Source organism: Phalacrocorax carbo, unplaced genomic scaffold (genome assembly GCF_963921805.1).
Source record: "Phalacrocorax carbo unplaced genomic scaffold, bPhaCar2.1 SCAFFOLD_58, whole genome shotgun sequence".
In the NCBI taxonomy this organism is placed as follows: Eukaryota; Metazoa; Chordata; class Aves; order Suliformes; family Phalacrocoracidae; genus Phalacrocorax; species Phalacrocorax carbo.
Window position 1 is genome coordinate 213,072 of NW_026990389.1, and position 120,146 is coordinate 333,217.

At 41.5% G+C, this 120,146-nt stretch overlaps 2 protein-coding genes and 1 long non-coding RNA gene across 3 annotated transcripts; all 3 read right to left on the reverse strand.

Moving 5' to 3' along the window:
* Positions 1-5,159: 5,159 nt before the first annotated feature.
* On the reverse strand, positions 5,160-29,798 carry LOC104043013 (calcineurin-binding protein cabin-1). The gene is made up of 23 exons (XM_064440254.1): positions 29,754-29,798; positions 29,235-29,327; positions 28,779-28,892; positions 28,471-28,605; positions 28,026-28,206; positions 26,969-27,098; positions 24,763-24,912; positions 23,254-23,546; positions 22,044-22,212; positions 21,453-21,589; positions 20,432-20,649; positions 18,560-18,638; positions 18,130-18,317; positions 16,744-16,893; positions 15,806-16,000; positions 14,474-14,710; positions 12,832-12,982; positions 12,479-12,594; positions 9,928-10,089; positions 8,131-8,344; positions 7,919-7,923; positions 7,245-7,473; positions 5,160-5,554 (listed from the first exon to the last, which is right to left on the reverse strand). The coding sequence occupies exons 1-23, from the start codon at positions 29,754-29,756 to the stop codon at positions 5,193-5,195; spliced, it is 3,711 nt and encodes a 1,236-aa protein (XP_064296324.1). The 5' UTR covers positions 29,757-29,798; the 3' UTR covers positions 5,160-5,192.
* A 27,786-nt stretch (positions 29,799-57,584) lies between these two features.
* LOC135311105 (uncharacterized) lies at positions 57,585-58,954 on the reverse strand. The gene is made up of 3 exons (XR_010370969.1): positions 58,711-58,954; positions 58,483-58,559; positions 57,585-58,230 (listed from the first exon to the last, which is right to left on the reverse strand). It is a non-coding gene; the product is annotated as an uncharacterized LOC135311105 (long non-coding RNA).
* A 20,320-nt stretch (positions 58,955-79,274) lies between these two features.
* Positions 79,275-106,525, reverse strand: LOC104052360 (protein spinster homolog 3-like). The gene is made up of 11 exons (XM_064440250.1): positions 106,447-106,525; positions 105,862-105,998; positions 105,178-105,329; positions 104,219-104,285; positions 103,374-103,564; positions 101,277-101,429; positions 97,369-97,558; positions 91,925-91,990; positions 84,054-84,152; positions 81,183-81,351; positions 79,275-80,665 (listed from the first exon to the last, which is right to left on the reverse strand). Exons 2-10 carry the CDS (start codon positions 105,979-105,981, stop codon positions 81,184-81,186), a joined length of 1,206 nt encoding a protein of 401 aa, XP_064296320.1. The 5' UTR covers positions 105,982-105,998; positions 106,447-106,525; the 3' UTR covers positions 79,275-80,665; position 81,183.
* Positions 106,526-120,146: the final 13,621 nt, after the last annotated feature.

Sequence of the window (120,146 nt, forward strand, 5' to 3'; positions counted from 1 at the left end):
ACCTCTAGTCCTAGAAAACCAGGGCCATTCTTTTCTGGTTGGGAAACAAATAGGTACAATAATGCAGTAAGCATGTTTTTTCTTAGAACTTAAAAAGGAAAGTTCTGTGCATCATGACATTATTCTGTCAAATGAGAAGAAATCAGGGCTAAGTGAACATGCCTTTTTTTGCTCAATCTGAAGACAGTAAAAAGTGAATTCAAAGAGATTTCAGTTCCAGCTGAGTGACAGCTAACAAATTAGACAACAGACCGTGACACACAGATTCAGACCAGCAGTTCTGCTGTAAAATTTAAAAGGAGACAGCTTTACCCAGGTTTATTTCTTTTCATACAGTGCTGTCATAAACATTTCATAAATAATTCTACTAGGAGTATGCATGATTTATAAAATGTCTGGGAGGAGCAGGCTGGCACAGTCCCTACTTGTCTTTGAGCTGCTAGCTTTCTCTCTGCACGCGGTTGTTTGTACTTGTAAAATTGAGTCAGCTATAATTTCAGCATCCCTGAATCTTCTGTACAAGAGATTAAAGACACTAGTGCTACTTGCTGCAGAAGAAAAAGGTATTTCAATAGTAAACAGAAAACCACTTAGACATTAATTTAACTCTTTTATATCATTAAGGCCAAAGAGTTCTCAAAAATAAAACCAAGTGCATTCAATGGAAGCAAATAAACACTTCAGGCAAAGTGCTTCTGTTGAAAATTACTGTGGAGGACATTAATAAGCTTAGAAAAATGTTAAGGTTGGCCGTTTAATTTCTAAGATTAGATGCAATTGCTTACTTTTGTAGAGCTCTATAATTTCTCTTTTATCACCCGACTCTGTATGTGAAGATACTAGCTGGGACAGTGTGCTGTAACAGAATCTGTATGCAATGGATGACACAAAAGTCTATACTCTGAGCACTGACCCAGATGGTACAGTATATTTGCTTACCCACTGCCTGGCTAGGAGTTTGCATGAGAACAAACTAGCTGAGGTTTAACCCAGACAAGGTCAATGCAGTGCTGAGAGATTTTTTTTTCCAAGTTGTTCACAGATTTCAGTTTGTTCAATTCTGGAATGTCAGCTTTTTTTCAAGGGTACTTGTAGCCCTTTCTCTCTTAGCACAGTGAGAAAATCCAGATCTATGTCTGTGTCATCTGTACTGGATTACTGCCACATGTTCCACACAGAGTGTTACTTGAAGAGGATTTTGAAAATATAGCTGGGTAGAAAATGAGACCACCAAAATATTTTATCATGCTGAACTCATAATGTACACTGTACCTGTTAACAGGAAAGCTAACCTATATGCATGCAGGAGTAAGTCAAGATGTCAGCACTGATTCACAAAGGCCTCAGCAAGTTGTTTTGCTGTCTGAGGCACTCTATGTGCTAGTTATACTACCAGCATAACTGAGACACACTGGAGTTGAGTGCCCAAACTGAAATTTCTCAAGCCTGGAGGCAGCGGTCTACATGGAGGACTCTACACTGTCATTGTCTGTTGGCAGGCCCAAGTTCAAGCTGAGAACTTAATTTTCACACATCATCTCTCTTTTTGAAAAGTGTTGCCGATATATTGCACTGGGCCAGCATATATACCTTTTGTTGAAGGCTATAGTTTATTTAAAAGTGTATTTAATACCTTATTAAAGAAAATTAATAATATTAAATTATGGGAATTAAGTTTTTGTTGATTTACAAGATGGAATTATTATACAGTTGTCTAGTATCTATACTAGCACTTTTCAGCCTTTAGAGTATAAAAAGAGCAATATAAGGAATAGGGAATGCTTGTTTTTTGAAATAATGATGGAAACATCCACCTAGGGATACAATGGAATCTATCTTTAATTTAAACTATCTAGCATTAGCATTCAAAAACTAGACATGACTTAGGTCAACCACTGATTTCTCTTAATGTGGTAATTCCCATTTTCTAGTAGAAACACTCCCTTATACACACTGCTCAGTTCCCTACTGCTCATTTTCCTCATACATGAAAACATACGATACTCTTGACACTTAACCCTGCAACGATGAACAAGTCAGCCTTGATCATGCAAAGCTCACACTTTACTTGAAGCACATTGATTAATTTCATTAACTTCTATGAGAATACTTGTGTTATCTGGATCTCAGCCAAAGTGTTCACCAGCTTGAAGAATTAATCACATTGCAGGATTCTTGTAGAGAAGGCAGGCAGATATTGCAGGGAAATAACTAGAACAAAGCCATGTAGTCATCAATCGGGTCACAACTGTTCAGTCTACACGCTATCAGCCTGACAGTGTCTGTTAATAAAAACTTCTGTCCAGAAAGATGGAATGACATAGAAGCTCATTTTGCAAACTGATCCATGATACAATTTTGAACCACTGTCAGTATTCCTTAGCTATTCAACCCATCTGCGGGATTATAATCAGAGAAGAGCACTTACCTTATACTTAACAGAGAAGTTTGCACAGAGGTGCTAATTAACACAACATACAGGAAAAATGAAGACAGATGTTAACAAATATAAAATGGAAATTAATTCCACAATTAAAATATTAGAACAGAAGCACCAGATGGGAAAGCAGAGACATAAAATTCTGTCACTGCAATCACAGGCAACCGTATAACAGATACATAGTCCAGAAAGACAAAAAGAACATCTTCAGGTTCTCGCCACACGTTGCAAGCCACAAAACAGCTACAGAATCCTATCACAAAAGAGCAGAAGGCACAAAAACCTAGAAGATACCACAAAATAGCCAGAGATACTGAAGACAAGAGCAATGTGTTAAGTCACAATCACAGCAGATAATTTGGTAGATAAATGCTCATGTAAGTCTCAGAAGTATTCTGTGTCCCATGTCACTGAGAGGCACTGACACCTCTGTGGACCAGAAGACACCATGGACACAGGGGCTGTCTATACAGTAGTGCTGCTGCTACACCATGTGACTTGGAAATACTCTTTCTGCTGAGCAACACTACAAAAGCTGAATACAGGAAAGTTCCTTCCAACTCTGGACATGTCTTAGAGCAACTAGTACTATTTTTTTGTCATGAGAAGTGCAAATCTAGTTAAGAAACAGCAAACAAGAGGATAATTAAGACGAACAGAATTAGAATTTTTATAGAGGGCTCAACCATCAAGTATATGGTAAATGAGGCATAACTGAGAAATGTTGGTGCTTCTTTCCCCGTGATTTCAAGCTCATCAGAAATAATACTTCTAATGTGGTTCCCTTCAAGAGAGGAAAATCCCAGTAAATATCTCTATAATACAACTCTGCCTTTCCTTTAGCCACTCATGGCTTGTTCAATGCACCTTTGCTGGGTTTCACATTACTGTCCCTTCACAAACCTTTCAAATGAGAAACAGGTGTTAAAATGATGGCTGAGAAAGTACAGGTGTGTTTTTAGCTATGGGTGTATTCCTGAATCTAAGTTCTACAGTTAAAATGTTAAGAGATCATTAAGTGTGATCTGGTGATCTGCTGTGCATATCATACTGACCATCCATAGGCATGTATTTGATACATATCATTCATAGTCTTTTATTGAACAAGATGATGACAATAGCCTAGCTAGGAGGAAAAAAGATCACTCAGACAAAAGGGGCAATTACACGGTAACTTCACACAATCAAAACTAATAGGAATAAAAGATGTAGTTACAGATTTTTCCACTACCCTTCTCCTTAAATCAGCATGATCAGTTTTTCCCAGTAAATACGCCTGAGCGGGTCTTAATTCATTAGACTTCAGAGTCTGCTCTGCTTAGTTTTTAGCTGATGAAGTTATCAGGAGCGGGTGAAGGGATCCAGGACAAAGCAAAAAGTATTTAATCTTCCTGGCACACTGCTTGCCAGTCTGAAATGCTGGCTTTAGCTGTCTGACTCAGGGCAATTATGAAGCACCCTTTCCAGTTCAGCTGTTGCCTCCCACATCTTCATCACCCCAAGACTCAAAGAGAAGATGACTGACAGGGGACAATAACTTGCAAAAAAGTTTACCACCATTGTTAAAGTGGAAAAGGAAAATCTCTTAAGGTCAACCAAGTGGAAATCTGAGTCACCTGCAATTGACTTCCCTCAACTCAATGGTGTCAGAAGTCAGAATGTTTACCTAATACGGAAACTCCATGAAGTGTTGCTGAGAGGCGTACAAAACATCCTACTACAACTTAATCCTTCCCTCTTTGTTCTTTTATACTCTGTTAGAAGACTTCATTTCAAAAACACCCTAGTGCTACTGCATCAAATAAAAGCAAAATAAAAAGACTACTGACCTTGAAGGGTAGCCTTTTGAATGAACTGTTATTACCACACTGTTGCTACTTTAAATGCTTACATCTATTATACTTACAGATTATGCCTGTTTCTAAGTATAAATTGAACCTACATATATATAATCTTGTAATTTTTACATACACGTATTATGCCTAGATTGACTGAACTGTCATGCTACTGACATGTTACACCCAACATTGATTTCCCCATTGAGGGCTCTCTGTTAATAATGGATGTAACAGAAGATAAAAACTTTTAAAAAATTAAGTCATATAAACAATACCTGTGAGCAAAATCTTCTGGGATTTACAGAGTATTTTTTATTTAAGATTAAAAAAGCACGTAAACAAATATTTTTACTTCCTGACAATTTGCTGGTTGCAGAGTATCAGACCAGTTCTACGTACTGATCCCTAACAACCACAACGCAAACACTTTTTTAAGTTATACCGATGAACAACATCTTGCCAAATCCTATCTTCTCCTTCCAAACGGTGCCAACGCTCATTTTGGAGGTAAAAATTACAAAGGATGAAGACTTTACTTCAAGACACAGACAAGGTGAATGGGAAACTAAAACTACTGCCCAAACTGGCAATGAAGTAACTTCTGAAAATTCATCCTTACTTTCCTGCACGTTTATTTAAAAAACAAAAAACAAAAAACAAAAACCAGCTATGTACAAATTTGCTCTGATAACAGAATAAAACAAAGAGAAATAGCCTCCAAATAGCAAGCTGGATTTTGCGGGGGGAGGGAATCGGAACACATAGCCAAACAAAATGTTGAAAGATTTTGAAAAGGATGTTAAAAAAAGCGCTCAACTATTTTTACTAATCTTGCAACAGCAAAACCGGTAACACTGTATAATGGGAGAAAACAATGCAGTTTGTTTACCTGGGCCATAAACACAGCTAGTCAGCTACTGTACCAGTGGTCTGCTCACCTTGTGTGTTTTGCTGTACGTGTACAGATATGCCAATCTGTAGAGGCTTTTGTAGTGCTGGGGAAAGCGGCTGAGACACAAACAAAAGGAGGCAATACACTGCTCTGTCAGGAACTTCCGCTGTTCCTCGAGGTCTGCTGGAAGACCATGAGGAAATTCAGGTGCATCTCCACAAGGCTCCGTTTTCTTTTTGCAGTCCCCCTGTGAGGGTGGGGAGATTGCAGCTTTGATGAGATTGCCAGAAGCAGACAGAGGCTCCATCAGAATTTTCTGGCCAGTAGGCTCAGCAGGATGGTAAGATTCTGAGGTCTCCAGCACCTCTTCTGACTTTCCTGTAACTTGAACATTAAGAGAACACAAAAGTGACAATGAAAATTACAAAATGGCAAATGAAATATAGAAAATTACAAAAATTAAAAACAACAAATGGTAATCCTTTTCATCATTAAAGCATAGATAGAATTATTCAGTGGTTCCTGAAAAAAAAAAAAAAAAAGACTATTTGTGATGTTTAACGAATAAGTAATCTTCAGCTCTTTAACAGAGCCACACACTGTTCTCTCCATTTGGGTTTTTACATCAGCAATAGCAAGAATTCAGCACACCTTACACAGCACAGGATTTTATGTACTGTTGGAAGAGGTGGGGGTGGGGGACAGGACATGACAAAACAAAATGAAAGTGTAAATTCAGTTAAATTCTATTACAAAGAAAGGAAGAAGGAATAGAAAATTAAAGCCATCCTGCCAAGCGAAATGTATGATTCTTAACAATTTACCTAGAACAACTCAATTCCAGAATACAATTTAGGATTGGACAGAATGATTAGCAGCAGATAACCTGGCCTTCTGGATAATGTAGGACCTACAGTTCCATACAAATATTTTTGTGATTCACTTGGTAACTCGTAGTTCAGTTGACCCATCTTTTCTTGAAGGATACCAAATCTTACTTCAGAAACCATCTGTGACAGTGGGAGCTTCCACATTTCCTGTTAGGTAGTCATTATTGCTGAAAACATGCAAGCTACATTCAGATTAATTGTTTTAACTTTGATTTTTAGTCATGGAAGTTTACTGTGTTAAAGAAGTTTACTGTGATAAAGAGCTTCGTATATTAGATTTTATCTTCCAGCAGGCTAGAGATATACTAAAGTCTATTTCATCCTTAAGTATGAAGCTGCTCCTTAACTTTTTCTCCAATAAGGCTGACCTTTGAGTCAAACATTTTCCAGAACAGAAATTTTTCAAAATTTGCTTGGACAATCTATGTATCCATTATAATTTTACTCTACAGATAGCTTGATGGAAAAATACAACACTTGTTCTAATAAATGTCAATGATGTGTAACATTCTGGTTCCACAACCCAGAAAAGTGGGCAAAATTTATACATTGGTCTTGTCTGTCTTTCCCTACTGAAGTCCGCCCTCTCTATCTACTGCCACGTACAACTGTACAAACATCAGACAAAGGGAAATTCCAGTTAACGTATTTTGAAACACTTTTTCCAGTGGCATACAGAACACTTAGTACGATTATATATGGAAAAGTTTGGTAGAGAGCAATTCCACTTTCTCCACTGAAATAAAGTATCCAGTGGAATAAAATATCTAATTCCACTACTTGTGCTCTTCTAAGTACTGAATATCAAGCTGCTACCAGGCCAGAACAAAAAAGGCAAAAGAAAAACTGGTTTTTTTGAGATTATTTTCAAATAACTACTCCGTAAATTATTTAGAGATTTGAAACATTGAAGAAAGAGTAAATAATAACCTAAAAGAAGGCACGCCAGTCAAAGCAGTTTATAATTATTCTTTTCTCTGTAAGGTTTAACAGGTAGTATAAATTGGGATGATGGCCACATAAGCAAAGCACGGTTCCAATTTTAAGCTACACACATACATGCAGCACTAATGCCTAGTTAAAATTCCCAGTCACCGTGGAACATACTTCAGTGCTTCTGCATGCCACAAGAAACATTTTAATGAGAAAATACCAGCTGACATTTTCTATTAAATCAGACATACTCTTCTCCTCTGTAGCTCCCAGGGTCTCTTTGCTGGGCAACAGCGTATCAGCACAGGTAGTAGAAATCCTCTTCTCTGTGTAAGTCTTCCTCAGGCTGTCTTGAGAACTGGCAGGCTCATTAAATATATCCTGAGTGGAGCTGGAGTCAGACAGCACCGCTGCAGTGCTATCCTGACTCCTCTCTGCAAAAGAGATGAAGAAGGAATGCACCACTTCATACTCATCAAGCTGTTACTTGCGTCTTGATAACAGCAACATAAAACTGCAGCCATTCTGCAAACCTCTTACAAGTGCAATACAGGATCTTTAACAACCACCAATTCTGTTGTCTAAAAGCTATTTAACGTCTCTACTTCAACTCGTAATTTTCTTCTCACCTCTTTGTGCTAAGAAATTAAAACCCCAGTCTTATTTCACTAGATATTGCTTAACACTAATGTAATAGAGAGCTCCCTGTCCCACCACATTTCTTCCTAGAATATAATCCTGGAATTTGATTCAAAAGCAATGATGCTCAACTTTGAAATGCAGTTAGGTTGAGGACGCAATATTTCAGCTAGTCCAGTCCGTAAAATTTCCCAGGTTTACTATGATGTTTACCTTGAAAAGCACCCATTATAATTTTGAGTCTGACACAAGTAAAGCTCAATTGACAGGAGAAAACTGGGAATACCAACACTGGTACAAATTACCCATGAAGGACAGAAAGATCAGTACCACTGGAGGGCAAAGACTTACAGGAGTGATCACTGATGCCATCTATCCTGCAGGTGTCAGATGTTCATCAAATGTTCTGAAAGGTGATTTGATACAGCAAATAAACAATCCATCAAAGAACTAGGGCTAAGACAGACAGGAAAACTCTTGGACTTCAAGGCAGTAGACAGAAGAATAGAAGTGAGTTTGCCTTGACAGAGTGGAGTAGTGTACATTGGCTGCTGACAGGCTTGCCTGTTCGAGGAACAATTGTAGCAGTCTTCTTTAAAAGGTTGGCCAAATCAGCAGACACAGTACTGGTTTTGTAACTATCAAATTCTGGAAGAGTTTTAGGCTTAAAATATTCAAACATGAACAAAGCATCTTCCCATGTTAGATCAACCTGAAGAGGGAGGTAGACGAGAGGGGAAAAAAATTATCACAAATTCAAAAATTCAGAAGAGTACTAATGATAAGTTTCTATGGCTTTTCTAATTTTTAAGAATATACATATTACTCTAGTAGGAAATAAATTAAACCTCCCAAGAACAGAACAACTGAAAGTGTGACTAATTTATGCTGCTCACAAATATAGGATACTGCTCACTGATTTCACTGATTTAAAAGACTACGGTATTGGGCTGTAACTTAGCGTATATCACTGAAAAATAAAGTCATTCTACTTGCTTAGAAGAGTTGCTTAGCAAAGTTGTTTATAAGCAAGAATCAATTGCAAGCATCCTCAGTGATGCTAAGATCATGTGTAAGATATGGAGGAGAAAAGCTTTACACCTTCAATTTCAAACTCAGGTAAGAATAATGAACGAAATGGGAATAAGACAAAATTCTGAGACTCAAAATCTTCAAACTCTCTATAGAAATGTACTTTCAGTATTTATTCCTCTTTTTTTCCATCACTTTTCTTTCTTGAAAAGTTAAAAAGAAAAAAAATTAGTTCTCTTCTGCTAGAGTAAGTTTGTCTCTTTTTATTGTTCATATTATTCTTTACAGTCAATTTTATTTCTGTACTGAAAACAGGGACGTCGCATTACTAAAAATCAATTTGTCAATGATTTCAAGAAGAATTTTTTAACAGATTTGCTTGGGGGGGGCAGAGCGTAATCTCCTTATACTTCCCTTTTTCTTAGTTATTCCCATTTTCTCATGATCTTAATTTTCTAACAAGTAAGTTTAAAAGCCAGAATTCACAAATATTCAATGAGTAATAACATAACAGTACTTCTGTACTTAAAAAGGTCTGTTCAAAGCAGCCAGACAACTGTTTTGCTTGTATGAAACCGTTTTTCATTTATAATTTTATGATCACTTGGCATTTGGTAAATGCAAAAATCATCTAAGGTTTTTGAACAAAATCAATGATGTCTCAAGGCAGAGGACTGCTGACCTGCTTTTTCTGTGTCTTCCTTAATACCACAACCCTCCTCCCAAGGCCCCTCTTCCTCAATCCCTCTTCCCTTGTAGTTGGTCTTCTCCCAAACTCAACTGAATTTCACACATTTCTCATAAACAGCTACCAGATATTTACCATCACAGATTTCAAAATAAGCTATAGTATAATTTACTTGCATAATTTTTAACAGTGACATTTTTCACATTCATAAACTGCAAGGCTGGCTGCTAAAGTTTTCTTCTCAAGCTGTATTTTTTTCCTCTAATTCTCCTCAAACTCGAACTTCTCTGTTGAAAACAGGAAAGTCATGGCTCAATAAAATTGATTTGTCAATAGCTTCAAAATGGCAGACAGTGTGAACAAGCCTAGCATTTCATTTCAAATATCTGACCCTCTATATTCAAAAAGGCTTCTATATTTTTAAATTAGTTTCTTTACTACAATATGTAAAATACTTATATTTTACAATGAAAAAGTAGTAATCTTTCTCCAAAATATATTAAGGTGCTTAAAACCAAACAAGGGGGTGTCTTCCATGACTTCAGGATATTCCACTGACATTAAATAATACATACCTGCTGTACTGAATGTTCTTCTAGGTACCTTGCCTTGCTTTTTTTGCTAGGGAATCCATATAAACAATAAAAACACTGTTCCAAGGCTGTTTCCAGCTCTTCTTTGTATGGATGAGTATCTTCAGAAGGGGATGCTGCAAGTTCTTTTTGTAGTACCTGAACCTACAACACCACAAATATCAATAAAAAAGTCATCTGCAAGCTGAAGATTGCTTTAAGTTACCTAGTTGTCTGAAGACAGATGATGAAAATGACATTAAGGAACTACATGTATTTTTCCCCAGTTACAACCAAACATTACCCCTATTTCTGTAAACTAGTCTCACACAAGTAATATCAGTGGCACTGTATCTGCAATAAAGTGTTTTTATTTTTTCCCTACATTAATTCATGAACTCTTGTCTTTAATTAATAAGATTAGACATCATCTTAATGTTTCAGACTTAAGATCATTCGAAGTTGTCCTCTACACACCAAGTAACAGCAATATGTCGTGTGTGTCCCCAGTATCAGAGTGCACCTTTCTATCCTGAGGAACCTGGATATACACAGGTCTATGGGACCTGACGAGGTGGACCCCAGAGTCCTGAGGGAACTGGCTGATGGAGTTGCTAAGCCACTCTCTGCCGTATTTGAAAAGTCATGGCAGTCAGGGGAAGTCCCTGGGGAGCGGAGAAAGGGAAACATTGTGCCCGTCTTTAAAAAGGGTAGAAGGGAGGATCCAGGGAAATACTGTCCTGTCAGCCTCCCCTCTGTGCCTGGGAAGATCATGGAACAGATCCTCCTAGAAGCTATGCTAAGGCACGCGGAGGACAGGGAGGTGATCTGAGGCAGCCAGCACGGCTTCACCAAGGGCAAGTCCTGCCTGACCAACCTTGTGGCCTTCTATGATGGAGTGACTACATCATTGGACAAGAGAAGAGCTATGGGTGTCATCGATCTGGATTTCTGTAAGGCCTTTGACACAGTCCCCCACAGCATCCTTCTCTCTAAACTGGAGAGATACGGTTTTGATGGGTGGATAAGGAACTGGCTGGATGGTCGCATCCAGAGGGTAGTGGTCAATGGCTCAATGTCCAGATGGAGACTGGTGATGAGTGGTGTCCCTCAGGGGTCTGTACTGGGACAGGTACTATTTAATATCTTCATCAGTGACATAGACAGTGGGATTGAGTGCACCCACAGCAAGTTTGCAGGTGACACCAGAAGGACGGGATGTCATCCAGAGAGACCTGGACAAGCTGGAGAGGTGGGCCTGTGAGAACCTCACGAGGTTCAACGAGGCCAAGCACAAGGTCCTACACCTGGGTTGGGGCAACCCCCAGTATCAATACAGGCTGGGGGATGAAGGGATTGAGAGCAGCCCTGCGAAGAAGGACTTGGGGGTATTGGTGAACAAAAGGCTGGACATGAGCCAACAACGTTACGCTTGCAGCCCAGAAAGCCAATTGTATCCTGGACTGGATTGAAAGAAGCATGGCCAGCAGGTTCAGAGAGGCGATTCTGCCCCTCTGCTCACTCTGCTGAGACCCTACCTGGAGCACTGTGTCCAGCTCTGGAGCCCTCAGCAGAAGAAGGACATGGACCTGTTGGAGCAGGTCCAGAGGAGGCCACAAAAATGCTCCAAGGGCTGGATCACCTCTCCTATGAGGACAGGCTGAGAGAGTTGGGGTTGTACAGCCTGGGGAAGAGAAGGCTGTGGGGAGACCTTACTGAGTCCTTTCAGTACTTAAAGGGGGACTATAGGAAGGATGGGGGCAATCTCTTTAGCAAGGCCTGTTGTGAAAGGACAAGGGGTGATGGTTTTAAACTAAAGGAGGGTAGATTTAGACTGGATATAAGGGAAAAACTGTTTATAATGAGGGCGGTGAAACACTAGCCCAGGTTGCCTAGAGAGGTGGTGGAGGCCCCATCAAGGTCAGGCTGGCTGGGGCTCTGAGCAACCTGATCTAGTTGAAGATGTCCCTGCTCACTGCAGGGGTGTTGGACTAGATGACCTCTATAAGTCCCTTCCAACCTAAACCATTCTATGATTACCTCTGTTTATTTTTAAAGTGGAGAAGATGCATCTTCCGAAGTTAAGCACCACAAAATTCAAGTCATTCAGCTGAAGTTTTATTATAAGCAGTGGCTTATACAGGCTCACATTTCTCCTAAGTGCTCAGAATAATCACTTAACACTTCTCCAGTGCTTTGTCTTTCAGGGCAAGGTAGATCATTAACTAATTCCCACTTAAGATGTTTTTCTAGTACAGAATAGGTTATCCAAAGGCATCTCTTGTCTGATAAAAAGCCCTGTTTAGAAAGCATACTGATGGACACGGGTCCAGAATAACGAGCCTTTGCTCTTCAGATTAAACTGACTGAAACATTTGTGTGTTTGTCTGGGAGAAGAAGAAAAGTGGCTTTAAGAGTGAATTTTTAACATGAAGACAAGGCAATAAACAATCTAACGTAACTTTGAAGTTGTTCCCTGCTTTGAGATGGGGTTGTCTAGATCATTTTCAGAGGTCCCTTCCAACCTAAATTATTGTACGATGCTAACACTTACATAGAACTTGAGAAGAGCACCATCTGAATTGCAACACCAGGATCTTCTTCCCAAATACTCATGAGCAGTGTTCAGCAGCATGAGTGAAGAAGGCAACATAGGGGTATCAGGACACACTGGAAGAAAGAAGTTGGTAAATATTTAAGTAACACAGAACTGACTTAAATCCAACTAGCCAATGCTTCATCTGGCAAAAAGAGGTTTCCTCAGTGAATAAGAAAGTGATGTTTGCATACTGCTCTACTCCCTTCAGCCAGCAAGATAAGCTGACAAACAAGTATTTTATTATTTGTATTCCAGAGCTAGATGGTAAGGAGCTCAACTCCATATGTAAAAGTGTATCATTAACTCACCTTCTCCTTGGTTCTGCTGCTGCTGGCAGCAAAGGGATTGAAAAGCATCTTCCTCATGCTGGATGATCCTGTGCAGGATAATCCATGGAAGCACTGAGGAGACGTATGGTTCTTTTGGTTCTTCCTGGACTGCCATGCTGCAGTCTATGATCTAATAAAGAAACAGGTATTATACAAACAAAGTGATAAGAAATAAAAGTCAGATGTGAATCCTTTCTAACAACCCGAAGTTTGTAATGCATTTTATCCCAAGGAAATAATATAAAGTTGAGTCACAGCTTCTCACAATGAGTGGTGGTAAAAAAGTCCTACAAATAAGGTCAGCCGGTATGGGGAAGGGTAGAAGATCATTTCCTCTACCCTGACATTCCTCTTGCATCATCATTTTCCAACTAATTATTTCTCTGTTAATATTGTACACAAACAACTCAAAGTAAGCAAACATGCAGCATAAAATCTTAGTGTTAGTAGGCCTCATTACTGTACAAGAAATTTATCTACAGCCCAGCAAGGAAGAGGAGCTTAGTTAAAAGTATTCCTGAATTCTTTACCAGGTCTTACAACAACTGTTAAAGACCAACTAGAATCATTAACAGATGCTACATAAATGATGTAACTGAATAAATTCTGAGCAACACAATACTGTGTCATGGAACTGTTGCCCTACCATTTCTCATAGACGACTGCCCATGTTATTGCCACAGTGCCAGAAATTTCTGAAGTCCTACACTTTTCTCACATTCTTTCACAATAGTTTTTCTATTGGTATTTATGTAGACAAAGAATCATTTTTATTATTATTACAGAAACCATTTAGGATATTACAATGAATACTCTGTTCTCCAGAATTCCATTACATTCCATAACAGTGACACACATACAACTTTACACAATGAGAGTATGATTTTGTGAGGAGTGAAGGTCCTTGGCTTTTACTGAAGTAAACGGAGATTTGAGAGTTGCAAGCACATCGAATTTTGACATTAACTAGACTAGCTTCTTAACAGAACCGAGAGTCTGCCTGGACTGGAAAATATTCATTCAGTAGTTCTAAGGTTTGAAAATACCTCCTCTTTAAAAGGGTAAAATTAGCTGTATTCATAATGCTAGAAACAGTCCTTACAACACTTTTTTTCCTGCCCTCTTCTCATCATCCTCTCTGTTTTTACTGCAAAAACCCTTAGCGTGGCCAGCACTGGCAAGCAGCTCTACCATGTTCGTAAGGCTTACAGGATCTTGTCTTCTAGCCCAAAGCACATACAGCCAAGATCAGCGCCCTAACTTATAAACTGCATGCAGCCAGCTCAATCAGTCTTCGTATTATCACAATTTCAAACAGTGTAAGAAAATAGTGTCGCTCCTTGGGTTATCTTACTACCATTCTTTGATTATTTTAGGCAGCTTGGTGTTTGAAGGTACCTGTTGTTACTGATTCTAGCACAGGTGTGCTCAGTGCATCTCTAACACACTGAAATGAAAATTAAGATTAGGAAGGTAACATTCATCTTCCTCCAATTTCCCCCCAACAAAAATGTAACCCAAAATGCCACTGCAAGTGGGTGGCAATTCAGATAGCATCTGTATCATGTCTGAATGCCTACAGCACACAACACGTCTTTCCTAGTGCAGGTGAATGGGTTACCTGAATCAGGTTGTTTGTTAATCGAATGAGGCTTGGTGTTATGGAAGAGTCTTTCAGGATGCTGTTGACCGATGATATTGAAGTATCTATTCCTTTGAGCAGTTGTGTTACTGTAGCAACCCACTCTTCTTTAGCAGAGGTTGCTGTCATATTAATCATCTGCTGAATTGCTTCGTTCAAGGCAACTTCTGAGTGTTCAAAGCATTGCTTGTAATCTTTCAGTTTGAGCAGGGAGTCCTAGGGAATGTAAATACAAAAAAAAAAAGAAATCTACGGATCAGGGGTTTGTTTAAAACCATGAATGCACAGCAAGGCAAAGTAGCACACTGTATACAGTTAATGTGGTTACTTTAATGAAACGGTAACAGAACACCTTTAAATATGACATTAAAAAAAGGACAGTAGGAGGTGCATGGACTCTGGATGACAAATACACAAGTAGGATCTAGATTTTAAAAATAACATCACTGAATCTTTCTGCTTTTAATAAGAGATGCAAGAAAAAAAATATTGAAGGAAGGGATGGCTGTAGGTCTAAAATTCTAATAATATGCAGTTAAACAGAGGCCATACAGAAAGAGGGTTTGGATCTTCATGATCTTGTGCTACTATTGTATTACTTCATAAATTACAAACATAAGGCTAGCGCTATAGCAACATCCTCCTGCTTCTTTCTGGTCTGCCAAGTTTGGGGTATGGAGACTGTAAGACTTGGTTCAGTCCATCAGTGGATTTTTGTGCAACATTTTTTCCCCCCAGACAACCTGATAGGCTCAAATTGTTCCTATAGTTGAGTGCATTTGTACACTTATTTTCAGAGTGTCAAATGGACTAAGTCTATAGCAATTTTACTGGATGTATCTATCAACAGTTTGTCATTCATGCAGGACAGATACACTACATCATATAAATCATTCATATGCTAGATATATTTTTGGTTTCAGAATGGTTGTAAATCACCATATAGTCATATATGGTGATTCCAGCAAAAGCAGGAAGTAGTCACATCAGATGCAGACAGCGTGAATCCATCCATAAGATGTCTTAGCAAATGACTGAAATTATCTGAATTTACAACTTTTCTGGTGATTTCATGGAGGCCTCAGACATCTTGTATCTTTAGCCACATTCTCAGATAGCAAAAGCTGGCATATTGCTAATGATATCGATAAAGCTATGCTGTTCAGACCATTTACAGATTTGGTTCCATGTTCTGCTTTGTAAATAAGACTTGTTAACCATTAACACTCCCTCTAGAAATCCTTTCAACCTATTTTCAGGAATAATTCTTAATCCTTTACTAAAAAAGATTTTTAAAGGAACAAAACAAACCTGTAGGAGAAGCAGCTGTGCTGGTCTCTCTGGTATGGATGTTACAAACTCCAGATGTTTTGCTCTGCCATAACCATTGAAGCATAGTGTTGGACGAAGCAGATGCACCACTGCATTATAATCCCCTGCCTCATACAGTCGCTGGATCTCTTCCAAAGACTGGCATCTCTCCAGAGATTTTAGGTTCTTTTCAATCTGCGAACATCACAGATGCCACAATCCAACTTTCATTTTGTCTTCACATGCATTTGACTATTGACATTTCTCCTAGCAGTTTAGCAGTAAATCTATGTGAACTCTATGGCTACATCCATGAATATAAACCAGGAAGAAAACACGTACTATGTAACACTTCATCCACTCCACATTATTTATTACATAGTATATGATTTTAGTGCTATAAAGATTTTAAACTTTTTTGCCTCAAATCCCAAAATCACACATTTCTGTGCTGCAAGAATACATCCATCAGATGGACTTCAAAGCAAAGACAGCATCTCCTGAGTTGGATTTTGTCCCCCAGAATAGCAACAGAAAGAAGATGGACACCTCCTTGTTTAAAAGTTTATGCAAATTGTTATGAGGAACACAGACTGCTGAAGTAAAGAGCTCATTTAAGCAAAGGTGAAGTTTATGTTTAAGAACAGAAAATAAAACACTAACCTAATAATCTACTGTTCTACATGCAGCTGCTCTAATATTTTTATTTTGCCTAAAAGCAATCTTAAGTTGTATGGAACCAACAGATCCAAAAGGCATCTTTTTGAAAAGGAGATGATGACCTTGACATCATTATTGAACTATGAACCTGTCTTTTCACTTAGAAAAATTCTAGGTCAGATATGGTAAACTTCCATCACAAAAGAGCAAATTCATAGATTACCTTTGAAACTGGAAGGGGTGGAGCGGGGAGAATATGCCTGCAAATTAATTCTTACCTCTTCTAAAGAAACAACAGAATCAACATGTAGGTTCGGTAACCGTATTACGGTGCTGCAGTCATTGCCGGCTTTAGCTTGCATTGTAGTGGAGCTCTGTAGCATTTCAGTGCAGATATCATAGTTTTCAAGTGCCTGTTCCATGTCTCCCTATGGAAACAGTACAGATTAAAAACAAAAACCCTAGCATTTTGTCTGCAGCAAGGGTTTCTAAAGCATGTAGAAAACGTTCAAACTCAATGCAGGCACTGCCAGTGCGATTACTGTACATCCTCCCAAATAAAAAAAAAATCCAACTGACAATCTCAAATTACAAAATATTTTAAGAGGCAGTATATATTACCAGTGATTTTAATAACAGGTAAAACAAGCCAGAGAAATAGAATTCAGCTTGCATAAATCTGAAAGATTAATTTGGATTGCTAAAATCCTTTCATTTAAAAACACAGAAGAGTGAAACAGTAGAAATAACTCTTCCATTTTTTACAAATAAAAACATTGAGTCAAGAAACATTCTTCTACTCTGCAAAGTCCAGCTGAAGTAGATACTGAGGCTGAGTGGTCAGGGAATGAATGCAAGCTGCACAGGCAAAATATAACTCTGTATATCTAAAGAAAAAAATGGCTGTAACCATATAGGAACTCCCACTTTTTCCTCAGGAAAGTTTATTATTAGGAATCCTTAGATGCAAAAAGTAAGAACAGAAGGAACTGGTTAGTTCAAACTTATGAAACTGACTCACATTATTAGTTGACAATTGACTTAAACATAACTGATGCATAAACAAACTCTTTGATGTACTGAGGAAGCAGTGCTTAGAGGAAAAAAAATCTGGGATCAAGTAACATTTCTTTCAAATTATTCCCTTAGTGATAAGTTTAAAATCCTCTGCTTCAAAATCTGCATATTAAATTAAACCTCTCCAAAAGAAGAATCATGCTACCTTGAAAAAGCAGAGGGGAGAGTAATTAAACATATGGTCTGTTTCAGCTGAAAGCTGCATTTTGGACTGTCTGGGACTTTGGTAGTATTCACTAGTCCATGTCCCCAAAAATCCATATTCTGCAGCTACAGAATACTACTCCAAATAACTTTGGCCCAAATATATTTTTTTTTAAGCTGAACATGAGCTAATTTAAACAAAGACTTACGTATTAAACATATCTGAATATTAGCTTAGCATGTGAGACCTCCTACTTCATTTCCACTTCTACTCTTAGGGACAGTTAATTATATTTAAAAGTAAAATGAAATCACTCTTGTTTGGAGCTGATTTTATCAACGTTTAAATGAGCTGAGATTCCTGAATCAGCTGTAGCATCTCTGAAAAACATTGATTTTAATTTGGGAAAAGTTTTATTCGTTAAATCAAAAGTAAAACAAACCTGTAGTGCTAGAAAGCGAGCTTTCAGCCAATACACCCGAGTGACAAACTCCATCCAGCCTTCCTCAAATAAATCTCGCTGTGAGGATGCAAATGACAGCTGCAACAGGTCTCCCAAGAAATTGGTTCCTGGGAAGTCAGGACCAAACTTTCCATTCACAGAGGCAGCATGACAATTTCGTGGAGAAACTGCAAATCAATCCATTACATTTTATCATAAAGTCACTAGCATCCCATGAAGAGTCCCACATACTAGTATTACAAAAGTACTACTCTACTTTAAGGCAAACGATTGATAGACCAATAAAATATAGATCTGAAAAATATTCATTAAGGAAAAATACCTCCCAAATCCCATTAATTCCTGGAAACATTTCTTCATATACCTTTAGTGTGTTTAGAGTATGAAGGAAGTAATATCCAATTCTCACCTGTAGAGCTCTTCCCTTTTGTCATTAGCCACTGATCTAATTGCAGCTCCATGCAAGAAACGCTCATCAACATCATATCCTTCAGAAAAAAGTATGGAGATATCAAAAAAGAATATACCCCCAAAAAGTCCCCACCACTATATTTGCAATTTAATTCAAAGAAAACCTTCAACTTATCCTCTTGGGATTTCTATTCCCAAACTATAACTACTTACTCCTCTGTCTAGATGTCTATAATAGCATTTACCAACCAACAGGTACAAAACAAAATAATACTTAGAAGGAACATTATGAAAAAATTAAAAATCTGAGCTCATAAAAGAAGGTAGTCAGAACAGCATTGCCTGATGTTAAAAAAAAAATCACATCCTTATTTTTGTATCTGCCTGAAATAAAACTATATTATATTGCTAAATCATGCTAAAAGCATGTTTGCAGAATACAGCAGAAGTACTGATATTTCAGAAATAAAGTCTATATCCTATAACTTTTTCAGATTTATCTCCATGAGACCGAGTATGTACTCTAGCCTTATCAGCTTATTATTGTTTGCTGGATAAAGTTCAGGAGTATATTAAAAATCACATCACCGTGGATCTCTGCCAGGTAGTTTTGTGAAGAATATACTATTTTCTGATTAAATTCATAGAACTAAGGGCTACAAATCCAGCTGTAAAAACCAGGTGCTTGTGAAAAGGTTCAAAAGTACGCCTTACCAGAATAGCCCTTTACAATCTTAAAAACCTGGATTTATTACACGCAGGATAGCTTGCACATGAAGTTTTAAGTAAATTCAAGGATGAAAAATAATAGCCAAGCATGAGGACAGTGATTTTTAATAGTATAGCTACAAAGTCTTGACTTTTTAAATTTTATATACAAGCACACAGTTATGCAGTCATAATGAGAACCAAGGGAATACATTTATAAATAGATTTACATTTGTTTAAAAAAAGGGTATGTATATATGAAAAATGTATGGAAATAAAAAATTCACAGATGTATATAAAATTAACATCTGCTACATAGTGATACTTTAGTTTGTTTTATAAACTAAGTCAATGGAACATAGTTTTCAGAATTCACTTTTCATTTGCAAAAATGTATCAACACTGTTGATCTGAACAAAAATATTTCAAACTGCAGTCATACCAAAGGCAAATAACTTTCCAAATGAATACACAGTGCTAACATTAAAAAGATAACATAGGCAGGCTCAGTGGACAAGAAGTATCAGTACTGGTTTTATAATTATAATTGTGTCACTAAGCCTGTTCAGCATCAATTTAACGAACTTACGATTTTTTTCTATTTGCATTTGTGAAACCTACAAATTTATGATCAGGCTGGGGGGGTGGGGTATGTTTTGGTTTGGTGGGTTTTTTTAACTGTAAATTGCAGGTTATTTTAAAATGAAGCAGTATTTACTTTATTTAGAGCAGAAATGCTGACCCTCAATCAGCCAGTGTGAACAGAGCGGCCCCTCTACTCACCTGATGATAAAACAAAACTTTGTGTCATATCAGAAGCAAAGGGAGGGAAGAAAAAGAAAGAGCAGAGTAAAGGAGTAAAATGTATTACATCTACAGCACTTACATTAGGTCTATATGTGTGTGTGCATATACATACACGCACATATTACGTATTGGGTATACTTGCATATCGCATCACCCAGATACGTTCAGGAGCTCAGGAACAGTTACATGAGCTGTGGTATACCACAGTTTATGAAAGATGCAACAGCTAGGACCAGGAGCTCCCCAGACAGAGCTAAGCAAAACCTGTATCTAATTGCTGGATATCAGTTACGTACTTTTGGTACACAGAGAGCAATACAGCAGCAAAGAGAAGTCTGAAGAAGTGTTTCATTACCTTGATATGCTGATTACTTGAGTCCCTCAGTAGTGGATTGGGAAGGCTGCTACTGTGCTTTCTCCAGCTATTATAGATACTAAGGACCACCTCACACAAGCCAGGAGGCCACTTCACTAGGAACTTCTGGCTGATGACTTTTAGGTATCTCATCATCAGCTCCAAGATCCCACCATTGTTCAGGTTATCCAGCAGGAATTCATGAACATCCTGTTTTTCTAGAAAGCAGATTAACACAAGCAGATGAACACAAAGCCATATGCATTTAAGCTCAAGGCAGACCATAACTTGAAACAAGTAAGTTTCAACAGTGTTTTATGCACTAATCTCCTGTGCTGAATACATGCAGAATTAAGTTCACAGAATCCCAGGTTGGAAGGGACCTCAGGGATCATCTAGTCCAACCTTTCTGGGAAGAGCACAGTCTAGCCAAGACGGCCCAGCACCCTGTCCAGACGACTCTTGAAGGTGTCCAACGTGGCCGAGCCAACCCCTTCCCTGGGGAGATTATTCCAGTGGTGACTGTCCTCACTGTGAAAAATTTCCCTCTGGTGTCCAGTCGGAATCTCCCCAAGAGCAACCTGTGTCCATCCCCCTTGTCCTCTCCATGTAAAAAGGGAGTCTCCATCTCCTTTGTAGCTACCCCCTAAGCCCTGGTACACGGGGATGAGATCCCCTCTGAGCCTCCTGTTCTCAAGGCTGAACAAACCCAGCTCTCCCAGCCCATCCTGGTATGGCAGCTTCCCAGGTTATTGTATTCCAATATGTTCCAATTGTATTCCAATACGTTTAAATGGGAAACTCCACACAAGAGAGCTTTTGTACACAGTAATGAACAGTCCTCACGGCTTTCAAAAAACCCACACCTGCTACCGAGACATTTCTGTGCTATAAAATTATACTATTTAAAATAACATATACTTCTGTATCTTCTAGATATGACAGGAAAATACAGAAAATAAAGCATACTATACGGAAGAAACACAAGAGAAAAGAGTGGGGATTATAATAAAATCCTTACCAGATTCCATAAACGTCGTAGAATCAAATGACATTCTATGTGGTCCAGCATGCTGGAAATTCTCCTCTTTGATCTCTGACTGTACCTCATAGCTATTGAAAGGGTCCTCCTCCTCCTCTGGATCTAATTTCCTTAATCTGTGTGAAAGGGAGGGCAAAACCCACAATATCATAGAAGTCCTCATTCTTTCTTTCACTAGTAAGTGAAAACCTAAACATAGCATGTTGTGCAGATTTTAACAGTGAAAGTACATTAACTGAAGCAAACTCAGAGATTTACATCTAGTTCCCAAATTTTGTCCAAGCCAAGACTACCTTGTTTGTTCATCTTATCCATTTTGACATCTGCATTGTCCTCTAATTCAGTTTCACATTAATAAAAGCTTTCTTATTTTTCAATCAGTTTTTAGTAATCTTCACTAAAGCCAGCTTTATTGAATTTATGAGAAGACAATGAATTGCATCTGCTTCAAAAAATAACATGGGTCTAGTGGTTTTAAGGTTGGGGCATATCAATCAACCAACCAACCCAAACTGCCTCCTCTGTTTAGCTGCTGATACTCTCATAATGAAAGTTATTGCTGTACAGCACCTGGAAGGAAGGAATTTCACCAACAGCTCTTGAAAGTCAACCTTCTCCTCTTTTTTACACTTGGTGTTCCGGACTCTAGCAGATCTCCTTTTTGCTGTTTCACCACTGTCTTCTGTAATTCTCCTTCGCTTCACACCTTTCTTAGATTTATCACCTGCAGATATGTCACCTAGAAAGAGAAATAAAAAAAAGATACTGAAAAGTTAAATTGCCAAATAAAAAGTAGATAATCTTTTTTATTAACAAAAAAAAGTTATTTGTGGCTGAGACTTTTTTTTTATTCTACAGCAGCACTTGAGATTCATTGGTTTCCTTCTGAAGACAGTACCAAAAACTTAAAAATAATTTTCAAAAATGACTTTAATGTAAACTGGCTATGGCATTTTGCAAAAAAAATGCTGGTTTGAGGCAAGCAGACTTACTGAAAATTCTGCATTTCACTATTCATTAGAATTCACTATTTTAGTCTTCAAGAAGTTTCTGAAATAGGAACCAGAGGAGTCACCTTTAACTCCAGAAATACCTGTAAATTCCCATGAATATCAACAAAATACTGGTAATTCCTTTATAGCTTTAGATATGTAAATACATATACAGCTACAGTATAAAATATTCAGACTTCTTGCTACAGATTTCAAATAAATATGGCTAACAGCTTGGCTCTCTCAGGTTCTTAAAGTTACACATGAGCAGAAAAATAATCCAGTCATCTTTTTCTATAACAGCTCATTCATTCTAAGGAGCTGAAGACTCTTCATAACATTAAAAGCTTGTTATGCATCACTGCTGTAACAGAGTCATGATTCTTCTAATCTTAAAGACTGAAAAACTGAAGTATGAGTCAACACAACAGCACAAAACCAGAAGCGGTCAGACGTTACTCCAGTGCAGGAGTAACAATTAAGAACAACTAATCAACCTGACTCTCAATTCCATTAGACAGGAAAGTAAATCCACTGTCCTGAACACTGGTCTTATTTCTTAGTCAGGAATCAATGATTTTCAGGCAGTTTAGGTAGCCTTCATTTTCTAATGTGAAGGGTTAACGGAATTTCATAGATCTCAACTTCACTTTTTCTACCAGATGTTATACGTATGCTGAAAAGATTCTGAATCCACCAACATGCAGTTTAAAGACAGCATTTCCCAATGCATTCTGTAGTGCTTTTAATACTCAGATAAATAGGAAAGATATCTTAAACTGAAGTACCTTGCTCACCTACAGCAGCTCCTGGTTCCAATGAATTCTGACTGTGACTTGGAAAGTTGGGTGTCGTAGGAGTATAAGGTAACACAGGATCTGGCACTGTCACCACTGGATTAGTGCTGACAGGAGTTGGCTGAATAACACTGACATGAGTAGAGGTAGGAGAAAGAATCAACTGTTGAACTGGGTCTCGATATTCTGAAAGATCAATTCTCTTTCCCAGACTGGGTCGAGGAGGATCACGTGTTGTGAGGTGGTGATACATGGCAAGTAAAGCTTCTCCTAAACACTTCCACCTGCATGTGGAAATGCAATGGCATCACAATTTCATTAATTCTTGTCACATTGTTTTCTAAATCATATTTACAAAGCTAACATCATCCAACGTTGTTTTTCTCCAATAGCTTAGAGTAGCAAGAGCAGCTTTTCAGTGCAAGAGGAATACACATTTGCATGTCAAAATCCATCCCATGACTAGAAAAGCTGGAGAATAGCTTTCTGTATTTCCTGTCATATGAAACACTGACAATTTCAGGCCTGGAACAGGGGTCCCTAGGAGCTTTACTTCTAGAATACACCACTCAGAAAAACAACAAAATGTGGCAGCAGGCAACAGTTTTTGGAGGAAATTGGTGAGTTGTTGCAGTAGGAAGGAAATGGGAGTCAATAATCACAGAATCACAGAATCCCAGGTTGGAAGGGACCTCAGGGACCATCTAGTCCAACCTTTCTGGGAAGAGCACAGTCTAGACAAGATGGCCCAGCACCCTGCCCAGACAACTCTTGAAGGTGTCCAATGCCTAATCTCAAAAAATGTCTCTAACAAAAAAAGGTCTATGCAGTAGCTGCTGAGGAAATCACTCCATACTGAACTCTAAAAAAAGTAGTGTCAAAGGAACCATTTTCAGGTTCTGCATTCCATCAACAACAATATAAAAATCTCACCCTTATCCACAAGTAGAAGCAACTTCTCTGCAAAAGGACTTACATGCAGAGTCCACTAAATATTCCAGAAAAATATGTGCAATAAAAAAACCAAACCAAAACCCAATCCTTTATGCCTTAATAAAGACATATATAACAACTTACTAGTATCTTTATATCTGGCTGCAAATAAAGAACTGTAATTTGTTTCCAAGTTTCCATTATCCCAATAGTAAAAACATTTTTTAAAAAGCTATACTTACTTCAAAGTTCATATACAAACTAATCATATATGAAAAATCCAGTAATACAGTTGGAATGGCTGCCAAACCGTTCTTAGTTAAGATTTTTTTTGTTGTTGTTTACATGACTGGTTTTAATTCAAAGGCTGAAAACAGGGTTTATGCTAAAATCGTAAGCACACCAAACCAACCTATAAACTCCTAAAATATGAAAACACTGGAGGGGTTTCTTTGTTTATTTTTACAAGAAAAAAAAAGTGTTCTGAAGAAATCCGAAGTGCAGCACAGTTGTCAGCATAAGTGGCTTCAGAGAAACCTTTTAAAAACAGAAAATATAAAGACATACGTGAAAAAGGGAATTGGCTGGACCAGTCTGAGGTCTGGTTCTCTGTCACGCACTAGCAAAGCTCGTCTTTTCTTGCGTAGCTCCAATGCTTCATCTATGATTCTTCCTGTTTCAGCTGCATTCACATTTACATTATGGATAGACATGTCACTAAGAAAAAATAAGAAACGAAGACAAGTTAAAGTTTCTGTTGTTTGGTTGGTTTTTTTGTTGTTTGTTTTTCTAAAAGCCTGGGGAGATTGATTTGATATCTTCCTATAACGTAACAGAAATAAACACTGTTAAAACAAGCATTCAAATAACATTATTTTACAAACTTTATAGCATACAAATAGTAGTGTTCACCATCTCAAATCTTTGTTATGCCTTAAACATTAAAACATAAAGGGAGATTGTCCTATTCTGTTTTCCAAACACAGAAATGAAAGGGAAGTAGGAGGTTTTGTTTTCTTTCTGAGACAGAAGTTTTTGGTTCAGAAAAATACTGTCTGGTTGAGAAATTCCTTTCTTTCCAAAGTGCTATTTTGAGGAATTCATGTCATCACAAATAAAATTTGGAGTTGAAAATTGTCTTGTATAGGCTGAGTCTAGGAATGAATTTTTAAGTGAAAAACAAACCACTTTTTCAGACATATCACAATCCAGAAATAAAAAATAAGTGGCTAAAAGTGCTGGCTTAATTCAGTACATAACCAATTTTAAGAGCCAGACCTAAGGCAGCTTAATAAATCATGCTCTCTATAACTAAACAGGACTTAAAGGTTAAAGGTCTACTGCTATACATAGAACCCCAGAGCGTTAAAATTTAATCTATCCTTTCTTATCTATATCTTCTAAATACTCCTTATTTTCACATTTTAGTTGCTATAGTAGTCTAAAATGCTAAACATGTTTTTGACAGATTTATTGCATAACTTAAGGATGCATACTAGGACCCATGTTCCACTTCCATTTACCACACATAACTCATACAGGATACTGATGTTATCTGCACATGGCAGTGATTACTATATTTGGTGAGACTGAACTATAATTAAACTAAAAACTTAACTTCTTTCTTGAATTCTGCTGGCCATCACAAGAACATATTACAGTATTAGAGGCAGCTGTGATGCTGAATGGTCAGTTAATTTAAGACAGATCCTGTAAATTCCCAAGGAAGACAAAGGCCATAACTCCAAATGTCACCCGCCTTCCTCCTTCTTCCCCCAGCCTTACATACTGAGCATGATGTTACATGGTGTTGGATATCCCTGGGGTCGGTTGGTGTCAGCTGTCCCGGCTGTGTCCCCTCCCAACCCCTTGTGCACCCGACAGAGCATGTGGAGCTGAAAAAGTCCTTGACTAGTGTTAAGTACTACTTAGCGACAACTAAAACATCCCTGCATTACCAGCACTGTTTTCAGCACAAATCCAAAACACAGCCCCATACTGTCTACTACGAAGAAAATTAACTATCCCAGCCAGAACCAGGACATATGGGCCTCTACTTTCTTTTCCCACTTTCCTCCTACCCACTCATACTATAAAATCCACACAGAAAGAGACAGTCTACTTTGCAGAGCTACACAACACCAAACTTTTACTAGAAGTTTTACATACTGCAATTAAAAAAAAGTAATAAAGGACTAAAATCTCAAACATAATATTGAAAAGTATTTGCAGAGTTGCAGTGGTCTGAAAGCTTAATAAACTAAGAATTTCTGCATCTTGGGTACTAATTAAACCAACAAAGTCTTCTGACTGTACTCATTTGTCCCTAAAAATCAGTAACACTCCCTGAAACCTACAAATATGAGAAAAATCTATCAAGTCCCAAATTTGTAACTGCTTGAAAAAGCAGTAACACGTGTGGGGTTTTGGGGTGTTTTGTTTTTTAATTAGGAAAAGAAAACAAAAATGAATGCTGCAGATATCAGCTGCAAATAAATAAACAAAAGGAAGATGATTACAAGAGATTTAGTTATGAAAATAATCAAGCAGAAGCAAACAGATTTTTCGCCTCTTTCTAGCTCACTCCAAAAGTCATTACTGAAGAATGTTCTGTCAGCAGCACCAACACTTAATGATGATTTATTATATAGAAGGTAGGTCAGCAAGATGTTGTTATAGCTTAAAGCATTATATCTCACCAGCTTTTCTAAACTACCACAAACCAAAAATTTACACTCCAAATGCAGTGTCTACTATATAAGGTGATATTCACCATTTGAGGAACATCCTTAAGGAATCTTTACGGAGGCAAGGCTGCTCCTCGAATATCTTCTCCTTCAGAACAAGTCCTTTGCTATATAGACAGTCTTTTTCCAGAGCTTTGCAGATGAAGTACAAACATGCTAAGGGAGAAAAAGGAATTGAATGGTCAATTGCTGCTTTGGTTCATTCAAAAGCTCCCATTTCTGGGCTTCATATACACCAACTAAATATGACATTTGCATAAATTAGACCAATAGCTTTGTAACATGTCAAATAATTACATGCACACAGTTAAAATAACCTATTATGTCTTCCCAAGTATTATATCCAGAAAAAGAATATCATTAATTTTGTTTAAACAATTTTTGCAGTACATCTTTTGTTTACTTTCAAGACTCCATTCCTGCACAAAAGAAATTAGAAACATAAAGCAGAATCACAATCATTTACCATTTTCATGTTATCAAATGTCTTAACTGCAGATTCCATTAGTGTAATCAAGGAATGCATCCCTCCAGGTTTTTGCTCATGTGGGCCTGAAGAGAATCAGGACCATTCCAGTAGGAACAGCTGAAAGTATCCGATAATATTTCTGCCGTCTTGCAACTTCCCTTCTAAACTTCCTTTGAATCAGATCATCCACTGGATATTACTCCAATGTAAAATCTTAGGGTCAATTGTATCACCTGCTGTAACTACAATTAATCATACTAGACTATGAACTAGACTGTAGTTTTATACCCAAATCCTGGAACTATGTAGCTGGAAACATCAATAAAGGCAAAACGAACATACATTGAAAGGCAAGAGAACAGTCTGCAGGGAAACTTCTTGCAGAAGCTCTAACCTAAGTGACCACAGGCTCTTATTTTTAGGGTAATCACAATTAATTAAAACCATACTTTATCATGAAATAAAAAAATCTCTATAATGAAGTAAAAATCTTTATCATACCCTAATGTACTGCTTACACAAGATACATTTTCTCCTACACAACTGCATCATTACATTTATTGACATGTAAAATTACACATATCTTGAAAATTTTTGTTGTGTACTGTACTTACTTGTGTAGTCAGTGAGTGTGTACAGGATTGTGATAAGGTTATCTAAACACGGCCAGTGATCAGGATTACACCTGAGACCTTCTTCAAAAGCATGACGAGCCAAAGGTAGGCGGATTAGTTTTATTGCCACACGACCAATTTTATACCATAGGCTGACATCAGTAGAGTCTAGCATTACAGCCTAGAAAGCAGAACAAACAACATTTTTCACTTTTCAGATGTGCATTTCCACTTGCCTACAGGGATTGGCACTGCTTTAGTTTTCAGCAGGGTCACTATTGAGTTGGGGACTGAATGGTGGACCAGTCATATCACATACAACTTCAGAAAGTACATAGAATTCAGACATACATTCAAACGGTGTATGCTGAAAGGTGTACACCTGTACTTTGGCAAGTTTTTGCAAACACTGGGGCTCCAGTGTTTTATTTCAGCTGTATTATACCTCCAAATAAAACTCCATGGCTGTCTCTAAGTCATCCCGTTGTGCTGCCAGCTGTGCTAGGTTTTTATAGGTGGAATATTTTAACATCAAGCCTGGATGTTTCAGCCCTTCTTTCTCATCACCAGAAAGAACTGCCTAGAAATGAGAATATAAATGCAATGCAAGCATTAAGAATTAGACAAGTAAAAAGAACAGCAAACAACTTGCCAATTGATAACACTGACATTTCTAATAAGCCAATAAGAAATTAAGTAATACACAGTACAACAAAAATAGTTTCTAGAGTTTATTCTGTAAAGGTCACTGACCTCTCGCAGAAGACGAATCTCAAGCAGCTCATGATAAGCTTTAGCAGACTCTTCAAATCGGTCATGTTTCTGAAGGTCCAAAGCTTTGTGGTACAAAGCAAAAGCTTCTGCTTCCTGTGGTTTAAAAAATTAGTACCTATTTTGGAGAGCAACTTCATGAAATTTACTTATTACAATATATTGATATTTATCATTAATATCAGTGGTTTCCCACTTTTAATACTTTCTGCTATATAGCAATCCAGATTCAGACTGTATAGCAGAACGTTAGCCTTACTGACCTAATATAACTTCTCTGCGTGAAGTTTTAGCTTGCTAAAGGAGGGTTCAAAAGATAAAATAGTAACACAACTTCCTTAAAAACAAAAAAATTATGGTTGAACAATCCCCACAACAAAAGAGGACAAAACTCCCATCAAGACAAAACTTCATCAAGAAAATTGTGGGTTTACTTACTTGAGCTTCCTTTGTCTGTGTCTTATGACTTTTGAAGGTACCTTCGTAGTCGTCCTCAATTGTGGGACTCGCATTCAGTGCTGCAATTCGAATCTAGAATGACAGTTGAGATGCAACAAGAAATGTTACATCTACATGTGTCCTAGTTTCCCTTGCAAACTGGATTTTTCTCATTTTTTTTACTTTATTTGGTAAATGGACAATACTGAGAGATCTCTTCATAAAGTTACAAGAATGAATTTAGTCATCACTAATTGCAAATAATAAAATATCAAAACAATTTCCCCCCACAAATCAGCTGAAAAAACAAAATTTCAAGTTGGCTTGCAAGCAACGGCTTCCCTAGAACACATGTGTGCATTACAGCTAATTTTTTCAAATTCTTAAATTTACCAATAACTCCAACACTCCAAAACCAATGTTATCATTATGCAATTTATTCTTAGTCCTGGGGAAAGAGAAAATTTTCAATTTTATTTCTACCAAAACATCTCAAAAACCATCTCAAAAAGCCCTTACCATGTTCACAGCTTCTCACACTTTCTCCAGGATTAGGAGGAAGGGCCTAACACAAACGGATCTGGAAAGCAAACAGGATCAGATTATTTATTCTGTCCATAAAGAAAGCATTCAGAAGTAAAAGACAGGCTGGCAATACTTTAATCAATAACCAATTTACTGTCCTATGTCACCACCACCCCATACCAAGAGATAAATTGCCCTACCACATAGGAACAATAACATTAAAGTGAATTTTAACTAGAGACAGAGAACAAAATGCAAAGTTCATTCAATACTTCAGAATGGCTTTCAAGACCCTAGTTCTGGCAGTGAGGGAGAAGTGGAAGTATTGGCAATGTAATTATAGCTATAAGGTTATTCAGTTACTGTACAGTATTTAATGAACATACATTACACTAACAATACTACACATGAATCCCTTTAATGACAAAAGCTAAAACCAAAAACCTTTTTGGATACTTTGACATTTTATGAACAGGAATCATTATAGCTTATGAGTTAACCTTCAGTAACTTTAAAAAATTACAGAAGTTTTCTTGCACCTTTTATCTATAGCACAAACCAGAGAGCTCTCTCTTGCCTAGAAACCACAGCACTTATGGATATGTACGGAACAGGAAAGGAAAGGTTATCTGTGTCAGACTGACTTTGCAGCAGATTGAATTTTTTCAGTTACAAGACTGTCTCAGCTATAAATCTGTGGCTATGACAGGTTAGGACATCCTAAGAAGGCAACAATATCTCTCTTTAAAGCCTTTTGCCTTTAAAATCTTATCTCCTTTTACCTTAATAGTTTAAAACTTAACTAAAAATTTCAAATGTTAGCTCTTGTTCCCAGAGCTTTTGCGACTCTCAACTTCAAAATAAGAATCGAAAGGAGTGACTTGGGCTTTTCTGGCTTTTGTTGTCGTTGCTACACTTGGGAACCACACGCTCCAAATACACCTTTATGTAAAAAAAACCCAACCACTTGATTTTTGTTTGGGGGTTTTGTCTTTACAAAGATCGCAAAGATCATCTCCGCCACATTTTAGCAACACCCGTTTTTACCGAAACACGGTAACTTTCCGCAAAGAGGAGCAGGGACGCCCCTCTCGCTGCTTGCCAGGCTCCACTTCCCGGAGGGCGGCACGAAGGGCCGGGACGAGGCGGGGGAAGGAGGGCCGTGAGGGAGCAGGGCTGCAGCCCCACAGCCCCTCAGGCCTCTCTCCCCGCGGGGGACACTCACCTCGCAGGGCCGCCCCTGGACGGCGATAGGGGCCGCGGCCGCCCCGCGGAGCTCCCAGCGGAGCTCCGGGCGCGGCTCCCTCGGGCGGGCGGCAGTTCCCCGGGGACGCAGCCGCACCGGCAGTCTCCACGGCAACCCCACTCCGAAGCCCCACAGCCCCCCTTCCCGCCGGCCCGGCGCCAATAAGGAGGCTGTTCATTGGCCGAGCAGCCGTTCCCCAGACAGCCAATCGGAACGCTGGAGACAGGGAGGCGGGGAGGGGCGGGCGGGGCCGCAGTTGGCAGGCAATTCTTCACAAGTGACTCCTTCCTCTACACTCTGCTGTCGGCACACAAATCGCTGTGCAACGGGGGGGAATCGAGGAAGGGCAGCCCGGCTCCTCGGGCTGCGGGGCCGACCTGCTCGGCGGCTGCTTTCACCCGCGGAGACAAAAGTGACGGCATTCCTCGATTCCCCCCCGTTGCACAGCAGGCTGTATTTCTCTGGCAGCAGCTGCACCTGTCACCCACAGCATTTACACCGGTCCTAAGATCAAGAACGCTTCTCCCATCAGCCCACGAAATCGCGTAAAGTGGCCTCGGCGTCCGGCAGCCCCCCCCGGCACCAGGCCCTTCCGAAAAAAAGCTATCTAAAAGCTAGGAAGCTCCCACACACTGGGGACACTACCAAGAGGTGTGTAGATAAAATTAAAAGCAAGTTTGAACTTAGCTAGCTCATCCTTCTGCTTCTTCCTGATTATGCATGTCATCTCTGCTCCAGAACAAGCTCTGGCCAGTTTCTGTAGATTACATCTAACAGATATTAGCCAGGGATAAGAGAATCAGCAGCCTTTCTGCAGAGAAGTAACGTAGCCTCAGGCATGTCTCCCAGCCTCATGCACCTCAGCCCATGCCCCATGACTGGCTGTCCCAGTGGCCTCACGCACAGATATGCTGTCCGGATGAGACCGGATGAAACCACGCACAAGTCCTTAACAGTGCTCTGCTGAAAGGTGCTTGCAGACATCTTGCTGAGTGTTCAACGAGGAAAAGAACAAATCCACTTGTTAGGAGCCCTCCTCTCTCTCAGTGCAGTCAACAGAGCTCATCCCTTCAGGGATTGTTTTCTTCCTTTCATTATTTTGTTAGTATCTTAAAAGCTTGAAAATGTTTATTTTATTTTTTCCTGGTCTATGCTTACCAATTTTTCCCCATGTCCAGAGTTCTAAAGGTGGTCAGTACGAGCAAAAGCACTTCTGTTTGACAACAGCTATAATTTATCTTTGAGGAAGCAAAACCACATTTGCTGGTGCACCAATATTAACTACAGCGATGTAGTGCAGTAGCTGGTCCCTGGGCTAGGCCTGGCCTACACAAAGTTTATGACCAGCCTGCCACCTTCTCTGCCAAGGGGCGATGGCTGATCCTCTGGTGCTAGGTGCCAGCAGCTGCCTTCTCTCTCAGCTCCTTCCCCCTCGCCAGCTGGGGTGTGAGGGAAGGGGAGGAAGGGACTGTTCGCAGAGGGGAACGGTGGGTTGGACCAGCTGTGGAAAGCAAAACCCAGACCTGAGCCCTGTTGATAACCAGGTCAGACCTTACCTAATCTAAGCAGTTACTACCAGCCTGAGGACCTAGACCATCAAGAGGACATCACATTGCTGTTTTGGAAATAATGAAAAGTAAAAGGAAATGCCTTTCCATCTCTAGCCCAGCTTACTTAGAATCCAGATTCCTTTTTCAGGTAATAAAAATCTTGGAAAAAATCACTTTTTACAGTTCAAAGTCACAATAATCTCTAATACACAACTGTCAAAGGACTGGAGTCTCCCCAAAGTAGCACTTTGCCAAAAAGTACACCAATCTAGCCATGACTATTACCAGGACAAGTAGCTGCCAACAATGGTCTAACCTGTTAGACTCTAAATAACTATGACTCAAAACAACTTTTGTCCTTTTCCCATGTTTTGCTTAATCTGGTTCAAAATCAGGACTCAAACAGAGGGGGACACACACACAGAGTCTCTCACTTAAGAAAAACAAAGCTCCACAGACACCAAACTGCAGGATCCCAAACCCCTGATTTTAGGTTATCCAAGTATAAGCCTTTACCTGACCAAATTTTATGAAAGGCCGTATCATCAGGTGGTCATCAAGGCTGCAAGAGCAAAACACAGGACAAGGACAGAACACTCTCTGGCCCTACCTATTCTTGGACTTCCACCAGATCGCAGCTCTGCAAAAAAAAGAATCACAGCCCTGCAATTACACACCTACATTCCCATTATGCCCACTGTATCTCCTGGCTTCTTTTTTCTTCAGAAACTTCTTACCTAAATTGACTGGTTACTCACAATTGATATTACACAGCAGCATTTACAAGCTTATCCAGCTCAGAGGTTTCTTGTACAAGGTGCTGTGCCGGGGAGACCTGCTGAGCGTCAAGCAGGTCTTCCAGGGGGTGATACAGTGAAGGGGGCCGCACATTAGCATATAACTCCATGTTTTCCAGCAGTCACTCTCTCAAACAGGCTCCTTAAACTACCTAGAGGGACCAATCTCTTAATTTAGCTATTTAAGAGGCATATTCAGCACTCAGTGACGTCAGCAACCCCCTGGTTATCATCCTGTTCCCTCCACACTCGTATACGCTGTGTCTCACCGAGGAGAGCTCTGGGCGCTGGTGCGCTGAAGCCCGTGTGTGCAGGGTGCTGCCTGCACACTGTCATTAAGCAGAGAAGATTGGAACAGTGCCCCAAGATGCACAGAAGTTTTAAAATCTCTCAGAAGGCACATTAGGCTTAGTCTCAATGTTGAAAGTGCAGTGGTGTTTTAATTCCTTGAATTCAACAGTAACGTGATGGAGACAGAGGCAGTGAATCAAAGGAAGAATCCCTGAACAGAAGCCGGCACCCCAAGGCCCAGTTCTTTTCTAACCCTTGCACCGTAGTGCTTGAAATTACAAATTGGGTGCAGAAGAAGCTGCATTTCCATGAAAGCATTTAGCTTTTGCAACAATACAAGCAGCTGCTTTCACCCTCCCCTACAATCCTACATAAGCGCCTGAATACTTGTTTGTGAATTTTTCAGTTACAACACTTGTATAGCGTTCCAGCCTGCCTGGCCTATAATATCTTGTGCCAACCAAAACTTAAAAAAAAAAAAAAAAAGGCAAAAAAACCAAACCACCAAACCAAAAAAAAAAAAACAACAAACCCCTACCCTCCCCACACCCAACAAGAAAAGACACATGCAACCCCCAAAACAGAGATCTCCAGGCAGAGCAAACTGCTCGGAACCACAGGGTCCGGAGGCAGGCAGTACAGCAGGCACACACCACCGCTGCCCTTGCAGTTTCTCAGTGAATGGCCTTTCATGTTCAGGACTGTTGAGTGCAGTGATCCCTCTCCAAAAGTGCTGACCTTCATCGTGCTCAGAAGAGTCTCAGTGCTCCAAATAAACGGAGTTTGTGGTCTCACCTCAGGTCCCAGCGGGAACTACAATTACTAGTATGCTGTATTTTTGGCAAGCTTCGTCCCATGTTTGAATGAAGGATGTTGAGCCTGAACTACTGCTGCCTCCCACTAGAGGAGTCAGATTCTGCAAATGATAACATGCATATTTGCCGTCAGCGTCCCACTTCTCAGAACAGCTAAATACTTGAGGTCTGATTAACTAGCATTTAAGAATCCAGTGTGGAATGGATAGTTACAGAAATAGCATTCTTGCGCTACCCCAGCATTTTAGGAAGGGACTGCCAGGTCCATGTGGGAGCAGAGGAATCCCAAAACAATAAGGACAGGCCTAGCAGTTACCAATTTATAAACAGCTTGCTGGCATCGTACAAAAGGGCTCAAGCCATGAGAAGGGGATCCTTACAAAAACAACATTAACAGAAACGGTTCCACTGTTTGTTTTTGCCCATGTGAGGGCAGATAAAAGATGAGGTCACACGAAGTGGAACAGGCTGAAACTGTATAGCTCTAACTGCATGGTTTTGTCAGTCAAGTCAACTTAACTCATTTCAAGACCAAATTTCCTCGAGCAACTTTGAAAATTCCAGCTTAATACTAGCAGCTGTAATTAGGGCTATGCATCCATTGTCCCAGACGTTGTCCCCAAAACGACAATCCCAGTCTCATAACCTCATGTGATTTATGTTAATACATCATCAGGGTCACTTGAATTTATAGTACTCCAAGTGGGCTGAAGCATTTGCAGTTAAAAAAAACACCTGTAGCCTCAGCACCTGAAGGGCCAATCTGGGCTTTCAGAAGAGGGGTTTATTTTATTTCACACTTAGTGATTTTCATGCCTTTTCAGCATTTACAGTGAAGCCATTTGGTTTATAATGGGATCCTGGGGATGCACTCTTCTGGACTCACAGCAGTTACATCCTTGGGCCGAATGATTGCCTACTAACATCCGGGACAGGATTTGACAACTGGGTGTAGAGGATGGAAGGAACCAGCTATTATTCTTGGCGGTTCAACAGTTTCAAGCTCCGAAGTCCGCACTGGTGGCTGATCCACTTGATCAAACAAAACAGAACATGCAGGGCTTGCTTCACTAGAGAGTTGCCCTGCCCAGCTTGTAAAGAGACCAAGACAGCAAAGTCTATACCATGAGCATTAAAAAAAAAAAAAGAGAAAGGCAAAGTCATTCTTCAAAGCCAAAGCACTACTCCAAAACTAGAAAGCTGAGCTAGGTTTCTACCCAAGGTAATGGTGGTTACAGGTACTAGTGAGATTCTTTGAAGGGATCACAGTTTGAATGTAGTCAAGGTTTAAGAGAAATTTGAAGAACAACATCCAAATTATTCTGAGATCATTCATGTCTTAAAAGGAAAGCGGGAGAAGGAGGTTCTCAATCCACTGCCTAGACACAGCAGCATGGAGCAGGGGTGGGTAGGTTTGAACTTAGCATATCTTTTATGGGATGGAGAGCTAAGGGAGAGAAGAATTCAGTGAGAGATGCAGAGTAAAGGGACGTGTGCTGCCAGTTAAGAAGTTACCTGTAAGTATGTAAATTATTATCAACTGCTGTTTCTTAGTTCAAGCAGTCTTGTGTCCTAATCAGAGAAGTTTTAAATTAGGCTTCATTTTCCACACAAAAGGGAACTGATCACTTAATTAAATGTTAGTTGTGATTCATACAGGCCTGCTTCTGCCTGGATCATCTTTCTTGTATGCCAACAGAATACAGCCAGTGAGGAGTTACCTGACCAGCATATGGTGCTTGGTGTTTTAACAGGGCCTGTTTCACAAAGCCAAAGCAATCATGGCAATCGTGAGTCTAACTAGTCAAGAGAAAACTTAGAGAATGATAGCGATCTGTGAAGCGCCTTATTTACAGAGAAAGGGGCTATAAATTACATACTATTTACCATAAAAAGGCCAGATTTTTATAAATTGGAATCTAGAATTAAAACAAATTGATAATGAAGCAAAAGAACACAATATTCTGTAAGGAGTATTTTAATTTTCCAGTCTCTTTTAACATAAGAGTAGTGTTGACAGTATACTGCCTCACCATTAGATAAAGGAGCAGAGCTGTCAACAACAGACTCTGCTGCAGTCTGAAGCTACTAAGGCTTAGACACTTTCAAGTCAGAACTTCAGAGATTGTTAGAAGAGCGGGATGAAGGCTCTCTGGTCTGTTGACACGAGACATGCTGATAACTGTTAACAGAGAGAACTTCCAGGAGCCGGGAAGGATGCTCATGTTGTGCCAATATTTTATAAACATAAATACAGGCCTGCCAGCCTGGCATCAGTCCTGAGTAAAATAATCCAAGGGCTGACATGGACTCAATTAATAGGGAGACAGGGGGATCATATAATTATTACCAATGAACAAAAGTTCATTGAACGGTAGAACTTGCCAAATTAAACTGAATTTTTTTTTTTTAATAGGATCAAAAGTTCACTTGCCTGCTGAAAGGTAGCAATATCACTGCAATGGACTTTTGCACAACACTTAACTTGGTTTCACATGACGTGATTAGGGATCCACACCAGTTCAGACATACCGTGACACATTGAATTAATTAAACCTGGCTACATAACAAGTCACAAAATATAATTATAAGTGGGGATATATTACTAGGGATAGTTCTGAAGGAGTCCCTCAGGAACTTTAGCTCTGTTTGGTTTAATACATTGTTAGTGACAAGGAAGAAAGCGATCAACAACCATATGCCAATGCTATAGCATTTAGTAAATAAGGACAGCAGAGCTTCCTGCTGGGATGGTATCGATTGCCTGGCAGGCTGGAATAATACGTTTTAATGTCTTGGTACACAGCCCATAGGTCTTGCAGGACAAAGGATTTTACTCTGGAAAGCAGTCACTTTGGAAAGGCGACTAGGCTGACAGTGGAAAGTCCATTAAACCTGAGTTTAATGCTGTGGTGCTGTAGGCAAAAGGGCTACAAATGCCTCAGGAACCTGGCGTAGGAAGCAAGTGATATCGCCTTTCAATCGTGGTGTCACATCTACTTCTGCCACAATAAGTACAGATCTGTTGACTACTGCTCAAGAAGGCTGTTGATAAATAGGAGAGCATTCGGGAAGTAGCTGCAAGAAAGATGAAGGCGCTAGGAATGATGTTTTATAATATCAGATTCAAAAAGCACAAATGGGTTTAGATTTTTAGGCCAAGGGCTGATTCGCACAGGTTTTTGTACACATCCATAAGAAAACTAACTCAATTGTTACAGAGTCATCTGTACGACAACACTGTGAAAAAGCCCTTACCAGCTCGGGTGTGAAGCTACACAGATACAAAGAGCAGACAAGTCGCACATTGATGATCTGATCTTAAGGGTCTTTTCCAACCTAAATGATTCAATGATTACTAATGAGGATGATCGGATGGACCAATCCCCCAGCAACTGTAGCAGTTCTACTTAACCAAAAATTATTCAAGCCAAAATGAGATATTTTTCTAAAGCCTTTGTAGTTCAAACAGGAAATAATTTACAGGAGTCTATAGCTGTAACATACAGGCTATCAGATTAAGTTGCCAGAAAAGGTCCCATCTGCTCTGATACCCATTTTTAAATATAGCCAAACTCAACCTAAATGTATATAGACGTATGCATATACACGTGTATATATGCATGCATATATACATACACACACATAAGTATATAAATAAGAATAAAACCCAGGGCAGGCTCTTCTGTTTGTTCAAATGCTTTTTTCTTTCTAAGAAAGTGTAAGGGGGGGGGAAGAAGCTTTAACTACAGCGGCAAGTGGTGCTACCCGAGAGTCGAAATGACAGCTATTCTTGCCACTTGTCCATTTCTATGCTCATTGCTGCAAAGCATAATGAACCACAACTGATACATGGTAAAAGAGCAAGTTTTATAAGCTTTGCTAAATAACAGAGAATTACAAAGTCAGCACAAAGCTAGAAGGCATTGCTTAAGTGCATAATTCTCAAGAATACAACGAACTTCTGCAACTACTGCTTCCAACTGGCTCTTTTTGGCAGCTAATTCTTCTAAGATAGATACACCAGCATAACCACTGCTTATTTGAGCTGCTGGACCTGATCTCCAGCTTCATCCTGAAATGCAACCTGCAGCAAGACCAATCTGTAGCTCTTCTTACATCCAATCGAATACACAAGCAAAAGGAACGAGGTAATACTATGCTTACAAGCGTAGCACTGGAAACTGTCACTCTCCTGCTGTTCAGGGCAGAGTCCTGCTTTCCTTCAAAGCATCAGATGCCAGCTACAGCTAAGGTAGTGAAGCCTCCCACAGGTCAATTCCTGCTGCATCCCAGTTTACTAGAAAACACTTTGGTTGCAGAGAGAGCTGAGAAAGCAAGCACGCACGCACTGAGCATCCACTGGCAGACTTCTTCACTGTCAAGAGGTCTGGGCTGCATAGTGGAAGAACCCACTCCAACAGGAAGAATATTGTAAGGTCTCCAACCTGCATCGTTTCCTAAATGACCCAAACAGCAATATTCACACAGATGTATCCTATGCCTTATTTTATGAATTCCACACGTTCACCAGTGTCACTGTAAAGAACATTAAAAATAAAACCTTTGCAAATGAGGTCTGTGTCTTGCAGTAGAGGATCTGGTTGAATGCAGCTGTAACTCACGTTTTCCTGCCATTCATAAGCTGCACAAACCGCCATCGGCAGTTCCTTTAATTGAATTAGGGCCTGGTTGTAGAATCAGGAAACCTGTTTTCTACTCTGAGGGGAAGAGAATGTGAAGGGAGAGGCTGGCACATGTTCTTTCAGAATACATACATTCAACATTGGTTCACAGGCAGATCTGAAAGCATTGTAGCAAAATACGTATTGGGCAGAAAACTGCGCAGTTATCCCAAAAGCCAGAGATAAGTGGCATTTGGTAAACACTGATGGAGATAACCAAACCCCACCTTAATGCTGCTCCTAAAAAAAATAGTTCAATTTCCAGCCACCTAGAAAAAAAAAATATCTCCTGATGACACCGGGCGCTTTTAATGTCAACTAGTTCCGTTGTGTCTGCATTATCCTTTCCATAAAAGATGGGTCTGGAAGGGCCTTCCAGACCTCCATTTTCTAAAATAAGTTTCTTTTCCCCACAGCTCCAATTTGGAGACTCTTTTAAAGCCTCCCTGTTATGAGGGTTATAACATTTTATCTTGTTTTCAGACTAAGTTCATTCCTGTCCCAGTCAGACCCTTTTGCTCTTTGACTAATGATATCCTTTGGTTTAAATATGTTTCTCCTTCTGTTGTTCATTCCTGTGGTGTATTTATAGATGGAGTCTTGCCCCATACAGGGTAGGCTCCTTCTCTCATAAAATGGGTTCCTAGGATGACCGGGAAATAGATAACCTTATTCTGCACTGCTTTCAAAGCCCAGAACCTGATTCGAAACTCCAGGTAAGATTTCATTCCTGCTTTGTGCAGTGCATTAACACCCCCTTGTCCTTTCCCAATTACTAGATCTGCAATTGCATTTTTCCCGTTGGGCAGGTCAGATCCATCCTTCAACTGGCCCTTACATATATTCTTCTCCCTCATCCGATTGCGCCAAGATGTGGTGTATAGCAGAAATCCTTGTTGATCTGTAGGTTCATAATCATGCATTTTGTATTGCTGAATTTTATCCATTTCAATTCCATTACATTTTAAAAATCTCCATAAAGGTAAACCAATACAAATATTGAATAAGGTTACATGTATTGTTAGAAATGTCATTGCTCACTACCCTCACCTCATTTCAGTGCTGCCTGGTTTCATCCCCTCTCCTGTATGGTCCTATTCTCAAAGGGCAGATTTGTTCAAACACTTTCTGCTGCTATATTCCAGTTCTTTCAGTACACTGGAGTGGAGGCTTCTGTACTCAGGAGAAATCCTGGTGATGTTTGTACCGCAGCTGGCAAAGAAATTCCAGACCTTTTCCATATCTAAGTATGTTGGTTTCCCTAATCAGTTTCCCCTTTGAAACAGAAAATCTGAATTGCAAACCTACTTTTGTTTATCCTTTCATTTGATTCAGCCCCACCAGGCTGAATAAGCCCATTCACATTTGCCAGGCTACACTCTTCGTTGTCCAGCTTTGGCCTGGTTGGGGAAAAAAAAAAAAAAAAGAAAGTACCCACAGTTACTCTTTGTTCAGTGCTGTAAGCAATCATCTTGTTTTCCAAATTATTTCAGGACTAACAGAAGGGACCAGCAGTTGTTCACAGAGAAATTATGCTAAGGCAAACCTGAAAACTTATGTCACTGCATTTTTTTGTCTTGCTCAACTCTAATCCCAAGCCTGCTTGCTGCACAGAGCACATACTGCTGCTGTGTACAAGCCCTATGGGAATTCAGTTTGAGTGCCAACCCCTTAATATTTGATTTCTTACCTCAAACATCAAATAGAAAAAACTGGTAAATTAGTTCTCATATTAGAATTTTGTTTTGATGGAAAAACAGCAATACTGTTACTCTGAAATACAATTCCATACTCTCCAGAGACCTAAGGAGGCACCTTGCACCCCAGTAGTCACTTTATCATGCCTTCTGAATTCCAGCTCAGGTCCTAGCTATATAGCTTCTGTGAAGCAGCATTTCTCTACTTTTGCAGGAGAAACTGCACCCAAGCTAGCTGCAAAACAAACCCATCCAAGTATCACCGTAACTGTACAAGACTCAGGAACAATTTTGTTACTAATTTTGCTCCTTATCTCCATGAGATGCAAGGAGTTGAAGGCAAGCCTGGCTGGGCTAGCCAGGAGAGCTTTCCTGCTCAGCACCAGAATCTTCTTTTACTTCAGTCACATACTTAGAGGGTGGGTTATTTGTTTGGTTCCCCCCACCCCACCTGCATGGCTCACTTTCTCTTTGAAGTGACAGGAAGAACAAACTACATCATGGCAGTTTCTCCATTCACCTCTTTGGAGTTGAGAGCAGGAGACCTAGCCCTCAGCATGCAACACCACAAGAATCCATGCAGCAAGAGCACTTTTCTCCCAGCTTATAAGGATTTGGTGGTAGGCAGCCAATACATCCCATTAGTTCTGTGTGCCCAAGCATTAGACGGCTCCACAGCCAGACAGCAGCTAGAAGGTAATAGCTGCGAAAGCTTATTTTTTTATCACTGTTGATCCCATCTACAAAACATTTTCTACCATTATGAAAAATAGGCTCAGTGGTACCCTTGAATCCTCAGCTTTTGTTTATAGAAGCAAAACCAAGGCCTTAGAAATATTACTGTTGAAAAAAGCTGCCAGATCTTTCTCTCTGAAGAAACCACAACTTGTTGAACTGCAAAGCCCTTCACAATACACAAGCCACAGCACTTTTGTCACCACAAGGAGCTGGCCCTTGATACCACATGAATGTGCTGTGGGTTTTCTTTTCCATAGAAATATTTTTAGCATTTGGGTTTTCCTTGACTTTTGGTGGACTGAACTCCCTGAGGAATGGGTGGTGAAATACAATGAACTTCCTTGCATCTGAGCACCATGGGAATAGCCCTGCCCTCCTCCACATCCAGCCCCTGGAGAAGCATGCCATAAACCCAACATAATTAGGTAACTAACTTCTTAAAAGGCAGCTTTCCTTCCTAGCACTTGGAAACATCCTCTCCTCCCACACAAACATGGTAGAGTTGATTTACAGCTTGTTTGGATCACACAGGTAGGAGCTGATTTGCTTTTGTCAGTTATCACTGAGAGGGTGAGAAAAACTAGTTTTATAGGAAGCAAAACCCAACCTGACACCAGGCGGTAAGAATGCCCCGCTCCATCTAACCAGCTCACCAGAGAGCTGTGGTTTTGGCACAACATCAGGAAAAATTATACCAGATAAATTAACACAGTTCTGACAGACACCATTTCTGGCCCTGGACAAGCCACTTTGCTTGTTTCTTCCTTCATTCAGTTGTCACCAAGTAAAAGTAAAGTCTCCCTGAAGAGATAAGAAAGTAGTCAATTTTGGTGGAAACATGGTAAAAAATGGGGCCAGCCAAATGGGTGCAAGCCTTTACACCGATAAACTCACAGAACGCCCTCTTGTTCACAGGCAACTTAGAAAAAAAAAAAGTTAGAAGCATCCCCTACAAGACCCATATAAATATCGATAGGTTATACCTGTACAACGTTCTCATGCTGACAGTCTCCAGCTTACCCATGAGCATTTCCAAGAGGAACTCAATGTCTGTAATCATCTTTGAAGCGATGCACAAATACTCTAACATCCAGACAGTCCAAATAAGATTCTAGGTGAGCAGTGAGGGTCTCTGCTGAGCTCTGATGAGTCTGAGCAGCTGGAAAGCAAATGACCAGGAAAGCTGTCACCGCCACCCAGCGTGGCAGGTGTTCCCCAGAGAAGTGATAATGGCTGTGGAGCCATCCCAGTGGCATTTCGCTTCCTTACGTAGGAAGTCCAAGGCTAGGGGACAACTTCCAGAATCATCGTCTAGGTTTGTAGATGTGGAAAGAAGGGATCCCTTCAGAAAGGGCCCACCAGCAACCTGACTTGTCCTTCTGGTCTTCAGTAGCGGCAAAGAGCTCCAGGTCGGGTGTTCTGCAGCAGGGGGGTATCTCCCCATCGCGTGTCAGGCCTCAAACAGATACACCTAGCACCAGCTGCGAGCCTATTTATTGAAAGGCTCTGAAAAGCAGGAAGGTGAAAAAAACCCAAAAGAAACAGAGAAAGAGTAGCCAGCCCTCAAGGATCAACCAGAACTCCTTGTACCGCAAGACCTAGCATGAGGCTGTCAGATACAGCAACCGCTCAGACGGGCTCGGTGACAGCCTCCAGACAAGGCACTGTCAGCCTGCCCTTGCTAGTATCTAGAGGCAGAGAGGATTCCAGCTCTCCGCAGGCTCCTGCCCACCTGTCGCGGCGTGAGCTTGGATAAAGCCCACAACCTAATGGGCTTCTTGCAGGGCCCGCCCGCCCGCCCGCGCTCCTTACGCCCTGCGCGCAGCACTCCTTTAGCCCTTCACACCAACATCTTTACTTTTGTTTTTCTGGTTTCTTTTGAGAATTATTTCCATGTGAGGGGAGAGGCAGAGTCTGTATAGTGGAGAGGGCCTGAATCCTTACCCTTCGGGTGCAGTATGCCTCTTGGGGCACTACAAAGACAGTCCGCTCTGTGGGGAGGCTCGTTTCAAAGCCCTGTGAGCGAGCCAAAGCAGGCTGCTTCCATGGTACTTGTTGCAAGGACAAAACATTTTACAGCTGCAGATGACCATACGGGGCAGAGGAGCGGCCAGGAGTTTTAGTTCAAGTATTTGAATATAAGAAGTTTGGTAAGAGAAACGGCAGAAGAGCCTTACGAAGTTTCAGAAGAAGCAGTAAGCTCAGGACATTAACCACAAGACCGGGGTCCTAACGCAGAAGTGCCATCGCCACGGCATGCGGCAGAAGGCGCAGCATCCTGCCCAGCGGGCGCTTCAGCTATAACAAGCCCAGGAGCACGAACGTTTCTGTCAGTGCGGGATTTTTACCTCGCTGAGCAGCCTGGTAGCACTTCCAGTTTCTTTAAATTGCCATGTTGAGGCATCAGTCTAATTTTCTATGCTCCTTCCATAACTAAGTTCATACTGCAAGCCTGGAAACAGAGATAGACTCCACCAGGTTCGTGCTGCCCAGGGTTAAGTCTTCTCCTCACACCTCCCAGTATGCACGTTACCAGAAGGCACAAGAACGTGCTCCCATCTCCTAGTGGCAGCAGGACTTCAGCGTAGCTTGCAAAACACTTTGCAAGTTTCTGATGGCAGGTGCAATAGAAACATTATTTACTACTATATTTTCCTGGCGGCTTTCCTAGATCTTCCCTGGAGCAGATGGAGAATGAGCAGCACTAACACTGAAGCTGTGGGTGCAATCATTCACACATGCCTAATACTCCTCTAAGTAGCAATCACTTCTTTCAGTATGGAAAAGTGTGCTTACTATCGGTACCACAACAGGCAGAATCCTTCCCTTACACAGCGACCCAGAGGATACTTTTCACAAGTGCTCCCCTGGGCACTTCGGAAGGGGCTTGTTGCTGCCATGAGCTGTAAGGCTGACAGTCACGGCAAAGGAGCAGTGACGAGGAAAAATATGTGAAGCATTTTCTTCCACCCCCAGGGGACATGTTGCAATCCTATTACCATGGAGGGAAGAAGGCTTTGAGTATTGTAATCAAACAACCTTATGGGAACAAGGAAATACTCTGTTTCTTGCAGAATCGTGTGAGTAACCAGATGCATTAGAAATCACAAATCCTCAGCTCATGTGACTCACCTTAAAATCCCCTCTGATACTTCCTCACCTTTCATTTCACAGCCCCTAACAGCAGTGAGAGCGCGTGCCCTGTACATGCGTAGAGACGCAGTTTGCTCAACCCGGGAGGTCAGCGGCAGGTGCAGAGCATACCTTCGCAGGGAATGTTTCTCTGGGTGCAGCCGTACAGTGCCCTGCATGGCTATGCTCAGCCTGGAACACAAGTAAGGGTTTGCTGGCTTAGTCCAAATTTCTTGTAAAAAGTGACAGAACAAATAAGGAGGGGAAAAAAACCACTCAAAGCAATCTGAAAATATTTGTACGGTGAAGGCTGTTGTTACACCAGCTCAGTCCCAGCAATTTAAATGCGTATCCTGGTGCATGCGGACAGGGTTCCCAAAGCTAATATTCTGCAGTATCCCGTACCCACCGGTTTGGTTGTGGCCATCCCAGCCGGGCAGGCAGGCAGGACACCAGTCCCTTGTATTTGAGCCTCATTGTTGGGCTCAGAGGACAATGGTGGGAATAAACACCTATCTCAGCCTTGAGAAAGGCCAATGCAAGAGCTGTTCATATTCTCTTCTTCCCTTCCCCCTTTGAGGAAGGGAAGGTCCCTTCCAGCCTTTGAAGAAGCAGGTGCAGGTGACAAACTGTCCTTCTGCAGGGAGGGGTGAGTTTGGGCATTGCCCGGGTCCTGCTCCCGTATAAGCACGTCCCCGTGTCTGCTCCTTCAGAGGGCAGGCAGCTCCCTCTCCTGGTGCATGGGCACCTGCCACCTTCAGCTCACCCACGGACACGGTTGCAGGGAGACCAAGTTCCCCAGTCCCCTGTCTTCTGCCCATGGGAGCTAATCCGGCAAGCCCAGACTGGCGTCTCTGCGTATAACCAACATGCTCCAGATGGAAAGCAAAAATAAATAAAAAATAGAAGAGAGCATCTGGTAAATGTCTTTCATCTATATCAGATAGTCTTCACCCTGCAGTTGAACCTCAGGCCAGGTTAGTTTGCAGATATTTCTAGGTGAAGGAAATACTTGGAGATAAAAGAGGTGGTGAGTTATCTGCATTTCAGTGAGCCGCAGTGGATGGTGGGGCCCCACTCTTCTCCCCCATACCACCACTCCCACATGTGGTGAAAAACAATCACCGCCACATGGTGCTTCATGTGAATTGAGAAAACAGAACGTGCAATAGAAATCCCCACATGACAGATGGGGGCTGTGGCACAGAGCAATTAGGTGACTTGCGAAAGGTCTCACTGTTAAGTCTGTAGCAGAGCCAAGGACTAAATAAAGATGTCAAATGCCAGTAACACTCCTGTGCTTTCCCTACAGAACTATCTAAAAATCAGGCTATCAAAAATCACCTAGATGATACAGGCGTGGAAAAAAAATACCTTCCTTGCCAAATTCTGTCCTTACCTTCATTTTTGAGAAGGTATCCATGTCCCTGTCCGTTCCTCCCCCGATCTCCAGTGGTTTAGGCTTTGTCTGAAGTAGAAGAGTGACTAAGCTGAAGTGAAAAGTGACTGTGCTGGTTCTGGCCCAATAAAATGCTGTCTTTCTCTAGTAAAAATGTGTATAAACAGAAACTGAATCCTAACAGCATCCAAACAACATTCGAAACTTGTAGAGTTTGAACTAGACTGGTTTGGTTTTATTATTTGTAAGCCTCTTTCTGCAGAAAGCAAAGAAGGTTTTTCAGAAGAAATACTAACCTTGGCTTAGCCTTTCCTAAGCTCAAGGACGTGCAGGTTTCTAAGGAATTGGTCCGTTCCTCTTGCAGGCTAAACATGGGAGGTGGAAGAATTCAGGAGGTGCCTAGAAACCCAGGTAATCAGAATTTGGGACAGTCTCCTCAGAGACGTGCACCAGCGCGGCAGTAGCCAATCAAAGCAATCATGTTCCTCTAACCCAGATGTGATTGCCCACAAAATATCCTTGCACGGGTAAATGGATAAAACCATATCATGCTTTACTTTTGAGCTTTCTGGGTGGAGGGTGCCATAGATATCGAAAATACTGTCTGCTGCTGCATTAAGTGCTTAGAATACTTTATGAAGTCTGGGTACTTTGTCAAGAAATAAGACTTCAGCCAGAACATGCCTGATACCCAGTTTCTTTAATGAATTAACGCACTGCTTGTAAAGACACCCTACATTGTGCCTGAGCTGTAATTGCTACATGACACAAACGTGGATAAGCCAACAGAAAGTCAGGAGCTACTGAAGGAACGTACATATTTCCTAAAGGATCATTTGCCCCTATCTTATTGACCTTGCCATAACAACTTGGGCCCAAACCTCCCCTTCCACTTCATGTCTACACCTACCAAAAAAAAAAAAAGGGCAAGGAAAAGAACAAATTCCCCCTTTTATCCCTTCCTGTACCTTGGCCACTGCAAACAGAGCCCAGACAAAGGGAGAAGTCTGGCTCACCTATCCAGGTAACTCGGAAAGAGTCAAAACATGCTTACATGCTTTCAGCTGCCTCACATTCTCCTGTCGCCTTGGTCTTCAGGCCAGTCAGGGAGCGACTGCCACTGCCTGGGACGGGATCCGACGCACACCTAGCCCGATATGCTAAGTAATTAATACTGAACATGTTTACAAACTGAATTTTCTTTCTGCTGTCTCCATGTATTTCACCCATTGGTGATGAGGGACCTCACCCGGCTGTTAAGTACTAAAGGCTCACCCTGGCAGCTCACCTCGACAGCCTGCACTGTGGAGCAGGGGAACACCTTCCACTATAAGCCTTGCAGGAGTATTGGAATTGCTCCTGCTGGTGACGCTGCCTCAGAACAGGGGACCAGTAGTCCTGGAGCCTGTTTGGGTACGAAGGTGCTGTACCTTTGCTAAATACACCATTTCCTATGCGGTTTCCTTGACAGCCTCATTTCAGGGTAAAGAACAAACAGGATGTTTATCCTCTTCTAATTGGAAGATGGCAAGTGCTTTATAGATGCTGGTGTATGCACTGGTTAGTGCTACTTCTCTCCAGGGAGTGCTTCCTGTACGCATGCTGCGGGCATCTAGATGGGCGAAGGCCTAGTCTGGGTTTTTGGAGCTACCTTTATATATATATACATACACACACGAGCTCCTATTCACCTACATCAGCCTCTGAGCTCTATCTTCTCTTCAGGCTAGTGCCAGAATGAGAAGGCTGTGAGGTTAGAGAAAGCTAGCTTCTCTTTAGTTAACAGAACCAAAAAACCCCACCAACCTCAACAACCCAGCCTTTTTAGTCTCTATTTCCCAGCAGAAAACTAAACCAAAACAAAATTGCAGAACACATTAAAAAACTTGTCATATCTAAGTGAATTTCTACACTATGCACTCTTTTCAAATGAAAACGTGTTTTCCAAAAAGAAAAAAAAAGTTCGGCAAAACTCAGACCTTCATTTTGAGGAAACAAGATATTTTTAGAGTATGCAACGGGAGTGTGGCACTGCTTGAGGGCTGCATGAAGGCAAAGGACTCTGCACACTAATTAATTTGTCTTAACATATCACACTAAGATATAATAAGGGCAGAGCATTTACAGTAGCATCTCCAAGTTTTCTCTGAACGTAAGACCCCGTTCTGCCGAGAACCAATAGTTACACTTCGGTTATTTTGGATCGGTATGTTACCAACCATCTCGACAGATCAGGCAGAGCAAACAGAAGCGTCTAGAAAAAGCAGTATGAGCAGATCTGGAATTCAAGCTCAGTCCAATATGTAGTTCAGTACCATATGAAACACCAGTACTTATGCTTTTTTGTAACTTATGAGACCTGGAGTGACCCTCAGTCTTCTGCATGAGCAGGTATCTCCCCTCTAGTTATAGCAGAGGCATAAAGGTCTTTGGACTTAAGGAAAGAAAACGTTAAAATAATAAGATAAATGTAGCTTTCTATATCTGAAGCACCAGAAGGTCCCTAACTGGGTTACCGGCCTTGTGAGAGTAACTTTTGCTCCTTGCAGAAACACTTGCACGCCTAGCCTTCATTACCAGTGTTTTGGGGTAAAACCACAAGCGGTGCTCTTACCCAAGCTCTCCTAGTTTTCCTCCCCTTCTGCCAAAACCAGCAGAGGCTGCTTATTGCTCTCTCTGCTGCATTAGCTACAGCAGTCCTTGCAAGAGCAACGGGGAGGTGGGAAAGATTATGGCAGAAATCAACTGTCTGCTTTTTCTAACCAGGAATAGTTCCAGGTGGTCAATGGCATATAATCTGCTATCGACTTAGAAATGGACTCCTAGTAATCTCCTTGTACAGAGGATGCAGTAAAAAGCAAGAGAAAGGTGGGCAAAGGAGCCTGGAAAAGATATTTTGTTGCTTAGTAAGAGGCAAAGCAGGTCTTCCCTGTTATTTTTAACTCCAAGGACCTGCTCTCCTTCCTGGCTTCAAGTCTGGAGTTTCAGCCAAAAACCAGGTCCCAGACTACCCTACCCTCAGAGCCCCTACAGGCGATGCCTAAGATATTAGGATAGCAGCGTGAGCCTTTGCAGGCACTCGTCAGTAATGCTAAGAATAAAACCATTTGCGGGAACGAGGATCCGTTTGTGAACAGAAAGAGGGCAAAAATTTTCACCTAACATTCTTTGCAACCAGTCTTTCAAACTCTCTTTGTTCCTGGCATCACACTATGTTCCTTAAAGCAAGGAGAAATTATCTTCCACTCTAAAATACGTTTTCTGATATCAGAATGTGAGAGAGACAGGTGGAAGCTGATGCAACAGCCGTTCAGTTTGCCTTGAACTGCACATTAGTCAGATACCTGCACAACATCCAAGTGTCGTACAGGACTTGGCAGGTACAACTTAACACCAGATCTGTAAAAAAATAAATCATCCAAGCTACAGGCAGAGGGTTGGGTACACGGAGGAATACAAAGTATTCCAGCTTTTCTACAGAAATTCTGCTATTTATTAGGAATTGAAAAGTTACTTGAAACTTTGGACCTAAGGAAGGAAAACGTTAAAATAATAAGATAAATGTAGCTTTACAGCAATGCTGTTTTATCAGCCTGCCTTCATCCACAGATGTTCCCAGAAGAGATTGCTATGTTCCCCTTTCTTCCACCTAGCCCATTCAGATGGGTAAGAGCGACCTTATTCTCCTAAAAGCTAAAGTCGCTTCCACACAACTTGATCCTCAGCCCAGCTCTGCAGCAGTGGTAACAGAGCCGGATCCTTCTAGGCATTTCCAGTTGACATTGGTCAAATCTGTCTTTATGTTGTGACCGTCCGGTAACTTACTTTTCCCTGGCTCTTGGATTCAGGTGTACAAAAATCGCCAAGTGCCCATCAGTCCCCGTTCCCCCTGCATCACGTGCAGGAACCCTGATAGCCACTTGCTGTTCCTAAAACATCTTCCTCCTGCCCTGGTTTGTTAGTGCAGGGCTGCTCTTGGCCGTATGTACCTTTTGAAAGGGACAAGGCGACTCACACTTAGGGCTGAGCGAGATTTTTGACGTGCTTTCAGTTTTGTTTAACTGTCTGCTAATATTTTTGAGGCAATTAAAATTATTTATTTAGGTTAAAAGTAACATCAGTTATTTATGTGGCTTTTTACACATCCCTGGCTTGAGTGAGGGGTGGATAGAACGACTCCAAGAACGACTCACAGTTCAGCAGCCGACATACGGCCGGACTGCCTGAATCCCGTCCCCTGCTGTGAGGGCAGACAGTCCCGCCGGGACATTCAGCCCAGGGGGATGCACAGTACCCGCATCACGCTCCCCTCCAAGGCAGGCCCCAAATTTGACAACGAGGCTACAGCTGCCATGTGTCACAAAGACCACAGGAAAGGCCAGGTCACCCCAGGTGCTTTTGGTCCCTGAGAGGGCACTGTGGAATAAGGAGTGCCCTGACAGTCCTAGGAAATTACCATGCTATGGGGGAAGCGCAACCTCCAACAGCACCAGTTCGTGGAAACATCAACATTTGTTCTTAAACTGAAATCTGATAATCAGTTTAACCTTGAGTATGACAGGATACACCATCCACACCTAAAAGATTTTAGCATCGCTCACAGCGGTAGCATTTGCAAGAGGTTTAGGGTGAGTCTGTAAGCACTTCACCAGCCAGCAGATATCTTGATTTCACAAAGAGGATCTACAGAATTAGATCAGTTATTGCTGCCAGTAACATTTCACTGCAACGAATTACCATAGAGACCCAGACTCTGATCCAATCATCACATCTACAAAAAGACTCCCACTGGCCTCAGTCTTTAAAGTCAGGCAGGTTCCCTGAGACTTTGGCACGGGATTTTTCTAAATGCACCTCATGGGAGCACATATCTCAGTCATTAACGCTTTAGAAAATACCGCTTCTCACAGGCCATTGCATTTTGTCCCTAGACTTTGTTTTCTTGCTGTTATTTACATGGGCTTCATTACCTCAGCTGCTGCCCAGCTCGTGCTCTTGGCGGTGCTTAACCTCTCAAACACCCAGCGGCGCTGGCATCCCCGGCCGAGCAACGCGGGCCCGAGGCATACCGACTACATCTCCGCGGCACTGGGGAAGGAGCGCGGTGCCTTGGTAACTTAGACCAGCGGGGTTTAAGAGACTCGGTGCTATCAAATAGGAAGGTTGCAAGAGAGCAGGGCTTCTCCAAGTCCTATGGAAATTACTACCTTTGTTTAACTTTCTGCCATAATTACTTTAAAAAAAATCTTGGAGGAGACCCTACCAAGTCCATTGAGGAGTTTTTCAGGAGGAGATCGCGGTCAGCTTGTGTGTCAGTGTGGGGATACTGCTGTCTCTTCAACATGCACCGTTTGTCAGCACAGAAACGTAGGAGGAGACCAAATCTAACGGCCAGAATTAAGAATGTAGAAACGATTTCCTCTTCACTTTTCACACTCCTGGGGATTTCTTGATCAGATCTATTTTGACATGATTGGTTTGGGGCTTGATGCTAAGAAGAATGAATTTAATTGCAGTCTTGCTATTCCCTCTGAAATCATAAGGGATACGTGTAAATAATTTGAAGGGAATTACGTTTTTCACTGCACTTTCCCATAAAGGAAAGCAATGAGGGAAGAACCATCCATACGTTGGTGTCGATAATGCGTCCTCCAGAGAGGTGCTCGCTTTATACCAGAAGGCACTGGACTAGAGAGCATCCTCAGTAGTGTTAATTCACGTGCAAGGCTCCCAGAGACCCCGTTTCAGAAGCCTTCCAGCAGATGAAGAGATTCCCTGTGGTCATTCCTAAGTGGTTCGCAGTGATTATTTTTCTTTCTTTCCCTGTTTTGATGAGACAGGGGTTACTCTAGGTATGCTGCCAATTCCTGTTCATTTGTCTTTTTACCATCTGCTTCTGGCAACTTTTGCGTGTGCCAGACATTTTGGATTTTTATTACCCATAGTTAATGCAGTTATCTGGGAGTCTCTTCCCCTCCCTTTCATCCAGTCCTGAGCAAGCGGTTGTGGAAAAGGAGAGAAGAGTGATCCTGCTATTCACAAGATACCTTAACTTAGCATCTCTTACTTAATAGAATCTGCATCGATACATCATGATATACTGTAGCATGTGTTATTAACATATCATGGTTGTATTTCAACCAGCTTCCTTGTTCATCAAGTATTTTTCATTACCCCTCAAATTTGTTGCTAGCAGCCATAGTCCACAAGAAGTGGAATTTCTTCACGTTCACACAGAGATGCAGAGAGCGGTGTCATCATTGTCAAGACAGAGGAGACTTAAAGGAACCTTTCTTTTTTGCAGTACCCCAGCCAGGGTGTCTTTAAGACAGAAGCCAACTCCGTGGCACAGCTTTCTGCGCTATGAAGGCGTGGTTACAAGGACCCATAAGGAGACACTTTTCTAGATCAAATTAGCAGAAAAATATCCATCAGGTGAAACAGGGCTACTGGATCCACCCAAGTGCAAAGAAAAGGTCAGGAAATCCCAGCCACAGACGGAACGCCAGGCACCGCGGGTGGCACTGCAGGCAGCACACCTCCCAGTGCCAAAGAGGGGAGAAAAGCCGCAAGAACGTGTGAGATCTCTTCTCGCGGCTTCATGCGAAACAGCTCCTGCTTACAGCAAAATCAGCTTTGCGTGGCTCTGGTAGGCTCAGGCTGGGCGAGTATTTCGTTTGCATGAGGTACATCTATCTCCGAAGCGGTCACTGCCCATCACATCACAGTTATCACCTGCTGCACTGGCAAGGGCTGGAATATTTCTTCTAGGCTGTGATGTCTCCTCACTTTGCTCAGCTCTGCTGCTAACAAAATTGCAAAAAGAAGCAGCTCTTGCTTTGATTTCTCCGCAGATATGAGACTGAACTGTTTTCATTATTGTCACTAAATTATAAAGCCCTGGAAAGTGGCTGCCATGCTTGAAAGCACGGGGACAAGTTCTGTACTGACCTTACTTTGCAAATAAATTCCTTTCAGCTGTTATTCATTCCAGGTAAATCACAGTTAGGATAAAAACGCCCACCCAGACTGCCGCCTTGGCTCAGCTCTGGGAGAATGCCAGGCCCGCAGCCAAACTCAGCGATGCTGCGCTGCCAAAGGGACTGCAAGGGGTGTAAGGCAACCCAGAGCCCAGCCCAAAACGGCTCCCAGCCAGATGTGCAAACCTTCAGGGCCTAAATCGCCCCTGGCAGGCGCCGTGCTGACAGCACAGGGGCGTTACTACTCCTGCAGCTTTAAGGCTGGGAGAGCAACGGCGCATCCAGCCCGCGGGAGCTGCTCAGGGCCTCGTACCCCAAACTGAACCGAGATGTGCACCGCGGCCGAACAGCACCAGGGCAGCGACAGCAGAGATTCACGACAGCTTAAGAAATCCTGTTACCACCGGAATCAATGATTTTCATAGATGCCGATGCCAAGCGTTCTGAAGTTGCCACAGCCCCCCACCCCCACGTAGACCAGTTGGAAGGGTGTTTTATTTCTTTGCACTGCTGGCCCTAAACACCTGAACCGAACACCACAATCTGCATTATATAAATGAAAAAGGTGCCCAGTGTTCATCAGTACTGACTCGAGCTGGCTTTCAGTGGAGGTTTAGAGGAAAGCTCACCATCATCTAGAACATCTGCTGCCCAGTTCAGTCCTCTTCTGAGCACAAGTCTGAGCTATGAGGCTAATTTCTGAAGCCGCTGAGCAGATTTTATCCGGGGTCTGTTAGCCATTGTAGCAGCAGGAAGTAGATTACCGTGGACAAACTTGCAAGAAAATAGCTTAGATTTACCGTGCAACTGAACAAACTGGGAAATTAAGTAGCCCCAGCTGTAGCTCCTCGTAACAGGAAGCAAGACTGAGTGAAAACTAAGGAGTGTCTCCAGAAAGGCGAGTCTCTCATTTTCCTAGAGATTTAATATCTATTTAATGTTAAGAATTGTACATTTTATCCAAATTTTGACCATAATCCTATGTGTATACAATGAATACACTTTGGGTCACTTACATACATGGCTAGAAATAGAAATCCATTTGCAACCCATATTGTGCAGATATAGCAAGTTATTTCCTGTATGCAATCGACTCTTCACCAAAATATTTATGTGCCTGCTGTTGTTTGTATGTGTCTTTATGAAATACTGTTAAGTCTCAAATGCACAGAAGCATCATCGCGTGGATCACAGTCATGCGCTGGCATGATGCTAAATGCTCATATTGTGCTGAAAACTCAGTGAAGTGAGAGGTCTGGTTTACCTACTTCTAAAGCAAAAACTAACAGGGGAAAAAGAGAGGAAAAAAAAGAGATATCCACAAACTTTACTGTAGCAGTCAAAATAAATTAAATAAATAAAATCAAAGGAAAGATAATCGGGCCCGTACAGCATTGTGCACTGAAGATTGTGTTACGTGGTTGAGCAAACACAGCGAAATACTCCCATAAGCTCCTTACCCTTCCTGTCGTGCAATCCACATCCTTGAATAAGGCTCAGATGTAGCTCCCCTGCATATGTCTGCAACAGACAAAGCGGCTGGGAGGCAAACCCTTTGTCCTGTGCAGGAGCAACCTGGACTGGAACACCTTTGGCAAGATAAAGCCTGATGGGGAGCTGGTGCTCCCAGCCCAGGGCGCAGGGAAAGCCTGTGTGCGCTGATTTCCCTTTCCACCTCACAGAGCTCCCTGGTGACTCCCGAACAAGTGCAGATCTGGAAATAGCCTGCGCTAGCAAGAGAGCCAGCACTGCTTACCTCCACCTGCAACAAAGGACTCGGGATGATTAAACCACAGCATGATCCCTGATCTGCCTACGGGGCGGCGAAACTGGCGCCTTTTACCTCAGCCTGGACATCCTAACACAGCTCTGCAAGTCTGCCTGAGGAACCTCCCTGCACATAATATCCCCAACGGCACCTTTATTTACAAGGCAAAGGATTCCACATGTGTCTCTTATTTTGCATAATCGGCTTGTCCAGTTGGGGAAAAAGCTAAATGGTGTTTTACCGCCACGCTTCCCCTTCCCACGACATTCACAGATCTGTCATATAAATGGCCGCACGAGACCAAAACTCAGAGGCTTTTTGAACTAGTCTTAAAGTGTTAGTTCTGCTCGCATCTAAGGCATAAGGCAAAACACTCAACACCCCCAAACCAGCAAAACTCCCCTCCAAAATTTAAGTGAAGAAAAATCAGCACGACTTTACTACTCGCTAGTGTTGCACAGCAAGTACTAGATTGCTGCGCGGCACCAGGACCAGATCTGAGGGAGCCTGGATACTTCTCTCAGGTCAGAGGTGCTTTGTCAGGTTTTTCTCATCTGAGAACTGGAGTATGGCCATCTAGAAGGGAAGGCTGACAGGACACGCTTACATTAGAGCATTTTGTTCGCCTCCCACTGATCACAGAACAGTAGGACTCCAGCGTTCCCATAAAGCCCATCTCCTTAGGGGCCTGGCTTCAGCCATCCAAGTTTGAAAGTGGCGACCCATACTGAGGATGGATGAAGAGTTGAGCACTTGCATTTCTTATTCATATATGGGAGGAGTTCTGCAGTCATAACCAACGACATCAACCAACGGCCAGTTAATTTATGCATTTAATTCAAGGATTTGACCTGGAGATGGCAGGAAAACATATACATTCTGCCTCAATTTCTGGAGAAAAGCTGTTCCAATACGTTAGCACATAAGCAACGATCTAGGATCACCTAGAAAACAAGTATTTCTACTGTATAACATCCAAGTTTTTGGGGCTGCAGCTATGAAAAAATACCCACCAGGACAAAGCAGACCGAATAAAATCCAGGTTCTGACTAGACCGGGTGCCTATAGCAGAAGGGCCTCACTGCAAAGGAATAATCCCTTGGCTTCTTGGTATAAGGAAAAGTGTGGAGCGAATGTCTCTTTACAAAAAGAGGAAGCCTGGAAACTGTGCAAACTTGCTCTGTGTCTTTGTCGGGTGAGAGACACGCCATAGGGCCGGGGAAACCAGGCAGTAACACGCGGAGCTTGTTCACTCAGAATCAATGGTCTGCCGGCAGCGATGAAGGCAGCCTCCATAGGCAGCCTCAGCTTCGAAGCAACGAATGGCAGGAGCAGAAACCACAGTAAGCGTGTGTTTGACGGCCAAGGAGGTCACCCAGAGGCCCTCCGGTGCTCCCCTTCATACAACAGGGAATTTGAGGAGAGGTGCAAGTTGAGGGATGAGGTAGTATCGCACCTGCTTTAGTTCAGATTTCTTCCCCCAGTCTCTCTGCATTTCTGGAGCCAAGTTCTATAAATGAGCAAGTTTTTACTGTTGCTATTGTATTTTGATTTGCATACAGACTGTTACAAACAAAATCATTACAGGCTATCTACATATGTAATATATGTAATTCCTCCCTTGCATCTTCGTGACCTTGACTGTTATCTGTCCTGCTTCTCTGACACAACTTGAATTTGTAACGCCATATTTTCCATCCTCCAACTCTTTTGACCTGCCTAACCCTAAAGTATCATATTGTCATTAAGGCACCTGGGGTCCCAACATGTAGTTGACATGTGCTTTTGCGACAAATTTACCCAAGGCAAAACTGAAAATTCCAATTTGCACATCACGCAGCATCTCATCTGTAGTGCCAGGTACATAACAAAGTTAAATACAATTGAAGCATTTCTTTTCCAAGTCTGTGTTCCAAAACTCACTGCACTCCCTGCTCCAATTCTGAGTTCTGTGCCAGGGAGCAAGCAAAGCCTACACAATTATCCTCTTGAAATAGACTAATTTATATTAAGAGCAAATGGAAGTACATCCGAGATGAGCATCCTTAGTTTGACAGAGGAGCAATGCCTCTGCATATTGGTAATAAGAGGAGTTGTTAGAAGAACACTGGCTTGTAATATGGTTGTATTTATGAAAATACTTGCTGCAAATGCTGCTTAAATGTGTTGACCCCTTAAAGGCAATTACTGACTTTATGATTACAGTTCAGATTGGTAATATATTGTGTCTAGCCTCTGGGAAATAGTCAGGAACGGAAATCTAATTGAAATTTTATGTCTTCTTACTGCACATTCCTTATGCCTTCCATCAGAAAAACTTCAGTTCCAAGATAACCTGGGGTGCTTTAGCATGAAATCTGCTATGTCTCTGATGTTACAATCCAGTAGGAAAGGTCCTTCCAATGCACACCTACGGCTAAACTGACTATACTGAAGCTGAAAGGCAGCCTACTTTGGTGTGAAATAAAATGGCTTCTTTATATCATCTAACTTACCTAGGGAAATCAAGGTGGCAAAACAATTTAACATGCATTAAGGAAAAACAGTAGATTTATACAGGTAAAAATAGATTTCCTCATGAGATAACCAGAGCAGTGTCTGGGCGAGACACACCTGCCACAGTTCTTTTCACTGGGGCAAAATTAATCTCTTCTGCAGAGACTGAGCAAGTCTGTTCACCACTTGGGGTAACCTCACAGTGGAAGCATTCTGGTGAAAATTCTGGTCTTTTTGTTTGGTTCCTATCACTTGCATCTGTTCTTATGCTTCACAAGCTGCTCCAGCAGGGAGTGCAGAAAGAACATCCACATCTGTCACTGGGGCGTAACAATCTCTTGGAAAATCATACTTTGGGTGGAGTTACAGAATGGACTGTATTCCCCGGCCATCCTCTATTTGCATCGCTACCGGCCATTACCTGTTACATGTGCACTGCTGCATCCTCAAGACTAGTGAAAAGCATTGCAACTTTATGTGTAGAGAAGTCCCAGATCGTTAGCAGAACTCCCCTGATCTCTACTGGGATTGCTTCACTTAACGTGATACAGCCAACAGCCTCCTGCCTTGCATCCACCAATTACGATCAACCAGGGATGCCAAAATTAAGAGCAACAGTAAAACGGACAAAGAGCAGAACACATAATTCAAAGAAACGCCCCTGTCATCACAAGTTTTACTAGCATCTCATTTGAATGCTTTGTTGGAAGGCAAGTAACTCCCCCACCACAAGGAAGACAGGCCTTGGTCAGGACTCAGCCGATTGCTCCTTAGACATGGTTCACGGTACCGTAATGCTCAGTCAATAGAAGTCTGAAATGCCTATGTATCACGGCATTTAGCCAGTCAGATGAATGATGTATTTGATGGTGTGATCCTGTTAGGAGGCAGGAAAGACTAAGTTACAAATAAATACAAGGAGAGGGAGTTAACGTCTGCAGCAAAAACCCATCACTTCAAATTGCAGTTCTAGACACAACACAGGTATTCTCGAATGCTCAGTATTGCTGGTGATGGCAAAGTATTTACACACGGCAGATGAGAAGCAGCTGGAAGGGAATGACTTGGCTGCTTACAGACTTTGCAAGTCAGGGTGCTGGTACAAAACAAGGCGATGTCACTGTCTTACCGACACCTGGCTGCAGCTGGACCTCCCGAGCAAGAAATTCCCAGTGAAAGGCGTTGCTGGAGTCAATGGGGCGCGCTCTGAAAACGATGCAGAATGAAAGCACATCAGCTCCTGTTGCTCTGCAGGCTACTGTCCCATTGCAACCTCTTCAGACCTGTAACCTCCAGGGGTAGTAGTACAAGGACACACAGCAGTCGGTCAGCTTAGCACCCTTATGAAAATACTTACTCTTTATGATTCTTTCCTCCTTCAGATCTTGAGTGCTTTTGCACACGAGCATTGCAACTCATCTCACGTACGGCCAAACCACAGATCTTTGCCCAGAAAACAAAGCCACACACCCAGTTCCGTGTTCCATGGTACAATTCGCGTATCCTCCTCTTGCTCAGATGCTAGGCACATGGGACACAGCAAGAAAACCACTGAAACGTTTCACCTGAGACATGGAGGATGCCTAGATACAGAACTTCCTTTTCACCATTTCGAGCAGCCCAGTTCCAAAGGGAGAAGCCCTCCTGCAGGACTGCTGGTGAGAATGTTTGAGAAAATCAGCCTCAGACACCTCCTACCCAGGGAACAAGACATCCTTCTGACAGAAGCTCTCAAACCCACGTTATTTAATATCAGAAAATGAAGCTTCAATAAAGTAATTTCCATAGGTCTCTGTGAGACTGTCGTGGGTCCCAGGACACTTCCTATTGGAATAGCATGTAAGCATCGCAAAATTGCTGAGAAAATACAGCAGGAGCTCCTCGGACCCTATCTTTCAGATGTTTAAAACAAGCTAGTATAGCATGGAATCAAGTATTCACTATGCCCTGGAAGGATGCATAGGCTCACTTTAAAACATCAATAGTACAGTCTCTCTGTCATTAAAGTAATTACTTCATTTCTCTTGCTACTGTCTGGAAAACAAATCCTTCAGCAATGATGGCCCTGAGCTTTGCACTTTATCGGTCAGGACTTTAACTCTGTTGTTTGCTCGCTGAAACTTTACCTTGCTGCTCTGCATATCACAGCCAGGGTTTATCCCAGAGGTCACTGCATTTTTAATCAGCATTTCAAAAGCTCTGTGAATGGGAAACACTACATGAAGTGTCAGGGTTTTTTTATTTTATTTTTAAATGAACTGCTTTTCTGTTTCTTTAATAGGTTTATTTCTCACCAGTGCCCAATTCTTACTGATTTGTTAAGTCTAATTAGTCAGTATTCAAATGTGCCATGCATTAATTTGGACACTGCTCAAATCCCACACAGATTTCATATGAAAATGGATCATTTGAATTTTAAACACAGTCTGTTCCACCAATTCTGACATATTAAGCAAGCTCACAAGCCATTAAAGCCATAAAATGCCAGTTGACCTGCCAACCCACAACGGTAGGGAATGAACAAAGCTATTTACTTTGTTAACTGATGCTCAGAAGCAAGAGCTACATGTACGCTCTGGTTCTGGATCCTTTGATTTCTCCAAAATTTGGGTGAGCTCCCGACGCTGCGCTACTGCAGCCTTTGCACAGAACTGTTGGCCATTCCGACGCAGAAGTGGAGCCCTGAGATTCCCCGGTGCTGGAGAGCACTCCAGCTTTCTCAGGCTACAACCACAGAACACAAGTCATCCTGCCTGCTTCACCTGTTTAATATGATAATTAACTCATTTTAGCTAATGGGCTTTAAATACATCTTTTAGGGTAGTCTAGACAACTCACAGAGACGGCTCCTTAGCACTGCCTTCAGAGCAAGGAGATGCCTTTTATATTTCTGTGCCAATTTGTATTGGAGAAAAGGTGCAGGCTGATCAGAATTCACATAACCAGTTAAAGCCAAACATATAACTAGTTAAAGCCCCCACTCCTCCCCTCACTGCTACCAGCTGCAGTCAAGTCAGTTTTGCCTCTGCTAGGATTTCGACACTCAGTTTCGGGTTAAAATTCTCCTTTCTGAGGTGAAGGAACAGCCACCTACACCAGCCTCTCAAGGCTCCCATTGCCTCTGGCACAGAAATCTACGGACATTTCCTTGTCTAGACCAGGGATCTATGGGGTGGTAGCTAGACTGTTGACACTAGCATAGAAAAAGAAAAGTGCGTTTTAACACACGCATTAAAGTATCACCGTACCGCTGCTAGTGCATTTTAGAATCTAGCACAGACGCGGCCTCTTTGAGTCGATTCAGGCAAGGCCATAGAGACTCCTTGGAATCTGGGCTGAGCCCTCAACATCGGTTTCCCAGAATTGCAATAACTTTATTTTAATTCAGAACAACAGCACCTTCCAAACACAGCAACCTGCAAAATAAATGTTTCCTATCAGGGGTAACCCGACTCCTTTGGCAACACTTCCTCCTCCAAATAAGAGCAGAAATTATAGGAGAAAAGCAAATCCACACAAATAATGGCAACAATCCATGAGAAGAACGATTAGTAAAACTACTTTAAGGTGAAAAAAAATGCGGGACTGTGAAGATCTTGGTAAATAAAAAGCCCTGTAATTCCACCACTGAAGCTTTCATAAGGCAGCAATATTCAGAAAGGTGATAACCTCAAATTATGCAATAGTAACTGAAAGGGAAACTCTCTCTCCACACAGCCTCAGCAAAAAGGAAAGGAAAAACTCAGAGAGAAGTTGAGTGGTTCTGGCTGCCCCGGTCTCTGGGCGCAACTGGCTTGGCAGTTCTTTCCAAAATGCACGTGGGACCAGGCAGAGAAGGGGGTTGGCAAATCATCCACAGAACCTTGTTTCACAATTCCGCCCTGGCAGCAGGATCAGTTCCACGTATCAGCATGACATGAGAACTGATTAACTCCTTTAGGTCCTATGGACCCAGAGGTGACAAGTAAAGGATTTCTTTGTTGCTTCAGTAGTGGAATTGCACACACATACTAATCTGGGGGGTGGGAGAGACAAATTTCAGGGTCGGGAGAACAGATTTGCTTTGGGATAAACAAGCAGACAAGTTTTCCCAGATGCACAGAAAAAAGCCCTTAGCTTTCGACCAAAGAACATCTCTCTAGCCCAAATGAAGTATTCTACTTCACCTTTGTAATATGTAACACTTAAAGGTTGATATTTTTTCCATTTCACATTTGACATTTCCTAAGTAAAAGCCAGTTTTTCCACTGGAAGTCTTAAAGCAAAGTGCTTTGGTATTTTAAAAGTGCTGTCCTTTTTCTTTTTGTCATTTTTAGCTAAAACTATTTGCTAACTGCTTCACTCTTTCCTCAGGAAATCTGAAAGACAGCACTACATGCCTGACCAGCTATGCTGAGCGCAGCAGTGATGTTTCTTATTGCAACTGTCCCCTGGGATTAAGGCACATTGTAGTACGGACACATTCTTAGTAATCGTGTCTGGTAGATTTTAAAAAAAATGTTATCAAGGACTGCCTAGTATCAACAGTACATGCTAGGAGCCCCTTGCAATTCCTGTTTTAGTCTATCTTAAATCTTCTGGTCAGCACAATGGGATTAGGAAGCCTGTACAGAAGAGGAGTGATAGAGAATGGCTAAAGCTTCCTGTATTTGAACACATCTAATTGTGTCTTCACTGCCCAGGTTCCCCCCCCGCCCCCAGCAACTGTCCTTCCAGCACAGTCTTTATCTGGATATAAATAAGCTGGTAAATGGCAAAGAGGAAACTGAAGAGCTCTGTCTGATCACTGCAGTGGGGATTAAACAAAAGCCGTCGTATAGCATACAACTGCGTTTTCTTCGTGCAGGTGCCAGCTGTGGACCCTTCACTAGTGAGGAAGAGCCCAACTTCTGTAAGCAGGGAGAGAAGACACTCTCTCAAGGGTTTGGTAATCTTTTTTTCCAAGAAATGGGCAATGACAAGACAGTGGAGACATTGCTTCGCTGTGCTGCTCTCTCGACTTGGAGCAGCTTAGCACTGACCCAGAAGATCACCGCCCAAAGGAGCGAGTCACCGAGTTTCCGTGCCTTCCCGAGCATCGTGTTCACCCATCTGCACGCTGCCGAGGCACGGTCCACGGCTTTCCTCCCAGTGCTACTCCGAGCTGCTCCAGGATTGATTTCCCTGTGAACTGTAGGAAAATACACACCTTTCTGGGCAGAAGGAGAGAGGCTGGTGGGAACTCATTGGGAGACCAAGAAATTATTCAATCCTTTCTCCAGCAAAGTGGGAGGACCAGCCTTCAGGGTACCAGCGTGCCGGCACGTGCCATGTCCCTAGTACGGCGGCCAGTTTGGGCTGAAATCACTCTTAGCTCACCCGACAGCTGAATGGGAAAGGGGCTGCGCCCTTGTAGGGGCACCCTAATGCACAGAAGGCAACAGCTGCTTACAACTGGTCAAGCAGTTTCTACAGCTGGTTGGACGGACACCTTATTAGCCATGGTCCGATTCACACGTTCTCCCTGCTGCTGCTGTTTGCAAACACCCGACTGCTGTGGTGCCAACTTATCCGTGGCCCAGGAGCAGCTCGTCAGAATCATAATCATAAGGCAGATCTTCAAAAATACTGATTTTTTTCCCTTCATGCTCTGCATATTAATGAAGCATTTGGGAATGCTGATATCATAAGCAGAAGGAAAAAAATCTTTCCCTTCACAACAATCACAGCAGGAGCCTTCTATGTCTCCCTATGAGAAGAAATGCTTTGAGGTTATGCTTAATGACTGAGCAACCACCCAAGGAATGCAACAGGCAAGAGTCATCTGTTGCGATAACAAGCAATGCTCTCCATGCATTTAGATACTCCGCATCTCAGACACTTGCAAGCTTTCGCACTGCTCCCAGTGCTGCGGAGGATCTGCCTCTCAGCGCATTCACCGTCCCAACCCCCATCTGGCAAGCCTGGGGGAAGCCAAGGCAGAGGGTGAATTTGACTGTCACTCACTCAGATAAATCAGTGCCAGAATAAGACTAGAGTTTAGATTTCTAAACTGCTTTCTCAGTCTTCACCGAAACCTGCTTTGCAAGCCAGACTTGCCAGGGCTTCAAATCTTAACCAAACTAAACAATAGAAATGGTGAAATCAGACAAAATAGAAACTGAAGAAATTTTTTAAAGTACAAAGCTGTTCTACCACACAGGCAGATGAGGCCACGTGTGTACGAAATACACTTTGCTCTCTGAATGGAAGAAATGATGAAGTAATGGGATGTATTTTGCAATGGAAGATCAAGTTTCTACTACCCTTGCCATTCATAAGTCAAAATCACTGAAACTCACTAAAGCAAAGAAGAAAGAGATGCACCTATGCTAGTAGAGGATGAAAGATGATGACAAAGAAATAAAAATACAGGTGGAGAGGCCTTTGACATTACTCAGGAGAGAAAGGCTTTTTCCATGGATTTAAAATAAAACTGTGCAAGGAGTGCACTTTGCCGGTAAGGAGACGGATGGCTGTCATTAGCATGAATAAGCATGTCTGACACATTTGTCTGCAACCCTTCGCTGTAACAGGGAAAGCAGAACCTCGCCAGACTGTTGTGGCTAAAAAAAATTCACCAGAATAACGGTGAAATAAAGTCATTGAAAAACTGATTTTGTTTTTTTAATCCACTTAGCATAGCGCTATTAAGCATTCAACTCCAACACGTATTGTCTTTCTAAAAAGAGGGAAAAGGTTCTTTTTGCCTGACTTCCAAAGGAATTAAGGCCTATGCAATTGCGATCCATGCATCTGTTCGTGTCTGTGCCCTCTGCTGCCAGAATTACTCAGATCTCTGCCAAGAGGTTCGCAATTTCATCCTAGTAAAGCAGAAGGTCTGACTCTAGATGATGAAACTGGAAACAGTAGCTGAGGAGTACCTGATGAAACGCAACTCTAAATTACATTTTCCAACACAGCAAAATGTTGGTTCCTACCCCTGGTTCTGGAGACAGCTTGATTAGGATTCAGAGGCACGCGTGGGTCTGGCAGGCAGGAACGTGCAGGTACCTACAACGCAGCACAAATGGTTCACAGCCTGGTTCGTTTGAGGTTTCGGTGGGGCAGCGAGAGGAAAGGAAGGGGTTGCTTGTTTCCTCCACACCTTTAAGCAGCAGGTAAGCACTACGAGCTTGCTCCGTCAGCATTTGGTATTTGGTACCAGTTATAGGAGCGTTTTGTCTCCTTCTAACACCGCTGCACAAGCGCGTCCGTTGAGGAGTATGGACTGCCTCAGCGCGCAGGCAGGGAACAGGCGCCGCTACTGGCAACAGGAATACTTAAAACTAGAAATTACCACTAGAGCGAAGGTTTGTGGAAGGTCAAACCCACTCCAACAGTGGAAAATCATTTAAAATGAGACACTTAAATTTCTGCTGCAGCTGGAGTAGCTGTACAGGCTGCAGCTGGTGGTGCGGGGGGTAATGTATTACACCTCACGCTGGTGGTTCTGTATGCACTAGGGATTTGACCACCTGCTTTCAACTCTTGTATTCTACTGAAATAAGACCACTCCACCAGTCAGTAGCAATTTCCTCTAAGCAAGGACCCAGTGACATTAAGTACGCAGGAATTCAGCTTCACAAGTGTCAAGATTTGCATGTTCCATCCTTGCCTGAAACAAAACGAAGGCTTTTACATGCCAGTAAAGCAGCCTCAACCCAAAGTAGTCACTTAGCTACTAGCTAGGGTACTAGACAGAAAATCCTGGCTCAAACTTGTGCTATTTCTGTTCTTGACCGTAGATTTAACCCTAGATCCACTTTAGGCAAGGGTTAAGAATAGCTTTCACCCACGAGTTAATCTCTGAAATATAAGAAACAAAAAGGTTAAAGAAAAAAGGTTTGGTTAAATCCAAAAGACAAATCCACAAGGGTGATGTGCAGAACTGTGCTCTGAAATATCACAGCTTCCCCTCCTGAGCAGAGCTTTTAATTATCATTGAAGATTGCTGAAATCCAATTTTTGTGGGTTTTTTTTTTTTAATTACTCAGATGTTATCCAGGAAATAACATTTAAAGCTGATGTCAGACAGTGGAATTGTTTGGGCTGCTTCAGAAACAGCATCCAACATTTGCCAGCAAGCAGTACCAGGTACTACACGAGAGCTCAGGATAGACATCAGTTCTCTTTCATGTGATCTCATTTCCCTGAGGAGCAAAACCTTCATTTAACAAAGCACCGCAGTTGGTTCAATCCTGCAGCAGCACTATTGACCTACTGCGTGAAGAGAAGCTGCTGCAGAGAGAACAAGTCGATTAAAGAGGAGGCAAGCAGCACAGCAAACTTTCAGAGATCGTATGATTTCAAAGAGACTAATCCAATCCTCCTTTGCACCATTTGCCAACAAAAGCTTATGCATGACATGGAACAGTTTCTTCACTTTTTAACCAAAGTCTGGAATGCAAATTTAATTTTTATCTTCTCTTTTGAGAGATCAGTTCAACATTAGAGGAAGACTGCAAAAGTAACTCTTCCAGTTTTTAATTGGCTGCAATTACCCTTGCACTAGTGGTATCCTGAGGCACCGACTTGGGTTAGAGATCCCTCAGTGCCAGGCGCGAGGTGCACTCCTATAAACAAGACAGTGCTACTTCTCCGCTTCCTGAAACAGCTTATACTTCGCCATCGGTTATCGTCCTGCGTGCTGGGGATCACTACAAGACATTCGGGCTCCCTTCGCTGGCCAGAGGTTTGACAGCAGCAGTGAATTTTTATCAATAAAGTTGAATAAACGACACACCTTGGAGAGCACTTTCACTGCGGCCGTAACTCTGCACATACAGCGCCGAGTGTGCCCAGACTCATCCGAGATCGCGCCGTGCTGTTCTCACGGCTTGCTTCAAATTGTTTATGGAGTTCAAAGCAGGGTCTGATGAGCAAGAAGCAGTCTACACATTGACAGCTCAATCAGAGAACGCTTTGTATGGCGTGATCTTCGCAAGATAGATACCAGCACCCTTCACCCCAACCTGAATTAATATGCCGTTGCAGCCTTCGGTCAGGTACGGATGCCTAACTCATTTCGAGAGCCATCAGCTTAACAGAAGGCACGCTTGTTTTGCCCTGGTTTTGAAACCTATGCAAATGTGACCCACAGGGAGTTGTCAAACATCCAATACTTAATTTATGGCACTATAATAAGAGTCAAAATTAAGCTGGATCCAGGGCAAAGCAATGAAAACATGGCTGGGGAACAGTCCTACTTGCATCTGCCTCGGGCGCCTTTATCTGCTACGGAAACACGTTAGCGTTATCCCTGCAGGATTCAGAGGACTCCAACCCACCTCAGCAGTGCACGATTAGAGGCTTTGAAGTTGCAAGAGCTACATGAATGCTAAAGGGAATCTTTTTGTTCATCCTGACGGCGTTCACTGCAGGGATTATTGCTAGAAACACAAATGAGATGAGCATCGGTGTAGCGACAAAGCCTGTAAGAGTCCAATGGCTTTACGTAGCCTACCTGCTAGGGAAGCAGCTCCACTGCCTTACTCACTGCCTGATGACGGCAGTGGCTATCAGTCCTCCCCGCACCAAATCTACACGGCTGTTAAAATTCACTTTTCAGCATTTACCTGACATAAATTTTAGGAGAAGCTCAGGTTTGCTGTAAGCAGCTGACTTACATGGAGATTAAGGATGGCAGTGGAGAGGCAACAAGGTCTGGCAACAGTGCCGTGGCCTCCCGCTGGGGATGAAATGATCTTTCTGCTCCGTGCCCAGAACAGTGTGTGGAATATTCACACAGGTTGTCTGTGGCAGAACCAAAAAAGGAAATCCATTTCTGGTAATCCTACCCGGAGAGGATCTGCCTTACATACAGGGCTCCCAGAGCTGAAGTCCTCTCTACTACAGCAGTGTATCAGACCTCTCGGCAGACTCTAGGCAGGTGTAATGCCTCTGAACAGGCGGCATTAGCTTTCTCCAGTAGGCAAGAAAGAACACAATAAACTTGGTAGCCTGTCTTTAAAAATCCAGGAATCGTGGATCCTAGCGTATTTCCCCAGCCAGCAGCATCATCGTCCTCCTGTTATTCAATGGCAGCACATATAGACCAGCGTGCACCAGCTGGCGTATGGGTGAATTATCGCGGAAAAGCTGGCGTCAAGATGATTAAGAAAACATCATAATCTCCAGTTATCTGTTGTTATTCACTATTAGACAAAGAAGAGCCTTACAGTGATAACTTACGTAGTGAGACATATACAAAACTAAATTAGCTGTCACGCCACAGCTGTTTCATCTTATTCTCTTCAACCTGCTCTGCCAGTTAATCTCACTGCAGCCAGCAGAAAGCAGGACATACACCAGCCACTGCATTACGCTCCTCAAGGGGACAGCGCCTACCAGCTGCCTGTATAGCTTCTCCAGCCTTTTTGCCCAGTTGCACGGGCATGTGGAGCTGGGAAATTTCCTACTCTCTTTGTATGTTATTGAGTTCCTTACCTGACCTCCAAGGACCTTGCTGTCACTCAAAAGCAAAAGCATTTTGGTGTGTGTGCTTCGTTACAGAAAATTATGCTCGGAGCAAGTCCCTGGTAAATCATGGGCGGGGGGGGGTATTATCTCCCTGAGGAGAGATCCCCAACCACTACAACCTGCCCTTCAATTATTAGAAAAGTACTTCAGGGAGGAAACAGAGTTAAACCAAGGCTGCGCCATACATAGCGTGCAATGCTATCAGTCGGGCGTTGCGTTCTCATTTAGGTGATGTCACTTACAGCACAAGTTAAACAAGATGTTACAGAAAATGGGCCTGTCAGGCAAACAAGGATTTCAGGCAATATCCTAATTCTTGAACACAGGCTATTGACAGTGATGCACATACGACCGGAAAGCTCCCTAGCAGATGGGAAACTGGCAGGCTGTTTTGATAGCTGTAGTCCAAGGAAGATTGCCACTGAAAACTCTGACAGTTCTGCAGCAGCATAGACAAACTAAATACGCAAACTGTAAATATAATTAAAAGGACTGGAGCGATTGGTTATCGAGGGAGAACTAGAAGGGTTTGAAAGGTATGTGGGGAAATATTTAGGCTGACACATAGAAGTTGTACAATAACATTAGAATACAAGGATGATGAGTATCAGGAAGATAATAAATTCACAGCGAAATCCACAAGGCTGTTTACTAAAGCTACAGATACACTTAACTAAGATAATTAAAAGCTATAAGCAGACTGATATTTAAAGAAAAAAGACTATAGGAAACAATCTGGCATCAGCAGAGAATGAGTGCTCCAATATAGTTTTTATGGTTAAGCCTTACAGAGGACACGCTGCAGAGCGCAGATACAACGTGCACAGACACACACAGTTGCTGTCTCTCCACACTTACTCGATTTCTACATTTCTAGGTCTCTTGATTCAGCACCAATATTGTCATTCCTCACATGATAGTAGGGCTTGCCTTCCCAGACGACGACGTTTGGCTTTGTCAGCAACGCACAGTCAAACCCCGGTGCGTGCCAGCGGTGGGGGGCCTGCAGCAGCCCGCTCCTGAAGGTCAGCTAAGCCGCGACGGCGCAGGGACGGGGCGACCGAGCGGGCAGCCCCCGCGCAGTGCAGCGGCTCCGGTTTGACACGCGCTGCAGACGAGCGGGTCAGCACAGCAGGCGCTCACGGTGCCCTGCCAAAGCAGGGCAGCCGCCAGGCACGTCCAGCCGGCCTGTTTGCAGAGGGGATGCTGTCAGGTAAAGTAAGCAAGCAATGAGAAATGCTCTGCGGCTCTGCGCAGAGTTTTCTCTTTTAGCTGACAAATGGCAAACTGCTTGTGTGTCCATCCAAGGTGCATATTAATTCGCCTCTCTGTTGTACTACTCATTAAGTATTACTTTTACAGGAGGCATGAAGAGAACGTAACTGAGAGCAGCAGCTATGTCTGACCCCAAGCCCTTCTACCTAACCGAAAGCTCCTCTGAGACCCCTGCAAAGCAATGACAAAGAGCATCCAGTTTGATGGGGGACAGAGACAAGTAACGTCGCTGGGGGTACAGAGGCTGTACAGGAACCGGTGCACTCTTGCATAAACACCAGCAGGGTCTCCTCCCAAACACATGACAGACAGCTGTACATTTTAGCTTCAGTTTTTGTATTCAAGATGAAGCAGCCACAGGCCAACAGCTCATTCAAAGCGTAGTTAACAAACAAAATTTGCCAATATCGCCGCTAAGATTCCCTTCTAGAGCCGGCAGTCACCTTGTAGCTAAATGCATACGTTACCCAGAGGATGCTTTATTTCTCTTACCTCCCAGGACGGTTCCTCATCCCATAGTGCTTCTTACACCTTCTCTCTCAAACAGCTGGCTGAGAGCTTGAAGTTGTTTGCCTTTCTATTTCTCCATGGATACAAAAATCTGTATTAACACTTTATGTCCTAAGCCAGCCTCGAGCATCCCAACACGTGCCTGCTGCTGGAGACTCTGGTTAGTGATATCCTACGCATGGCACACCAGAAATGCTTCCTAAACAAAACAGCATTAAAGTATCTGTCATTTACAATGAAACATTTACTGCTAAGGGAGGCATACAAACAGAAAAATAACCAAGAAGCCTACCTAAAAGACTCTGGTTCTTACAAGACTTAGAAGCCTACCTGTACTCAGGACAAGACTGAAGTAAGTCTGCAGTGGTCTAATGTAAAATGAGAGAGAACACATGGTTGCTATTAAAGGAGTGATCAGCACAATTAAAGTCACCTGTAACACTTAAAGCACCTGTGAACTAGAAAAAAAGGCTGCCTGAGCACCGCACACCTTTATAAAGCATTAGCAAAGTTAATACTTGACAAGATTGTGCATTTGATAAAATTTTAAAATAGGAGTAATGCAAATGCAACATACATAAACTGATTGCTGAAGGTACGTTAAATAGGGACAAAGTACATAGCCCAAGATATAGTTTGCAAGTATGTAAAATAGGTAATTTATGTATTAAAAGCTACACTTCTGGTTTCAGCAGTTTTCCTGCCAAGAGCACGATGTTGAATACTCGCTCCTGCTACTCCCCTACTAAGTCAGAGATTAGGATTCTGAAATGGTCGGGGTGTGGATGTTAGTAACAGGGGTTTAATATCCCTCTTCTGGTTTCTGCTGCACAAGCATAAGGTAACATTATCAATTTTCATGGAACTTTTTGGAGGTGAAATGTAATTAAATGACATATTTAACTGCGTTGTGCGGCAGCACTGCAAATGACTGTTGTAAGAAGTATTGCAATAAATGCCCAGCCACCCCTGAGTTTGCACCTCAGCGGGAGCCGCTCGGTGACACGGAGGATTTAGAACTGCCGCTCCAGCAGTGCTAGGCCAGGAGTTAAACTGGGACTTTATCACACAGGTGAGTAATTCCTACCGTGGAGAGAGACAGACAGACAGACTCACACAGTGATGTTAAAATAACACCACCCTTAGCTTGCAAGGAGTGTGTAGCTTAGTCCTATATAGCCAGTTTAGTGTCTTTGTCTTCTCTTTAAAAGCAGGTGGATGTATTTTTCCTTTGCTTCTCTTCGGTACAAGTCTTATCGCCACAGAGCAGATCAAGACTCATTCCTTAAACCAGTGTGTTCAGTGGACACCCTGTGCTGGGTTTGGCAAGTCTCCCCCCATGCGTGATTGTTTATTCTTGACAGACTGAGACACACTCCAGCCACCGACGGAAATGAATCTGCATTCATATTTCATCTTTCCACTTCAGTAGTTCCCTTTCTACTCCAGGTCACTGTATTTATTTTTAAAAGTAATCAACACGTGTGTCCTTTAATATGTGTTTTATCCTGCAGTACAGAAAATGGGCTTGGTGCCACTGAAGCTCTACAAAAATACTTCTAAAGCTGATTTTCACTGGATTAGTTTTGGAAGCAGGAGCTCTGTGTGGCCAACAGACACTTTTCTGGGTTCCCTATGTCCCTTCTGCTGTCGCAGAGAGACAGATGGCCCTTCTGAGCACCATGCAAAACTCAAGTAAGGGTATGCTTCCCTCAGGCTTCAACTGTTCAGGTGCAACAGTCAAGACTCGGTTCCCTCCGCCTCCCCCTCAACTAATAAGTGACCAGATTTTCCAAACTACTCTGCACCATTTATCCATCCTGGCCACAAGTGTAACAATCCCAGCTGAAGGTACAAAATATTCTGGAAAACTCAGCATTTGTTTAGGCAGCTCCTAGGGATTGCACAATGAGTTTTCCAGTGGTTAAATCTAGGTACTCCTCGTGTGTCAGATTCATTTACAGGGAGATCTTGCTCCCGGTCCAACGAGGCCATGACAATATCAAACAATTCAATGTTAGTCTCAGACTGCACACCATGGCTGTGTATCAGCATTTTGTTGCAGAGATTAACAAAGAATCATGTTTTCACTGAAATTTTGGCAGCATCTTCAATCTGGGGAGACACAGCAGTCATTTTATCAGATCAGACCAGCAAAAAACTAATCTCTTGCCTCCATCAGGCACCAGCCTGGGTTACTTCGGGAAAAAAATGCAAGAAACACTGTCTAGCTTTTAAGACTGCCATCTAATCTTATAATAAAATAGTTCCCTAAGAAACTATTCCTACGTGAAAGCCAATAGCTTTCTACCTAACTGGAGTATATCTTTTATCAGACCTTTGGCAGCCCTTTTTCTCCTCTTTGTGGGTCCCTACTATCTGCCTCTAATCCTATCATCTCTCCTTTCATTTTCCCATCTTCAGCTTTCACTTCGTTACAGTCCTGGCTTTGTGTGCCACTTCCTACTTTTAAGTTATGGCATGGCACTAAGCACGTTTAAATTCCTGCCAGCTAAAACTGCCGAGCGGTGAGCTCAACTGTGAGCCCTCCTGACAAAACTCACCTGTTCGATGCTGGTTTAGGCTGTAACACCTGGGCGTTTGAAAGCTTTACTTTAGTCTCTGTGAGGATCTGATCTTGAAGCGGGCACTCTCTCCTGGCCCTCGGCAGACCCACATCCCCTGCCCTGGTGGCTGTTATTCCGAAGCCTTTCAGAACAGTCTTTGCCCCAGTTCCACTCTGGGCAATGGCAGCAAGTAACTATGGTGAGGCGGTCTCAAGATGCAATGCGTGTGGAAGACGTGTGTGGCTTCGCTCACTGCCCTGCGAGGCTGATAGGCTTCAGGTTCCCTTGGGGGCTGTTTTGCACATTCAGAATTGTCAAAACAAACACCTTCTTTTTCACTGCGTCCTACACTGCCAGCTGCTTCCTGCCTTCCTACTCCACTGCTTCCTCCGCACGCCCGCCAGCCCTCTCTCCCTCTGACTCATGTCCTTGGTAAGTGCCAGTTCTTGTCCAGCCTCGTCTGCTGGTAGCTCTCACCTTCACACGGATGACAGCTTCGTCTGGGGCTCTCAGCGCTCCCCGGCCACTGTAATACATTTCCTATAGCCATGACTCCAAGGATTAAGGGAGAGAAAAAGCAAAGATACATTCTTATGGTAGGCTGAGATACCTGTGACTCTTGTCAAGTGCCTTTACCTTTCCTCAGCTGACATCAGAAGAGTGAGGCATCTCTACTGGAAAGAACCTGAAGATAAAGAGTAACATTATCCCTCATTATCCCTTGCCACGGCCTTTGGCTACTGGAGGGTAGGACGGAGCAAAGCCTGACTGGGAAGAAAATTCTAACAGCTCAAACCAACTGTCCCTCTGGCAATCTCCACTGCCTTCAGCATGTACAACGTGTTTGACATAGGCAGGTACTCACTGGAAATCAGGTATTACAGCACCTCCGTCGAACGCTGCCTCAGAAGGAATGAGTTTTAACACTGGCTTTCCAGGGCCATTAGAAATAAAGACTAAAGGCTAGGAGGAGGAGGAGGCATTTGGATCCTTTTCTTGCACCTCCACAGCATCATTGGAGGGCAGATGATTCTCACATCAGGAAGAAAACTAAGCACCTTAAAGCAGGCAGCTCAGCTTGGCTTTAAGGCAAGTTTGCAACCCTCAGGAAGCGAAATGTTCTTACCTGTAGTGAGTCTGCTCTGGAATTGTTGGGATCACAAAAACCCAGTCACCTGTTGAAGCGGACCCATCCTGTGGCCACACCTCTTCTCTAGGCAGCTACAAGCCCCCTGCTAGATCTCCCTCTTCACTTAAACAAGCTATTCTTTGGTTAAACATTTGCTTTTTATGGACTATCAGCAAACCCAAATGTTTCCCCTTTCCTCCCATACCTCGCCCTTAAAAAACGATAAAAGTTCCTTAATAAAGCTGGCAAGTCCAGGCAACCCCACTAAGCATGAGAATTTTCTTCTCCCCCAGGCATAGCTAACTGGCTTCCTTCAAAGCTTCTGCCTGGACTTCAGTCCTGTTGTTTCTGTCGGTCTCACCCCTTCCAGTAGCACTCTGAGCCTCTGGTGAAGTGCAGCAAAGACATTTGGCCATCGCACTAGACCAGGAAGCAGAGACCCCCAAAGACAACATGACAGTGTTTAACAATACAAACTAAATTTACAGGAGAAAGCAGCTGGTATGAAAATAACTGCATCTGCTTCACTACCAGTGTTCTCCCACTTGCACGCGCTTAGCGGAGATGATGATGAATCACATTTAATCACAGGCTATTAGAGGAGGATCAGACTACACAGTGTGACCAGTTTAATAGGCTGGAGATCCGCATATCTGATGCCCAATTAAAACAATTCTAAAAATAGAACTGCGGTTTTCTTTAGGAGCCTTGCCTCCTCACTTTATCGAGCAAAAAGCAGCTCTGTCTTCCATGACTTCCAGGAAAGCAAAAGGCTAAAGAAAAATAAGTCCCGTGCTCAGCAGCTTACTGTGTAATTCCCACTGAATTATCCCAGGTTACCCAGATTGAGTGGAGGGACGACTAAGAGAGGCTGCTGGCTTGCAGAGGCTTTTGGGGTAAAGAACAGATCATGAACATAATTCTCTAGGATAAGGTATTGCTTAAACACTATGTAGCTGCCATTAACCACCCACTAGGTGAACCATCTCTAGTCATTCCCAATACAAAAACCAGGCTAGAATGTTTACTATAAAAGGAACTGTATTACTTAACCAGCATTTTTCATCAATCACCGCTCCTCTTCACCTCTATGCTCATACCAACATGTGTCTCCTACATCATACCACAAGGCCGTCTTCCTGCAATGCTCTTAAAAATCAGAATGGGGACTCTGTTCCTTTATACTGTGATCCACATTTCATTTCACTGCCAGCTGAATCCACAGAGTTATCCAAGTGGGTTGAAGAAACATCTTTTCACCTGGTTTTACTGTGGAAATATTCTCAGCAAGAACTCAGGTGTCCTCTTTTACTGCAGATCTGTCTGCTCCCAGCTCTGACATAGCAGTTCCAGTGACACGTCCTCTGTGGTGGGTGTCAATACACACAAAGAGCAAGTTCACTCACTGAAAATGTAAACTGTAAAGGCAAAAACCATGAAGAAGTTAACAAATGCAATATCTACCAGGCTGAAGATTAAGAAGTGCTCACAGACCTGCATTTCTTTAAGTGATGTTTTCATTTATCAGGATAGAGAGATTCCTGAAAAAAATGCCTACAACCAAGATTTCAAAAATTAGGTGTCTAAGATTAGGCTCCTAAACCCATACTTAAGTCTTTAAGTAAATGGCTTGATTTTCTTGAGTGTTGAACACACAGCTGCTCAGACCGCCTTCATTAGGAACAGAGAGATGCAAGGATCTTGGAAAACAAGGAATGAAGAAGAAAGTCAGGCCATGTACTAGGGTGCATTATGGTGAGATTCAATAGCTGGCTTGAAGTCAGTGCTTTCAAAAATGGTGACCTTCATCCTTTTTACATCAGTTTCAAACCTCCTGCCCAACACGTAAAACACTGAAAAGAAAATTATACCTGTGAGCGTGAATGCATGAATTTACCTTTCAATTCCATTTAAAAGCATTTTTCATAATAATATAGAAAAGTATTAGTTGTAGGAGAAAACCCACCAGAGTATATGAGCAGATAAAGTCAGATATTAGTACCACAATATGAGCCGAGTCCTGAACAGGTCACATTTGTTCGTTGTATAGAATCCTGACTTTATGGAGCCCTGCTCTGGCTCCGTGGGCAAAGTCAGGCCTACTCGGATTCAGTCACATTCCAAACCTGCGTACATTTAACAGTGCATTTACAAAGGACCTTTCTACAATGGGACTTGACAGCACTTACATTAATCTCTCAAAATTACAGCCATTTTATTACTGCACATTATGTAGTCAGTTTGCATACTAATAAAAAAACTTTTGAAAACATTAAGTTGCACAAAGCGAGATCAACACGACCTTGGTCAGCTATACAGCATTAGGAACAAGAGTCTTTTCATATCAACCTTTGTTTCCCTTATAAATAAAAAGCTTTCTAAGAACCTTTCCAAGACTTTATTGCATTACAGGGAGGATAATTATAGAACTGAGATGAACCCAGTGGCTCTCTTGTAATGGCATACAGCCAGTGCCAGCTACCTGAATGCCAACACCACTTGGCAGGAAACCACAGACATTGTTCTTTCATCGCTTTTTTTTGCCTGCCTCAAGGTAAAGGCCATAGGTGCCTCCTCTGCAGGTCGCAGGCACCCTCACAGGCAGCAGTAACTGGCAGTATTGCGGGCAGGGTAGGAGAACCCAGTACTCAAAGGAGGCCTGCAGAGTGCACAATGTTTGCAAAACCGCAGAAGGATCTCTGAAGAAAAATTTTGCCATAAAGGTTTTGGGATAATGGAGGATTTTTAGGTTTCTTTGTTATTTCAGAATGTATTTCAACAGACACTGCATCTGCATTTTGATGTGAGGACTGGAAGGTAGAAAAGCAGAGATGATGGATTGACTGCTAAGAAAAAACTAATGTCAGGTACAGCATAAATTTGGCTGACCTCGCCTTCCTGTACTCATATTGTGCTACTGTCAGGTGGACAGTGCCTACTTGTTTTAGCTCACTTTCCAAACAGGAATCAGTTTCTACAGATTCTGCAGGTTCTAAACTAAGAGGACTTATATACCCAATGATAAAGGCTGAACTAGGTGAACCTCTAGTCACTAGACAACGGAGGGAGTACAAGGGAAGAGAAGTGCAGGGGAGACGAGCAAAAGATAACTCAGCCAATTATTCTGCAATAGAATAGCAGTGGGAAACTGCCACTTTGTCATTGATGGAGTACTGACACAGGCCACCTAGGAAGGTGGTGAAGTCTTCTTCGGGGGAAGTTAGGAATGAATTAGTAAAACAGCCATCAGGGTTGGTACTGTCATAACTGATCCAGTCTCAGCACAGGTCCCTCAGAATGACAGCAGCAACCCTGAGCCTTTTTTTTTTTGAAGCTAAATGATGCTTTTGACACCCATGGCTACATCAGTAGCATTAGAAAGAATCACAGCTGTTCTGCAAAATATTTTGCAAAAGACAATTCAGCTGCACAAGTGATTAGAGCAAAGAGGAATAGAACACCAGATCTTCTTAGGAGGGAGTAGCCTAGACAGAATATACAAATCCGTAGCCTGGGAAGATGTGGTCTGCCATCTGCACACCTTCAGCCACAGTGCAAAATGATTCCTCAGGTGCTGCAAAACCCCTTTCAGGAGCAGCGCACAGGGATACTTGCTTGGGAAGGAGAGGGGGAGGGAGAGAAAAAGTTACACAAGACGTCTTTGACAAATAAAATTCTGTGGATAACAATCTCACACAACATCACTGGTGGAAGGAATCACTCTGGAGAAGCAGTTATACACCGTGGTACTGTTGTATCTTAGACACGTCCTGCTCACTTGATGCCTTTAGCAGAAGCTAGAAATAATCACAACTCTGAAGGCAGTTTTTATTCCAAGCAGAGTTCTAAAACTTCTTTAAAAAAACATCCACATAAACAGCACTAAAGGTCAGTACCAATCACCTGTCCCTGCTCTGGGGAATGAGGGAAGGGGAGGAAAAGATCAAAATCATTACCTGAATGGACTTATAAGATCTCACCATTTGGAGCTGTTCCAAAGTGCGTCTTAGCCACCAGTTTGGTTGGAAAGAGCAAAGAAGAAATGTTAAAGTTGGAGGAGAATATTCAAACAATTACAGAAAATACAAGTTTTGTTGACTTGTTCGATTGTCATTTGTTTGATGCAAGGGACATAGATTCCAAGCAGCCTGAATGCTGCAGAACAAACTATCTCAATAACCAGCCACTTCCAGCAGCAGCTGTTTCCAATCTAGACAGAGCAGCAGATTTAATAACTTCTTTAAGTCCTCCACTTTTTTCCTACTTCCACTCAGCTGGAACCATAGAAAACAACTGATATTTCAACTGATGCCTAAAGAGGACTTTTGCTCCTTCTCTGGCCGTGTGACAGAACTCCATAACTTTCTCTAACACAGGTTTTTGATGGCATGCGAAAAGTGTGATACCTTAAATAGGTACGGTGCACAACAGCCCCTGCCAGCACCAAGAAACTGTTGTGGTAACACCTTGGTGCAGAATTTGGTGCCACCTGCTGAGAAGCAAATTCAAGCCATGCAGAAAATTTCAATAAATTCTACTCCTTTTACATATCCTAGTGAGGAAGTTTTATCTTTACTTAAGACACAGAGCCAAACCAATGATGCTTCCCTGCATTGGAGGCAGAGCCTCCCAGGGCTGTTTCACCCAGGCACTGCACCTCTGCATGACCTCTAAGTCAGCGGTCCTTAGCAAGACAGAGGACAGCGCAGCTCCAGGGAGGCCCAGGCACAGCTCAGAGCATCCTGCCTCTTGGCTTGAATGTTAGTCTTACTAAAATGCAGAAAAAAAATAACAAAAATAAAAGACCTCTCCCCTTACATTACAAAGAAAAGAGAGAAGCATTTGAAAAGATGGAATTGAACTAGTCAGCGTGATGCTGCTAATTCCTGGGCGCTGATTTTCACAAAGGAGATAAGAGTAGGAGTAGGAATGAGTTTGTCACGGACTCCATGTACCATCTACAGAACAGCATGTGGCATCTCTTGCTCATATGTCAAATGCGTGCCTCTGCAGTATTCCAGGAACAGTTTCTGATCCTTTTTTTTTAAGAATTTAATGCTGACTTTACAAAAGTGATAAATGGATAATCTGTTTACAGAGCAAATCATGAACATACCAATAGAGAACTACTATCGAGCTGTTTAAAACCTACCATAGCTGAATAATGGGAAAAATTATTCTCAAGATCTTGGCCTGAGTTTCAAGGAATCGGCTGTGGTGTTGGGGGCATCTGATTTGCAGCTCTCAATGATTTTAGCAATCACAAACTTTACCTCTATAGTTTGGCAACAGAGCTGGGTCCTGTGATTCTATTACTGATCCTCACAGCTCTAAATCCAAGCTCAACTCCTTTCATAGTATCAGGTTACCTTATCAAATGAATTCTTTACCAAAACCAAATCATTACCTAGTACCAATATCCCCAGACAATTTCAGAATTAGGCTGTACGTAATACACGTCTATATATTGTGTACAAGAGACTTGAAGCACAATGCAAATCTTTATGGCGGTAGGCTTATAGGCAGCTTCTGAGCAATTCTGATAAAGCACTAAGGAAGGATCTGGTACTGTTGTGACCAGCAAATACAGAATTAAACAAAATCAGAGTAATTTTATCACCTCAAATACTGATGTGCACTTGTCACAGAACTCTTCCATCAGTTCCTGGGCATAAAGTGATGTAACAGCAAATGGTATCTCTGTACAGCATATTGCACTGGTGAATTTCACCTCGTCTCACAATTTAACTTTTCGACAAAGGAGCTGTTTGCCAGAGCCATGTGGGTATCATCAAGCGGTGCACGTGGTACAGTAATGGTGTACCAGGTGAATCTCGGGCTCTTGCAAGTCCAACCCCAAGTGTGCAGTGAGTTGAGAAAGCCCTAAAGAATGTTTTTAGACCTCCCAAATTCATCCTACAATGAGGCATTGCTGCAAAGTGAATTGTTCTCCCTCTAGCTGTAAGACAAATGCTACAAATTTCAGCAGGTCTGCTGAATGTAAGCAAGAGGTTTCAGTCCAAACATTGCTACCAGGTAGCTTAAAAATAGCCCAAAAAATGGTAAGGCAAGCACTTAGGACCTCTACAAGCTGATGCGTCCATACCCAGTAGTAAAAATCCCTTGCTGGACATGGGCTCTCTGGCACCACATGAATTTCCAAAAAGTCTGTGGTATAATGGCTTTGGCTAGTTTTTACAACCAGAAAGAGTTGCTCAGTCTTTCAGAATTCCAACTTTTATTTTAAAGACATTTATTACACTCTTACAGAGTATCACAAAAAAATTCTCTATTATTTCCCATAATGGCATAAGCTCTGACCCAATTTCACTACCTGGGCTTAAGTCAGGTTTCAGAAGAGATTTTTTAAAAATGAGGGAGACAGAGGGAGAAACAAAAACCTGCAGTTGCCGAGTTATGGTATTTATAATGATATTAGATATTTGCAGTTGTTACAGGAATATTGTGCTTTATGATTTACTGGGAAAATCAGGCAAGATTCAGAATACTTCACAATTCACTTGCTAGTATCTTCCTCAGGCTTTGGCTTTAAGGTGCTGGAGGGAACGACACCACCTCAAACAACAGAAGTCGGCCACAGTAACCATGTCCTGTTTGGCACCTGGCACGATATTATGACAATAGATACCACCTCCAAAGTCTTACACACTTGAGAGGTAAGTGCTCACATGGATCATTGCATTTAAGTGGTTTTACAGCTACTACTGTTCATTCATGAGGAGATGAGGCCTGAGGATACACTGAAGAGCCTCAGAGGATTAGAAAGAGGCCATTAACATATTACATATAAAATGATCACAACCCGCCACTCTTGAATCTGACACTGACTTTGATAGTTTCTGCTTCTCTTGGTCATTTCAAATGACTGAAAACACTTTTTGTACTATCTACATTTTCCAAATTCTGCAGGCAAATCTTATCCTGCTGTGAATTCGTAGGCTTCCCTTCCTAATCTCCACAAGACATTCTGCCTTAAATGCTACTGTCTTGTTTAGGTTAGCAGTCGTGCCTGTGACAGCTCTATACACTACTTTCTGGAGCTCCCCAGCTCCACAGAATACTTGTGCCTGTTTCACAGATGGGGGAGGGTTGCCATATGCCAATGGAGTAGCAATTTTTGACTCACAGTCAAAAGCATCCAAAAAAGTCAGAATGCAGGATTTTCTGCCATATGGAGGAATTGTTATTTGGCCTTTTCTCTAGTTGTATCTCATTAAGCAAAAAGGAAAGAAAAAGGAGAGGACATTCTTCTTTGCAAATCTTGCCCCAGAGCTCATCTTCATTTGAAAGACAGCATTCATTTCTGGTACCTAGAAAACCAAGTCAGAGCAGAAGGAAGTTGTAAGAATCTAGGTGATTACGGACAGTGTTCCATCCAATTCAACAGGTTTTCTTTAAGTCTTTTACACTTTGAATATGACATCCTTCAAGGAAGAAGGAGAAGTATTACAGAGAGCTAGGACTGGTTCTACTGGGCTCAGAGAGACCAGAGGAGAAAAAGAACCACACCTTCCGTGAAGTCTGTACTGGTGCATTACCTACAGTAAAGCTATTTTATCACCTCCATAGACTGCAGCATTTTGAAGGTGTGTCTAATAGCACTCCCCTGCTCCTTGTGTGTTCCGTGGTCTGTTTTGCTCAATATGGGAGGTGTGTTTAATCTGAGACTTTGATGGGATTTTGCCTTTATTTTTTAATAGAAAATAATGTGGTATTAACCTAATGCAGACAGTTGTGTTTTAACTACACAGAGCCAATATCATGGCTAGTGTACAAACAAGAAAGCAATCTGATAAAGGTTTAAAAGGTATAAAGATATACAGAAACCTCAAAGCTGCTCCGCCTCCTTACGATCTTCCTCAATGTAGAAAGATGTCAGGAGGAAAAAGCCTCCTCCAAAGACACCAACAAAAGCACACACGATGAAGCTGTACTGCATGCTCCAGAAACTCCACTGGAACGAGTGAGCGTTCTTGGCCTGGATAGCATTGGAGAGCTAGGGAGTGAACAAGGCTGTCATTAATCTGGGATAACATCATCATCCTCTCCTGGTTTGAGCAGACTGTTTACAGTGTGGTCCTTGAAAAGAACAAAACTAGGCAGATAGGGATGAAAAGCCCGCTACCAGTTTGTCAAACCCAGTACCCGATACACTTCACTGCTGTCCAGCTTCCACTTGGTCAAGGAATGCCATGTTCTTTTATACTTTCCATGCCTCCAGTCACAAGAGTAGGAAATACTGCAACCAATGTTTGGAACGTTTGGTAAACATTAACTCATTTTACCATTGCCTAGCCCATCTCCAGATAGCTAGCACAGGACAGGCCTTATGACCTTTATAATTTCTTGATGTTATTCGATAACTGTATCCAGCCCTAAACAACACCAAATGGGTAGAAATAGGGGACTAGCATCAATACAGGCACAAGTAACAATTAGAGATACAGGAGTGGAGTCTGCTCTGGAGCCATGGAGTGACATTATGAGGAACTGAGAAGAAGATACAAGGCAGATGCTTTTTGCACTGGCTGGAGGATGAGGTTGTAAAAGCTATAAATGATACACATGAATACTATTTTTGTAGACAGAAAGAAAAGCTGATTTCAAAAAACTCAATAAGATTCAACACTTAATGAAGGAATTTGAAATCTCCTGTTAGCGTAAACAAAAAGATGAATGTTGAATGCAGTTATTTTTATTCACACATTTGTTCTTGATGGTTAGAATATGCGATGTGACTTGAAATACACACATATGAGACTCTTCAACCTTTGCTGGGTTCAGTATGATTATTTATGACAGTTTAGGCAGATAAAAGCAAGATCTACTCTAAATTGGACCTAGGAGCTACATCAAGTATAATGGCCAAAATACAAATACATTTAATTTTAAAATGCTTAGTAAGAAAATCTCTGGAGCGCAAAGGGAAGAAAAACAGACTCTGAAAAAGACTATTCCCTGACTCTCCAGCCAGTTTTTAAGCTAAAGGGTTAGCTGAAGCAGGTTGGTAAACAATGGCAAGACATGAGTGCAGAAGATTCGGTGATACTCGACAGCGGTTGTGGGCAGCATTGGTGTATTGGTTCACAGAAGCATTCCAGCAGACAGTGTGCTCATTGCATAGGACCTCACTGGGACATACAGCAGTTTTACCCTTGGATTTATTGTCTCTGTTCTTTGCAGAGTTACAAGGTTACCTGAGGTTAATCTCATCTGTATAAGCTTTTTCTGTCTTCACACTTTTCAATTATCTATTTAAGGCAACTGCATGCAAGGTACTGCATAAGAAGTATTCTGCACACAGTTACTAGCAGGATGCAGCAGCACATTCAGCAGGAAGCCGCAATTCTGCCTGTGCCTCAGAGATGGCAAAGAACAGTGGGTAAGAGATACAAACATTTTCATCTTTTAGGCAGGAAGAAGAAATCAATAGAATAGTCAAAGGGTGAATGCACAAGACATAGTTCGGTTTTTAAGATACTCCCATTTTTGTATATCGTTTCAGCCATTCTTCATGACATAGGGATGCTGGTGGTTGTGTTCCCCATGCATACAGCCAAATCAGTGCAATGGCAGTAGTTTCATGATACACACCAATGAGCAAAGTGATCTATTCATTTACCAAAAAAAGAGAGCCAACAGGAGGAATCTCTCAGTGGGGGAGGGCTGTCCTCTCTGCCAGACAGATCAGACAGCTGAGACTCCAGTTTACACCCAGCTGAGGACAAGGAGGGTCTCTTGTCTGGCTGGACCAGCAGCAGCTGTGCCTGCAAGCACAGCTCGCTCAGTCATTTCTGTCCAGCCCTCTCTAACCCTAACACTGTTAACATGTGACAAACAAAGGCAGATATTCCTGAGGTGAACTTCTTAAAATAAACTTCCACATAACCAAAACAACAAAAACAATGACTCTCTCTCCCATGTCCAGTAAAGCAGAAAAAATCAAAGTGGGTGATTGGTTAACTACTGTGTGCAGAATTACTGTGTCTTAAATCAAAAATAATGAAGGAAGGAAACAACACTGACAGATATCATCCACTGGAACTAAAACAAATGAACTGCCAGGAGAAAACAGTGCTGGGCTGCTTTTCCAGAAGCACATAAGATCAAGTAAATGTAGGAAGGGCAGAGAAATCAGGTCTCGAGCAATATGGGAATCCAAGGTTAAGGTCATTTGAGACCAGAGCTCTGAATGCCAAGTAGCATCAAAAGGCAACCATTGCCGTCACTCTTGTTCTGATTTTCAAGAGACCAATGACTAATTGCAAGATTTCAAACTTCAAGATTTGAACTAAGAATCTTAGGTTTTATGGCATTTGATTAATTTCCATGAAACTCCTCAGAAACTTAGCAGAAAGTGCTTAAAACCAAGTTCAATGCCCATGACACCCTTTGCAAAAATGTATACCTTCAAAAATTTACAAATTTAAAATAAAAATTAATTTCTACACAGTGCATGGAACTACTCACACCTAAAAGTATAGCATTATCTTATACATACCTGCGGTGTCACAGGACCAGATGTTGCATGCACACAAAAATGTTTAGAAAAATGTCTTTCTGTATTCTAGTATCAAGGTCACCAATTTGAGTAACTTCTAATTTTGGACCAGGAAGTGCCTACAATCTGAGAGTGCCTCTTTCAGTTTCTAGAAGTTTTCCCCTAAGGAAAGCTCAATAAGCAGAAAATTCACTTACAATCCCAATGAGATAGGGGCTGCCTGCATCTCCCAGCAAATGGCTCACCAAAATCTGCAGGGCAATAGCTGTAGACTGCCGTCTTGGTGTCACAACATACTGAAACGAAACACAACCCACAGGAGAATGAACGTTAGTAGAGTGAATACCATGAACTACTTCTATAACATCCTAGAGACAGCAATATATTCATTTTGATGTATTTCATATTCAAACACTGTTTACAAGTTTGGACACAGAGGAGTTATTCTGAGAGCAAAAGAGTACACTGGATGTTTTGTTGAGGAAAAAACCATTCAAGAAAGCAACACACAAGGCAGAACGACAATAAAGTAGGAAAAACACGACTCCCCTGCCTCCATTCGTAGACTCCCAGCAGCTTGTACAGATTCACTTGGCTGTGCAACTAAGAGAAACCTCCAGCTAGTAACCCACACAGTTGTACTGATTTACTAATAAGGAGATTCAGCACTAGTAGCCTCTGAGGAAAACTCTTATGACACTGTGTCAGCAGGCATGGTCTAGACTGCTGGGGGGAAACTGGGGTGCCCGGAACCTGAAGGAGCTGCCATGTCTATAAAGGTTGTCAGCTGAGACCTTGCAGACCACGTGAAGATAGAGGGAGGGGACCCCACCTGGCAGACCAGAAGGTGGCTGATGGTGCTTCAGTGATAGCTCTGGTGGCAGAAGTTTGCTGCTTGTAACTGGATAGCACTTGAGATATAGCTAGTCTTAGTCTAGTAACAATACCTCAAAATGATTATGCTTTTGGGTGCACACAGTTTAAATAACAAGTTGAAGAAGATGATGTGGCGCACTTCCAGAACATGGCAAAGCATCACATAAATTAGAACTATTTTTTTAAATTAAATATAGTCATTTTGGGGTAAGAAGGTCTTTATGTCTGTGCTCCTGAATATCAACTGTGCCTAAAAGTACAGTAGGATCTATATAATTTGTGTCTCTCTTAATAACACATTTATGCAAAAAAGCATTCACAGTCAGAATGAAACAGAAGCAATTTTAAACCTTCATACCTTTGTTTTGCAACCACTTGTTTATATCAGAGACAAAATGCTTAATATTCTCCCATTTCTCTGTATCCCAACGTGATTTTTTGGAAACAGATTCGAACATCATTCAGGGTGTCTCAAACACTAATTAATAGGGTGACTGGTGTTTTACCAAGAGACAAACTCAAGGTATATAAGCTATTGTGGCTCTATAGCTGCCTTAAAGGAACACCAATATGCATGACAAGTTGGATTTAGAAGGAAAAAAAAAGATCCTGCTCTCACATTTAACTTAGACTTTTATTATAATTCTTTGTGTTTAAAGAGGCCTCAGAATATGTTATTTTTATAAAAATAACATATCTTTATATTATTTTTACAAAAAGCCATTCATAGAATAATGCACAATTTACATCTTGTAGTTTAAGGATCACACCAAGCTTTTTCCATTGCTGTGGCTTTCATGCTGTTTGTCTCTCTCTCATAAACTAATTTCTAACATTTTCTCTCATGTTTAGCAAGATGTATGTGCTGCAGAGCCTTTCCCTAAAACACAGCTCTTCTGGGGGGTGCCAATTTCAATAATTTTTCTCACCAAGGTCACCTATCTTCACAGGGCTTATATGGAATCACGTCTTCCTGGGGTCTCTAACTCTTATCAAACCTGGTTGAAATCTACAGTTTCAAACGTAAAGAGAAAGCAGGCACCAACTGTAGTAAGTCTTGTTTCCGTAGGAAGTGAGGCTATGAATCCCATTTAGATTTAACAGAGCATTTGATCTAAAGAAAATAGACAGATTTCCCCCAACACAATTAGCAAAAATTATAGTCAGTAATCTGTCCTCTTATCTCTGCCGAGTAAACCCTTCTTGTAGACGGAGTTTTCTAAGCAGTAACATGCCTTACACCCTGCTGGAATGCCAGAAACACTGCAATGAGCAGAGACATCCTGTTTTCTACAGCCAAATTTCCTCTGTTCAGACAGAAAGTTTCTCAAGAGCTCATATAACCCATTCCATTCAGCAGGAGCCTTTCGGTCGCCCTTACCCCATACTGCAACCAGTTTCAGTAAAGAACCAGTCCACATTGGCAGTGCCCCTCTTAGCCAGAAATGGCCACAAACTCGGACATGCAAATCACTCAACATCTTAAAAGAGCATCTTGGCACCCAGTAAGAGTACTCTATACAATGCAGTTTTGTTAAAAGGCACAACCTCCTTCTTCACTTTGTACACATCCAGCTAGCTTGTATCCCTTTCCATTCCTGGTCTCTCCAATGTAGGTATTTCTAACCACGGAAGGAATATTTATTTTTCATTAGGTAAATTTAGACAGAGTGCTTCAACAATAATAGATATTAAAGCAGGGATGTCTTGGAGATCTTTTCAGAGTTACAGAAAACCACTTTAATGTCATGTTGCCATCACACTGCATCCAGTCCCCTGCCAGTGTAAGAACAGAGTCATGTGAGATTGCAGCTGATCTGGAAGCTGAAATCCTTGTTATCCGTGGGATGAAGGAACAGTGCAACAGCTCCTCCTCACTGCGGTCATGGCACACTTTGGCCTAGACTGAGGGCACGCAGCCTACCCAAGTTTTGTTTTCTCAGATCCTGCCTGGAGTACCAGTTCAGTGTCTGCACTTTGGGAACAGGCTCTTGTACAGAAAGAGAGATAAAGAAACTACAGTCGAAAACTCTGAGCTTGGGAAGTAGACCTTGCTATGACCAACTGGGCTGGACTGGACACTGTCGGTTCTTGGGTCTCCAAGGATATCATGTCATCTCTTCTAGACTCAGATTTCTTTTGGTTTTTTTTGATAATGACAGTCTCTGTTTGAGAAATACAAATCAAATATTGTTATGCATATTGTGGGCATTGCAGGCATGAGAAAAGATAAATGCACTTTCGCTCTCTGAGTGCCCCACACCGCCTCCTTACCACATTCATTTAATAGCTCATATCTGTAACTACAAGAAACACATGGAACAAAGCTGTAACAAGAAAAATGTAAGAGAAGCGTAGGAGGTTTTCTACAGTTACAAGGCCCATGCAAACTCTGTCTGTGCTATTATTCAGGTTCTTCTGCACAATGCAAACCACATGCAAGAGCTCAAGGCACTGTAGGATTCACTAGGGAAAGAAGAAATCAAACACTGCCACACACAGGGACTTTGAAACAGCCATAGCATCCTGCCTGCCCACAGTGACTGCCCGGTTACCCGTGCCATGTCGACAATGCACATGACACCCTGTCATCTCCTAGGAGATCCCAGTCCAGATACCTTGACAGATAAGCGGGGTGCCCCAAACAGATATAGTTTGCAAACCCTGTCGTGCTGACTCTGGAGGGTTTAGAGATCCTCCTGCAGACTATGTGACAGAGTTGTCAGCTAAAAAAGCAGATGGAACAGACAGGCTGGTAAGTGCTCCAATACCTCCCAGGGCACTTCCAAACAAAGACGAGGACGTGCTGGTAGCCTTCCCAAACCCCATATTAGCTTCCAGTTCCAGCACCTCCTATGCTATTAGCTGCCAGAAACCTAAAAGACAGAGTCCCATTACCTCACAGATGGCAAACATATCTCATAAGGGACACTCCACGTACAGCCTCCCAGTAAGCCAGCGCATTGTAAGCAAGGCAGCTACAGCGTTTCGCCACTTCCACATGATGACTGTAGTGGTACAGTAGATACCTTCATATTTACAGCTGAATAAGAGGCACAAAGGTTGCTACATGCAATGCATCTTGATGCATTAGCCACAAAGGGAGAAAGTCCTTATCATTCAGTCAGCATCTTCCTTTGTCTTCGGCTCCACAGGTCGCAGGATAAATGAATTCCTAGCTACATTGTCTGGCTAGTAGTGCCATGTGGGAAGAAAGTAATTTTTGTGGCAAAATAAGAATATGCATTAGCAAATCCAGCCACATTAACAGAAAACCTACCAGCTCACATGGGAAACAATGCAAAAAGATAAATTACTGTCGTTATCTGCAGCACCCTTCAGCCAATGTAATAGCAGTAATACACCGAACCCATGGGTTTTCAGCAGGATGAAACACAGCTTCCAAAGAGGATTGCCACTGAATGAGCAGACAACCACAAATTCTGCTGAATCCCACCATTTTTCTGATAATACAATTAGCAATGTTTAGAACTCAACAGATCCAACCCGAAGCACGTTCATGGTAATACACTCAATGGCTGCTCTCAGGGGACCACACCCCTACAGAGCTCTGCTCTGCCAAACTTTTCACCTTCCCACTTGTTGCCAACTGATGCAATATTGCTTGTGCCTAAAACCAAAAGTTTCAAAAATAAATACAAATGGGGAGTGTCAGTCACTTGAGAGATGAGAACTTCCTCCCCTTCTGGATTTACATGGATCCAGGATACGGCAATGGCGTTCCCTGTAGTCCTCCTGCAGGCTGCAGTACGATGCAGCATTCCCTGAGCAAGCCGAGACCGGAGCGATTGAACTGAATGAAAGCACAGCTCCTTGCAGACTTTGCAGATTGGGTTCAGAAAGGAATTGAAGGAAAGAGCTGACAGTAATCACCTGCCTTGCTTTCCCCATTGTATATCAACAGTATCTAACTCAGTGGTGTCATCTTCCTCTTTAACAATGACAGAGGAGAGAATTAAGATGCAGATGTAGGAGTTCAAAGACAAGTAAACTGCGAAATGTTTCTTAAAATCCTTTAATGGTGCCTCAATTGATGTAAAAAGAATGCTAATTGTAATAGTACTTGGTTCTGTTGCAAAAACCCAGTGATTTCAAAATAAACTGAAATAGAAGCTAATAAAAAAGTTCATTTTGGACCAGTGATGGTTTTTCCGCACCTGTTCACTGCTTCAAGGCTACAGCTCTTGTCTCATAGGATAATTGTTTCTGAGCATTCTTTGAGAGTCGAAGAAGAAACGAAACCCTCTTGCTGCTGGCTGAGGTTTTAAGCAGGCAACCAATTCACTAATGCTGACTGCAGTTGGGTTTTTTAAAATTAAAACTCCAGAGTGCAGAAAACTGACATGTAGAGAGCAATACCATGAAATAGTAACTTCAGAACATAACGCAACAGTCAATATCAGCTGTGCTTTCTTGAAGAAGCATGAAATACAAGTTGTTTCATTCCTTCATCTCAATCAGAATGTAAAGGAAGGTTCTGCAAGCTGTGAAGTGTGAGGATGAACAGGCTCATGTCAACAAGGCAAGGTCAAGTCAGTGGAAGGAAGGTTCTATAGTGCTTCACAGCTAGTCTCTTCTGTCACTAGACGGTGCTCAGCACTTGGCTATACACTTTCACATCCTTTTACATGGAAAACTGTAATAGAGCTACTTTTATCTCTGCTCAGCTTTTCTACGACTTGTTTTCAGTTAGCTGTTAGGAATACCAAGCGAGCTGTATATCTGAGCAACTAAGACCATAGTGACAGCAACCTCAGTTGGAAATTTCAGTTCCTGTGGTAGCAAGCAATGATGACAGCCTTGTAGGCAACTGTGTTCCACATGAGCCATTGGCTGCAAGTTTTCTTTACTGTCCTAAACTCTTGTGACATATTATTGTGCATCGCTGCATGTTGTGCTACGTGTTAATGCTTTCACTGTGGTTTTCATATGAAAGATTTATTATGATGGTGGAGTTTGCAGTAGCAATCTGCAAATAGACTTGAGCTCCCTTAGAATGAAAAACTATGATGTAAAATGGAAGATGCTCATGTGACTCTTGCTTAGGCTTTCCTCAGCCACTGGTTTTCCATCATTAACCTGAGGACGGCAGACAGCGATTTCTGTTCTGCTTTGCCCTTTACCTTTGTGTCTTCTCTCCCTTGTCCTGATGGCTTTACAAAATTTCCCTACTTTGCCTTCTCTCAGTACCAACTGCATCAGCATTTTGGCTGTGCCACGCTTGTCTCAACGCTCTCTGTCTCTCAGGTAGCATCCTGCTTGAAATGTCTGGGTTACAGACACACTCACCGTTCTGCAACACAGTGATCCCACAGAAGAAAATTCTTCAAAGTCGAGAGTCTGTGTCTCATTTGTGATACAGTACTGTACTCTTTGTAGAAAAGGATAGTGCCAATTCAAATGCTTTGTCTTATGCCCACGGGTAGCAACAAAAGGATTGGCAATCGTTTTAATAGCTCTGGCTTTGGTACTTAAATCAGCTTTCTGCAGTCTGATTACTAGATATGAGCAAGGTAGACCATTTGCTTCCTTATTTGACTGATAAACTATATTCAGCTTGTTCGTACTATGGATTTCAAAAAAAAAAATCATATAAACTACTTCATAGGGCTGTGATGATCTGCATAGTTCAGTGATAGTAACAAAAATATCTGGCCCATATTTTACACAGACACTGATTTGTGACTGTGGAGCTGCAGCATAAACCAAAGGCTGCCAAATTTTTCCTTTGAGTAAAAACTCAAGTACTTTAAAAAATTACTAACCTTATAATTCTTTGCAATGATAAACAGAACTAGCCTCTCACTGACACCTAGACTAACTGTGCCACAAGATGTGTGCTTTTCACATCACTCCTTTCTAAAGAAAGCTACTGATGACAGAATTCAAGTGAAATAATGCACTGCTATTCTTTGGGCTTGTGGTGTCAGTCCTGGAATCCCCAAGAGCCTCATAAGCATCGCTGCTTGCCTAACACTTTGGCAGCGTAGCACCACTTATGTATTTGACTTGCCAGCACTGGAATTTATCTGCACTGTATTCTGGAATAAGGGGACTTGCTAATAGCTCACAGAATAATGAACTGTAATGGATTCACTAACATTAGCTTACAGAATATTGACTTTCCTTCATTTGGATCATCTTTTCAAACCTTTGGGGCACAAACAGAAAATCTCTGATTATAGAAGAAAGTAACCCTTCTTCTGGTGCAGACATCCAACAACACAGAGCTGTACAGAAAATCCAGACTAGTGTGGGTATGTCCTGGTTTTGGCTGGGATAGAGTTAATTTTCTTTATAGTAGCTAGTATAGTGCTCTGGTTTGGATTTAGAATGAGAATAATGTTGATAACACACTGACATGTTAGTTGTTGCTAAGTAGTGCTTACACTAGTCAAGGACTTTCCAGCTTCCCATGCTCTGCTGGGTGCACAAGGAGCAGGGAGGGGAGGGGACACAGTCGAGACAGCTGATCCAAACTGGCCAAAGGAATATTCCACACCATATGGCGTCATGCTCAGTGTATAGACTGGGGGGAGTTGGCTGGGGGACAGCGACTGTGGCTCGGGGCCTGGCGGGTGGTGAGCAGTTGCATCATTTGTTTTTTCCCCAGGTTTCTCTCTCCTCTCTCTCTCTCTCTCTCTCTCACTGTTTTCCTTTTCATTACATCATCATCATCATCATCATTATTATATTAATTATTAAACTGTTCTTACCTCAACCCACAAGTGTTCTTACTTTTGCCCTTCTGACTCTCTCCCCCATCCCGCTGGGGTGGGGGGAGCGAGCAAGCGGCTGGGTGGGGCTGAGTTGCCGGCCGGGTTTAAACCACGACAGGGCACCAGAAGCACTAGGTAGTTCCACCTGCATGAGTTTCATCCAAATCAGTACCGCTCCTGTCTGGGCATACAGTGAGCCTGGACTACTGCACCACCACACTTTGATTGTTACTGGCATCTTTGCACAGCTTTACACTGTGCACGTGATTACACCTCTAACGTTAGCAGGGTACCAATAACGGTAATCAGTAGGTACTTCTTAGTAAGAGTTCATTCACCTCTTCCTAGAAGGCAGAGGTCCTTCTGGTCACTAAGATGCAGGCTCATGAACAATATTACATTGAGAAAAGCTGAAAAACTTGAAATAAGGAAATAGTTTCACAAGCACTTACCAACAGTATGTCTGTCACAACAGCCCAGTTTACAGATAAAAACAGTTCTCCAAATGCAATAAAAATCTGCAAAAAAGAAGAAAGCAGTGACTATACACACTGCATTGACCTTCTTTATCGTGAGGATGAAGGCAGGCTCACTGACTGTGCTTATCTATGTAAGTTGTTGTCCACACCCATCTACTTATAAATTAAACACCTCTGTCTATGCTTAAAAACACTTACTTCATCTTAAAGGGGGGAAAGGAACCAGACAAGATATGTGGGTTGCTTTGTGTCACAAATCCTCAGCAGAAGAACCAAAACAGGGAACATATACCACCCTCCCAAATAAACTGTGATGAACTGCTGAACCCAAGAAGGGGAAAGCAAGAACCTGTGAAAAGAAACATTCAGCACCAGTTTTAGAAGTACTCAAAGATCTTTCTTTGTCAGGTTTCCAAATGAAACCAACAGAACACCTCTGTGCCAGAACAAGTACTCTTATAGGCTCCTTCCGAGAGATAACTTCCAAAATGAAATGGACTCCCAGAGACAGGCAGCCTCAAAGCCTTGACGCCCTGTGGGGATTCCCTAATTCATCACAGATGGAGGCCCAGTCATCAGGAAAAGGGGTACGGCCCGCAACAGCTCTTACAGCTGTGGTCTTAGAAAAGATTAACCCTTTCAGCCAGTCCTGGACATAGATTTGAGCAGGCTGTTCAGACTAATCAATACTTGAGGAAAGCATTAAAGCTACGCTATTAAGCTGAAGCAGTTCTAGAAGGCAGAACCTATTTAGTGACACAGGCCACAAAGTCAGACAGAACCTAGGAAATAAAATCCATTATAACAACAGGGGCCAGCATCTTGTTTGGTGAGGTCTTGGTTAAGATGTTGCATCTGGTCGAGGGAAACGCAGTCCTAAGAAAGGCACAGTGGCAAACTATCAGATGTTTTCAGAGGGGTAGCTTACATTCTCCTAAGAAGAACCATTATACACCTCCCGATGATACCCCTACCTGTATTTGTGTTTCTTGTCTGTACTGTTCATGTGTTTTGTTCTCCAAACTAGTCAGGAGAAAAAGTTCCTTGAAGTACAGAGATATTTGGTATAGACCTTTATCCGGACATCTTCAAAATGCTTTATATAGGTTTCCTAATTTGCAGCTGAATCTACTTCTCCATTTATAATTACTGTTCTTTAAGCTTTATAACAAATACCACTCATTTCACATAGTCCTTGGCTATGTCTTAGCTCTTGGATGTAAGCATCCCACTTTCCACTGACAGAACGTTGGCAGACCTTGCCCTTGCAAGAGACAGAATGCAGTCATTCTTCTCCAATTCCATGACTGTTGCAATAACCGTCTATAGACTACAGAAACAATGCTGCATGCAAGTCTTAGCTGGAAAGCAAGTGACACACCTTTCATTAGAGAACTTTGGGCCAAAGACAAAATGAACTGTGTTTGTTAACATGGGTAGCAGTATCACAGTTGAGCTTTTTGCCAAGCCACCTGGCAATAAGGACTAACAATGTCAAATCTTGTAGCCACCAGAAAATATTAGCTTTTCAGCATCTTATTTCAAGCTGATACTCCCTGAACTGTCTCGGAAGATCCAAATTCATCAAGGATCTTCCTCTCTTTTGTTTTTCCCCAATTCCATGCAAATAAACTTTAAATGTGCTATTGCTTAGCTTAGAATTGCAGCCTGTGAAGGGGTCAAAGCCGTACTCACAGAGGAATCAGGCAACTGCTGAAGTGCAGTTGAATCCTGCTACACAGCCATAACGGCATGTAAATTCTGTCAGTTGTGCCATAGCTAGCAAGAGATAGTGCAGGTCAAAGTGAAACAGAAAGCGGACAAAAAACCCAAAAGATATTTATTTAAATCCTGGCTGATACTTTAGATACAACAAGAAGCAAATACAACAGTTGGAGCAGAAGGTTCTGAAGACTTCCAAGCTGTTCCTACATACCATCACTGGAATAGATAACTACCTGCCTTTATATATTGAATGAGAGGCTGGTCTATCTCCCTTATAGGAATCTTGTGATATTTAGCACTTTTAAAGTGTTGTTTCCAGTTTTCCTTTCTCTTCACACTTTTTCCAAGTTATTTAGTCTCTACAAGCCCCTAAGAACAAGAGTATGTCATGCCTAGTGCAAGAAAAGGAAGTGAAATTAATCTTTAGGAAATAAGTTATGCTCTCAACCTAGAGTTTGAAGGAATAGGAATTAGTGAAAAATTATCCATGATGAGAAAAGGTGATATTCAGTGGCTAAGGCCTCATACTCTGGAGAGTAGTTATGCCATACAGAATTGTGTTAACATTAGAGACACAACTTTGTTAGCTTTTATTTTCTTTCCTAAGGTCTTGTGTGGCCTGCAGTTGTAGGGTCACCAGAAAAATTTAACCCAGACAGTTTTGGAAGTAATAAATCATTCTACAGATTTTATCAAGGTATTGTGTCTAAAAGCGATGGCAATTTTATACTTTCTCATGCAGAATAAATGCAGTATGGTTGAATAGCTGGCATACTAAGCCATCCAACTGCAAAACAACTGCAATCAATAAAGAGGAGAGAGTTGTACGTTCTTGTCTCCAAAACAGGTGGAGACATCCTGGAAGTCCTGTACTTGATTAGGAAGAAGTGCTGGGGATGGAAGGAGAACAACACAGCAATGCTCTATTTAAAGTGCATCATTCTGTTCCTACCATCACTCAATATTCCTTATACTGTCTCAAGTTCTTATTTTAAATTAATATAGAAAAGGTTTCCATTAAATTTGTGCAATCAAGTTTGTGGCATGCCTATTCTGTCCTAAGTGTACCTAGAAATGAGGGAAACTTATTTTATTGCTGTCACCTTCTCCGGGATCCCCAACTTTTTTAACAGACAACATTTAATGTTGGTCTCCCAAGGATACAACCAGAATAATGTCCCAAATTTTAAGGGGATTTTGCTCTGTAGATGGCTGTTTACATTCATACCTAAAGCTAATATGAAGAGAAGATTGTCATCAATGTCAGTGTCAAACAGATATTGTGCTTTTAAACAGTCACAAGCCTCAACAAAGGAGTAGGAAATCAGTATGGCTGGACCATAGGTGATCAATGATTTCTGTATTTTCAAGAAGACCCACATCAGGCAGGTGTATCAGAGACAAGAGCTGCAGAATGCCTCCTTCAAAGGCAGGCTGCAGGGCAAGACTGTGTCCTGATACAGCATTACCATCAAAGATAACTCTGCTTAAATCAAAGTTACTGCAATACCAAATATTGTCCAAGGTTCCCAGTCACAGGGTTCAGTCACGACTTTCCAAAGCAACTGCTGCACCACAGAGAGCACGTCTTTCGTCTTGGTTTGGAGACAGGAACAGATTTAGACAAAGCCTCCTCTGAGATAACAAAGACAGATAATTTTTCTCTGTCTTTTCAAAGGTGGTCTTTGAAATCAAGAACTGCGTGTCCAGAAAGAGGAGAAAGAACTCCTGTCATTTCAGTCCACCTACCCCAACAGAAACCCTGGATGTCCTGCCATAATTCCACATTAACTTGAGAATTCTTGTGCTTTGAAACATTTCTTCCAGCTTTGGCCATAACTGATTAAACCTGTCTTGTTCCCTTTCATTACCCACTCAAGACAGTGGAAAGCACCATCCAGAAACTACTGTAATTGCACGCTGATGCACGTATGCTTTTTTGCTTCAGTAGCTTTGGCGCTGTGCAGTGATGGAGACAGGTTTGCTAGCGTCAGCGTGCCTGAGTAGCGAGCGACTGGAAAGCTGGTCTCCTGCTAGTGTCCTGCACAAATGGAAGACTTGCTTCAGTGGGACCTTCAAATTAGATGCACCAGCTGGCAGCCGCTCCAATTCTCACACCAGCATGGCCAGTGTCAGATCTTATTTAGAAAGCAAGGAGAGGTATGGCTGGTGCCAGAGAAGGAAATAGTTAAGCAGCTGTAGTGCTATAAGTGCTAGAAGAATCAGGTGCTTGGATTACATACAATTTATTACCACTGCACGCTGTTGACGTTATGTGTTGGAACACCTGAATCAAGTGCATAAAACAAAAGACAAAATGGCAAAGTCTCTGATTAAAAGACCGACAGGTCTGGCCACGGGAAGAAACTTAAGGAACAGAATTATCCATATCCCAGTTCAGAATTTCCTTCCAGATAACACTGCTTGAAAACAGAACACAAGGAGAGAAACATTTTAAACAAATTTCTTTTTATCAGTCCTAATAAAAGGTATATTTTGGTAATTCAAAACCAATATATTGAGCCATTCATCTAACACAGACTGGCAAATCAAACTGTTGTTCTCCACCTTCAGTGACAAAAAAAGTACTGAGGAACATACTCAGAGCGGGACTGGGTGGGAACCTGAGAAGCAGAAAAAGAAAATGACTAATTCTTCTGGCACTCAGATCTCCACTCTTGAATCTAAAAACAATCTTCAATTTCATATTTTACTTTGTGTACACACACTCAGACATGCAAATCCATTTCTTTTTTCCCTTGGTGTAAAGGTGTTTTTCCACAGGAATAGACATTCCTGAGGATTCAAAAGGAAAACCTCTTTGAATAAGTGTTTTTCTTAGAAGTGAAAAAACTGCAGAAGTACCCTTTTGCAGAGAACTGTTGATTACTGTAATTAACTTTACTTGGATCCTCTTATTTATGTTAATCATGGTAATTGTGGCTATGGAGTCACAGGAAAAAAGCTTGGAGTCTTTCCCTAGCTGTACCAGATGACAGTTAAAATAAGATTTACATTCAGTTCCCTCTCACAGGGATTTTTTGGAACTGTTCGTCATTCCTAGTAAGCTTCTGGTTTTCCCTTTACTGAGAAGAGAATTTAAGTGATTCAGACTTCAGTTTGCATTGCCAAAAGCTTGACTTCGAAGATCAGCTAGTGATTTGGTGCTTTGAAGGTGATGGCTAAATTATTCTTAACAAGAACCGTCCGTATTGTACAGTCACAAGTACACCAATCTTCAAGTCTTCAGAGAGCAAAATATATAAGAATACTAAATTAGCCACAGAGCATTAAAAATTAACATACGATTGAGACTTCCTTTAGCTACATTTTTGGATAAGGGACATTAGCTTCATGCAGCTAACTACATAGGCTTACTTTTCTTTAGTGTGGGCAGACTCTGTAGGTCCTGAGGCCCAATTTACAACGCTCTGCCTGCCCACCCTTTGTACTGGACCAAGTAAAGCACAACGCGGCTCTCACAGGACAGACCGCAGCTCCAGGCAGTGTTGGAGCAACATGCACAGTGCTCAGCTGGCAGGCTACCTTGTCACAAGTCACTGAAACCTCTTTATGGTCTAGAAGACCGCAGAGAATTCTGCAAAAGCCACCCCTCGCCTCCTCCTCCCGCTTCCTTTTCTCCCCAGGATCCCAGAAGACATTTTGATAATGATAGAGAGATTGGCACTTACAAAAGTGGAAAGGATGTTGTCCTGGGCCACCATCAGAGCTATGTAGAGGCACAGAGCAGAAATGAACATGCTTGTGGCACAGATCAGAGGATCAGCTTTATTGTTTATCTTCCTTAATCTTCTTGCAGCTTCTGCCCCAGCAATGACACCCAAGATTCCCGTCCCAATGGTGATGCCTCCAAATATTAGGCTGGTGACAAAGCAAAGGGTTCAGTTGAGCATAATGAGACCATACTGTGGGAAAAAGAATGGTCTTAGCTTATACCTTTAGTTTTAGAGGAATCTTTAATGGGGAACTTGAATTTTATTCCACTTCATCTAGCCCTCACATTCCTTCCAAATGGATTTAATCCCAAGCCTCCACTGAAGCTATGCTTCTGGAACTGAGGCTCTCTCCTGTGGAGCAGATACTTTCCCATTTACGGAGCAGGTGTTGTGCACTCAGGCTGAAGGAGGACCCTTCTCGGTATGACCTGGCTTGGACATCCAGTGATTTAGAGGAGACACAGTCATCTTGGTTACCCTGTGAACCAATCTACTCAGCTATCCCTAAAACACAGATGGAATAACTCTGTATCACAATCTGCTGCCTTGGAAGAGATCCTATCATGTGGAATTATATACATCTAAATTATAACCCTCTAGTTAGCACAGCTGATGAGTCACTTCTCTGACTATAGGAAACATCTACCACTTCCCAAAGGAGTCCAAAGAACACTGAATACTTAACTAGTGGGAGGTCCATGTAGTATTTTCTGAACACAGAATTTCAAATGCCGCTCAGTTTCTTGTGTCTGCAGATGCAAATGTGTTCTCCAGGAATGACAAGTTCATGTTTTAAAGTATGTATTTGAATAGCTTAGAAGATTCAGCTTCCAAAGGGACTTACATGTATGCTTTTCTCTCTATCCCAATTGAGATCCTAATGACAAAGCAAGTCTCTTGCAACAAGACCAGTGGTGCCACTGATTGTTTAATGCATCATAATTCTCCTGAGACAAATGAGGACAGGAGCATTGTGTTCTGAGCACAACTGCTTCTAAATATTTCAGAGTGCTACCTGGTAAGTTCTGTGCATATTCCTAAGCTTTCTCTGACTGCAAAGCAAAGTAACCAGCTAGGATATAATCCATCCCTTTCAACTACTGTGCCTCTACTTTTTAATTTCTTTCTGGCTGATTAGGAAGAACTCAATAATTCTACATGAAAAAAAAAGTATTGCTACACAAAATAGCAAACTTTAAGCATATTTGTACTCCCCCGTAAGATCTTCAGGTTTCTGATCTATCACTCACTGTAGCTCATGCTGTGGTTTAACCCCAGCCAGCAACTCAGCCCCACACAGCCACTCACTCACTGCCCCGTGGTGGGATGGGGGAGAGAATCGGAAGGGTAAAAGTGAGAAAACTCGTGGGCTGAGATAAGAGTAGGGTAATAGGGAAAGCAAAAGCCACGCACACAAGCAAAGCAAAACCAGGAATTCATTCACTCCTTCCCATGGGCAGGCAGGCGTTCAGCCATCCCCAGGAACGCAGGGTAACGGTTACTTGGGAAGACAAACGCCATCACACTGAACATCCCTCCCTTCCTTCTTCCCCCAACTTTATGTACTGAGCATGACTCCATATGGTGTGGGACATCCCTGGGGTCACTGTCCCAGCCATGTCCCCTCCCAACTCCCTGTGCACCCCCAGCCCCTCGCTGGTGGGGCGGGTGAGGGGCAGAAAAGGCCTTGACTCTGTGTCAGCACTGCTCAGCAGGAACGAAAACATTCCTGTGTTATCTATGCTGTTTCCAGCAAAAATCCAAAACAGAGCCCCATGTTAGCTACTGTGAAGAAAATTAACTCTATCCCAGCTGAAACCAGCACAGCTTCATAGTGACAATATAGATTATCACTAGGCGGATAACTGTTTTAGAGATTTGTCTGAGAGAGGCAAGTTCAAAGGTGACATTAGTTGATCAAAGCATTCATGGAATTGTGTTTACAAGATTCATGTGTTGTAAACTACAGTTGAAATAAACGTACAGCTGGAAGAAAAAGGAACAGCCAAAATTAAACCCAAGCACAGTTCAGTTGATGGGGAGTAGGAAAGTACAGAAGCCTAGTCCTGTGGAAAGGCTCCTGTGGGATCTTTTAGAGTCTGAGAATGCTCACTCATCTGTCTGATCTATTCAAAAGTGTCTGCACAGAGACCTGAGTAAAAACTCCATACTGCCTATTTATCTACCTTGAAAGGACTGAGACCTGAGTGAGCAGTAGCGCCATTTGAATTTGTGTTTCCAGGGGATCTAAGTGACACAGCCCTGATCCTTAAACAAAGCCTTGCAACTGCTGAACAGCCAGAGGGGAAAATGTCCTTAAAGTATCCCTGGGCAGGTCTGGGAATGTGCAGCTCAGTTCTTCCAGCACCATCAGCTACAGGTCTAACATAGTTGTTTATGTTTTTTTACATCCCTCTGGAATAACAGTCTAAACCAGCCTTATGCTGCTTCTGGCACTAGCTTATGCCAAGATTATTTTTAAAGCACCCTGTAAGAAGCAGTACATGAGGTTAAACTATCAGGTGCTCCATTTTACTTCCCTGAAGACCATGTCTGCTCTAACAACACTGCTGTGGAATAATAATTCAGAAGGTGGGTTAGAAAACAAAACATAGGCTAACACCTTCAGCTTAATAAAGGAAATATTTAAAGTGTATCTGTTAACAGATACGGCCGATCAGTTTAAACTGTTCAGCTTCCCTTCTCTGCCTACCCTTAGCCAGACTCCCGAGTTCACTCCCTTCCTCAGCATTATTTGCTATCAAGGACTGTGCCGATGGCGGCATCTGCAGAAGGACAACTGCATTTCCCACTGAAGTACCTGTGGATGACTATTCAATCCATCTGGTTACGCTACAACTCGGAAACCACTTTTGAGTTGACTCAGTTATTCCATTGCAGAAAAGCAAAAGAACCCCATTACCAGAGGACATGCTCAAGGTATGATTACTGCTTTTCCCTTTAATTGTTTTTACCTGGAAAGGCAATGTAGTAAGCAGTTGGTTCTTGGAAATCCATCATGAAGGCAGAGCCTGAAACTAGATTTGGGATGTCTCGAGAAGAAAAGGAGGGACACTTGTATGGAGGCCACTGGTAGGGAGTCAGTACACAGAAGAGAAGTGTCCCTCACTGATACTGAGGGTAGCCATGAAGGCTCAAGAGGAACACCAAACACATTTTCTTGTTCTGGAACAACACATTGAAAGGAAAAAAATTCTCTTCCTAGCTGGGGAGAAGTGATCTCCAAAAAGCTGTGTTATGATTACTTCAAAGTCCTCTCCTGTTGTGAATGCCCCTTGCTCATCCAACACCTGACACTTATTCATGAATCTTTATTGGTCTGGACAGCCTCTGTAAGCAGAGCTGCACTGGCAGTTACTCAAGGACCAAATTACCCTGTTTTGAGGTAATGATATGATACTAGCTCGAATTCATCAAGCTTGCTTTATGCTGGGAGTCACAATGACCTGGCCAACAGGGCAGGAGTTTTAAAACCAGACTAACAAGAAGATAATAGGGACATTACCAAAACACATGATCTAAACATACGTAAATAGGTATTTAAGTAGCTTGGGGCACACAGCTGATTGTTAACTGAAGTCTCCTTGCTAAAGCTGCTCCTTTTTTCCTGTAAGTGTTCCTGTTACTGCTTCTTTCCACTGAAATAGGGCTGGCAGCATCTTTCCGGTTAACCAAGTGATTATAAACAAACAAATAGGAAGCAATTTAGTCTAACATTCTCACCCAGCTGCCTTCACAAGAAGTGTTCACAGTCACATCCTACCTTCTGCCTTTGGAAATAAACTGTGATTTAGCACTGTGCAGTGTTTCCAAGTGTGTTGCCACAGTCACACACACCTCACCTGTTAGATGAATTGCATGATTCTTGGAGGCATGGTGATACGATGCCCTGAACAACCTGAGCCCTGTAAAGAAACAGTGGTACCCACACTCCCAGGGCTCCGGTAACGAAGGCCATGGCAGTCAGCCCCAGCGAGGACCAGACAAAACTCCAACTGAAAGTCAAAAGAAAGAAAGAGCTATTAGAAAGAATGAGGTGTGAGGTAAAAGGGGAAGCCTACCTGCAATACCCAGGATTTCAAGCAGTAACAAACCAATTCATTCAGATATCTTATTATCAAAATGCACTCCCTTAAAGATATGAGCTTTGATGAAGCTTTATCTATGAACCCCAACAGTAAAGTACTGATTAGAGCAAAGAGTATGACCTACTGATTTCATGTTAAATTCCAGTCCTGGTGTCTTGCAGATTTCATTGCCAACCTTTGCTCAAACAGTTGCTGTGAAATTTTTTATAGCAGAACTACAACAGAGAGTGGGCAAGAATTTAACGGCTTAGTAGTGGAATGAAAGTGTTCTGTGTGCAAGTCTAAATGCCTCAGGATGGTTTTAAGTTCTTTGGGTAACAAGCATAAATGACAGTAACATCTGGGTCTTCCAAACTGTTACGATGCAGTGGCTGAAGCACTCCTTAACTCTACCTGAGTAAGTAAAAAACAGACTCTCAGCCTACACAGCGAGTTTTCAGACAAAAGGAGAAGCATTGTTAAAAACTATCCAAATCTTGTCTCCTTCATGCCTTATTCTAGGAGAAAATTAACTTTTTATTGGTCTCCTTCTAGAAAATAGTTTAGGAGAAAGTCCCCTTTGAGGTCAATAGGGAGGGACAAAATCTTAAGGCTAAACAAAAATGCTGCAAATGACCAGGTGACAACCAGACTAGAGGATTTGTTACAATATGAACCTAATTCTTTATCTTCTAAAGATAAGGAGCTCTTGGACTTGATTAGAAGTGGAACCACCTGGTTTTTGGCAGTACATCCTTATGCTTTGGAAATACATTGCTAAAGGAAAAGAAAATTAAAGTCTATTTTTAGAACATTGCTGGAGGTTGTAAGGAGCATCTCTGTAGGAAAGCAACTTTGACAATAGCCTAGTTGTTGAAATGTCAGAAAGGTTAATTTTTGACTCAGGAAAGTTCATTTTTTTAATTCACTTCAGACGATAGTGCCTACAAATTATGATCCAACAAACTGGATCTCTAATGTACTTGCTGTTCCGCAAACAGGAATCCAATTTAATTGTCGATTAGAAAACGCTGGATCCTCTCGAAGAAGACCACTCCAAAGCCAGAGCAGGCCCCAGGAGAGCAAGCCCTTGCACCGGAAGCACTCGGCCGGGACGCCGGGGAGCAGCCGGCCGGCGCGGGCAGTGCGGGGCCGGGTCTGGCGCAGGCGCACAGCGGCACCTGCTGTTCGAAACCGGGCCCGGCGCCTCCTCCCTGCCCCGGCCGGGGCTGTCACGGGCCGCAGGTCACGGGAGCGGGAAACCTGCTGCAACCAGTGTTTTACTTCGTCCTGCACGTCAGCTGGTATTGACTTTAATTTTTGCGTGGTTAAAAGGACGTGGTCATCTGCCAGCCACAGGTTAGCTGGTCAAAACACATGTACAATTATTTTATCAACCATGCTGGGGTCCTACAGGCTCTTGTATCAGAGGCACAGCGCGCTCACAAATACCACATAAAGACTGCCTGAGTCATGCTGATCCAACCTTCCTCAGGCACTAAGAATTACAGATAAAGTTACACCTGCAAAATATGCACTTTTACCAATGTAGCTGACCCTACACGCTAAAGCAACAGGGAAGAGGAAACTTAGTAGAAAGTGGAGTTTGATTTAAACAGGAGCACACTGCCATCATAACTTTGCCTGCTTCCCCCTCCTCAAAATGGGAGGATAGCAGAAGCAAAGACAGTTTTAACCTCGTATGTAGCATTCCTGTAAAAGTGTGGAAGAAAGATTTTTATTAATGGCGTTTCGATCATCTTTTATACGGCATGCAATACAAAGGAGCCGAGCAGGATTTGATGGCCGTATTTCTAATAACAGAATGGTCGTTCTTTAATGGAGGGAACCTTTGTTGCTAAAATCACTTACTTCTTGGCAAGTGATATGACATCTTGACACCAAGTAGTCTTGGCAGTTCTCTGTACACCTGGTTTCTCAGCTGCTACGCGTATTGTGCCGGAGATGCTCAGTGCTCTGTGTGCTGCTGTCCGTCTCTGGGTCCTGTGAGGGACCAGTAGAATCAGAAGAACCAGTGCCAGCCCTCCCAAGCAAGGAGTTACCTGTAGACAGAAGGCTGGTTAGCTCAAGGATACCTTTTTTTGTACAGTGAAAACGCCACAGCAGTTCAAATTCAGTGTTAGAATTACATATTACTTTTATTCCAGTAAACATTCTTCCCCACTCATCCTGTACTTGCTAGTTAATTTTACAGATTAGTCAGGAGGATCTGACAACGTACTTCCAAAGCACTAGGTGATCAGTATGGAGAGACGTCATGATGACATGACTGGAACAGAAGAGCTTTTGTCTTTAAACCATCAAATAATAGAAGTTGTTCCCAACAGCATTTCAGAAAACAATCTCTCTGTATTTTCCTGAAGAATTATACTGGTGCTACCAGTATAATGATCATGTCACCTACAGTTTCCTCTTTTTGAGGAGGTCTTGTGTCCTCAGGTAAGAGGAACATCAGCACCTGCCCTGGCTGCTGCGCAATTCCACCCACGCTTTCATTCTGCAAGAGCTAGGCATAATCTCCCACTTGTCCTGCAGGAACAGTTCTCAAACACTGAGTTCATGACCAGTCAGGTAGTAGAAAGTCCTTCCACTGCTCTCCTCTTTTAACACAATGAACATAAGTAATCCAAACCCCAGTGATGATTCTGATTTTACAGTGAATGGCTCAGCCCCATGAGTGAAAGTGAATAACTCACCCTGAATGCCCAGTGCCAGTCACCTGTGACATCTGCCATGCCGGCTGCTAGGACGTAACCAAGACCACTGTAAGCAACAGAAAGGAATAATCAGAAGGCACCAATGAATTCTTGCTGGCTGAAATGACATGTCTTGCCAGCTAAGGAGAGGACAGAGAAGTATTCTGTTACGGTTTTCAAACCACATAAACAGAAACAACCCTCGCAGTCTATGCTAGTCTACTTGCCAGCCAGTATTAAAAACAGAGCCTAACCTCCTCTGAGCAGGCGTGAGATGGTGGCAATCATGTCACAGATTCCCCTTGGAATTCATATTCAGAATGACACTGCAAACCCAGACCAGACAGCCCATAAAGCAGTTTATTGTTTACTCTTTTCTATGCTAGCCACATGAATTAAGCACTGCAAGAATTCCTTTAGTTTTAATCTGCCTTCTGGGCTTGGCCTTGACTGCCTGCTCTAATAAAGAGTATGCCTCCAACCACTTAAAAAGTCCTTCTCCACCTCTTCTTCAGACACAATGTCAATTAACTAAAAGAGTAGAGGGAAGTGCCAGTTCTTCCTTGGGAGACATTTAATGGAGGGTTCTTGAAAAATTTGTCAAGTAAACAAATATCTGAAAGCTTTTGTCTTCCAAAACCCCGAAATAAATTACCTACGTCCATGCACATATTTCTTTTAGAATTTATTCGATATTTTATTCAAAGCCTAACAGTTTTCAGAGTTTAGATTCTCCCTAAAAAATGCTGTGGGGAAAAAGCAAATTTTTCTTCAAGGTAAATACAGAAATAAGCCTAACCAGCCCTATTTGAACCTGCTAAGCAAGTGACAAATTGTTTTGCAAGAGCCAATGCAGATAAACATCAAAATATGTCTAATCAAGGGTAGGGTATATTGAACTGCAGGCACGGTCAGACAGAATTGCAAAAGGCGGGTCAGTTACTAGCAAGAAAACCAACCTTCCCACTGGAATGAAGATATAGAAGATAGATAACATTGTGGTCCTTTTTCCTTCCTCAAACAGGTCTGCAATGATGGTAGGTGCTACTGTGGAATAACTGGCCGTGCCAATGCCAACTAGTCCCCGTGAAAGAAAGAATATCCAGCAATACTGCAGGCAAAAGACATATTACAGTCCAAAAAATCCCACACAAGAAAGAAAACTTACTATTAAAGAGGTGCATTTTAGTGGATCAAATGCACCAGAGGAAATAAGAATTCAGCTGCCTTTTGCATAGGTCTGTATTCCCTCCACTCACACCTGCTTCCCTTGCATTCCACTGCTGAGCCTTCTACTTTCTGCACAGTAGTGACTTCTCAGAGTGACACCCAGAGGGAATTACAGGATAGGGTCCATAGACCACAAGCTTGCTGAGCAAGCTGCTACACCCTAGGGTCGTAATCAACAAACATTCAGGACAAAAGTAAGATCCCATCAATTGCAACAGTAATGTGTGGGTTCTCCGTTGCCTAGGCTGGACTCCACCATCCCATAAAGCATTCCTGTACAAAGTCCATTTACTCCAGGCTTGGGGAGTGAGTGCTCACTGATAGCTTTTCCAAATGGGATCAGAGGACTCTTATCAACTCCTGCAAGACGTATGCAGATTATTTTCATAGTACCCTCTAAAAAAGCAACATACCAATTCACTGATGAATGAACTGCCTAATGTTACACCAGACCAGAAGAAAATACCAGCTCCAAGGATGATTTTCCTATTGTACCGGTCACCAAGGTATCCAAAGATGGGGGCAGCCAGCATGTAACACAAGATGAAGACTGGAAATGCAAGAAGCAGCAAAGACAATATTGGTCAAATTATTTTTATCGCACACACTCATCCTTCAGACAAACTCAGGTTATTTTTTAGGGCAGAAGTTAAAGGAAGGCTGAGTTTGTAGAACTAGTAGGTAGACTGATATTTAGAAAAAGGCAAATGGAGATTCAAAAAAACCTGTACGAAAATAAAACGTGTGAATTCCTCAAGTTCTGTATTTCTTGAGAAATTCCTTCATCTTTTGTGATTCACATATTGAAGGACTCAACTACACTCTTCCCTGAACCAAAGACTTTTAGTTTTGCGTCACAGTCAGCCTGCCCACAAGTGGAAGCGAGCAATACCACATGAGTAGGAACTAGAAGAAATAAGTAACTAGACTGTGTTTTAGGAACAGACCACATAGATGCAAGGCAAAGTAAACTATCTGAACTGAAGAGATTTTATTACCTGTTTGCAGTAGGCCTGTATCCCCATCGTTAAGCTTGAAGTATTTCTGTATATCTAACAGGATCCCTGCAACAGAGTCAAACACTGAATGACAGCAAAGTACCCTGCTCATTCCTTGTGATTCTATTCATTTGCCAACTCAAAGATTTCTTTCAAGAACAGGGTTTTCCAGAACTGCAGCACATTGAGCCTGCTAGTTTACATGTAAACCATTACTCTACCACAAGCACAGATACAAAGAGAATTAAAAGTTCTTATCACTAGAGATAAAATTCATAATCTTCCACTATACAGGTCTTAGGAGAGTCATTTTACCCACTATTTCAATGACAACTGTTCTGTTTCTTTTGCACGGTTAGTATGTGAGCACATAAACAGTTTACAGTTCAAAGTTTAACGGACACAATGTGGAACAAAACAGCGGCAAAGTTTTGCAGCCAGGAGATTGCTATCTTCATACAGCTAATCCTAAAATTTTCTTAATGACCTTAACATGTTAAGATGAGCTGAAATTCTTTCTGTTAAGAATAACTGTTAATATTTTCAGTATATACAGATTTCAAATGAGTGGATGTTGGATTTTTCAGGATGCAAATGTCTAGTCCTCAATAGCCAATGGTGGCTAAATCAGCCCATAGCCATGCTACTGTAATTCAGATCATGGTTCCAATCATGCAATCCTGTTCATATTTCCATGATAATCTTGCAGAGATCATATGAGATAGAGATAACTGCGGATTTACAAATTAACATTTTTCATGGTGACAATGACAAACTTCACCAAAAGTGATCACTTCTATTTGTGATAAATGGCTGACAGAAATTCCATCTCGATTTCTAACCATTCAATAGCTGTGGAAAAAGGTTAGAAGGTTTGTCAAAAATTATGAATAAAGTCACACAAGCAACAAACTGAGGGAAGATCCATGGATCTGGCACCTCACGGATGCATGAATACTTCTGAGACAAAAATCATTTTCATCTCTACATCGTGCCAGGGCTGCAGATCTACCATCTCACCTATCTTGCATTTCTGCATTATACTCCTGGAAAAAAAAATAAAACTAGCAGAAGATACTACTTTGAATAAGCATACCTTTACTCTGATGTTGAAAGATACCAATTAAAAAAAAGAAATTTCTTCTCGTGCAGCTTTAGTTTTGCCAAAATAGCCAAAATCAAAACATTATTAAGATGATGAAGCCACCGCTTAAGAAAACAAGTTCTGTGTAAATTGTCTGCTACGTTCACAGAAGCTGATCTGCAGCACAACAGAGCTCAGGGTGCGGTTAGCCAGAGGCACCTATTCTGCTCCTACAGTGTATTTTACATGTTATGCCATGTACTATGCTCCTGCAGCCACTTAAAAGCATTCTTGAGCCAGCTAGTTTAAGGCTAAATCCATGCTCTCCCACAGTCCTTGTGGCTGCAGCATGATCAGTCTCCTCACTATTTACTGATGTGTCTTGAAGTCAGTGTAGATCAAGGTCTAGCCTAACAGCAGCACCGGAGGTTTTATAGCTGCTTCTCAATGACTCTTGAACATATTCTGCATTTAGGGTTTTCCTAATGGTCTCAGAAGTTTAAGTCAAGTGACTTCATTCAGACATTGCTGTCTAGAAGGATCTAGGAAAAAGAACCGAAGCTCCTGTAATACAGTATTTCTGTGTATTGACAATCAGCTACCAGAAAGACTAGATAGAGTTGATTGTCCAGTTTTAATGATGCAAAATGTCTGAATGAAGTTCAAAGCTAGTCAAGGAAATTGAGAGCTTCAAAACTGTTGCCAGTGTCTGGAAAGAAATCTTTGTCAGAAGCACCTTGAGAGAAAATGGCTCTTCTACCCTCAATTCTGCTAAGATTCAGTCCATCTCTGTGAGACTTGATTTCAAACTGATCTTTCAAAATGTGTGGCCTATATAAAAAAAAAAAAAGCAATGAGGTAAAAAACAATTATGGGAGAAATGCAGCCAAAATAACACCTCAGAAAGAACCCTCTGAAACAGACAGCCCTTTCCAAAAGATCTTTATTGCAAATAGATGAAATAGGCAAATAAAAGTTTTCTAAGTAGGATAAGGGAAACTGTACAGTTAATGTTTCTTTTAATCTTTCACTATTTTAAACACTCTTATGTCAACGTTAACAGGCACCCTGAACATGCCTGGCAAAATTTGTACTAGACCCTTCATAACCATCACACTGTATCATTTTATATTCATTTGGATTCGATATTTTTGTAACCAAAAAAGAAAAAATATTAAGTGATACAACATCCCTGTTCTCAGCTTTTTTTCCTAACCCGAATCTCAAATTCTTGACAATCAAATGACAGCTAAAATGGTTGTTTTAGCATCAATTTCAAAGAAAACATTGAGATTTCAAGCAAACACTGTAGCTGGGAGGTCAAATTCTATAAAGCCTGTTTTATTTTGGTTTAGGTCCAACCCCAGACTTTCACGTGAAAGCTGGGTGATAACCTGAGCATATACACAGTATATGTTGTTATGATGGAGAAAAAGAAACTTACCCTTAGGCCAAAGAAACAGCGGGGGTTGGTTTTATTTTGTTTTTAAAGCCCTCAAAACCAGATAGCACATATAATTATAAATTATATGTCAATTATAAAGGTATCGTGTGTTGTGTTGATCTGGTTAGTAGGATGTTTACCAATATAGTGATACATAAGAAAAGGTGTTGAAGAGTAAGAAAAGGTGTTAGAAGAAATAAAGAGGAAGAGGTCTGTGTAGCTATTAAGAAGATTTCTAGGATAGGAAGAAAAAGCATTTAGGAGAACTGTAACAGACTTAAAAGGACATCTCTCAAGACCGAATGGATCCTCCTCAGAAGAAAGCAGACACACACAGCTCCCGAGTTATCTGCAGAAGTCAGGAGTGCCAAAGTTATCATCATAACTTAAGGTAAGATAGTTTTGTATGTTGATATGTATGCCTTTTTACAATATTCACTTCAAAAGTGTTAGTCATTTAGGTAACACACAGTACCTTCATCTCAAGGAGGTTCCCAGACCAGCCTATGTGCACAATTTCTCATTGAGAACATACGTTGATGTTTGGATTCTTTCTAACTTGCTGTATAAAAGTTGTTAAAATCCAGAACCACTCCAGGACAGAGCCAGGTCTAAAATATGGAGAGCTAAAGGACCTAAGTCCTGACACAAAGGGGTTTCACTCAGATTAAGAGGGAACAAAGGCACGTCTAATCTTACCACTGCCACTAAGCCCTAGCTTGCAGGGCACTGTTAATTGTAGACTTTGAGTTGGATGAAAATGCAGAACACCACTAGAAAAAACATTTATGTTCAGTGTGTTATACATAAAAATGCTTTTAAAATCAATAATTTGAGAAGTTTGAATGTTAAATGACATGCGTGATGACATTTACCAGCTCAGCCCAGTTCAGCTGTGACCACAGTCAATACAGTATAGGAACACAATAAAAGTAACACTTTTGCAACCAAAATCTAGGATGTTGACCATTTGTATCACAATTCCATTAAGCAAATAAGTACTTATCCTATTTATAGCTGAAGAAAATCTAATAAAGTTAAGTATTTATAGAATAAAACCCTATTTTAAATTAATCTGTTTAAAATAAATTTTACTATTGTTTACACCAGGCCTTGAAGATTGAAAAAAAAATTAAAAATAAAAAAAAAATTGGCCCAATAAGCTAGGATTCCTCAAACCTTTAAATGATCTAGTTAATATTTTAATTTGACTTTGCTTTCTTTATTAATAGTACCACTTGGGATGTGAATTGAAAGCTCTTCCACAAGAGTTGCAATGGAAAAAGCCTTAGTTTGAGACAACACATGCCTGCCTCAGGGGTTACAAGACAAATCAATCTATTTTTCTCTTTTCCTCCAAGGGTAATTGGCCTTCAAAATTACAGAGGAAAATAGGCCTTCATGTCAGCACTTTTAAGACCAATATTAAAATTGCCTTGAAACAGAGTACTGAAACTGTACTGCTAAACTTTTAATGTGAACTTACTCACTGGGAGTGTGTATACAGGTGTAAAGCACTTATTAGATTTGGTATCTGAATGAACTCAGGTTCCCATTAGAGCTTGAATGCTTCAATGACCCTGTTATTTTCCTTCTGATGCTCCCAGACCTGATCAACTTAATTATTCTGACTAGTGAAACATTTAGGGCATGAATGTACGATTTGTTTGAAACCAAATAAGACAACAGATAGTACTTAATAAAATAACACAAAAAAGAAAAAGATATGTGATGCATCAAATCCTGGAAGAAGGCCAGGTCTAAGTAACAATAACAAAGAGAAAAAGAGAGCCACTGCAATAAAATTACATTTATTCAGATATTTCCTCTTGAACTTCTAATTTGTAACCTTTCTTGCATCCCATGCACAGTGCAAAAGGTGTATCTTACAAATCAGAAGGGCGAAACAAATTTCAGAGAGTAAATAAACTAGGTCTGCTTCAGCAAGGAAAAACCCCAAACCTCAAAAACCAGAGAATGCATCTTTCCTTTCATGACTAAACACACACTTTTAGCAGTTGTCCAATAGTAAAATTAAATATTCTAATGAAAACCGTGTCACATCATAGAGGACAGATTTGCTGATGTAAAAGAGAAGTTTCCCTGTTTTAATTGTGCCTACTATTTCACTGTTAAGGAAAAGCGTGTGACATTGCAAAAATCTGTATTCACATTTTGCACAGGTTTGGTCTGACAGTAATAGACCATACTCTTAATAAATAATGTAATTTTAAATGGCTTCAAAAATCTCCTATTCCCAGCTCCTCTATTAACACTTCTGCTCTTACCGTTTGTATTTATTTTGAAAATAAGTTGACTGTAAGGTTACGAACAGGACAAAGAAATACAGACAGTAATCGGTTCTGAACTTGAAGTATACAAGCAGCCATAAAGTTAGCATCTTCTCATCCAAATGCATTTGTCCTTAAAAAGAATCAAACTGACATCAAAGTGGTCCCCTTGCCCCCTGCCTCCTTTCACTAATGATATGTAATGGCTGCTGAGCCTGCAATAAACGCGTTTATGTCCAGCTAGATTGCCATCATTTTACAATCTAATCTGATACTTTTAAGAAAGAAGAAAGTCGCAAGAGACCAGCACCAGCTTGTGCTGAAGGCATTTCTTGACATCACTTCACACTTCAAATGGAAGTATTCGATTTGACAAAACACACAGAAAGTCAAGAGACAAGGCTCTTCACCTCTCCTCCAAAACTGCCTGACACAAGTCAATACCAATTCCTTTACAAAGCTACAATCAAAACCTGCCAGGTGAAAGTCAAAGGGGAAGCTTTCTAGCTATTCCTTAAAATATTTTATTAAAGGGTGGCATAAGAATATGTTTGCCTCAGTAGGATCACCCCCACCTCCACTTCCCATTTCTAGCGCTTAGCAGTTTAAATACTGGCAGTTACACCTCCCATGCATAGATGCTTATTCTTTGCACAGAACATGAAAGTAATGAACTCAAAGAGAGGGGAAAAAAAAAAGCTCTCTTTTCTGTAAAGGAACGTCTTTCAGAACAGGAGTTAGATAACACTCTAGAAAAGCAAGTATTTCCTGCTGTTTCATGTGAACTGCCTACCGTAGTTTTCCTCCATACCCAGACAACTGACACCCCTTGTCAAAAGCAAACAATTTTCCTTGTGGCCTGCAAAAGTCTTTCTCTTGTATTTTTTATGCATCAGAAACAAATTCTCTTTATATATATAAAAAAACCCTCTGCAATAACTTGTAGTCTAAATGCAAAATGAAATATTTTAAATAATACAATAAAGGCAGACTATCCATAATTATTTTTGATTAAATAAAATATCAGCATTTTTTATTCATAGCTAGGTTAACATTTACAATTCAGCATTTTGCAATATTTAAATGGAATTGAATATGGTATGAGAAAACTTAAAACTACATCACTCCTGTATGACCGACTGGCACAGGCTTTAATCTTCTGTGCCCATCCACACCTTCACTGTATAACGTTAAAGAAAAGCTCCTGTCTGAGCCTGGCAGGATGATCTCATCACTACCCTCAGTAGTAACTCAGTAGAGAGTTACTTCTCTACACACCCTGACCGAGAACAACTAGATACTGCATGGGACTTGAGCTATAAATTATTTGCAACAATGGCATATGCAGGTTATGTGAAACTGTTGTTTATTAAAGAATTCATGCAAGAAGGTAATTTAGACTAGACATGACAGACTGCAGTAAAATAGAATAACTTTTAGGAATGTAGGAGTTGAATTTCTTTCTTGGCAGAGTACAGACAACTCCTTTATGATTCAGTGTGAGACCTCAGTGCTCACGTAAGGTAGATTTGACCCTTTATGTTTATATAAAGAATAAAAGTACAGAAGCAGTTAACACTGAGAGAGAACAACAAGTTTTCATTAAAGTGCTCAGATAGTTTCTATTTATTAGTACTTGTATCTAAGGTGTGTAATTTTTTTAAGGCTTCCTGGGCTATTTCAGTAACAACTCTCTCAGCATAATGGAACCCAAAAACTAACTCCACAATCCTGATCTATTTTGCTTGCAGAATCTGCCAATGTATCCCTTCCCCAACAATACAGCTCCTTCTGACCTAATAGCAAGGACCTCAGAGGAGAAGGGCAGGGGTAGCTGAACAAGCAATGCCAAGGTTAACAGTGATTGTCACTGGTTTTGTCAGGCAGTGATACAATCTTAAGACTGCTGACACAATGTTTTTAAATATTCTGTTAAATGTTCATATGTGGTCTTTTAAGTACTTTCAGCTGAAATTAACTTGAACTACAATTCAAGGCTAGCTAACAGATGAATGAGTTAAACGAGAAGAACTCTCCCATGAGTTTTTAGCTATTATTTTGATTCAAAAATAGCTATACCCAAATGACAATGCCAACATTCATAATGTGAACAAAAACATTTTTACATACATGAATGCTAAGAAAGCAAAATGATAGTAATGTGCTGACTACACCAGAGAATTAGTCTTTCCTTCATAACTTCAGGCATGACCACTTGGGCTGGATGGGAAACAGTAACAACACCTTATACTGAGATGCTTAGGAATATTTTGGAATTCAAATTCTGTTCTTAACCCTTCTGCAGACCGAAGCGATGGAAGGGAAGGATGGGGCACAGGTAGCTTGGCTGTGTATAAGGTAGCAGAAGAGGCTCAAAACAGGTCACTCCTGTGAGTGCAGAAAAATGAGCAAGTCATTCAGGGACAAATCTTGGCCTTAAGCATCTGCTGAACACAGAGGACTTGATTTGCTAATAAGGATGAGGGTTGTCGGGTAATCTTTTTCACTGTCACATGGAAGAGTCTTTAGAATCCCGCATCTCCTCTTAGATGCCTTCTAGCCCTGAAAATAATGTTTTGTGCCACAAAATAAACATTATTTTTCTTTCCAGCTTTTTTCTTCCCTTTTAGAAATCTAATTTACAGTACCACTCCAAAATTAGTTTTACCATACAAACAAGGAAATTATGGATTTAGGTGGAAGAAAAGAATGTCAGGAGACTCTGTCTGGGGTAGGAGAGAGTAGGAATTTGTACAGATTTTACTGACAGACAAAATGATTAGGAAAATACATCCTTAATGCCACTAATATAACATTAATCCATCAGATATTTTTTGCCCAGAGCTGGCAATGTCCCTTAGAATTATGTTTTGCTGTATGTAACCAATTTTAACTACAAGCTCCTTCAATTTCATCTCAAGGAACATTTGTTTCATGGTTGAACTAGTTTCATCTTTACAAATAACAAAGTCAGTGTGTTAACAGTTTACACCTATTTGTGATTCACTAGGCACTGTGGCCCTTCACCACCCACCTCTTCCTTGTATTTTCTTATAATTCCTAAAGCCAAGGAATTCTGGTTGCTTTTCAAGCCAAAGCAATGAAAATCATGAACAGCTTGTCCATTGTCTACCAGGAGCAGAGTGCATCAGCTTTAAGAGCACAGCCTGTTTTGTTGAATTAAACTTTTCATCAAAGGACATGTTACCTTTTTTGTTTGTATTCTCTTTAACTAGATGTTCTAGACAGCATTTTCTATAAAACAGGACTGAGACTTTGCTGAACACTGATGATAATTTTTGTTGATTTCCAAGTATTTCTCTTGCACTAGATATCCAAGGAATAATTAAAGAACAAATGACATTTTTGAGGCTCTTAAACTACTTCATCAGCTGTTTATGACGGAAGAAAAAATCAATTAGCAAACTTCTCCAATTTTTCAATGTAATATGTCAATAGGAAAAAGCAAGAAAAACAGTAGTAAATAAAAGAGAGCCTGCATTTCAGCTTAATAACCTCACTGGCAAGTTAGCTAGGCTCTGGACACAGAAAGCCATCTCTACAGCCTTTTTCTGTGAGGGTGGGAACTTTTTAAAATATTTTTTCAATTTCATGAAATTTACATCTGTGATTTTGGAATATCCTACTCGGCAGTAACAGAAAAACAAACTGTAAATTAAAATTGTTCAAAAGCTTTCATACAAAATTTGTTAGAAAGATTTTTTCATAAAGTATGTACTTATATTCCAAGATTTATTTTGTTTTGAGTTATAGTTCAAAACCAAGCCTTATGTACTTAGAGTCCAGCACAGCGTGAGACAGCCATAACGTCTGGAAAGTCCAGTGGGAAGGATTAGTAAATGTCACAATATCTTCAGGGCACAGGAGATCCTTAAAATAGGTAACAATTCAAGAGTTTAAACAGGAAAAGTACAGCAGGGTGCCTTGAAAAAAAAAATTCTGCATTAGGCTGAAAGGTCTACTAACTAGGGCTTAATGATGAGCAAACTAAAAGGTCATTCTGCATTGTGATCAGTGCATGTTCAGTTACAGCTGTTTGAAGTGACTGATACAATCATTTGTCCAGCAAAAGAACTGTTAAAACAGGTCAGGTCACACAGTGCCTCTTGAAAAAAGATCATCCCCTTTTTTCCTACGTTATCACACACGTATGATGACAAGACTGTTCACAGAAGGGACCTTCTGAATGTTAAATAAAAATGCCTTATATGTTCTAAAATAAGTTTGTATTTTCATGTATGTGTACATAAACACATTTTATCACATAGAGGAAGAATAGATTATGTCTTTTAACATGTAAAGTCTTACTAGAAAAAATGATACAGTAGTTAATCCAAATTGCTAATACCCAAGACTTCTGACTTCTGCTTACAACATAGGCAATGACTACCTGTACTTAACAGGATTTTAGTCTGCAGTTTGCACACGGCTAACTGATAAGATTAATGATAGAGATAAGCCTCAGAAAGACTGTTTTGCATTTTAAATTATGTCACCAAACCCCACCAGGTTTCTAAAAAAAAGAAAAAAAAGGAGCATCTTCATACCAATTTATCAATGAAAAGAAATTTACAACCCACCAAGCCCATTTCCTCACAATATTACAGTTTGAAGTTTCTAACAAATGCACAGCACTCATATTTTGTAAACAGAACATTAGTTAACTTAGCAGTTAACTTGTAGAGCAGTAAAACCTACATCTACAATCTCATGTCGCCTAAACTTTTTAGCAACACCACCTAGCCAGTCCAGAAAGGAAAGGCGAATACATGGAAGAGAGATGAATGGGAGAAAGAAATAGTTCGGTGCTATATTGAAGGCTGGTAAGAGTGTAACAGCAGTGGGAAAATACATGGGACAATCCTGCTGAGCAAATAGAGATGCTGGCTGCAACAGGAGGAGAGAATGGGCTCAGAACACAGCAGCAGTAGAGCAGCCATTACCTGCCTGGTACAGGCAGGGTACATGCCACACTGGACTGTTATGCAGAGACCAATCTTTTCAGCGCTGTCAGTGACTATCGCATGCGGAAGCCTAAAAGAGGAAAGGAAGCCTTTAGGCTGGTGCACAGTAGCTTTTAGAGGATCTAGTTTAAGGTCTGTGCTGTAACAGTAGCCATGTGGTACTGTGACTTGCATGAGCAAAACCATGCACCAAAATTGACTAATTCTGTTCACCTTGAAAATGGAGTTCTTTACAAAAAACAAACAAAAAAAACCCAAACAAAATAAAAAAGGAAAGTTGTTAAGAAGTTAAGGGACAGATTATTCATCTCTTACAGGTGGCATGAAGAATGCTTAAACATACCCTCTTCAGAAATACACAGCAAAGACATACCAAGTAACAGCAATAGGTTTAAGACACAGGAAACAATCAAACAAACAAAAAACCCAAACAAAAAAAAAGAGGTGTGATTATGCAGTGGGATATGCGAAGTTGTTATAAACAAGCAGACATCTTCCCAAATGCTCAATTCTTGTCTAAATTAATGAAACAAAGAAGAATGATCTTTGCATCATGACTCCAGTACTAGGCATTATGGATACACACAGGACAACTCCAAAAAACTTACAAAGACAAAACAAACTCTGATAAGAAATAGTAATGTTATTTCCATTTCTATTTCCACTGTAGTGTATGAGTAAGAGCAAGAGCATAAACGTTTTTCAAAATCCCCCCAAGACTGATAGATGTCTAGTAGAATTATTGCCTATACATCTAAGCGGTGCTGGAAATCTCACTAAGTGTCTTTAAAAAATCCAAGGTCAAATACAGAGGTGGCATTTAAGCAAACCACTTAGCCCCGGATATTCCAGGTCTAATCCTTGTAGTTTAGCCAGCTGCTTTTTTGCCAACTTATCATTTCTAATCTGTTCAAAGCTTTAGCCAGAACTCTTCAGTGAGACTTCTTCATAAGTGACTGTACATAATGAAAATAAATTAGCATCTATTATTTAGCTTTGCTCTTAAAATAGTTAACATATGCCCACAGGCTAAAGCATATATTGAAAAAACAAACAGAAGTTGTAGACGAGGGATATTCATCACTTTCTGAGGACTCAGTGATAAGTTAGAACTAGGATTCAGGTTAGTTGCCTGATAAACTCCTGATTGCACAAAACTACCAGTAATGGTTCAGTATTTAATAGATGTAAAATATTATTACTAACATATTCACAACTATAACAGCCATACTCGGGTATGATCGAACCCATAACACAGGCATTTACGAAGTGCTGCTATGGATGTGGTACAGGAGTTCTGTGATTTTGGCTATAGTCCACAGTAGTTTATGATCCTGCACCCATGGTGCATGTGCTGGCCACATCCTAGCTGCGGAGCAGGTGCATCCCTCAGCAAGGCACCCTACTAATTTTATTTGAGGTACCCAGTAGAGAATAAGCCAGGTCACTTCTGGCTTGTGTGTCTGGGTTTCCTTCCAAATTGCCCGGAGGAACACTATGCATCAGTATGCAGATGCAGTGAACACATGGACCAAGACTCTTGAATATGCCATCAAACATCTGTCCATGCCACAGACACAGCCAAAGGGACTTCAGTCTGTGCTGCGGTGGGGAGATCAGCCTCCCTGGATTATGTAAAGATAAATAAATAATAAACTCTCCAGAGTGTCTGCCATCATCTTCAGCTAAAAGCCCAGTGGGGAAGTCGTCCAAGGATAATGAAGGAGGGGGGAGAAAAGTGGAAGACTGAGAAAACTTTTATCCTTCCTTAATTTGACTACACCTAGATTTCTGCTGGATTTCACCAGAAACACAATATTGACAAGAGTCTGCTCTACAACAGCAAAGAGTAAGAATATACCAAGAAGAGAAACAAGCTTTCACAAATTCTTGAGATGTCACCAAGAATTAGGAACGTTGTATACCACAGACAAAGAACACATAACAGAAAAGAGTCAGCATGCAAAACAAAGAAACTAGGAAGTTAAAAGAAAAGAAAGGAAAAAATACAGCACTGACTGCTTTGTGAAGTATCAAATGAAAATAGATTTCAGATATCTGTATGGGGTTTTGGTGTGGTGCATTTTTTTGGTGGCTTTTTTGTTTTGTTCTGTTACTTTTTGTGGCCTTACTATAGCAAAGACTGTATCTGTAAGGACAGTAGTGATTGACAGATGTCTGTCCAGTTGGCACGGTCTGAAAACACGAAGCACAAGTAATTTCAGCTTTACTTTATTCCAAATGTATGACATATGCTAAACTTATTTTAAAAAATACAGGGCAACTTCAAGGAAATAGTAAATTATTTGGTCTAAAACTCTCGTATAATCTTTTTGTTTCTGCTTTGAGTCGTGGTATAACTTTCAGCCACCACTGAAAACTGCATCTGCCAAAAAGCCCTTGTTCAGGGTAGAATTATGGTCCAAACAGGACTGAAGAAAGGAATTACCAGAAGGTACAAAAGAGAAAGTGCACCAAATTCTCCTGCTCCCACATAAACACTATCTGTTTAGTGAGATTTTGTGCTCTTTGTCTGAAAGATATAATGGGAGAAAAGTCTCCAAACTAACAAAACATTATTAAAACCAGCTTCTATTCTAGAAAGCATAAATATTATTTTATCTAGAAAAGACTATGCATTATCAACAGGAAAACAAGATACATAAACTAACTTTTATGATAGTATAACAGAACGCTTTTGACCTTCTGACTAAATATTTTCCTGAGCTTCTAGTCAACCTGCTTGATATCCCAAAAAGGATTAATTTCCACTGTCATTAGATCTAGAATTTGAAATACTTATTCAGATTTAATTGCAAACATGCCTTTGCTTGTAGGTCATGCCTTTTTGAAGCTGGGCTTCAGAAACTAAAACATGATTTAGATTTGCAAAACTCGGGATCACTGAGGGCTGAATATTGTATCCTCAAATTCAGCCTAAACACAGAAGGAACAACAGAATACAGGCATATAATTTAATTTATTTCAAAAAGACAGACGGAATGACATATGGGTTCAAAATACTGTGGAGGCTCCAAGCCTAAAGCTATAAACATATACATAATATGTACTATATATGTACATTTACAATGTATGCACTGTATGTATATTTTGTATATATGTATACAAAAATATATGGGATAAATATATGGTATTTGGGAAAGCCAATCAGAAATCTCTCAAACTAGGAAAACAAGGAAGGGAAGATAATTAATGGAAAATAATATAGCTGAGGAAAGCATTTTCATACAGCTTCAGGTAAGACATTAAATAGTGTGCAGCAGTACACACAAGTTAAATAAAGAAACGCAATAAAGCAAGCAGAGAATAAAACTACCTCCTGTATCTTGTAAATACAAAGCCATGCTACAGGGTGGCTGAACACCCTGTGCCAAGAAGAGCAGTCTGGCGTGTCACTACAAGAGAATATAAAGTGCAGGGACAATATGGCTCTATATTCTTCACTGATACCTCAGATGTAAAAACACATAAAACAGGAAGAAGACTACAAAAATCTCTTAAAGTCTATAGTTTAATTGAATTTTTTTCCCCTCAGAGGTCTCTGTAACTGTGATTGACAAGTGAATACATATCTCATTAATAAAAACACAGCCATTTAAAGTAAATACAGTCAGAGATAATAACCAGAAACACAGGCTGTGAAGTGGCAGTTTCTTGTAAGGTAGCATTAGAATATGAAAGTCTTCCTTTAACTTTAGCTTTCCTTTAAAAGAATTTGACCAATTCACCCAGAAACCAATTCTTATTTTATTCTACTGAATTTATTTTTAACTTTTAAGATAGCATTATATGTGATCTAGGCATATGGCTACGTAAGTTCTTTACTAGAACTTGTATGAAAAGATGTTCTAAATACAGGACACCCAAGCAGCAAT

Bases quoted from the DNA above. Each gene is read 5' to 3' on its own strand.
- LOC104052360 (XM_064440250.1), bottom strand. From the start codon at position 105,981: ATGCTGGCTGCCCCCATCTTTGGATACCTTGGTGACCGGTACAATAGG. The intron at 104,286-105,177 runs GTTGGTTTTCTT...TGTTGCTTACAG, and splicing joins ATCTTCATTCCAGTGGGAAG to TGGTCTTGGTTACGTCCTAG. The intron at 91,991-97,368 runs GTAAGTGCCAAT...TCTTTTTTGCAG, and splicing joins ACAACATCCTTTCCACTTTT to ATTTTTATTGCATTTGGAGA.
- LOC104043013 (XM_064440254.1), bottom strand. The intron at 18,639-20,431 runs GTAATGAAACAC...TTTTTTCTGAAG, and splicing joins CAAGTAATCAGCATATCAAG to GATATGATGTTGATGAGCGT. The intron at 14,711-15,805 runs GTTTGTTTTGTT...TACATTCCCTAG, and splicing joins CACAGCTGCTTCTCCTACAG to GACTCCCTGCTCAAACTGAA.